The sequence below is a fragment of the Lynx rufus genome, unplaced genomic scaffold (genome assembly GCF_022079265.1).
Source record: "Lynx rufus isolate CCGP_SWC_20201006 ecotype Redwood Valley unplaced genomic scaffold, mLynRuf1.p SCAF_7, whole genome shotgun sequence".
In the NCBI taxonomy this organism is placed as follows: domain Eukaryota; kingdom Metazoa; phylum Chordata; class Mammalia; order Carnivora; family Felidae; genus Lynx; species Lynx rufus.
Window position 1 is genome coordinate 131,435,892 of NW_025814889.1, and position 135,477 is coordinate 131,571,368.

Below are 135,477 nucleotides of genomic sequence, written 5' to 3' on the forward strand. Positions count from 1 at the left end.
ACTCTCTTTCTCCTTTAAAAGGGGTGCGAAAGTGTGGCTCAGTTGGCTGAGCGCTGGACTCTTGATTTCGGCTCAGGTCGTGACCTCGGGGTTTGTGGCATCGAGCCCCTGCTTCAGGCTCTGCGCCATCAGCCATCTCTCCCTCTCTCTCTCTCTCCCTCTCTCTCTCTGTCTCTCTCTCCCTCGCTCTGCCCCTCCCCCTCTAGTGCTGTCTCTTTCTCTCTTTCTCTGACTCTCAAAATAAAGAAACTTAAAAAAAAAAAAGGGTGTGTGTGTGTGTGTGTGTGTGTGTGTGTGAAAGTTATTTAAACCCACGGCCGGCAGGCCTGCGTGGGGGGCAGGAACCCAGAGGCCACCGCGGGTGGCCGGAGCCGGCTTACCTGCTTCCCGCCACCGGGGTTGGGCGGGGCGGGGCCGGGGGCGGGGCCGCCACACAACCTGTGGACGACCAGGCGGCCGCCGGCCCGACAGTCGCGGGGACCGGCCGGGGGGCCTGCGGGGGAGGGGGGGCCCGGAAGCCGGGGACGGGCGAGAAAACAAACTTGGAGAGAGGAGTGACCTGGGGGCTGGGGGCGGAGTCGCGCGCGGAGGAGGAGGGAGCGAGCGGCCGCCGGAGCGCGGCTGGCCCAGGAAGCGGAGAGCGCCGCCCACCCATCCGGGGAGAGAGCGGCACCGCGGGCGCAGGCAGGCTGGGCCGGGGGCTGCCGGGCCCTCGCCCCCCCCCCCCGCCCCCCGACCGTGACCCCGCGGCCCCCAGCCCGCGCCCAAGATGATGAAGAGGCAGCTGCATCGCATGCGGCAGCTGGCCCAGACGGGCAGCTTGGGACGGTGAGTGTCAACCCGCGCCTTCCCGGCCCCAAGCTCACCCCCGGCCCCGGACCCTAGGGGATGAGGGGTGGGGGAGGCGGGGACGGCTGGACAGCCGCCCTCTGACTGGCCGGAGCCCCTCTCTTTCTCCCTCCCCTCTGGGATGCCACCCCCACCTCCCGGGGCTCTGGCCGGAGGGGCTAGGCCCTTTGGGGGAAAGGGGCACCCCCACCCCGATTGGAGCGGAGTGCAGGGAGGATCAAGGAACCTGGGTCTTCTTTGCCTCCATGCGCCTCTTGAGTGGATGATCCTCCCTGGCCTCACTTGTCCCCTCTGTACAATGGGGACAGCTGACCATCTCTGGTTGCCTGAGGGAGGGGGAGGGGCGATCAGGGCCCCAGACCCTGGGGGAGGGGAGGAGACTAGGTCCCGTCGTGGAGGGCTGAGGGGCCTCCCTTGTCCGGCTGTGTGCCTCTTCCCCCCACCAAGCCCAGAGGCCTCCAGCTTCTCTCTCTTGCTTCTGCTTTTCCCAGCCTCAGGTGGAAACATCCCTGGGTCTCTGTTCTCCCTCCCCCCGCCCCCCCCACCCCCCGCCACCCCCTGAGCCCTTGGGGTGGAAGCCAGAAGTTTGGGGAGCACCCAGGGTCAGTTTTCTCTCCTCTGCCCCCTGTGTTGCGAGTTTCCCCGTTCTCTGGGCCTCCGGGGAGGGGACTGGGTGTCCAGAGACCTGGCTCTAGTCTTCAGCTACCCAGATGCCTGTGTGAGCCTGGGCAGTCAGGCCCCCTGGCTCCGGGCCTCAGGGTCCCGTGTGTCCCCGGGCAGGGACCCAGGGCCTGCCGACCACCCCAGGCCAGAGTCCTGCGTGACTGACAGCCCAGGAGTGTGTGAGCTCACACACTTCCCGTTCTTGGGGCCACCCTGGCCTCCTTCTCCCCGGGGTCAGCACAAGACAGAGGCTGGGCCCGGGGGTGGCTTCTCAACTCCACTGCCTTGGGTTTCATCCGCCCTCTCGCAGGACACAGCCCTGGGTGGAGGAGGAAAAAGTCATGTATCCTATTCCCGCCCCCACGGAATGTGCTCCGACTGGGATGAGGCAGGCAGGCGGGCCACCCAGGGCGGCCTCCAACGAGGAGGGGCACTGGGAACGATCGGGGTCCAGGTGCCCTGTTGAGGGGGCAGGGGGAGGCAGGGGGTTTCCTAACCCGGGCCGCCTCAGCAGAAGCTCCTTCCTCCCCCCCCCCCCAACAGCACCCCGGAGACTGCCGAGTTCCTGGGGGAGGATCTGCACCAGGTACGTGCCCGGGCGGGTGGCAGGGCAGGCCCGCGCAAGCTGTCAGCAGAGGGCCCCGCGAGGACGAGGACGCCATTTGGGGGGTCGGGTTGAGTCATTCCCCAAGCTGTTGGCCATGGGGTCTCCAGGAGGAGGGAAGAGAAAGGTGGTTCCTGCTCTGGGAAAGAACAGGGCGGTGGGGGGGGGGGGGTGAGGGGGGAGGGGCAACAACCTGCCACGCCGCATAAACCCAGAGCCCCCCTCGCAGGTGGAGCAGCGGTTGGAGCCAGCCAAGCGGGCGGCCCACAATGTCCACAAACGGCTGCAGGCCTGTCTGCAGGGCCAGAGCGGGGCAGACATGGACAAGCGGGTGGTAAGTGGCGGGGGGTGGGGGGGGGGGCCGGGAAGGAGGGGCCTGGACCGAACACCTCTGTCCAATGGGAGAGGGAGGTCGGGGCTGGGGTCCCCCTGCTAGTCTGAGCCTCCGACACCAAGAGGGTCCGGACTGCTCTGTCCCAATGAGGCTCTGCCTCTTCCCCATCCCCTTTTGGACCCCGCCCCCATCTGCACCAACCCCCTGAGCCAAGGCCAGGCCTCGGACAGCACCTGAACTTCTCGATGCAGTCTGCACCCAGAGCAGAGCAGAGCGGGCCCTCTGCACTGAGGCAGTGTGGGAGGGCTTCCTGAAGGAAGTGGCAGTTGGGCACATATTAATACTCACTGGTATCAATCAACAGCATTTGTAGACTGATTACCGCTAGTCTGCGGCTAAGATAGGTTAATGCGTTGCCTCACTTAATTGCCGACGACACCCCCTAGGAGGAGGCTGCCTTGTTAGCACTTTGTACCGAGGAGGAAATGAAGTCAGAGAGGTAAAGTCTTAAGGTCACACAGCTAGTAAGTGGCAAAACTGAGATTTGATCCCTGGTCCTTCCGGCCCAAGCTGGTGCTCCTAGTAACTCTCAGTGGGAGGGTTTTGAGCTCTGCAGTGACTCAGTCCAGCCACATATGCCCTGGGGCAGGGGAAGGTCCCGGCTCCCGGGGTGTTCCCAGTGCCTTCATTCTCCTTCCAACTGTGTCACCTTGGGCAAGCTCCTTGCCTTCTGTTCTTGGTTTCCTAGCGTGTGAGGGTACTTGGTCATTCGTTCCTGCCCAGTTGATTGGTTTCTGGGAGGGGAAAAGGGCACCCCAGGTGGGGTGGGGTCAGGGGACGGGGCCACAGGGAGATGTCACTCCTCCGGGCCTCGTCATCAACCGGTCTCCACTCCTACCTAAGACTGTGGCCCTCCCGGCTTCCCTCTTCCCCTGTCCACACCCAGTGCCTCGGTGGAGCTCTGCGCTGCCCTCCCCCCCCCCCCCCCCCGAGAAGCCTGCCTTGTGCTTGGGTGGGGTGGAGGGAGGCTCACTGGGGGCCCCTGCTCACAGCCCGCCCTGCCCTTCCTGCAGAAGAAGCTCCCCCTCATGGCTCTGTCCACCACAATGGCCGAGAGCTTCAAGGAGCTGGACCCTGATTCCAGCATGGGGTGAGCAGGAACGGGGTGCCAAGCGGGGGATCTGGGCTGGGAGGGGTTCCAGGTGAGGGACGGGTGACCAGGATGGGGGTAGTTAGTGTCTTGAGCTGGGGGCGGGGGGCGGCGTCCAGGTCAGTGAGGGCGGCCAGGTCTGGGAAGGTGTTGGCTCAGCCAAGATGAAGGACAGATAGAAGGGGCAGGGGGTGACGGGGAGGGAGGAGGCCCCATCACGTGTTTCCGGACGGGAGTGAGGAGCTGTGGGGGCTGGGCCCACCGGTGTTGTATCCACAGGAAGGCCTTAGAGATGAGCTGTGCCATTCAGAACCAGCTGGCCCGCATTCTGGCCGAGTTTGAGATGACTCTGGAGAGGGATGTCCTGCAGCCGCTCAGCAGGCTGAGTGAGGTGACCTGCCCCCTGCCCCCTCCCCGCCCAGCTTGCCCAGCCTCGGCTCCCACCTCCCCAGCCTGCCGACCGACCCCCTCCCTCCCCGTGTACCTGCCCCCAGGAGGAGCTGCCGGCCATCCTCAAGCACAAGAAAAGCCTGCAGAAGCTGGTGTCTGACTGGAACACCCTGAAGAGCAGGTGGGAGCCATGGTCCCTGGGGTGGGGGGGTGGTCCATGCCTAGATCAGCCCATAACGGTGGCCACAGGACCCACACTAGAACAGCGGGGGCAGGGTCCACTGGGTACTGTGTGTACTTGGGGACTCATCCGGTCTTTAGGAACACATGTGAGGGTACATGTGAGAGTTCCTCTCTGAACATGGGTGTGCGCGTGCGCGTGCCAGCCGGGGGTGACTCCAGAGCCTGGGGTAGCTATCAGGGATCCCCCAAGATCCCTGGACTGCAGGACGCCCCCACCCTCCACTCTGGAGCTCGGTGGCCGCGATCACCAAGCCCACCGCCAGGGGGAGCCCCTGAGCACTCATGGCCCAGGCTGGGCGGAGGCCCAGGGCAAGCAGAGCTCTGGGATGTTCATCCATAAATCCCGAAACCTTGGGGGGTCAGGCATGTGGAAGGGACACTTGGCTCTGGACATGCAACGGGGACAGTGACCCCCCCCCCACCTTGGGATCGTTGCCAGGCTCACTCAGGCAGCCAAGAACTCGGGCGGCGGTCAGGGCCTGGGCGGTGGCCCCGGCAGTTACGGCCACACGGCCACCGCCACCAAAGTGGAGACGCTGAAGGAGGAGGAGGAGGAACTGAAGAGGAAGGTGGAACAGTGCAAGGTGAGGGAGCACTTGGAGTTCCCTGGACGTGAGGGGGTGGCGAGGGCGGGTACTGACCCCATTTCACAGGGGAGGGAACTGAAGCTCAGAGAGGCGATGTGACTCACCCAAGGCCACACAGCTAGGAAGCAACAGAGCCCAGGATTTGAATCCAGGCCGTCAGCCTCCAAGCTGTGTGCACTCGGCCACTATCTTGTGGCCTCTTGTGTCTACACCGTACCCGTCATTCCTGGGAGGCGGGGACTTGGGCTACTCACCACGGTCTCAGTGTGTTTGCTGAGTGAGCAGATGAATGAATGGTGACTAAGACAAGCCACCGTGCTTAGGGTGTGGGGCACAGAGATGAGGACTAGAAGCCGTAAAAGTCCCTTAAGAGCCGGGGTGGCTCAGTCGGTCAAGCGTCTGACTCTTGATTTCGACTCAGGTCATGCTCTCGCGGCTCGTGGGTCCAAGCCCCGCATCGGGCTCTGCCCTGACAGTGCAGAGCCTGCTTGGGATTCTCTCTCTCTGGGCCCCTCACCTGCTTGTGCTCTCTCTCTCTCTCTCTCTCTCTAAACACACAATATATATGTAAGAGTTCGAGGGGGGTCCCTGTGGGCCATCCCCAAGTGCAAACCTTGGCAGAGAGAGGAGAGTTGGCCGGGGCCTTCCACGTATAGCTTGGACGAGTACGAACTCCTCTAGGCCTCAGCTTCCCCTTTCTGTCCCCAAGGACGAGTACTTGGCCGACCTTTACCACTTCGCCACCAAGGAGGACACATATGCCAACCACTTCATCCACGTGAGTCCGAGAGTGGCCTCCGGCCAGTGGAACTCAGGGGTGGACACCAGGGGCCCCCTGAGACACCCTTCAAGATGTGGGAGGGAGGGGTGTGTTCTTAGGGACTCCGGGGGGGAGGCTCAGCTTCCCTCACCCACCCTGGGGCCACCCCCTTGTCCCCGCAGCTCATGGAGATCCAAGCTGATTACCATCGCAAGTCTCTGAGCTCACTGGACACGGCCCTGGCTGAGCTGAGGGAGAACCACAGCCAAGCAGGTGGGGACCCAGGCGGACCCAGGGGACACCCCCCCCCCCCGCCCCCAGCCCTGCTCAGGGCATGTTGAGATGCTTGCACTCCATCCTGGGAGGCAGTAGGGAGCCCCGGATGAGTTCTGAGCAGATGCGTTCCGATTCGATTTGTGACGGAGAAGTCACTCTGCCGTGCAGAGTGATGGAATGAAGGGGAACAGAACAGGAGTCAGGAGACCTTTAAGAGGCAGGAGGGAAGGGGTGATGGCCCGGGCTAGGGGCGACACAGTGGAGGTGGGTGGATTCGAGAGAGATTGGGCAAAGCAGTAGCCCTTGAGGATGTCTGGGGGTGGGTGGGGCGGGGGCTGGCTGTCCAGGGACGGGGGGGAGCCCGGGCCATTGATCTGTCTCGTCCCTGCAGACCCCTCCCCCTCGATGACGGCCGCCCCCTTCTTCAGGGTGTATGGGGTGTCACTGGGAACCCATTTGCAAGAGCTGGGCCGGGACATCGCCCTGCCCATCGAGGCCTGCGTCATGATGCTGCTTTCTGAGGGCATGAAGGAAGAGGTGGGGCCCGTGGGGGCAGGTCTGGAAGGGACACGGGGGCCGGAATCCTTAGAGCACAGGTGCCTGTGAGGCCACGGCCTCCTGCTGCCAAACTGACATCACGGCCCACTGAGTGATGTTCTTGGGCAGCCGCTATGCCATAAACCCTTTCCACGTCTTGCTCCGTTTAGTCATCCCCAAAACCCTGAGAAGGAGCCTTCACCAGCTCCATTTTACGAGGGAGAGACGGAGGCCAAGAGGAACACGGGCCCAGTGGCACACGAGAAGGTGTCAGTAAAGCCAGGGACCCCCATGCAGTCACTGCCTCCTCGCACTGTCCTCATCCGTCCCGTGCACCTTGCCGGCGCTGGTCTATAGGCTCCTGCCCCGAGGACAGACCCTTAGACGCGGAACCTACTCGCAGAGCGACCTGGGCTTCTAGATAGTGCTGCCGGGCCTCCTTCCTCCCTTCCGCGCCCACCCAGACTCCTGTGTCCCCACCGCTTTCCCCGCTGCCCCCAGACTTCCCACTTCGCGCCGAGTCCTAGACCTTGAGAGTTGAGGGTGGCCACGCATCCTGTGGTCCCCACTCTGCCCACCAGACCGGGTGGGGACACAGGCCCGGTGAGGGCCGAGCGCCCACCCTGAGCGAGCCAGGGCCTCCCGGCCAGGGCGTTCTCCCCTGCCGCCCCTCTGTGACCCCCGCCCGTTTCCTCTCGCACCCCAGGGCCTCTTCCGCCTGGCCGCTGGGGCCTCGGTGCTGAAACGTCTCAAGCAGACCATGGCCTCGGACCCGCGCGGCCTGCAGGAGTTCTGCTCCGACCCCCACGCCGTGGCAGGTGCCTGCCCCGAGGAGCCCCGGGAGGAGGGCCTTCCCCCCAGATCCCTTCCCCTCAACAGCCTGAAATGCTCCCGTGATAGTTTGGCTGAGGGCCTGATCATCTGCCGAGGAGACACCTCCGGAGACATAGGGGTCCTTAAAGTGGGGCCCGTGATGTGTACGTACATTTTTCTGGGACCAGGTCCACCAGCCTTCGGCATTTTCTTCAAAAGGCCCATGGCCCAAAGAAATGATCAGATATAGACACATTAGTGGGAACAAAGGCCTGGTTCCCAACAGATGGAGAGAGCTGGGCACTGGCGTGGAGGTAGGGGGCCTGGGGGACTGGGTCTAAGCCCCGCCCCCCCACTCCCACTGCTTCAGGTGCCCTCAAGTCCTATCTGCGGGAGCTGCCAGAGCCCTTGATGACCTTTGACCTCTATGACGATTGGATGAGGGCAGCCAGGTGAGTTTATGCTGGGGAGGGCGGGGCTGCAGAGGTGGGGCCCCAGGGCCCTGGCCTGGCTCACCGGGTCTCTCCCCGCCACCCAGTCTGAAGGAGCCAGGAGCCCGGCTGGAGGCCCTCCAGGAAGTGTGCAGCCGCCTCCCCCAGGACAACCTCAGCAACCTCAGGTGAGCCCAAGCCTGCCCCCTCGGCCGGAGCAGCATTTCTGAAACCACGGCTAAAATGGCCTAGTCCTATCTTCCATCCTGACGTTGCAGCTAAACACACACCTTGAACCTCTGAAGCCACACCACCTGGCTTCAGATTCCCACCTCTGCCACCTTGTGGTCCGAGGCAGGTGAACTGACCGCTCTGTGCCTCAGTGCCCTCATCTGGAAAGCACAGAGCATAGCAGTCCCTACCCCGCAGGGTGGCTGGGAGAGTCTCAGCTTAGCTCAATGCCTGACACATATGTGGTGCTCAGCAGGTCAGCCGACTTAACTATTAAAACATTTTAGGGGTGCCTGGGTGGTTCAGTCGGTGGGGCATCTGACTCTTGATCTCAGCTCAGGTCGTGATCGCAACGGTTCGGGGGATCGAGCCCCGCATCGGGCTCTGTGCTGATGGCTCAGAGCCTGGAGCCTGCTTTGGATTCTGTGGCCCCCGCCCCCGCCCCTCCCCCGCTCATGCTCTGTCTTGCTCTGTCTCTCAAAAATAAATAAATGTTGGGGCGCCTGGGTGGCTCAGTCGGCGGAGCGCCCGACTTCGGCTCGGGTCGTGATCTCGCGGTTCGTGAGTCCGAGCCCCGCGTCGGGCTCCGGGCTGATGGCTCGGAGCCCGGGGCCCCCTTCGGATTCTGTGTCTCCCCGTCTCTCTGGCCCTCCCTGCTCACGCTCTGTCTCTCTCTCTCTCTCTCTCAATAATAAATAAACGTTAAAAAAAAATTTTTTTTAATAATAAATAAATAAATAAATGTTAAAAGCAATCAAAAACAAATTTTAAGCCACCCGATGGGGTACCTTTGCCACTCTTTGGAAACCCCAGGCTGAGAAATTCTCAGGCCTCAAGGGCGTCAATGGGTGTTCATGGCCAAAGACGCCCTGTCCCTGGCCAAGCCCACCTTCTGCCTCCCCAGGTACCTGATGAAGTTCCTGGCACGGCTGGCCGAGGAGCAGGAGGTGAATAAAATGACGCCCAGCAACATTGCCATCGTCCTGGGGCCCAACCTGCTGTGGCCTCCCGAGAAAGAAGGGTGAGGGGCTGCGGCTCGGGGGAAGGCGGCAATCCCCACCCCACCCGTCCGCTGCTTATTTGTTCCCCCGGGCCTCAGTTTCCCCATCCTTGGAGTGGATCAAGCAGCTCCTCTTCTCCAGGCTGCCGAAGGGAGCGTGGACCCCAAGGGGCTTTGGAGATGGGCATTCTGGGTGATACTGGTAGCGGGCTGCCTGGAAGGCTGGGAGCCCAGCGATTTCGTTCCAGCCCCGCCCCTCGACCTTCCAGAAATGCCTTTAGGAAGCTCACTCTCCGGAGCTCCCACTGCTTCCTCTGTAAATTGGAGAGAAATCATTACCAACTTTGAGGGGTTTGGCGTGGGGAATTAGGCGAGAAAATGGAGAAATGTTTTATGCACCGTAAAGGGCGAGGGGTCATTATGATTCACCCGGCCACAGATAGCACAAAGATTTCATTCGTTTGCTGAGGACGATTACTTGGGCGAGGCAGCCTAGAGCCGAGAACTACGAGGAAGAGGGTCCCATCCCTGGCGAGCGATGCCTGTTGTGGGTGAAGGAAGGGGAACATTTGGCACGTGGGCGACACATTTGTCATCCCCCGGTGGTCCCTGAGCTTTCTGAGAACAGGCACTTGGCGTGATTGGGCCACACAGAGTTGGGGTCGCTAACAGGTTGCAGAATGGATGGCTCACCTCCGTTCCTTTTTTTGCCCCAGGGACCAGGCCCAGCTGGACGCAGCCTCAGTGTCCTCCATCCAGGTGGTGGGCGTGGTCGAGGCTCTGATACAGAACGCGGACACCCTCTTCCCGGGAGGTGAAGTTCCCGTCTTTGTGAACGTGTCCCCTTGTGCCCGCATCTGCCCAGCTGGGTGCCCTCCAGACTTAGCTTCCGTCCCTGGCGGCCTCATTATGAGGCCCGGAGCAAATTGCTTCTCTGCCGTGAGCCTCACTGTCTCCCCTGTACAATGGGGATGATCCTGCCTGCCTCGTGGGATTGTCGTGAGGCTCACGTGGGAGTAGGGAGGTGATATGTGGTCCAGATAACGTCGGGGGAAAAGGAAAGAGGCCCTGATGTTGGCCGAGGCGGGAAGGCTGGCGGAGGTTCTGGAAGCTAAGACCTGCTTCCTTCTGTCTGCAGACGTCAACTTCAACGTGTCAGGCCTGTTCTCAGCCCCTGTCCCCCAGGACAAGGTCAGCAACAGGCCAGCTCCTGAGGAGCTTCCAACGGTCGCTGTGTCCACACCCGCTCCAGCCCCAGCCCCTGCCCCGGCCTCAGCGGCTGCCAGGGAAAGGTGAGGACTGATGGAAATGAATGACCCCCATCTTTGCCCCAAGATGTCCAGCTTGAGGCACGATCTCCGGGCTTCCGACAGCATCTTGGGAAACGTCATTATTGTATTTTCCATCCCAAATACCAGGATTCCCCATTTGGAGTGGACGGGGTGGAGACCCAGAGGCTGTATTCCGCTCAGCCTCTAATGTGCCTCCTCGCTCGTCGTATGGCTGTTTACTGAGCACCCACTATGTTCCAGGCACTGTTTCAGGCCCTGGGGATTTAGGGAACTAGGGAGCTGGTCAGCTGGAATCTTGTAAACACCTTCCAGTGTTCTCTTTCGTCCTTCAGATCTCGAAGGGCTCCGTCGTACATGGTGTCTCCATACCAAACAGGCACTATTCTGTCATCACCCAGGCAGGGCGCACACCGTGACTTTTCTCGGAGGAACAAAACAGACAGACGCTGGCCTTAGAGCTTGCTTTCCTAGGGCCGGGGAGAGAGAGCCAACAAGTACATCCGTAAATGGGTACTGTCATGGCAGGCAGTGATACGTGCCCTTACAGGAGAAGAGAGCAGGTTAGGGGGAGGGAGTGGGGAGCTGCTCTAGCCTGGGGATCAGGAAAGCCTCCCTAAAGAGGAGCCAACTGAGCAGAGACCTGGAGGAAACCCAGAAGGAGCCATGGCCACCCCTTGTGCTTGTCCGTTCTCTGGCTTCTCGTGGCTGGAACATTCAGTGGAGATCACACGGAGGCCGAGAGCCGAGGCCCTGCTTTCTACCTGCCATCCTGGCCCATGGGGACCCACCGTCACAGGGTCACATGGAAGCCAGGGGTTCAGCGGACCCAAACTCTGGCCAATGCCAGGAGCGTCTTCTTGAGGGATGGGGGCCCAGCCTGGGGACAGATCCCAGGCCCAGTGACCAGGGGCAGGGGACAAGTCCTGGGAGGATCCAAAGTTAGCCTGGTGCCTTGGGAGTCTCCCCAAGATTCCAGACTTCTGGGAGAATGGCCAAGCTGGACCCTGGCCCTCTCCTTCTTTCACAGGATAGAGTCCGAGGCGCCCCCCAGACCAGCCTCTCCCAAGGTCAGTAGGAGCCCCTCGGAGGCAGCCACGCCAGGGGAGGACATGGCTCGAAAGAGTAAGTTGGCCAGGGGAGGGAAGGGGGGAAGAGGGTGGGCAAGGAGAGGAGCTGGGCGATCAGACCATCTCGTGTGTTCGGACAGCTGGGAGGCCAGGAATCCAGGTGGCTAAGAGCCTAGGTTTGCTGCCTGACGCTCTGGGTTCAGATTCCGGTGCTGTGACCTTGGGCAGGTGACTTCACTGTCTGCCCCCTCAGCTTCCTCCTCTGTGTAATGAAACAATAACCGCACCTACCTTGTAAGGCTGTTGGGCAAATTAAACGGTGCTCTCCTGGCTGGCAGCTGGTACCCAGTAAGTGCTCGATAAAGGTTAGCCCTCCTCCTGAGCGTAGCGGGGCTGTGGAGTCCGGCCCCTCAAGAAGTCCAGAGATCAGAGTGAAGAGGTGGGATAGAGGCTTCCAAGGGCTGGTGGGCTGGGCGTGGAAAGAAACTCGGGGCTCCTCTGAGCCCCTTTGGTGCACTCACCTGTTGACTTGGCCTAAAGCCCAGCAGGTGAGAAGGTGCAGGGTTCAGATGAGGGGTCACTGCCACTGATCAGGACACTTGGGAGGGCCCAGCCAGCCCAGGAGGCACTGGAGTTTTCTCCCTGGGGGTACAATGTAGAGCTACAGGACCCTCCGGACCAGCATGGGGTTGACAGGTCACACAGGGGCCTTCCTGCAGGAGGAGGCGTCCAGCCCCCATTCCTGGATGGGGGCAAGTGGGATAGGTGTTCACCGGGGCTCAGCACCTCAAGCCCCTGAAGGTCTTTGTGTCAGCCCTGGGAGGTCCAGGCTCTCGTCCCATCTTAACGATGAGGAAACTGAGGCCCCAGGGGGGCAAGCGATTTGCCCAAAGCCCACAGTGGGTGGAGGCAGGGCTAGGACCCGTGTCCAGGCCTCTTGGCTCCTCAGGGGCCTCACGCGATCGGAACGGTGTAGCAGGATCTCTGAAAACCAGGGTGGGTGGCTCTGGTGGCTGCTGAGAGGTGAGAGTGGCCCAAGAATCCAGAGGAACGGTGAGCGTTTCTTCATTCAGCGACTGTGTATCGATCCGTGGCCCGCGCTGTGCTAGCCAACCCCGCACGGGATGGCCTCGCTTAGTTTACGTTCCAGCCGGGGACTCAAGCCAAATAAAAACGGGCATGGTCATTTCAGAGGGCAGCAGGTCCTGTGAAGAAAATCCAACGGGAAAATGTGACAGTAACTGGAGCAGGGCAGGGGAAGGGACACGGAGAGAGGCCTAAGTGTCAGGGAGCCGGCCGTGGAAACCGTGTTCCCGGCAGGAGGAATGGCAGGTACAAAGGTCCCGCGGTAGCATGGAGCTTGGTGGACTGGCCACAGGCAATGTGGATGCCTAACTGCCCCTGTCCTTCCTCCACAGCTAAGCGCCCAGCGCCAGCCCGGCCCACCATGCCGCCCCCCCAGGTCTCCAGCCCGCGCTCCTCCCCTCCAGCCCCACCCCCGCCCCCTGGCTCTGGCAGCCCCGTGACCCCCCAGGCCCTGCCCCGCCGTCTGGTCGGCAGCAGCCTCCGGGCCCCCACGGTGCCACCCCCCTTGCCCCCCAACCCCCCGCAGCCCGCCCGACGCCAGAGCCGGCGTTCGCCAGCCTCCCCCAGCCCGGCCTCCCCGGGGCCGGCCTCCCCTAGCGCAGTGTCTCTGAGCATGCCTGTGCAGGTGGACCTAGGGGTGGCCACAGAGGAGGGACGGGCCCCTGAGGTTGTAGGCAGGGCCTCCACTCCCCCCGCCATCCCCCCTCAACCCCGGCCCAGGAGCCTTGCCTCAGAGACCGACTGAGCTGGCGGTTTCCCCTGCAACAGTCAGCATCTCCTCCCTCCCATCGGTCTACCCAGGACACAGCCCTCGCCCTTCCCAGGGCTGGGGGCCTCCAGCCTCTGCCTACAAGTGCCTCGGTGCCCGCTGGGTCGGCCCCCCTGGCAAGGAGGACTCAGGCTAGTCCTCCACTTCCAGACCTTTTCCTCCTGAACCCACACTGGGCTTGGGGGCCCCTCACCCGACTCCCAGCTCTCTGGCAGGGTCCCAGGGGAGCCGCCGGAAGGAAGGAGGGGCCTGCCTGCCCCTACAGGACTCTTATTTGTCTCTTGCCAACGTATTTTTTTGTAAGGCTGGTAAATAAATTATTTTGGACAAAACCGGAGCAGCTGCCCAAATGATGGTTGGTTTTTTCTGCCCTCCAAATAAAGAAGCCACTTTCATAAAGGGGAAGATCTTTCCCGTTCTTTGCCTCCTTTCTTTCTTGCTGTCTGGAATGGTAAGAGCCAGCATTTTTGGCTCTTACTCTGTGCTATACATTGTGCTTTTCCATGGACTCCTCTCCCTGGGAAGTGGATCCCGTCACCTTCCTACAGGTTGAGGAGACTGGGGCTCAGAAAATGACCTGCCAGGCACACAGCAAGTAGAGGCATGGACGTGGAAGGAGGACGCGGGTCTGATTCCAGAGCCTGGGCCCGTCCCTCACATCCGGAACAATTAACTGCCTAGTGTTCCACTTTCCTCATCCAGGAAACAGTACAGCAGTTTCCACCCCAGGACCGTCGTTCCGAGAATGAAACGGGACATTCCTATGAAGACCAAAGCATCACCCTTGCACACAGAAGCGCCCCATAAGCACTGGCTCCCGTGAATGCCAATCCCCCCAACCCCTGGTGTTCTCCGAGTAGGCAGGAAAGGCTCCCTCGAAGAGCAGGGATGGATCTGTCTGCAAACCGCTGAGGCTGCTGGGTGCTGCACCCTGAGCCAGACCCCGGCCTCAGCCCAATACCCAGGGAGCTCCTGGGAACAGACACGCAGGAGAGCTGACAATCAGAATCAAGTATAATGGCACCGGGAGCCCATGTGAAACCAGTCAGGGGCTGACCATCGAACCCAGACTCCTGTCTTTGTGTGTGGAGGGCACAGGTAGGCTTCGTGGAAGAGGTGATTCAAAGAGGAGTCTTTCAGGAGTTGACCAGGTGAAAAAGGGAAGAAGGAAGAACATTCCAGGCTAAGGAGACCACCTACTACAGGAGCAAAAGGCCAGCGGGCATTGGGGACCGTAAATTATCTGAGCCTCAGAGAGGGTTGATAGGGTGTGGCTTTTCCCAGGTTGCTCCTGGAGGTCAGGTCTTCAGAGCCTTCTCAGAGGTCAGACAACTTGGAATTTTGACACATGCCTCCCCGAGTAGGGACTTAGGCAGCTAAGTCACGCTGTCGCTGCTGCCTGAGCCACTGACTACTGTTGCTCTGGCTCCTTCCCTCCCCAGGGTGCTTAGTGACAGGCTGCCTCTCCCAGCCTGGTGACCCAGTGCCTCTCCACCCTGGCCTCGCAGTACAACCCCTAAGTCATTAAAAAACAGCAAATAAATAAATAAAGTCCCGGGCCCCACCCAATTAAGTCAGGATCTCTGGGGTGCTGCGTCGCTTTGGTATTTTTAAACAGCATTTGTCAAAGTCACCGAACTGTACATGTAAGATCTGCACATCTTACTTGTATGCAAATTAAACCTCAAAATACATGTTCCCCGGGGGACTCTACCAGCCAGCGTCGAGAACGACTGGTCTAGGCCAAGGGCCCCAGCGCTCGAGAAGACACTATGCGCCTCTCTCCTAATCATACCCACACGCTTCTCAGGACTTGGCTCAGAACCGGAGCGTCCAAGGTTCAGAGGGCAAGGGGTTCTGACCCAAAGGCAACATCTCCCTTGGCATCTGTTTTCCTCCTAGCAACTAAGCTTCTGATTGGCTGGGGAACGTAAGCGCGGCTCTCCGCTCCAGATTTTCTATTCGTAACTCTTTACTGGCCAAGAAGAACGTCAGTTTATCCTTTAAAAGGCTAGTCGGGGTTGAAACTCGGCGGCAACTGGCCTAGCAGAGCTAGGGGGAGGGGCGAAGGGCTAGGCTCGGTCTTTATTGGCCCCCGCCCCTCGGCCGCGGCCGCGATTCACCGTGCTCTCCAGGCTCTGTTAGCTCGGGGCCTCGGTCCTCTCCGAGGTTCTTGCCCCCATTGGCCCGCGGGCCAGGCCGTGACTCCGCCCCCTGGCCCTTCCCGCGCGTCGATTGGCAGCTGCGGGGAAGGGGGCGGGCTGCGGGCGAGCGCGCCGTGCGCGCAGAGGGAGAGCCGCGCGGCGTGCGGGCGTGCGAGCGGCCGGCCGGCTGCATGGCGCGCTGCGAGCGGCTGCGCGGCGCGGCCCTGCGCGACGTGCTGGGCCGGACGCAGGGGGTCCTGTTCGACTGCGACGGGGTGCTGTGGAACGGCGAGCGCGCCGTGCCGGGCGCCCCGGAGCTGCTGGAGCGGCTCGCGCGGGCGGGCAAGGCGGCGCTGTTCGTGAGCAACAACAGCCGGCGCGCGCGGCCCGAGCTGGCTCTCCGCTTCGCGCGCCTCGGCTTCGGGGGCCTGCGCGCCGAGCAGCTCTTCAGCTCCGCGCTGTGCGCCGCGCGTTTGCTGCGCCAGCGCCTGCTCGGGCCGCCGGAAGTGCCGGGCGCCGTGTTCGTGCTGGGCGGCGAGGGGCTGCGCGCCGAGCTGCGCGCCGCGGGGCTGCGCCTGGCGGGGGACCCCGGCGAGGACTCGGGCGCGGCCCCGCGCGTGCGCGCCGTGCTCGTGGGCTACGACGAGCACTTCTCCTTCGCCAAGCTGAGCGAGGCGTGCGCGCACCTGCGCGACCCCGACTGCCTGCTCGTGGCCACCGACCGCGACCCGTGGCACCCGCTCAGCGATGGCAGCCGGACCCCCGGTGAGCGCGGGGCTGGCGGGGAAGCAGGTGGGGTGGCAACCTGCGTTTCACCTCCCCTCCGCGCCGAGGGGAGAGGGGCGAGGAAGGGGTGTCTCCAGGTGACAGGTGGGGAACCGGAGAGATGCGAGGGCGGTTCCCACCCTGCAGGAGCCCAGGGGAGCGTTTTCATGGCCACGTCTGGTAATTCTTGAAACTGCCACCACTCGAGGGTCAGTAGTAGGGTCTCCGTTTAACAGATGAGGAGACTGAGGCCCCTTGCGGTTCAGGGGGGTTGCAGGCGGAATCCAGGTCCTCGACCCCCCCAGCCCTAGCCTTACCGAACCAGCCTCAGGGATTCCTGTCGTTTTGTCCTACCCGCCATCGGGGTGAGGTCGGAGAGTTGGGAACAAAGCCTGGAAGGATTGTCCCCCCGTCGAGCGGTTGGAACACCATTGGCAGCGGCAGATGGTAGGTGGGTGTGCGGGGAGCCTTCGAGGTGGATGGAGTTTGACCCAGGGCTCTGTAATCTTAAATTACATAACGTCGGAGCATCTCTGTCCTGGGTGTAGAATGGGAACGCTAACCATGCCAGTTTCCTCAGAGGGAGAGTGATCAGGGTGAGTGCCTGGCACATAGTAGGTGCTCAGATGGTGTGGGTTATATCCAGAGCCCTCTCCTGTTAGTACAGAGCTTCATGAAGTACCTTGCTGTTTGTTATTAGTTTCTAAATTACTCTGGAGCTGGGAGTTACTGTCCCATTTCTCAGATAAAGAAACTGAGGCTAAGAGAGGGGAAGTGAGCTGCCCAAGAACAGGAAGACCTGAACTTGGCTCTTGTGGCCACCCCAGCCCCCACCCCAGCCCCATCCAAGGCTCTGTTTGCTGCTGTCATCTGGATGTTCAGGCCTGCAGAGGAGGCGGGAGCAGGTGGAGGCTCCTACATCTTGGAGGGTTTGAATCAGTCAGGAGCAGACGGTGGCAGAAGCTGACAGTGGTGAGTGTGTGTGGACAAGTCACTACCCAAGTCAGGAGGCTGAAGGTAGGGACAGATCTCCATCATTCCCTCCTCGCTGGTCACCTGGGCCATGCTATGAAAAGTGAGTTTCTCCCTGGAGGCTCACGGGTCAGGTTAAGACTGGGTTAAGGGGCCCTCTAGGACTCAGGAAGGGTGGTGTGGACGAGCCCGAGAGAGGGGCCAGGCCCTGCCTATGCCTGCCTGCCCCTTTCATCTCTGGCCCCACCTGATTGGGTCACTGGCCCTGTTGATTGTTCCCACAACCTAGAGGGGGAAGCAGAGGCTCAGCCGTGTTTGTGCACAACTGAAAGGCGGCTTTGAAACGGTGGTATAGAAATATACTAATAAAGGCCCCGTCGTGCGTAAAATCTGAACTAACGCAGCGGGGGTCTCTCACCCCCGTTTCCCCCTCCTTTCCCCTTCCCTGGTGGGTCTCCTAAATGTGTGTTTGCCTTCTTGCTCACATGGCGGTCACTTGAACTGGCAAATAGAAATGCCTGCTGTCTGAGGACTATGTCACCACTAAAACACGTGACAGCCTTGGATGACAGGATGTTAAATGAAGTGGGATGATGGTAGTCTGAGGACAGAGCCCTCTTCACAGTTGCCCCTGCCAGGATGCCCGCTCCCCTACGGTAGGGATCCCTGTTGCATTCACTGCTCTATGCCCAGTGCCTAGCATAGAGCCTGGTAAATATTGGCTGAGTGGATAAAGTGGGCTGTGGGGGATTAAGGGCGGTCAGTTCTGTCCTGGTGGGAAAGGAGATCGCCGACCCGGCCGAGACCAATCTTGAGCCGAGCAAAACACTTTGGGGGTGACTCAGTTGAACCCTTCCCATCCTGGAAGGAATTTCTAACCAAGGAGGCAAATGGCTTTTCTTCCCTACCCAGTTATCAAGAAAGCAAGCAAATTCTAGGTCGGATGTCAAGGCGAACCTCCCAGGAGTGTTGCTCCGGGTCAGCTCCGCCCTGGTCCTGTGACACTGGGGAAGTTCCTCCTCCTCCCCCTCCTCCTCTGGGGATTTGCTGGGCTGAGGATTTCTTGTCTTTTTTTTTTTTTTTTTTTTTTGAGAGAGACAGAGACAGATCGTGAACAGGGGTGGGGAGGGGCGGGGCAAAGAGAGAGAGAGAGGGAGACAGAATGGGAAGCAGGCTCCAGGCTCTGAGCTGTCAGCACAGAGCCCGACACGGAGCTCGAACTCACGGACCGTGAGATCATGACCCGAGCTGAAGTCGCATGCTTAACCGACAGAGCCACCCAGGCGCCCTGAGGATTTCTTGCTTTCGAGCCTGCTTTATCGTTCTGTAACTTCGGCTTGACTGCTCAGAATGTCATCCTTTGTGAAAGGAGAGAGGCCCAGGGCATTTGGGGTCAACCCAGTGGTGTACTGACAATTGTTTCATAACTGGGGGGGTGGGGGGGGGCTTAACTGATACCATTTCCCAATTTCTGCGGGACAAGTACTCCCACCATGGCCAATTTCAAGCTACCAGCATAAAGTCACTGAACTGTGGAGTTGGGAAGGTTTGTGCACACACCGTTATACAGTATTTTCATCATTACGGATGTAAGCAATCTCGAGAGCATAGATGATGCTAAGATAATTAGGAAGAAATGAGTTTTGAGAACTTAGTGCCTTTGCTTTCAACAGTTAATTTGACTGTACGTTTAGACGGTAAGTTGACTTTTCATCGTGGCTTTCACAAGCAGTCCACCAAATTCCTGAAAGTGAAGCATTCAGCACTCCCAAGCCGGGACGAGCCGGCCCAGCGCATGACTGGGTCAGACCCACCCGAACACATATCCTTTGCTGCTCGCGAAGCTGTGCGGCCCCGGATAAGTTACTCAGGGTCACAGAGCGTCAGCTTTCTCATCCGTGAAATGGGCTTCCGTGAGCACCCAGCACAGCCCACTTGAGAATGTGCTCCGTAAATAGTGATTATCATCATCGTTGGTTCAGGGACATTAATGCGAAGGCAGAACCGTCTGGCACAAAGATGTGCCTGTGGGACGGGCACAGTGGACTCATTGTGTGGGGCTGGGGGTCAGGACTGCCCTTTTCCAAACAGTCCTCCTATTGTTAAATTCTTGGGCATGTCCACAGTTTTGCTTATTATAGTTACTGGGGCCGCGGACATCTTCAGGCATGTAGCTTTTTGTCTCCAGTTTGAATTTCTCTGCCTGTGATTGCTTTCCCGGCCGAGGCCGACTGGGGCCGAGGTGCGAACGTTTCTGTGCCCTGCTGCGTTCCAAAAGGGCTGTGCCAGTTCCTGATGCCAGGAGCCCACATTCCTGTGGCGGTAACCACACTGCTGTCCGTTAAGTACTTTCCGCTTTCCAAACCGCTTGCCCCTGCGAAGCCCACAGCACCTCTAGAAGGTGGGCAATTATCACTTGGATCCTCCTTTTCCGGTGAGTCCAAGGAAACTCAGAGAGGGTCACGTGGCTTGCCCAAAGGCACACAGCTGCCAGGGTCCGACAGTGAACCCCAGACGGGACTGGGTGAGCCAGGCCCGGTTACACGCAGTGGCTCGTTCAGCCCCTACCGGGCCATGTTAGCGATGGGAAAACGGAGGCACAGCGAGGTTAGGTGGCCTTCCCGAGGAGGGTGGAGCTGATGGAGCCTGAACCCAGGCATCTGGTCGCAGTCTGTACTCTTAACCACGAAGACTGGGAAGATTTTGACCCATTGCAGTGCCTCATTTAACCCCCGTGCCACGCCGCCTCCCTGGAATTCTGTTTCCGAGCCTGCATGCCTCCCCTGCGACCGCTCCACACTGACCACGTCTCCATCTCCCTGCAGGCACTGGGAGCCTGGCTGCTGCAGTGGAGACAGCCTCGGGCCGCCAGGCCCTGGTGGTGGGCAAGCCCAGCCCTTACATGTTCGAGTGTATCACGGAGCACTTCAGCGTGGACCCCACCCGCACGCTCATGGTGGGTGACCGCCTGGAGACCGACATCCTCTTCGGCCACCGCTGTGGCATGACCACCGTGCTCACGCTCACAGGCGTCTCCCGCCTGGAGGAGGCCCGGGCCTACCTGGCGTCTGGCCAGCACGACCTCGTGCCCCATTACTATGTGGAGAGCATCGCGGACTTGATGGAGGGGTTGGAGGACTGAGCCCACCTGACCAGCAACCGCAACCCTCCACCCCGATCCCGTAGATGGAGGCGATGGGCCAAGAGCTGCCGGCCCCCGGGCCCCGTTTTCTGCAGCCTGGGGGGGTTGGGACCCAGGGAAGGTGTTAGGGCCCTCGCGTCCCCTCCCAGTGGTGGCTGGGCACTCTTTGCCGTTCCGGAGGCTGTCCCCCTGCCCCTACCAGTTCGCCCTGGCCTGACCCAGCCAGGTGGCCTTATTTCCTGCCTCGTGAACTCCCCTCTTTGAAATCTGGGCCTTGTGCCCACTGAAGATTTCCCCTAACCCTGAGCACTTAATCCCCAACTCCTTCCCTAGGGCCTCTAGAGCCCTTCCTCCCTCCAGTCCTGGCCTTGGGTTCCTGCTGACCAATCAGAGGTCTAGGGAGCCACCGGCCATTATCGTCCTGATCCCTGAGTGGACCAATCAGAAGGCAAAGTGACGATGACCCTTTCAGGTCCTCACTCCTGGGTAGACCGATCAGAACACCAGGTAATAGTGACTCACTGGTCTCTTCGATCCTAAAGAGAACAACCCAGAAGTCTGAGAGAGCGTGGCCTCTGGACAATCTGGATCTGACTGGACTAGCTAGGGGTCCAGATTTCTGTCCATACGTGTCAAGTGCTGAAGACACCCACCCCTCCACAAACGTTGTGATCCGGGGAGGGCCCACCCAATGGCTCTGGGGGCTTCTGTGGCCGAGAGCCCCACGTTTCCCTGATCATGGTACTGGTATCAGTCCAGCGTTGATGGTGGCCGCGGGGGGGGGGGGGGGCTTTTGTGTCCCCGTGTTGTCAGTGTTTGCTGTGCCACTTTTCCCCCGTGCCCGCCCCCGGCTATTTATTTATTTATTTATTTATTATTTATTTATTTATTTTCGTGTGCCGGTGATGGTGGGGGTGGGGGCTGGGCCTTCCCGCCACTTCCGCCTCTGTCGTAACCAGCCGTCCCGTACTTAATAAAGTGCGAGCGGGAGAGCCTGTGTGGCCTCGAGTGTGTGTGGGCCACGGGGCGGGAGGAGGACCCCACCCCCCCCCCCCCCCCCCCCCCCCCGCCTGAGCCGGGTCTCCACAGCATTGGCCGGCTTGGCAACCTTCCTCCGCAGGAAATGACCCACCCCGGTCCCAGAGCGTTTTCTTCTTTTTCTGGATGTATTGATTTGTTCTGAGAAAGAGGGAGAATCCCAAGCAGGCTTTGGGCTGTCGGCACACAGCCTGACGTGGGGCCGGAACTCACGAGCTGTGAGATCATGACCTGAGCCACGGTGGAACCAGGAGTGAGCGTCTTAACCCACTTAGCCAGCCAGGCGCCCCCGCGGAGTGTTTTCCTGTTCCCTGTCCTACCTCAGCCCAGTAGCGCTTGATGCCCCGCTGGGTCTTTACGTCCTGATGTGTTTCAGTCCTTCCGAAAACTCAGCCAGTTTGTATCGCTCAGCCCCTTTTGCCTCTTGGGGAATGAGGATCAGAAATGGCGGTGTTAATTTACACAGCAGCACACGTCTAGAAAGCGTGATCTCCTGAGACAGGGTTTGAACTCCCGTTAGCGGATTCCAGGGGGCTACAGCGCCCTCTGCAGAGACCCGAGAGGAAGGAGGTCCTGGCTCTCCGGGAGCTCAGGTGAGATCCTACACCCCCATCCCACCCACCTTCGGGCTCCCCTCCCGCCTGGGATGCTCCTGTGACTCCCCCGGCCCGCAGCCCCTCAGCCAGCTCACTGCGGGGGGCGGGGGGTTAGGGTGTCACGATTGCTCCAGGCCTGACTGTCACTGATTGGCTTGTCGCGAGCTTGCACAAGGCCTTCCCGCTCAGCCTGTTCCCTCCTGTGTAAAGCGAGAGGTGCGAGGTCTAGGCGATGTTCTCCAGGGTGGTTCTTCTAGGGAAGAGAAAGTGCTGACTGAGCCCGGCTGCATCACGAAGTCAGAGCCCATTTTCCCTCGCGGGGACTTCTGGCTGTGACAGGAACTCAGCTCGGCCTGGCTAAGGCATGAGGAGTTCACTGTCGGCCCCTGCGAGGTGCTCCAGCCCTCCAGGTGCACCCGCCTTTAGCTGTGCTCATCCGACCGACATCCAAGGGCTGAAGCCACATGCCCATCTCAGAACCTGCGCCGGAGGGGATAGAGCAGAGTTCTTGGCTAGCCTGGGGCAAGTTCCCGCCACCCCACCCCCCACGCCCCCAAGGAGTGCCCACCTCCCGGCTCCGCTCCGGACCTAGAGGCCCCTCCCCACCGTCCCTAGTGGACAGAAACCTGACTTCCTTGAGCGGAGCCTAGGGTGGCCTGTGAATCCGAAGGAGGAGGCAGCCCAGTCCCAGGAAGTGACTCTTGATTGGTTTAAAGCTTGAGTCTGAGCCAATCAAGGTTATTTGATTCCCGGGCTATCCAGTGATTGGTTTAGCCGTGGACTTGCGGTGCACTTCTGACCGACAGGACATGAGGGGAGGGCTGTTGGGAGATCCTGGGAATGTTTGCCCCACTTTCAAGGAAGGACATGGTTGGGGGTGCCTGGGTGGCTCAGTCGGTTAAGCTTCCGACTTTGGCCCAGGTCATGATCTCCGGGTCCTCGAGCCCCACGCCCACCTCTCTGCTGTCCGCTCAGAACCTGCTTCAGATCCTCTGTCTCCCTCTCTCTCTGCCCCTCCCCCGCTCATGCTTTCTCTCCCTCTCAAAAATAAATATTTTGAAAAGAAGAACATGGCCGGAGGAGGGAAACACTCTTCTGGGCTTTGGGTGCGGAAGTTGTTGGCAGCCATTCTGTGATCATGAGACCCACCCAACAGACTTCTCCACTTCAGGTGGCAGAGCAGAAAGGTGGGAAGAACTTGGGGCTGGCTGTTTCCCCCAACTTTTTAATTTTAATTTTTTAAGTTTGTTTTATTTATTTTTGAGAGAGAGAAAGAGAGAGACAGCGAGAGGGGGAGGGGCAGAGAGAGAGGGAGAGAGAGAGAATCCCAAGCAGGCTCCACACTGTCAGCACAGACCCTGATGTGGGGCTCGAGCTCACCAGCCCTGAGATCGTGACCTGAGCTGAAATCAAGAGTGGACACAACTGACTGAGCCACCCAGCGTCCCAATTTTAATTTTACTCTAAAGATGGTATTTTTAAGAAATCGACACCCAACATGGGGTTCAAACTCACAACTCTGAGATCAAAAGTCCCGTGCTCTGCCAACTGAGCCAGCCAGGTGCCCCTTCCCCAACTTTTAATTCAGAAAAAAAGTTTGTTGTTTAATGTTTCTTTATTGAGAGAGAGAGAGAACAAGCAGAAGAGGGGCAGAGCAAGAGGGAGGGAGAGAATCCCAAGCAGGCTCCGTGCTGTCCATGCAGAGCCCCACACGGGGTTTGATGTCATGAACAGGGAGATCATGACCTGAGCCAAAACCAAGAGTCGGACACTTAACCCACTGAGCCACCCAGGCACCCCCAGAAAAGTTTTAAACCAGCAGAAAAAGTGCAAGAAAAGTACCATAAACATCCATATGCCCTTCACCTGGATTCCCAGTTAATCTCTCAGGAAGCTGATGACCCCAATCCACGAAATGAAACAACTCCTTCCCACTATACTCTCTGGTGTCCATAGTTTCCCGGTTTTGTCTCCCTCCTCCACCCCCATCCGCTACCTTCTTGGTGACCAGAGGCCTTAGAGGGACTTTCTGGTGACTGCATGATGTTTCCCTTTGGAGGTGGCTGTGAGGCCAGTGACAGGAGCTCAGATTCACTGAAACCTGAGCTCGGCCTAGCATCACCTTCCCGCCTAGCACTCTGTTGATTTCATTTTCGCCATTCAGAGGAACCACAACCGAGGAATGGTCCCTGTGTGTGGCTTTTCCCTCATTTCCTTATATGTCCAGTAGACCAAGTCCCCGCGAATTGGAGTCGTCTCTAAATTCCATGGGTAACTTTTACCATGAGTAACTCAGCACCACACAGCTGCCACGTGGCGCCTCGGCTACTCGGGAACCGAAGGTTCCTCATCCCTGCCCTTCCTTTCTCTTCCCAAACCACATGTTTCCATGAGCCTGGGCGGTTCTAGCAAATCCCACTTCTCCGACACCACCTAAAAGGGAAAGCTGTTTCCTCTACCCGCAGAACACTTCTGACACCAGATGTATGGGTTTTCCTGCACCGAGGAAGTCTGTAGCCTTCTGTGGACAACTGGGTGTCCTAGAATTCGATCCTGGCACCACCCAGAGTTAGTGAAGTCTCCACAGGTCCACAGGTTAAGAGTCCAGTCCCATGAGACTCCCTTTCCCCCCACCTCCGCCTTCCTCCTCCCCCCCCCCCCATCAGATGCCACTCGAAAGTCCCGGGTGTCACCTGAGCTTCTGACCGACTGGCTATAAATTGGAAGTTCCCAAAGCCCCCTTCTCAGATCCAATCATATGCTGTAACAGCTCACAAAACTCAGGGAAACACTTATGTTTACTGGTTTATTATATAATAAATGATATGTAAAGATACAGATGAACGGCTGGATGGAGAGATGCACAGGGCAAGGTCCAGAAGGGTCCCAAGTGCAGGAACTTCTCTCCCCATGGAGTTAGGGTGATGTATGCCTGCCAGGAACTTCCAAGGGATTTAGGAGCTCTGTGTCAGGCACCTGAGTCAAAGACCAAACATTAAAACAAAAGACGTTCCCAGCTCTTTTGTCACTTAGGAAATCCCAAGGGTCTTAGGAACACTGGTAGGAACTGGGGTCAGAGACCAAATATACATTTCTTATTATCTCATACCCCCCAAGTTTTATTTTTACTGTTTTTTTAATGTTCTTTTTGAGAAAGAGGAAGTACAAGCTGGGGAGGGCCAGAGAGAGAGAGGGGGGAACAGAGGATCCCAAGCAGGCTCTGTGCTGACAGCAGAGAGCCTGATGCGAGGCCCGAACTCACAAACCAGGAGATCATGACCTGAGCTGAAGTCAGATGCTTACTGGAGCCAAGCAGGTGCCCCTTCCCTAACTTTTAATTCAGAAAAAAATGTTTGTGGGTTTTTTTAATGTTTATTTTGAGAGAGAGAGAGGGCATGAGCAGGAGAGGGGCAGAGAGAGAGGGAGACAGACTCGAATCCCCAGCAGGCTCCGTGCTGGGCCACCCAGGTGCCCTGACTCCCCAAGTTTTAGTTTAGAGAAGTTTCAAAACAGCAGAAAAGGTGCAGCAGTGGGATAATGAAGCTGGATCCCCAGTTGTCGATATTTGACCAATTTGCTCAATCACCCTTTGTATATATCTTGCACTGATTCACTTGAGAATACTTTGCAGATGTTAACACTGTTCACCCCAAATCCTTTAGCTGGCCTCTCCTAGGGGCAAGGACTAGTCCTGGATTATGGCCACATAGAAAAGCTAGGACTGTCTCCGCAGCCATGCTCCACAATCATACAAGAACCCAGATCCTGGATGATTTCATCGAGCCACTGAATCAGCTGCCACGGAAACCTCCTCGGTCCAGATTTTTGTGATGTGAAAGTTTCCCGTAATTTTAAGATGATTTCTGTTGATGGGGCACCTGGGTGTCTCAGTCAGTTAAGCGTCTGACTTCAGCTCGGGTCATGATCTCACGGTTTGTGAGTTCGAGCCCCGCGTCGGACTCTGTGCGGACAGCTCAGAGCCGGGAGCCCGCTTCGGATTCGGTGTCTCCCTCTCTCTCTGCCCCTCCCCCACTTGTGCTCGCTCGCGCTCTCTCTCTCTCTCTCTAATAAACATTTTTTTTATAGTTTTTAGAATGATTTCTGTCGAGTTTTCTGTTACTTGCCACCCAAAAACTCTCCTGATACGCAGGCCCCAGGCATATTCTAGAAAACATTAAAATGAACCCCCTTCCCTTAAGTCCCACATTAAATATAGGCGGGGTGGGGAGGTTGCTATGCATTTCCAAAGTATTTTTATATGTTTGTTTGAGACATTATTTGGCCAATGGGGATCTAAGGTAGGAGTGACCAACCTCTAGGAAGACTTGGACACACTTTTGAAATAAGAAAATTCAACCCAAGAAAATTGTTTCCAAATGTTTCTGTTTTTACCACCACCAGGTTTTAAGCGTGAATACAGTAAACGTTGATTCGTTTCAGCTTTCCAGTTTTACCATTCCAGAGCCAATACATTTCTTCTCTTCAGGTCTCAAATATTTTCTAAGCTCTTAAAGAGCTCTCCGCTTCCTGCGAGTCTATAATTATGGCAAAAGAAAACGTTACAAAAATAAAGACTCATGCCTGAGCCCTAGAGGGCTAATGAATGGCAGGGCCTCAACCCCACCCAGACCTCCTGGGAGAGGAGAGGTAGTTCCCCAAAGACGAGTGAGGGCCTGTAATCAGAAGGGGGACAGACACCAGGTGGGAAGGCAAAAGTGACAGAAGCCCACTGTGTGTGGGGAGGTGGCTGTCTGGGCAGCAGACGAAGGCAGGGAGGTAAGACGGATGGGCAAGGTAAGTGGAGGCTGGGAGAGTGCCTGAGCTTAGGGGGCATCCTCCCACCCTGCCACAGTCCCTTCTACCCTTCATGGAGCAGGAGGAAACGATCACTTGTTTTTTACATTTATTTAGTTTTGAGAGAGAGAGAGAGTCCGAGCACAAGTGGGGGAGGGGCTGAGAGCGAAAGACACCGAACCCGAAGCAGGCTCCGGGCTCTGAGCCGTCAGCACAGAGCCCGACGCGGGGCTCGAACCCACAAACCCGCAAGATCATGACCTGAGCCGAAGTCGGCCGCTTAACCGACTGAGCCACCCAGGCGCCCCGGAAAAGGTCACTTTTTGAGGTCCAGGTATCCCGGGATCACGTTCTTTCCTTGGCTCCATAGACGGAAGTCACTTCAGCCCTAGCTCCCTGTGTGACCTTGGCCAAGTAGCCGGTCTCTTTGGGTGGCTTCTGCTCCATCCTTAAATGAGGGAGCAGATCAGGTGCAGAATCTCTGGGGTCGTTTCCTGCTCTGACTTCTAGGACTTCGGAGCCTGCTCTGGTCACCTCCACCATCCCCAGGCTGGGCCAGTCAGGTTGGCTGAGGGGTGTGGATGGTGTTTCAATGCGTCTGGCAGCCCTCCCTGCCACTGCCGGCTAGAGGAGGGACTGCCTTCACACGGGCAGGGCAGGAGCGGGCAGGACAGGGCAGGAGTCGGCAGTCTGGGAAGGGCCGCGCTGGCCTGGGTCCCCTGTCCAGAGGTGCTGAGCTCATTTCTTTTTTTTTTTTTTTAAATTTTTTTTTCAACGTTTATTTATTTTTGGGACAGAGAGAGACAGAGCATGAACGGCGGAGCGGCAGAGAGAGAGGGAGACACAGAATCGGAAACAGGCTCCAGGCTCCGAGCCATCAGCCCAGAGCCCGACGCGGGGCTCGAACTCACGGACCGCGAGATCGTGACCTGGCTGAAGTCGGACGCTTAACCGACTGCGCCACCCAGGCGCCCCTGAGCTCATTTCTAACAGCAGCGGCCAAGGTCCAGCCTGTAGAGCTGCCTGTTAGAATGGGGGAATATTCCAGAGAGTTCACTGCCTCTGCTGCAGAGCAGTGAGGGAGAAGGAGAGCCCCCCCCCCCCGGTGGGGAGCCTTGGCCTTGAGGGTGCAGAAGAGAGAACTAACGTGGAGCCCCCCCACACATCACCTCTGTAATCCTGCAGCCAGTCAGTGAATGCTAACGTTCCCACTTTCCAGGCCTGGAAACAGGTTCCGCGAGGGTAAGGTCCTTGGCCGCAGTCACAGCCAGGCAGCCCCCAAATGAGGACTCGCCTCCCTTCTCCCGATTCTGTCACCAGCTTCGTTCATTTCAGGGCCCGGAGCGGCTTCCCTGTGCGGTACATCCCAGCTGGCAAGCATCAGGCAGGAGGGAGGTGTAGATGAAATGAGATAATGTATGAAAGCAAGGCGCCGGGCACATGGCCGGGCAGATAAGTGGGTGCCGTCGCTAGGAGGCCCCGAGGACTGGGCGGGAGCTCGGCACACACAGTGCACCTGGTCCCTGCCCCCACCGGGGAAAACCATGACCCGCGTTACAGGGGACACTGGAATCTGGAGAGACTCCCTGCTCCAGCATAGGCAGGCAGGGACTGTTGGGGGTCAGGTGGGGGTAAGAGGGAGACTTCCCAGAGGTGTTGACCCCAGAAAGGTAAGCTCAGCCTAGAAAGAGACAAGAGGGAAGCTAAAACCTTCTGAGATTGCGGGGGGGAGGGGTCGGGGGGGGGGGATCACCTATTTAGTGCCACAGACATGAATTCCCCCCCCCCGTAGCAACCTTGGGTAGGAGAGCAGGGTTTCACCTCCCCAGTTTACAGATGGGCAGACTGATTTGCCAGGATGCCCTGGGGGACGGCGTGGCAGGGCTGGGACCGGATTCCAACTCCCCAGACTCCCAGAGGGGCCTTTCTGGAGGCCTGTTCCCCACGCCATGCTGATTCTCTACCAGCCCTCAGCTGGCCAGACCCTGGAGAATAAAGCAGCCCCTCGTCCAACAGCAAACGCTTCGTGGTGCTGGGCCTGTCTTCCAAGTTGGGGGAAGCAGCAATTGATGCCCTGGGAGCCCACCTGCTGGGCTGGGACAGCCAGCCAGACCCACGCGACGCAGCCAGGAAAGGACTGTGCCGGAACCACCTCTGCTCCTCGGTCCAGGACTCCTCCAATGCCCCTATTGCTCGATCAGGCGGAGGGTGTCCGTGGCCCTTGGAGGGGAAGCACACAGGAAAGGCCTCGGAGCTGGCTCCGCCCACCCCCTCCCTGCGTTGAGGTTTAGGAGAGGCCCTGGAGGAAAAACTGAAACAGCTGTGGTTGGTTTCGGAGGCTTGGTCTCCGAGGGGTGATGGGCTCAGACAGGGGGCGGCCTGCGTCGAGGACCAATGAGCCCCCCCTTCCCACTCCTCCTGTGCCAGGGGTGGGCTTCAGTCATCCGGAGGAAGGTGGGGTGGAGGGGGGGGCAGCGGAGGGCCTGGCCTCCAGATGTGAGTCCCTCCTGGTCCACATCTTCGGTGCTGGCAATTTCAGAAGGGAGATGGCAATGCGGAGAAGGAGGTCCCAAGGACAACTCTCCGAGCAAGTGCCCCACCTTGCCTAGTGCTCCCCATCCCCCTCTCTCCTCCTGGCTCCTGGGTATGAGGTGAGCACCCCTCCAATCCACCCTCAACTCTTGCTGCAGCGATCTTCCCTGTAACTCGTGTCTGTCCTCAATACTCACCTTCCCTATAACCTTCTATGGCTCCCCAGCACCCTCAGTTAAAACAATGGCCAAGCCCCTTAAAGAGGCCCTTCATGATCCACGTACTGTTGGCCTCCCGGCCCCATGCCCCATCTTTCCCCAACATACCCCAAACTCCAGCCATGCCCAGATGTTCACTGTTCCGGTCTGCGCCTTTGCTCACGCTGGAAAGCCAGGCCCTCCTTCTTCATCCGTCCTTCAAAACCCACCTTCTTCACACTCTGGACAGTCTCCTCGGCACCACGGTGCTTGTTCATGACTCCCCTTAGAGCCAGCAACATGCTGCTTACTCAGGTTCATGGCCAGGTCCGGCCCCCGCAGTGTGCTACCTGAAAGCAGGGGCTGGATGGAGTTCACCTTTGACTCCTCACAGGCCAGCGCATAGTAGATGCTCAGTAAAATATCTGCTAAATGACTAGAGAAAGAAAAGGCAGTGCCTAGCCTTGGAGAGACAGATGGGAAGAGAGCAGAAGCGGGGGATGTTCAGAGGGGGGACCCCAACCCTTCACGGCTCGGCCCATCCCGGGCCCCCTCCCAGGCCTGACTCTCAGGCCGGAGGCTGTCAGGCAGGGGCTTTTGGAAGATCCCCAGCAGGCCCCTCAGGAGGCCTGAGGCCTGAGGCCTGAGCCCCGGAGGCAGCGTCAGGCCTGGCACCCGGCCCAGCCTTTCTTTAGCGCTAGCGAGAAGCCTGAACTTCAGCCACAATCCCTGCTTCCGGGGGAGGCCCCGGGTGGGGCCAGGGCCTTGTGGTTAATGGTCCTGGGCTCTCTGCAGAGGCCTTGCAGCGCGGCCACGCCCTGGTCCCTGCCAGGGCAGCCTCAAGAACCCCAATTCTAATTCCCTGAAGGACCCTGTATCCCCTCAGCCATCTTCTCTGGTTACCCCCGGAGCTCGGCCTGCTGGCCCTAGGCCCCCTTCCCGCCAACTCTCGTGCCTAACTCATCCTCAAACTATTTTCCATTGGCTTCCCCCAATCCCTGCCACAGCACAATTTTTTGGGTGGGGGGTGGGGAGGGATGAAGGAGAATGGGAGGTGGAGCCTGGACCCCGGGGGAGTGGTTAAAGGAGAAGGGGGTTTACCGCTCCGATTGGTCACCTCTGCTCCCGAAGGGCTTCAAAATTCCATTGACTCCGCCTCCAGTGGGGCCCCCTTCTCTGTCCTGGCTTACAATTGGTTGGGCGCCCAGGGGGGCGGGACTCACCGGAGTCTGGTCCAGTTAAAAGGGTGGGAGCGGCCCCGGGGGCCCATCTCTCTCCTAGAGTCTTGAGACCGCTGGTGCCGCAGTCCGCAGGAACATCCTCCTGTCCTCAGTCATGGCTTGCGTGAGTGCGGGGACCCCGCTCCAAGGCCCAGGGATGGCGTGGGGGCAGACAGAGGAGAGTAGGCGCAGATGATCTGGGTTCTAGTCCCCAGGGTGTGGCTTTGAACAAGGGCCTTCTTTCTTCTGGGCCTCAGTGGCCCCGTCTGTAAAATGGGGGTGGGCGCCATGGTCCCCAAAGGCCTTCTCTGGCTTCAGACTTACCTGAATTCCTCCAGGGTCTGACAGCACAGTTATTTCTGCCAAGGTTTGACATTTTGCAGCTCCCTGATAAGTGGGAGTGAGAAGGGTGTGGCCAACTGGTGGGGTAGGGAGGCACTTTAAGGACGCCCGAGCCGCTGTCCCTTTCCCCCTCCTCCACCCCAAAGAGCCTCCTGTCCCCTCCCCCTCCTGCAGCTGTCCCCAGTCGCTGGGCCAGGGCAGAGTCATCCTCTGCTCCAGAGAGCTCTGCAAAGTCGCCAGGATCTGAGACAGGCTGCCCGGGAGGGCGCCTGCCTGGGTTAGTGGGTGGAGGGTGGTTCTGTCCAGGCTAGTCGGGTGGGGGCTGGGTAACCCTCCCCGCCACTCCCTATGCTGGGAGGTGGGTGCTAAGGGAGAGAGAAGGAGGCAAGCCTCTTCCACAGGCCCCGAGGGAAAGGGTTCACGGTTCTGGCAGAAGGAACCACTCATGCCGGTTAAGTTGTGCGCTCAATCTTGCTGTGCTGAACCAGCCAGGCTGCTGACTCCGGCCGGTGCGCCACTCTCCCTTCTGCAGAGGGGCCTGGCTGCGCCCCTTAGGGGTCTCTTCTCCAGCCCCTGCCCCTCTCTGCACCGAGGGGCTCGAAGGGGATGGTGGGGGATCGCCCAGCCCCGGGCTGTTTCCTTTCCAACCGAAGGGCGGACCTCTCCATCCCCCTTCCTTTGCCACCAAATCGCAGTGTCACTCACTCCGACTCAGATTCTCTCCATCTATTAAACCAAGGGATGGAGCATAGCCACTCTGAATCCAAAATCCTCAAGCCGAACCGCAAAAACTTCAGATCTTGGCTTCTACGACCTCAGTCGTGTTACAGATAGGAAAAGGACCCGGTTGGGAGCAGGCACTTGCCCAGGACCACACAGAGAAAGAGTCTAGAACTTGCTACCGATTCCCCAGGCTTTCCGCAGGCGGGGTCAGAGGATCCCGGGCGGGGACGACCCCACCCCGCCGCCCCACCCCCGGGCACTGCGTCCTCTAACCCGGCTGGTTGTGGTCTCGTCTTTGCAGGGTCTGGTCGCCAGCAACCTGAATCTCAAACCTGGCGAGTGCCTCAGAGTGCGGGGCGAGGTGGCCCCCGAAGCCAAGAGGTGAGGGGGTGCGGATGGGGGGCGGGGGCAGGCGGCTTGGAGCCCGAGGGTCCGGCCCCGCGTCTGGCATGGGCGTGGCCGGCCAGGCCCCGCCCCTCCCTCCGGCTGCGAGGGGGGTTGTCTGCGGTGGCGTTTTCTGAGTGAGTCACTTCCTCCGCGGGGTCTGGACGCCCCCTGTATACTCGCCCCCTTCCCTCCCTGCCGGAGCCTCTTAAGCTAAACCAGCTGCGGCCTCGTCATCTACCTTGGCTGGCCCTGCCCCCACTGTGCGCGCGAGCCAAGGCCGCGGGTGGGGGTGGGAGGGCCCGGGAGAGGGAACGAGGGGGTGTCGCCCCGCCCTTGGCCCTCGGAGGTCCTTCTTTCCCGCGCTCTTCACTCACTCAACCTTTCGTCCCTTCGGTCCTTCCTTCCTTCCTTCATTCACGAGGCCAGCTGCCTAGTTTCTCAGCAGCCATGTGACCTTGGACCAGTCCCCGAGCTTCAGTCTTACCCTATCACGGAGGGGGCAGGTGGTGGTGTGGAGGAGGTGAGAGGCTGGATCTCTCTCTCTCGGGGATGCTGGTGGTGACCAGCGGACGTTAGAAAGAGCCGTACATTTCACGTGCATTGTCCATTTCATTCTTACCCCCACCCCCCACCCCCGGTGGTGTTGCTATTGTCTCCACTCAGCAAATGTATTATTGCTATTATTATTTTTTTTAAGTTTATTTATTTTGAGAGAGAGAAACAGTATATGCAAGCGGGGTGGGGGTGGGGAGGAGGAGAGAGAGAGAGAGAGAGGGAGAGAGAGAATCCCAAGCAGGCTCTGCACTGTCAGCACGGAACCTGATGCGGGGCTGGAACCCATGAACCCGGTTATTGTTATTATGTGTTTATTTGCGCCATCGTTATTGAGCACCTACTGTGTGTCGTCATGCTGGGCACCGGGAGTGCAGAGATATACCAGACAGGACACTTGCCCTCCCAGAGGTCACCTTCTGGAAGGAGTCCCCATCCTTGACCAAAGGGACACTAACGTCGGTGAGCAAGAGTCTTGGCCGTCAGTGCAGCAAGACCCTTAGCGATCCTTCTTGTACTGCCCCCCATTGTGCAGATGAGGAGACTGAAATCCACAGAAGGCCAGGGACTTGCTCAAGGTCACATGGCAAGGACGTGGCAGGGCCAGAACTAGAGTCCTGGTGTCTTGCCTCCCCGCTCAGTGATGGTGCACTGAGTGGCACCGACTGGTCAGTCTGAGGGGGCTGCTGCTGGCCGAGAAGGCCTCAATGCCCCCTGCTCCCCCCCAGCTTCGTGCTGAACCTGGGCAAAGACAAGGACAACCTGTGCCTGCACTTCAACCCTCGCTTTGAAGCGCACGGAGACGTCAACACCATCGTGTGTAATAGCAAGGACGCCGGGGCCTGGGGCGCGGAGCAGCGCGAGTCCGCCTTCCCCTTCCAGCCTGGGACGGTCGCAGAGGTGGGCTGGGGCCTGGGGGCAGTGGGCTGGGGCGGAGCTGGGTATACTGGCTAAACACCTAGGTCCCACCCTCCCCTCCCTCCTCTGCCCCAGTCCCCTCCCTCCTCTGCCCCAGTCCCCTCCCTCCCCTCACTTGCTGCCTGATGGCCAATGAGCTGAGCGCCAGCCCCTCTCCCAGCCTCAGCAGCCCCGCCCAGGAAGTGGGGCTGCTGTTAGGGCTCCTTGAGGAAGGAGCTCTCCGAGGGCCCAGGACCTGCCGGCTATGACTGCCTAGCCGGAGCTCCACCCCACTCACTGCCCTTCTCTGCCCCGCCAGGTGTGCATCTCCTTCGACCAGGCCGACCTGACCGTCAAGCTGCCAGATGGACACACATTCAAGTTCCCCAACCGCCTCAACCTGGAGGCCATCAACTACCTGGCAGCCGATGGCGACTTCAAGATCAAGTGCATGGCCTTTGACTGAAGCCAGCCGGCTCATGGCCCCTAATAAAGGCAGCTGCCTGTCCTCTCCCTAGCCCAGCCTCGTGTCCCCGTGTGTGTGTGTGTGTGTGTGTGTGTGTGTGTGTGTGTGTGTGTGGAGGGGGGAGGGTGCAGGAAAGAGGGTTGCCACCAATTCCCCCAGGCTCCGCTCCTTTCTTCGATTCCATTCACCTCCTCGGTGCACACCTCTTAAGTGCCAGGGACATCTTCCCCTGGGTCCCCAGGGCCAAACAGGGAACTCAGTGCATCGGAGGGGACTGGTGTCTGCTAAGTGAAACCCAGTCACAATCCTCAAACAGCTCCCAACCCAGTGAGCCCCAGCACACAGTAGGTGCTCAAAAGATGCCGAATAAATGAAACCAGGGGGAAAGAGGCTTGGACAGACCGATCCGATCCGTGCCATGGTTATCTGATGGCACAGGGGGAGGGGGAGGGAACAATCCCTGAGGCTCCCCTCATTGGCTTTCATGGGCCAGAAAGAGATCTGGTTCAGAGTGTGGGGCTACGAGCTGTGTGGCCTCGTGCATGTTAACTGACCTCTCTGAGCCTATCGGAGGGCTGTCCGGAAGATGAAATGATGTGTAAAGCAGGACAAGTTTAATGCCTGGCACAAGGTGGGGAGCAGTTTCCCCTTGCTGCACTACCTCACGAGACACTCTTACCCAAATTTGAAGGGGAGGAAAGTGCTTCTGCATGACGACAGGACCCCTTGGTCTGCACCGGGCCCAGCTGAGCCCTGTGGGGCTCCCCAGGCATCCCAGCTTTGTGGGGCCCAGGCCACATACCCCAATGCTGGAGTGTAAGGGCAGCCAGGGTGCTAGTCTGGAAACTTCTGGTTCCGTGGCCCCGGGGCAGGACCCTCATCCCGACTCTGGGAAAGATGGGCTTGGGCAACGGGCCTTGGCCTTTTTTTTTTTTTTTTTTCTTTCTTCTCTTTTTCCTAAGTTTATTTATTTTTAGTAATCGCTACCCCCAATGTGAGACTTAAACTCATGACCCTGAGATCAAGAGTCACATGCTCTTCAGACTGAGCCAGCCAGGCAGCCCCTGCTGGCCTGTTTCTGTAGAGGAGGAACTGGGGTGTGAGGGGACCATGCCAGCACCCCCACCCCCGCGGAGAACCGAGCAGACTTGCAGCTTAGCCTCTAGGCCCCCAGAGGCCTCCTGCAGGGCAGAGGAATTCAGGGAACTCACTCGGCCTGAGATGAGGTGTCCATGTGTCTCTCCTCTTGGCTTCCAAAGAGGACAGTCTTCAAGACCCTCCAGGCTCTGTCACCCCAGAGGGCGGTGTTTAACCCAGCCCATCACACTTACTTGTCACAAGTGATGGGATCTGAGCTGGTGGCCGGGCCACCCTGCAGACCGACCATTTCCCAGCACCTCTTCCTTCCTGCTCCCTGCTGCAGGCCCCTACCTCCCTGAGAAACAGCCCCCAGAACCGAGCCAATGTTTTGGATGACTCAGGCTCAGAACCTCGGTGTGGGCTCCCCTCAAACCCTAGGGCACTATCTCCTGAGCTGTGTGTGTATGCGGGGCAGTGGGGGGGTGGTAGGTGGGGGGAAAGGCTGGCAAATTTCATTCTCCGGGCAGCGCTGGGTGTGGGACTCACGTGGCACTTTTCCACCCCGAGACTTAGTTTCCCTATCTGTAAAATGGGAGTCAGTATTTGCACCTGAGCCCTTTTGGGTGGCTGATTCCCATCTCAGTGGGTCCCCTAGGGAGAACATCCCTATAAGACGGCCCCAGGAGGATGGAGTGCACACGCTGGGGTCTGCCATGAGCCACACCCCATCTCCAGGCTCTCCTGGGGCACCCGAGTGGCCGCCTGAAGGGAAACGGCTTTGGAAGTCTGGCTGTGGTGGGGCGCCCTCTGCTGGGCAACGGAGAAAGTGTCTCGGACTGTCTTTTCCCGGGCCTCGGGGTTCAGCCCCACTGATGCTCCCTTGGGCGGGCTGAACACCCACAATACACCAGGTCTGGGAGGCACTACAACGGGGCAGAGGAAAGCCCTGGGGCAGATAGGGAATGAAACCACTGGGATTGGAGGAAGGAAACTGGGTTCAGAGTCAAACACACCTGTGTTCAAACCCCAGTTCCATCACTGTGTGTCCTAGGACCGGTTGCTAGACCTCTCTGAACCTCGGTTGCTTCATCACCGAATTGGAAAAATACTCGTATCCACCCTGTGGGATTGTTGCAAAGATTAGCTGAAATAATGTAGAGAAATGCATGGTGCCCGGCACCCAGTAGGTGCTCAGTAACCATAAAAATGATTTCAAAGGAGAAACCCATCCAAAGAGGGGTAGGTGTTTTAGACCATGAGCTGCCATAAAGGGCTCTCAAGTTTTGGAGTCTGGGTGGGGTACTAGGCCCTTGTCTCCTCTCCTGGGGCAAGGGGACCTGAAATGCCCTGGGAAGTGTGGAGTAACGGTGCCTGCCTGAGGTGGCAGGCTTCGCTCTGCACTGGAAGCTTCTGGACCCGAGGTCTCCCAGAGCTCCGCAGGGGCAGGCAGGCAGCAAGGGCTGGAGAGCCAACCACCCAGAGCTCCCCACACAAGGTCCTGCAGAAGCAGCTGACCCCTTCCTCGGTCCCCGTCTCTGTGTCAGGCTGGAAGTTCGGGGAGGACAGAAGTCAGGGAATGGCTCTGTACCCCACTTACTACTTGAGACACTTTGGTCAAGGCACTTCCCCTGCCTGAGCTTCCGTTTCCATATAATAGGGGCGAGAGCAGCGTGCGAGGCATGTATTACTTATACACAAGTCACAGGGAGGTTGGGAAGGTCAACTGAGATAATCCACGGGAGGCCCCGAGAACATTCCTCAGCACAGAGGAAGACTGAACGGGTGGACGGTGGAGAGGGAAGGAGCCCAGGGAAGGTTATGATTTATCAAGTCCTGCGGCACTTTTCATCTATAGCCAGTCTGCTTGGGGCAGCGGAACCTGGTAAACAGCAGGCAGCAGCCCTGAGACCCAGTGCCGGATTTCCAGGAGGAAGCCCAGCATCGCTGGGGGCATCACTGGAGTGGAGCCAGGGCAATGCTTCTACCCAGAGGGAGGGTACCAGGGGTGTTATTAGGGTGTGGCCACTGAGGGGCAAAAAGTCAGAAGGGCAAGTGTTCATCACCCTGAAGCCCCACCATTGGGGCAGTCCCCTGCTGTGCCCAGGGTTCGAGGATAACTTCCTCTCAGCACCCAGCATGGAACCCCTCAGGCAGAGCCCCCTTGTGAAATGGGTTCGACATTCACAGAGAGAGGTACCCACTGTGTGTCCGGCTCCTTCCAAAACCCACGGTCAGGGTCCGCATCTTGCCCTCCAGAGCGGGCGCGCGAGCTCCTGGGGGAGGGATCCCTCAGGCCAGTGGCCCAGGGAGCTGGACCACGAGGCCACAGACTCAGGTTCAAGTCCCAGATTGGACACAGAGTAGCCCTGTAACCTTGGACACGTTGCGTCTGCTGGAAGGACACGTCTCTTCTCCGTGTGCCTGGCACACAGTAGGCACTCAATGCACGTGTGTTTACTTGCTCTCTGGGCTCCCGTTACTTGTCAAAGGAGAAGGGGGCGGAGTCTTAAGGGCCTTTTATTCCTCCGCTGTCCCTACTCTCAGCTAGTTCTGGGGTCACCTCCTCTGAGAAGCCCTCTGCACTGGAGGAGCCAACACTGACCTCCTGCAGCCTCTTGTGCTTCTCCCTGCACTGTGACCCGGCACTGTGACCCTGCCAGACTGGCCAGTCTTTACAAGCAAGGGTAGCAGCTTGTCTGCGGCACCCAGCACAGATGAACTGAGATAGGGGATTCAGGCATACAATCCTAGTTGCTAAAATGCCCCTGCAGGTGGTGTTCTACTGAATGCCTTCACACGCGTGCCCTCATTTTCAGTAGAGGATGTGCTGTTACACCCCCATGGCACGCTCCGGGAAACTGACACACAGACAGGGGAGACGGCTTGTGTCGCAAACACGTGCGAGGCATGTCTTACTTACACGCACTGTGACATAACTCACCTTTCCTCAGAATCGTGGTTCTCAAAGTGTGGTCCGTGGACCAGCAACCCCTGAGAACGTGTTAGCGATGCAGATTATGGGGCTCATTCTAGACCGGCTGAATCAGGAACTCAAAGCGGGTGCAAAGCCATTTGTGTTTCAGCAAGTCCTCTGGGGGATTCTGACGCAAGCCAAAGTTGGAAAACCACTGCCTTGCAATAACCCTACAAAGTCACTATAATTATCCCCATTTTACAAATAGGCCAACCGGGGCAAAGCAAAGGCAATTGGTCCAGAACCACAGCTGTACGTGGACTACCAGGGTTCTAATCCAGATAGTTTGGCCCCAGAAGTGTGCTCTTGGGAGACCACCAACGAGTTGACATGAGAATCAAAAGTAGGATCAGAAATATTTGGCCCGTTTACTAATATCTCCGTACTGAGCACCTACTGCACGCCAGCCACCGTGCTAGGCTCTGGAACCTCGCTTTCACTGTTGCTAGTCTACGAGACCGATTGGGGTTAGGAATCACGGAGGGGGAGCACCCAAAACGCAGGGCTAGGGAGGCCGACCCCGCGGCCCCTTTAAAAGGCGGGGCCTGAGGAACGGAACGACGGAGCCTAAGTGCGCGGCGCGCCCGAGAGGGTAAAAACGGTACACCCGGAAGTGTCTTAGGCGTGCGGGCGGCGCGCTGGCGGAGGCCTCACCGCTATGGGCCGCAACAAGAAGAAGAAGCGAGATGGCAACGACCGGAGGCCGAGGCTCGTTCTCAGCTTCGACGAAGAAAAGCGGCGGTGAGTGCCAAGCCTGGAGCGGATCTCCTTCGGGCTGCCGGCCAAGGCCACGGCCTGGCCCGGGCGGCTTCCACTCCCGCAGAGGTCCCTTCCGGCCCCTCCCTCTTGGCGTGGCCCGTTGCCTCCGCCCCCCCTCCCCTTTCGACACCAACCCCCACTGCGGAATGGAAGCGGCCGCTGCCGGCCCCCAGCGTGGGGAATGGAACCGCCCGCCCCGCCCTCTCGTTGCTCACTTTGCACCTTGCTCCTGCTGTGTGCGCTTCGGCTGGGAGCTGGCGGCTCGTAGTGGTGGCTTCGATCTCCCTAGCCCAGCCCAGCCGCCCCACACGCGGTAGACTCAGCTGTTGGTGATGAGTGATGAGTGAATGAGATGAGAGTGGCTCAAGTTCACGTATTCACTCGTCAAGACGTGTGCTGAGCTCCTTCGGTGTGTGTGCCAGCCCGATCGCAGGACCCTTGAGTTGGACCCCTGAGCCTCAGCGTCCAGTCCATCAGATGCTATCCATTCAGAGTGTCACTTTGGCATATGGTAGCGGGTCAGCGAAAAACCTAGTGTTGGGCCCCGGAACGTTTGGGGATGGTGCAGCCAGCACTAGAGAGATGAGAAGGAGCCAAGATCAGATAGGAGAGGGAAATGCTGGAGCATCGTCAAGATACACAGGGTGGCGTCAACAGGCCCTACAGTTGGGCCCAGGGGGCAGGTGTCCTGGGCAAATGTGCCAGTCCGGTGGAAAGTTTGCAGATGTCTGGATGAGGGTGGCCTTAAAAGTGGCCTTGCTAAGGGGGCGCCTGGGTGGCTCAGTCAGTTAAGTGTCCGACCTCAGCTCACGGTTCGTGAGTTTGAGCCCCATGTCAGGCTCTGGGCCGACAGCTCGAGCCTGGAGCCTGCTTCGGATTCTGTGTCTCCCTCTTTCTCTGCCCTTCCCCCATTCACACTCTGTCTCTCTCAAAAATGAATAAACGTTAAAAAAAAAAATTAAAAGTGACCTTGCTAGAAATGGCTTAATCCCCTGGGTAGTGGAATTTGGCAATGTAGAAGGGCCCCCACTGGCCCTGTTGCTTGAAGTCGAGAGCCTTGGAGGGTGGTGGGTGGAAACAGGCAGCATCTCCCTCTTCTTCCTAAACTTACACTCTCTATGACCTTTCGCAAGTGACCTAGCCTCTCTGTGCCTCAGTGTCCCCAATTGTAAACTGGGAATTGGTACCTACTTACAAGTTGTTGTGAGGAATACGTGAATTAAACCCGTGTTAATTTTCGGAGCAGTACAGAAGTAATGGTTTTTCTCTCCCTGGAGTGAGCCTTCCTTTCCTTGTGTCCCCTCCTGACTCTCCCTTGCCTCTTTCCTGTAGGGAGTACCTGACCGGCTTCCATAAGCGGAAGGTAGAGCGGAAGAAGGCAGCCATTGAGGAGATCAAGCATCGGCTCAAGGAGGAGCAGAAGAAACTCCGGGAGGAGGTACAGGGGGGAGGAAGGGGACTAGGGAGACAGAGAGAGTGTGTGTGTGTGTATGTATGTGTGTATATATATATATATCTGAATATATGTATGTATCTGCATGTATATATATTTGAATATATATGTATCTGAATATATATATATATATATATCTCTATATGTGACTCCCAAGGGATTTACAGCCTTGGTTAGCCTTAATAGGGGTATCTGCAGGAATGAGGGGAGGTGTGGGCAGGCCTGGGGAGCAGTTTGTACAGGTAGAATCCCGGTGGGCCCAGGTCTGGAGAAGGTTTAGGATGGAATCTCCTAGCGTTTCATCCCGAGCCACACATGGTCTCACTCACCCTGGAGGTGAGCAGTGCTCTTGCCTGGGGTTGGCCGGAGAGGCCATACTCACTGTGTTCCCTTCCCTTTTGGCTTTAGCGCCATCAGGAGTACTTGAAGCTGCTGGCAGAGAGAGAGGAGGCTCTGGGTAAGTCCCAGCTTTTGCCCGGACCAGGCCTAGGCTTTTTTTTTTTTTTTTTTTTTTATCCCTTGGTGGGTGAAAGGGGAGAGGTGTGGGGGCTGCACAGAAGCCAACTGCCCTAGCTCTAGGCGTCTTGGTGGTGACCTGGGGGTCACGGGTGGTGTTCAGGGACGTCTAAACGTGAGTGGATCAGAGACGAGGAGGACAGACGTCTTGGGAAAGCGATTCCTTAGCAGAAAGCCCAGTTTCTGAGGCCTGGAGGGACTAGGGGTAGAGGGAATGGGCAGCAGCAGCTGCTGGGGTCACATCGGGTTTGTCCTAGATGAGAACCAGATGGTGTGAGGTCCCCCTGGGGCATCAAGGGAGGAGTTGAATCACTTACGTTTGTCCACAGGCCAGGCTCTGGGGCCGGAGACTTCCCTGGACACTCTCCCATAGAGTAGCGGGGGCCGCTGCGCTCCAGGGCTGGGAGGGGGGTTAGAATCTGGTCACTTGTGCTATGAGGCTGCGACCCGCTTCTTTGCCCACCTTGCGCAGAGGAGGCAGACGAACTGGACAGGTTGGTGACAGCAAAGACAGAGTCGGTGCAGTATGACCATCCCAACCACACGGTCACCGTGACCACCATCAGCGACCTGGACCTCTCGGGGGCCCGCCTGCTTGGACTGCCCCCACCCGAGGTGGGTGTACCTTCCGGCCCCAGGAGGGAAGGGGCCCAGATGCAGACTGGCTTGTCGGGGTTGCTGAGTGCTGGCCCATGTCCTGGGGATTGCAATGCCGGGGGCTCTCTGCCTGCTGGGCGCTCGTTAGAGCCCGGACCAAATCCCTGACCCTGGGGCTTCCAGAAGCCAGTTCCATGCCTGAACGGCTGTGGGGGTGTGGGCAGGTGTCTGCCTTGCCAGCTTTCCTTTCTGCCCCAGTAAGGGGGGGGGGGGTCACTGGTGATAGCGCCTGTCTCGTGGCGGTTGCCGTGAGCGTAAAAGCGGTTAATCCGAGAGAAGCACCTAAGATCGCCGTTTATTGTGGTCACTCCGCTGCACGGTAGCAGTCACACGGAAGTTGTCAGGCTTTGAGCTGGGAGGTGTTAGCAGGTTGCAACCAACAGTAAAAAAAAAAAAAAAAGATCCCCCCCTTTTAAAAGCACTCAGCGCGCCTTGACTAATGACCCACCGAGCCGTCACTAAAGGGCGGACTGAAAACGCTGCTTTTGGACGAAGCGGCAGCGTGTTGTGTTCCGCTTCCGTTGGTGTCACATGTCACAAGCTGTTCGCCTCGGGGGCGGGGGCACCGACTGCTGGGGGTGTGAGCGAAGGGAGAGGCTTGGGAAGTGACAAGGAAATGCTACGCGGGCGAACCGGCCTCAGCTCTCGACAAATAAATACAAGTGAACAATTAAAAGGAAAGAGAGCAGAACATCATTGAAAACATCAAAAAGCCTCCCAGTTAAGTGTCATCTGAAACGTTTGTTTCCGGCTGAAGTTGTGTCTGCCTGGCTGTGTGGGCCTTTCACGGAAATACCTGTACGTACATGGTTACGAGGCAAACCACACTTCCTGTCACGGGTTCACGTGTCCTTAAGTCCTGAGCTGCTGCCTTGTCACGCCCTTAGTGGTCTCGCCCTCACCTTCTCTTTTGTGCTCATTCTTCCGCACGGTCCTCCCGGCCTCCGCTTACGGTGGACGGTCAGACGTTCACAGGTGAAAGAACTCGAAAACTGGGGGAGAGGCTCTGAAACACAGCTCTTCCCCGTGTGATCCCCGCTTTGGGGGCACACGTGGCTTTTCCACCCGCGGCCTTCTCCGAGCCCCCGAGCCAGGCCTCGAAGCGGCAGGCCATGCCCTCACGTGACATAGCCGTGACTGCTCGGGGTCAGGCTTCCCGACCTGCCACTCTGTGTGACAGTCCTTGTCCTGTGCTTCTTTAGCAAGCGGCCGGGCACGGGTCCGAGGAAGAGGCGTCATCCACGGAGAAGCTGACCAGAGCCTTACCCAGGAAGTCCAGAGATCCCCTCCTGTCCCAGCGGTGAGCCCTGGCCTGTCCTCCCCTATGACACTGCTCCCTCATGGCTGACAGTGGTGGCCGGGCCTTTGGAGTCGCCTCTCGCTGGCCTGTGGCGGGTGGCACGGGGCAGGTGTGGAGCCTGGAGCAGCCGCTCTGCTTTGCCTGTTGAGGAGTCCCTCCCTCCTTACTGTCCCCCACCTCCACTCCTTGAGAATGGCCAGCCCTGGGTGCCTTCGGTGCCTGGGGTAAAGGCCTTTTCATGAGCTGAGGAGCTGGCGGGGCCTCTGGGGTCAGAGCCGGCTGCCTTTGGCATGGATGTGGTTCTCCCGGCACTCAAGGCCTGTTCCGACGTCCTCCGTGAGCCAGGCAATCAGTCACCCCGCCACCCAGCCTCCCACCCATGCCTTGTTCCCAGCCTCACCAGCCTTGCACCCTCCTACAGGATCTCCGCTCTCACGGCTTCGCTGCATGCACACAGTCGCAAAAAGGGCAAGAGGAAACATCCCCGACGGGCCCAAGACTCCACCAAGAAGCCCCCGAGTGCCACCCGTACGAGCAAGACCCAGCGCCGCCGGCTGACGGGCAAAGCCCGGCACAGCGGAGAGTGAGCCCCGAGGACCAGGCCATGCTCCAGCCTGGGCTGTCAGGGGCCGTCCTGTCTCCGCTTGGCGGTCCCAGGAACCCAGCACTGCGGGGGTGACTCTGCGGCCCCGGCTTGGGAGGCAGTTCCTCTGTGGCCCAGAGCTTGGACGCTGGAAGGGGGCAGGCAGCTGAGAGCTGGCTTCCCTCAGGAGGAGACTTCAGAGCCAAATCGGGGGCATCTGCCTTAGTGGGAAGGCTTCCCACTGAGCCGTCCTCGGATTTGTGAAGCTAAATGCCCCTGTGATCTGTTTGTCCCTGACCCTGGTGCCACGTGCCCAGGGCAGGCTTCTGAGGGGGTGGAACCTGTCGGGGAAGTGGGTCTGTCCTCACCGTCCAGCAGTCTTCCCCGTGGGGGTGAAAAGGTCGCGTTGGGTCTGGGCCCCCTCACCCGGGCTCTAGGCCCCCTCACCCGGGCTCCAGGCCAGCATAACCACTGCTAGGGTCCGGAGTCGTCCTGCTGCTCTGCGAAGCGGGCCGCCGAGGCAGGTGGCTGAGCGTTGCCAGCCTCTGCCCGTTACCGGCTGAGGCTGTGGGTCCGTCCCTTCTCCGTGGCCTCCTTGGTCCCCTCAGCTGAAATCGAAGTGCTGGAAGCAGATGAGTTCCAGAGCATTCCCCACCCCCAAACTTGGGCATCCTCCCCGGGCTTCCAGCAGCTTGCAGAGAGTCACCGATCAAGGCGTGATTAACCCCTTTTAAAAAGAATGTGTCTCGACTCACTCGAAAGCGTGGCGGTTCCCAGGCAGACCCCTCAGGAGGCCAGCGGGTGTTCTGCAAGGCTGCCGGGTTTTCACGCTCCCTCGTCCCTTCCTTGTCTCCGCTTGTGAGTGAGCCGCCTGACCCCCCATCCCTTGACCGAGCAGGGTGGAATCCTGCCTGCAGCAGGTAGATAGACGTACGGTGAGGACCGCCGGAGCACCTGTCGAGGAACCCCGTGAGCCGCCACCACCCTCTGCCGCTCGCTGGCTCCTGGGATTCTGGCCCGGAGCGCAGGACCTGTGACCTGGCTCTTCAGCCCCTTCCACCTGCTCTCTCTGCTGCCTCCCGGTTCTCGGGGGTGGGGTGACTCCCTCCGCCAGGCCGACTCCACCCTGGGCAGAGGTTCTAGCGCTCAACCCAGGGCAGCGAGCGCCAGCCTGGCCCTCACAGACCTCCGGGAGCAGAACAACACCCCGGGTCCGAGGGATTCGTGCACACAGCAGGGCTCGGGTTCAGATCCTGGCTCGGCCGCTTGGCCTCCTGTGAGCCTCGCCGGGCTGACCTCTCTGGGTCTGTCGCCATGCGTAAGATGGCAAGACGCCTACCTCTTAGGGCTGCCCTGGGGCTGAAGGGAGCCACTTCCCAGGTGCACCTGCAGGGTGCCTACGGCTGCCGCTGAGACATCTGACCCACGTCTCGTCTCCCATCCCCAGAGACACGGGGTCACTCACCACCCACATCTACGGTTTGTGCCGTTTGCAAGTATTAAATTCTCAGCCACTCTCTCCTGTGTGTGACATCAGTTCCTCCAGCAGACTGAGGAAATTGAGTCAGCGATTTTGCCAGTCTTGGGACCAGAAGTGGTGGAATCAGAACCCTCTGGAGAACTTGTCTTTTCTCCCCGGAGCCCCTCCAGGCTTCACACCTGGATTCTTTCCTCTTGCCGCCGTCCCGTCGTGTGGGCCTCCTGGGCTTGGGGCTTCCGGGAGCTTTATAAAGAAGGACTGGGTTTAGCTGCATATAATATGAACCAAAATTTAAAAATAACTGGCTTACTTGAGAGGAGCTTACCAGGGAAGTAACTAGCCTGGAGCTGGGGGGGCTGGGATGGCAGACTTTTTAGCCTTTTGTGCTATTTTTTTTTTTTTAATGTTTATTTATTTTTGAGAGACAGAGCACAAGTGGGGGAGGGGCAGAGAGAGAGGGAGACACAGAATCCGAAGCAGGCACCAGGCTCCGAGCTGCCAGCACAGAGCCCGCCGCGAGGCTCGAACTCGTGAACCGCGAGATCATGACCTGAGCCGAAGTCGGACGCTCAACCGACTGAGCCCCCCAGGTGCCCCTGTTTTGTGCAATTTTTAACACCTGGCTTCCACCTCGTGGTCCAAGATGGCTGCTTGAGCCTCAGCCATCACACCTGCCTTTCAGCCAGCAGGTGGGAGGACGGATTGAGGAGCATGCCCCTCCTCCTTGTAGGAACCTTTGACCCCTGTCAAGTGCCATTAGTCCAGCAGAAGGCAAAGACGGGGCAGGAGGAAGAGAGCGGACTGCGGTCCGTTCTGGAGAACCATGTTCCCAAATAAGAATTGAGGCTTGTGCTACTACGGGGAGAGTCGGTAGTGGGGTACAAGCAGTGGGGTCTCCCCCGGGAGCTGAACATACGAGGAAAGGGCTGTCGGGAGGGGATCCAACCGTATGGAACTAGAGCCACAGCAGACGCTTTTCTGTTCCTGGGCAACTGCACTGAGCTTCCCCGACATGTCAGGCCAGTGCTGGAAGGAGCAAGGCCATCCGCTCAGCAGAGGACAGGCTCTCCTGGTAGGTTGTGTTTTGGGGTGGTTGAGCCCTCCCCAGGGGGACGCGTGGGCAGGCCTGGCGGAGCTACCTGCCTGGGGGGCAACCACGGAGGAGACGGTTCCGGGCGGGGGAGACCTCTGCTCTCATCCTCTCCAGAGCCCCCCGGAGCCTCAGCGGCTCGAAGCCCCCGGGTTGGACTGTCAATGGCTCCGGCAGGGGCTTCCCAGCTTCTGAGCTGAAGTCCTCACTGCCTTGTTCAGTTGTGAGCGGGTCCCGCGTGACAGACGTCCTCCGGGTTTTGAGCCGACATCTGCCTCTTCCAGATGTGGTAGGCGCCCTTTAGAAGTTCACGGACTGCTCACAGCCTCTCTTGCTCTGTTCTGAGCCACCTCCTCGGGGAAGCCTTCCCTGACCCCTCCTCCAGCCCCAGGAATTAATCCTTTTCCCACGTGGGCTGCAGTGACACTTGGTGTTGCCTCCTTTCAAACACTGAACATATTGTAACCTGGTTATGTCTGTCTCCCAACCCCCTCGCAGGCTGACCATGAGCCCCCTAGTGAGAAGTTGTGTCCGTAATTGCTATGTTTCTCCTTCTGGCCCAGGGCCCCTCTCACTGTGGGTCCTCAACCAATCCTGGCTGCATCACATGGGACCCAATTCCCCCTCCCCACAGGTGCTCCCAGTAACTCTCGAAACAGTCTGTTCTAGAATTTTCTGGCCCCAGTTTGCAAGTTTCTGTTTGCCTGTCTGCAAGTGTCTGAATCTGTTTTCCTCCTTCCCATCACCACATCCGTCTCTCCTGGGGCCCGGGTGAAACAAACCTTCCCCGTCCAGTGAGCTTTGCCCTCTCCCTTGCACCCTAGTCAGCAGGATTGCCAAACAACAACCAAAAAACAAAGAGGCTGGGAAAGCAATTTATCAAGCCCTTCTCTTGTGTCAGACGGTTACATTATTAACTCAGAACAGCACTGTGAGCGGATATCAGCTCCATTTGACGGGTGAGAAAACTGAGTCTCCAGGTACATAATGTCAGCGGTTACACGACATGGCTAAGAAGACATAGTCCCTGCATCCCAGGGAGGGGGCAGACACATGGGAGTCCCTCTGGAGGCCAGAGGTTCAGCAAAGTATTAGAGGGCCCAGAGGGGCACAGAGCAGAGACAGGTGACCCTTGACCTGAATCTTGAGGGACGATTTGGATTGGCCAGGCGGCTGCGGGAGGGGATGAGCTGGCAGGTGGGGGGGCAGCCAGGGAGCCCCTGAAGGGCCTCAAATACTGAGCTAAGGATCTGGACCCTTAGCTTGTGGACACTGGGACCCCCTGAGGTGGGGTTGGGGGGTTGGCAGGGGAAAGTCAGGGTCAGTGACTGTTTCAGAGACATCCCCCCTCCGCCCAGTGGCAGCGTGGATGGTGCACTGGGAGTACTGGGGGCTCCAGGACCCTGTTGTCATTCTGTGAGAGGCAGGGAGGCCCTCCTCTCAGGCAGGTGTCCATTCACTCCCTCCCCAAGCATTTACTGAGCGCTAAGAAGTCCCAGCCACTGGGGATCCACTGGTGAGCAGGAGAGGGCAGTCCCTGCCCACGGTCGACTCGTGGCTCACAAGCTATAGCTGTGGGGACCGAATGGAGAAGACTGGAGGAGAGGTATTAGTAGCATTTATTGAACACTCACTGTATACCAGCCACTCTACCTGGTTTCGCTCACTGAGCTCTCACAGTAACCCCACGGTCTAGGCAATGCCATTAAGCCCATTTTGCAGTTGAGGCACACTGAGGTGGCCCCCTCATGAAGCAAGCCATACTCTCGATACAGACACGAATACTGACCCATTGGCTGAACAAGCCGAGTCTTCCCTTCCAGGGGCGCACTCACATGGTCCACAACACGAAAGACACCCTAGGAGCCATGTGAGTCTTGTATGAGATCTCAGCTCAGCACAGTGAGCCCTTTTCTTAAGGCCGGGGAAGCAGGGAGGGCTTCCTGGAGGGGGTGCTATTTCAACTATCACTAAGGGAATAAAAAACCTATCTGTGAGGGGTGCCCGGGAGGCTCAGTTGGTTAAACGTCTGACTTCAGGTCATGGTCTCGTGGTTCCTGAGTTTGAGCCCCACATCAGGGTCTGTGCGGTCAGCATAGAACCCCTTTGGATTCTCTGTTCCTCTCTCTCTGTGCCCCTCCCCCACTTATTCCCCCCTACCCCCACCCCCCGCCCTCTCTTTCTCAAAATAAATACACTTAAAGGAAAATCTATCTGTGATTTACCAGTTCAGGAACACTGCATATTAGCTTGGTCTGACTCACAGAGTATTTAAAAACAATTTGACTTAAAGAAACAAACAATTTGACTTATACTCTGGTTTTTCTTCAGATCCTAGAAGTCTTTTGCCCTTGACTAAAGATCTCTGTGAAGAGGAACAAATCTGAGTGTTTACCCAATTTTTTGAGGCAAAAACCAAACCAAAACCAAAACAATTTGACTTAGCCATATTTTAAGATGTTGAGATTTCATGCAGAAGTTCAGGTTTCTGGCTTCTTCGGTAAAAGTAAGCCTGGCTGCAATTTAAAAAAAAAAGGGGGGGGGTGGTGGGTAGGAGCCTGGGTGGCTCAGTCGGTTAAGCGTCTGATTTCGGCTCAGGTCATGATCTCGCAGTCCATGAGTTCAAACCCCACATCAGGCTCTGGGCTGACAGCTCGGAGCCTGCTCGGATTCTGTGTCTCCGTCTCTCTCTGCCCCTTCCCCACTCGCTTTCTCTCTCTCTCTCTCAAAAATAAACATTAAAAAAAAGTTTAAAATTTTTAGTTAAAAAAAAGAAAAGAGAAAAGTAAGCCCGGCTGCCCCGATCACCACTTCCCAGGCGGCCATGGGCTGGAGCCAGCCCTGATGACCCCATTAGAGACTGCAGCCTTCCTGCTTCTGCTCTACCGGGCCACGCCCCCTGCATCACTACCGCGCCTGCCCGGAGCACATGATCCTCCGAGGTTGGGATGACCATTCCCACAGGAGTGGGAGGAAGCCAAGGTCAAGGTCGGAGGGGTGGCATGGGTCTAGTAATGTCAGCGGTGGTTCAGCTACCCCAGACCCCTGGGAGAGCGGATCCCAGCCACAGGGAACAGCATGAGCAAAGACAGAGACGAGCGGGCACAGACTCTTCAGGGAGCAGAAAGGGGGGTGTGAGGCTGAGATATAATGGTGACAGTGGGGACGAGCGCTGCCCTGGCTGCCATTGCGCCCTTAACCCTGAGCCATCTGAGCTATCCCACAGGACTCTGGGACTGTGTTTTTTAGACCAGGCTCTGTCATCAAGTAAGTGAGTGGCTTTGGGCAACTTGCTTAAGCCGCTTCATCCTTGAGTTTCACTCCTATGAAATGGGGATGGTGACAGCTGCCCTTCTCATCACAGGGAGGTGCTGGGAGAAACCCCATCATGTATGCAGACAGGCCAGCTTTGCCCCCTTGGGAAAAGGAGGGGCTGTTACTACTTAGATGATTAAAAGCCCCGCTTTGGGCCTCAATCACTCTCAGAGCCACGGTCCCCTCCAAGAGTGGGGCTTCTTTCAAGAGTACCCGGGGTTCCCTGGCCTCCTCCTCCTGCCTCCTGTCCAGTTATCTCTCCTTCAGGACCCTGGCTTCTGCCCATCCTCCTACCATCTTCTCCTGCCCTCCAGGGGCCCAGCCAGGCAGCTCCAGAGCTAGGGAGTGCGCTCAGGACAAACCCGTCCTGCCCCAGGACTTTTCCCCTCCTCCCTGCCTCGCCCTACTCTCTACTCCAGCCTCCACACTCTGTCCCCTCAGCCAGTCTGTTCTTCCCCAGGGCCTGCAGGCTCCCTCTCTCTTTTCCAGGCCTTTGCTCAGATGTCACAGGTCAGCGAGGCTTTCCTGACCACCTTACTTCAAATGTAATGCCCTCCCACACCAGCCCCTTCCCGGCTTCATTTTTCTCCTTAGCACCTCTCACCAGCCCACATACTCCATATATTGTTTATCTATCTTGTTTGGGGTCTGTTGCTCTCCACTGCAGTGTAAAGCACCAAGAAAGCAGAAGATTCAATCTTTTCTTTGCTAAGTATCCTCAGCACCGCCTACCTACAAGGTAGGGGCTCCATTGAGTATTTCGTGAATTGAATTGTCAGGAGTGCGACTGTGAGTTAGCTCCAGGTTTTATTGTTTGGTGGTGGAGGGGGGCTAAAGACCCCGGGGCCCTGTCCTGAGCTTCAAACTCACACCAGATGTCTCACCCACCCCAGTCTCAGAGTGGTCAAGTAACTTTCTCAAGAGCACACAGCCAAGAGTCGCTAGAGTCGGATATTGACTATCGGTCTCCCTGCTCTCTGTGTTGCTCGTAGTAGTGGGGATCAAGCTGAAAACTCATGATCCTTGTTACTAAACTATGTTTTCACCCATTCCATCCTGGGTCAGGATGCCCTAGTTCAGGGGCTATCTCTTCCACGGGTCAATGGGCTTCTCATCTCAGAAGGAGGCACGTTTTATTCATGTTATCCTCTCCCCAGAGCCCAGCACAGGTACATGTGAATGTCCGAGTGAATTAGTGAATGAAGATGTTCTGTGGTGTCAGAGGACGTCAGGCACACCAGGGTTTTAGTCTTGGCTCTGCCTCTGACTAGCTGTGTGACACTGGTAAGTTAATTGTCCTTAGTTGCTGTGAAATGAGGATCTTGGTACTTAGCCCTTTGGGTTACTGTGTCCTGATGAATGTAAAGATTCTGGAACAGGAGCTGGCATAGTGCAAAATAAATATTAGCTTAAAAGGTGGGGGGGGGGGATTAAAAAAAAGAGAGAGTTGTGCATTTTGTGAGTTCTACGTCTGTGGAAGCGAGCAGATGGAGGCTGAAAACGCCCGGGCATTTCATTTCATCCCCACAGGTACTACTACCCTTCCCATTTTACAGATAAGAAAAGTGAGGCACAGAGAATTTAAGTCTTCTAGCCCGACATCTGGGTCAAGACCAGCCTAGGGAACCGTAGAGGGGATGCATCGACGGGAAGGAGGTCAGAGGGAGACAGCCCCGCCAAGTGCCAGCCCTCTGATGGGCCCCCTGGGAACCCAGACCCAACAGCTCGGGCTAAACGTGCGGCCGGTCCCGCGCTCGGAGGCTTCTGGGCGCCGCCCGCCTCCGCCCCGCCCCTTGCCCTCGGGTGGTCCAATCTCACAGCCCTTATGCAAATGAGGCGCCTAGAGAGAGCCTATGCGCGAGCGGCAGGGGAGTGGTCTTCGTCCACCTCCCGGGCAACGTTCTGATTCATTGTTAAAATAGGAGCTGTGACCCCGGCATCCCACCCGGGCACCTCCTGTGCGTGGAAACCCGAGCCGAGGTCAGTAGTACTGCGCTGCGGAAGCGGGGGAGGGGAGCGGGGAGAGGAGGCCGGTGGGGTAAGGGAGAGGGGCGAGGCATACGGAGAGGGACTGGCTGACCCGCTGGAGAGGTCCAGGAGTCCATTCTCCGGGTGGGGCATGAGTGTCCGCTGAAGGTTTCCCATTGTTACAGCCACACCTAGTGTGCGTTTTTGAGCATTCTGCCAGTTGGTTGGGAATAAGGAGGAGGAGGAAGCGGGAGCAGTGAGGGGCACACGGAACAGAGCCCCCATCCGCCCCCAGGAAGATGAGCGGCGTATTCCTTCTCAGGCGATGCTCCTTTATATGGCCAGACCAGGAAAGAACCGCCCAAGCTGGGCGGAACCGGTTCGCGCCCCCTCCACCACTGGGGCAAGGGACGTCTCCGGGAGATGATGGCCCAAGAAGGATCGAGGGGCAAGTGGGTACCCCCCTCCAAAACACACATACACAACGGGCCCTGCCACCTCCCCAGGTCTGATGGTGGAGAAGCCAGGAACCTTCGCCCTGGCTGCCCCAGGGGAGGATGAGAAATTCCGCAGCCCTCAGCTGAGATTGGCAACCAAGGCTTTATCCCCTGGTAGGCTTTGCAGGAAACTTGCCAGGTGAGGACAGGTGTGTGGGCTGGTGACCTGGGGGGACCGCAAGGTGCATGGGATTTGGGGAGATGGGTTCCTCTTCTGTCCCACCCTCCTCCTGGGGCTCTGTGTGCGTGACGAAGGGATCTTCAAGTCACTGTCGTCGGGGCATCCCCCCTTCCCCCCTCCCAGGGCGTGGCATTGGAGCTCTCAGTGGCCTCCCCCAGATGGGAGAGCTCTGTGCTCAAGTCAGAGCACCAGTTCAGCTCCTGGGACCTAGAACAAGGTATGGACCCTTGGTGAGTCTTCGATGCCTCATCTTAAATTGGCATTGGCTTTATCTACAATGTAAGATGACCGTGAGAAAAGGCACTCGAACTTTAGGGTGCACTGAATCACCTGAGAGACTTTTTAACAATGCACAACCCCAGGCCTCACACCTCCAAGAGATTCTGACTGGGTGGATCTGGGGAGGCACTGAAAATTTATATATATATATATATATATATATATATATATATATATATTTTTTTTTTTTTTTTTTTTTTTTTTTTTTTTTTTAAGTAAGCTCTGTGCCCAACATGGGGCTCGAACTCACAACCCGGAGATCAGGAGTCACATGCTCCACTGATTGAGCCAGCCAGGTGCCCCGGGAATGTGCATTTTATGAGCAGCTCGGCTGAGTCTAATGCAGGGTCCTTAGAACAGACTTTGAGCAACACTGTGGTAATGACTAGAAATCACATGTCTAAATGCTTGGCAGAGTGCCTGGTGCTTAGTGGGTGCTTCAGGAGTGTTTAAAAAATTTTTTTGTTTAATGTTTATTTATTTTTGAGAGGGGGAGACAGAGCGTGGGTGGGGGAGGAGCAGAGAGAGGGAGACACAGAATCCGAAGCAGGCTCCAGGCTCTGAGATGTCAGCACAGAGCCCGACGCGGGGCTCCAACCCACGAACCGTGAGATCATGACCTGAGCTGAAGTCTGACGCTTAACCGACTGAGCCACGTAGGCGCCCCGGGAGTGTTTATTGAGTGAATAAATGAATGGATGGATGACCTTATTTCCTCGGTCCTTGTCTGTCTAGGGGCAGCTGAGGCCGGGTTCCGGGTGGTCCACCAGCCAATTACCTGGCCCTTGCCTGCCCCCCTTTCTTCCCGGTGGCCACCATCAGATCGCAGGAGCTGCCGTGGCCTGACTCAGCCAATATGGAGGGAGGTGCTGGGACTGTCCCCTGTGAACACTTTGAGGCCAACGTGCTTGCCCAGGGTTGCTGTCAAAACTGCTTTCACCCGGAGGAGGCCCACAGAGCGAGGAGCCAGGTAGGCCAGCTTTCCTGAGCGGGTGTGGTGTTCTGGGATGGGGATGTTCATGACGGATTGCCCCTGGCTGGGCCACTCACTTGCGGCCAAACCCAGACACTGGCCTTCCTCCTGGGCAGAACCCCGGTTCTGCCGTCTGTTCCACGAGGTGCTGGGACCACAGTACGTTTCCCAAATGTGAGTCACTCTCCTCCTGCTTTTATGATTTTTTTTTTTCCATAGCCTCATGCAATCTAGTACTTACTTTATTGTTCTTTAAATAAACACCCTTTTAAACTTTATATTGAAACGCAACTTTATATCATCCCTATAAATAGAAAACCAGGATCATATCCTTTATATAGAAGGTTCAAAAGGAAGAACGAAAAAAAAAAATCTGAAACGTCTTTAAATTCTAACTAGAGAGACTTGTCGGCTGAAGGCCGGTTCTGAGCCTGAAGCTCGCTGTCTCTCTGTTACAAAGGGAGATTGGCGGGTGTTAGGGAGACATTAAAGGCACCCCGGCACCCACAGGAGACTTTCTCCTTGAAGGTATTGAAGGAGCGAAAGGGAATGTGTTTTCTCACTTGGCAATCCATGTGGTCTTAGGCCAAGCCCCGCTGCACGTAAACCCAGAGCCCTAGGAGAAGCAGGGGACCTGTGAATCTCCACGGACCCCCTCCAGCCTTGACCCCACCTGCCCCCGCCCCCCTCCCCCCCCCCATGGCTCCATCATTCCCAGAGGATCCCAAGGCTCCTCTTAAGCCTGGCAGCCGGTTTATGCGGGGCGTCAGGCTCCACGAGGTGGCCATTATAAGGGAGTTGCCGTTCAGCTTTGAAAGCAGGCAAGCCAGAGTTCCAAACCTGGGTTTGCCCTTTACCTGCTGTGTGGCCTGGGGCCACTTACCCTCTCTGGCTCCACTCTCCTAATGGGTAAAGCGGGGCAACAGGGCGTTCTCACTCAGGGCATCTGGCACTGTGTGGCCCAAGTCACATGTGGTCAATTCAATACACATCAGTTTCGTCTCTCCCGCCTTCCCGACCCGAGAAGTCAGTCTGGAGGATTGTTTTCTACCTGTCTTGACACCACCAATAACAGCGCTCTACCCTCAGCCCCGAGTTCAGGGAACATGCCTGAAAGCCCCGTGGGTCTGTCTCTGAGGCACATGCCCTTCCCCAGCGGCTGGGGAGATGGCACGTGTGGGAACAGGAGGAGAAGCTTAGATACAGACAGGTCCGCATTCTAGAGTCAATCCAGCCACTTCTGGGCTGAGACCTGGGGCCAGCTCACGTGTTCACACTGTTCATACTGAACGGGTGCTTAAAAGGTGCCAGGCGTTATGCTAACCGAGAGTGTGTAGAAGTGGCCCCAGGTCCCAGGGCAACCCTCTCCCTGAAGCGTACTGTAGCTCCCCTAGGAACCTGGGTCCTGGATGCCTCTGTGCTCTGCTCTCAGCTGAGCTTTCTATAGGCTGAGAGATGGGGGAGGGATTATCCCTGGAAATCACATGGGCCACCAGGTCAAGGCCAGGGTCTGCACGGAGGGAGGTGGGAGGGTTCTGCTGTCTGCCAGGCACACACATCTCTTTCAATGTATTTCTTCTTTTTTTTTTTTTATGTTTGTTTATTTTTGAGAGCGCGCGAGAGAGACAGAGTGTGAACAGGGGAGGGGCAGAGAGAGAGGGAGACACAGAATCGGAAGCAGGCTCCAGGCTCTGAGCCATCAGCCCAGAGCCCGATGCGGGGCTCAAACTCACAAACGCGAGATCATGACCTGAGCTGAAGTCGGACGCTTAACCCATTGAGCCACCCAGGCGCCCCTATTCTTTTTTTTTTTTTTTTAAGTTTTACTTATTTAAATAACCTCTACACCCCATGTGGGGCTCGAACTCACGACCCCGAGAACAAGAGTCACATGCTTCTCTGACTGAGCCAGCCAGGCGCTTCTCAGCGTATTTATTCTTTTTAAAGTATTTTTTTTTATTTTATTTATTTTTGGGACAGAGAGAGACAGAGCATGAACGGGGGAGGGGCAGAGAGAGAGGGAGACACAGAATCGGAAACAGGCTCCAGGCTCTGAGCCATCAGCCCAGAGCCTGACGCGGGGCTCGAACTCACGGACCGCGAGATCGTGACCTGGCTGAAGTCGGACGCTTAACCGACTGCGCCACCCAGGCGCCCCTATTCTTAAATGTGTTTAACATCCTATTGATTTAACACTAATGAAATTCTCTTTAATGGTTTTACATTTTTTATTATACATAAGATGTACAGACCGGGTCCTGTTCTAAGCCCTTTACAAGTATTAACCCGTTTAATTCTCGTGACACCCCTAGGAGGTGGGTGCTTTTATCACCCCGGTTTTGGAGATGAGAAACCCAGTCTCAGAGAGGGAAGCCACCAAGCTGAGGTCACCCAGCTGGGAAATGGAGGTGCCAGGATTGGGCCTGATGTCTGTCTGAGGCCAGAGCCCGTGCTGACCCGCCAGACAGGAAATCAGAGCCAGGGACTGGCTACTGGGACTGCTCACGGGGACAGTGGGTAGTGTAGGGGGCTGGGGGTGAAAGCAAGGAGGAGGTGCCATGACAGGCGGGGGGGGGGGTCCTGCTTGGGCCCAGCTGGGCTGGACCCCTTTTTGGTACCCCGTGCTTCTGCTCCCTCCTCATTCATGTGGCAAGGTCCCCAGGGCGGCCAAGGCGCCAGGCTGGATCTGACACCTCCCGCTGTTGAGTTCTGATCAGAATCTGGCTCCGGGGCAGGGGGCGAAACTGAACCCAGACGGGCCTCCTCTGGCTTGGACGGCACGACAGATACGCCGGCCCCACTCCGGGGCGCTGCCCAGGGCCCGCGGGTGGCTTTCTTGCAATCCGGGGCCGTCTCTGCCCACCCTGAACCGTGGCCAGGCTGTGGCCTCGGCCCCGGGCGCTGAGCTCCGGGGTCCCCGGGGAGCCCGTGCCCGGGCCCCCGCCCCGCCCGGCTCTCAGGTGAGCGCGCGGGGATCAGGTTCCTGCGGTTTCATGTCCCGCATTGTTCTTGGCTGGGCCCCGGCTTATGAAAGAGTAATGAGGGGCCCCTGCTCGCAGCCGGCCCCTCTAAGGTTTCGCTGCCTCGGCCGCCGCCACCACCACGGCCCAGAGTCAAGGCCTGGGAGGGCGGCAGCGTGGGGGCCTGAGCCGGAGCCCCCCGGGGACGAGGGTGCTGACAGCCGCCAGCCGCCACCGCGGAGCCCGCCGCCCAGGTAACCTGAGAGGAGGCGGGGTGCAGGGTGCTGTGGCCGCTGTCTCCCACCTCCAGGGAGGGCCCGCCACCCCGGGGAGGTGGGGAGGAATGGGGGGGCCTTCCGGAGGTGAGCGGCCGTTCCCCCCGGGTGAGCCCGGCACCAGCCTTCCCAGGTGTGGCCCTGCTGAGGGCGAGGGAGGGACAGAAGGGCCTTGGGCTCAGGGCCCCACCCGCCCCCCTGGGGCCCGGACCCGCCCGCCCGCCCCACCCGCGGAGCCCCCTGCCCCTCCTTTAGCCCCGAAAGTCTCTCCTTCCTCCAAGGTCTTCCTCAGACCTCAGACTTCCTTTTTCTCCCATTGCCTTCAGTCCCCAGGCCGGGCTGGTCCTTGTCCTCACCCTCCCCTCCTCACCCTTGTTTTCCAGCTGTGGAAGACCCCACCCTGCTTTTGTGTCCCTTTGTTTACCTCCCACCCTCCGGCACACACACACGTCCGCGTGCAGCAACACGCATGTAGTAATGAACTTCACGCAAACGCGTGTGTTAGCGTACCCACTCCCCGGACTTGCATACGCACGCACGTGGGCCCGCTCGCACCCGCACGGGCTTTTGTGCAAACACATACCTGTCCACACACACGTGCGTGCACACACCCTCTATCTCCGCCAGCCCCCCGGCTTGGGTCCCAAGAGGCGCTTCCAGACTGACGGACAGCTCTCCTTGAGAAGCCTGAGATCCCAGGAGGAGATGCCTGGACACTTCCATCCGGCCTGGTGGGGGGAGGGGCTGCGTGTGGGGGGAGGGGAACCCCCACGTGGGCCAGGAGCTGCCTCCTCTCTCCAACTCTGCCCCAGGAGCCGGGGAGCCCTCCAGGTGCTGAGGTGCCTTACTGCGACCTGCCTCGCCGCCTGCCTGTCTCTGAGGGTCCTCTCGGTTCCTCGACCTCCGGCTGCCAGTCCGTGGTGGGCCTGGGCCTTGGGCCAGGGCCAGAGAGGTGGGTAGAGCCCCAGGCTTGGGGAGGGGCTCCCGAGGGGAGGATGCCCTCACCCGCCCCCACCCTGCACCCCTTCACGATGGCAGGATCTGTCTGCTGGCTGCCAGTGTGGGTCATATGGTCAGGTCACACGGCCTGGGCATAGGCAGGCAGTGGGCATGTTCCTGGGGCCCTAGCTCAGTTTGCTCTGGGGAATGGAGCTGCCAGGCACCCACCCCGCAGGGGGCATGGCCCCCCACCGCTCACATTTCCTGGTTCCCTTTGCACAGCTTTAAAAGATTAAACAGTGTCAGCACTGGAGGGGGGCGGGGGCGGGGCGCGGCACCTGTTACCACCCACCTACCTGCTCCAGGCTCTGGGATTCCCTCCACGCCCAGGCCTGAGCTGAAGTCCCTCTTTAGGCCAAGGTGCCTTGGGAGGTCGTGGTTGAGGGTCCGGAAACCTGGGTTCCAGCTTCACTTCCATCCCTGATGGGCAAAGGGAGCATGGGCAAATGTTTCCCCTCCTCCATGCCTCAGTTTCCCTGTTTAGGAAATAAGAGGAATTGAATCAGATTGGCTTTGCTTGGGGAACATGCATTCCTCACAGGGAGGTATTATTTTAAAAACAAAACAAAAACCAGCTCTGCCATCAAATATGTTTCAGAAAGGCTGGGATAAACAGATTTGAATATCTCTCTTGCAAGACTTGTCAGCACCTTTAGTTTGCTAGCGGGCCTTGGGCTTTGAGGTAGGGGAGGTAGGAGAAGTGTGTGGTATGTCCCAGACTCATTTGACCACAGACCTCTTTTTCACGGCCATTATCCCTTTCCAATTTATAGGTCAATCTGTGGGTCACTCTTTGGGGAGACTGCCATCTGTAAGCCTTCCCGGGCCTGTGGCTGTCCTGACTGGCTTCCTAAACCAGGGCTTTACTTCACAATGCAGCTGTAGCCCTTCCTAGCTCTGTGACCTTGGCCAGTCCCTTGACCTCTCTGAGCCTCAGTGTCTTCATCTGTAAAATGGGCATCATTACACACGTTTCAAAGGGAGACTGTTGTAGCTGAAAGAGACGGTCCATGTGAAGAGCCCAGCACAGAGAGCCCTTGGTGTTAGCTCCCTCCTTTGCTCTAATGCGAGGTGTGTGTGTCCCTGGGTGGGGGTATCACTCCCTAATTCCCATGACTTTGGGGGGAAGAAGTCATAGGTCTGTCTCTTCTCCCAGGGGCCCGTCAGCAGGGTCCTCTGCAGAGGGCCCCACAGCCGCCCCCAGGAGCCAGGGCCAAGAGGTAGTGCCCTACCTGGAGGGTCTGGCCTCCTCCCTGAGCGGCAACTTCGACGAAGGCCCCGACTCCGGCACCAGCTCCAGCCCTGAGTGCAACACCCCTGATGATCCCAGCGACTCGTCCTCCGTGGTGAGCTGGGGATGAAAAGCTGGGGTCACGATCGCCCCTCTGTGCCAGCCCTGGGGTCCCGCCCACAACTCCAGACAAGGGCTGAGCCTCTCACACCAGGGAGCCGGGCCAAGGTCCTCTGGAGATTTAGCCGGCTGGACCAACCGCCTGGGAGGGGTGCGGGGGGGGGGTCTCTGCAGGGCGGGCCCAGGGGGCTGGGGCTTGGCGGCGAAAAGACGGAAGGAGTTTCAGGTGAATCACCAACCGGGTCAGCCTTCCAAAAACTCTCAAGGTCACAGAGGGCCGGGATGTCGGGCGTGCTGCCTAGACCTCGGACAGAACTGGTCCTGAGCCCTGTCCTGGTCACACACCACTGAACTCCATGACCAGCCCTGGGATAGATCTCCGAGGGACAGAGGAGAGGGAGCAGGCTGGGGGGCCCAGGGAAGGGCTGGGGGCCATCTGCCTGGGAGCTTCCGGGGGTACTCACCCCTCAAAGGGCTGTCACAGGGCAGAAAAGGCAGGCTATGTGTGAGACCTCCAAGGGGAAGTGATGGGATGGCAGGTGTGGGTTCAAGAAGACTCACCACCCGCTCAGAGGTAGAGACTTTTATGGCCCCATTTTGGGGCAAGAAAACTGAGGCTTGGAGAAGGGAAGCAACTTACCTAAGGCTACCTATCTGGGAAGTGGAGGGGCGAGGCTTTGACCTCACTTCTCTCTGGACCCTGGGAGTGCCTCTGGGGACTGGGGGCTGCTGTGCCACTGCAGGGAGTCCAACTGCCCTGGGTTCAAGTCCTCCTCCCACCTCAACTGTTTCCCAGCTGTGTGACTTTGGGCAGAGTTCTGAGCACCAACATACATGCCTACCTCGTGGGTTGATTGGAGGTTAGCTAAGTTCGTGCCTTAAGGAGCCCAGCACAGTGCAGGGCATTCAGCAGGTGCTCTTTCAATGTCGGTGCCTTTCCCTTCCTTCTACCCGTCTCGTGCTGGGGGCACAGGCCCAAAGGCTCCAAATATGCTTTTCCTCCCTTCCCCGGCAGGACTGGGACACTGTTGAAAGGCAGGAAGAGGCTCCCAGCTGGGACGAACTCACCGTGATGATCCCAAGGAAGCCCCAGGAGGGGCCCAGAGCTGACAGTGCCCGAAGGGTTCCATGTCCCGTCACCCGGGCCCCTGCGGGAGGAGATACCGCAGGCCAGAGAAAGGAAGGTGAGTCCTTCCAGGCCAGGTTGGTCCCCGTGACCACAGGTGTGGTGATGGCCTGAGGCCTGGCCAGATCTCCCTGGCCATCTGGGTCCCCTGGCACAGCTTCCTTTGGTGACCCGAGTAATCGTAACAGTTCCCATATAATTGAGGAGCGGCCATGGTGTGCCATACATCAGCTGTATTTATTTTTATTATTATTTTTAAACGTTTATTTATTTTTGAGAGAGAGAGAGACAGAGACAGAGTGCGAGCAGGGGAGGGGTAGAGAGAGAGGGCGACACAGAATCCGAAGCAGGCTCCAGGCTCCCAGCTGTCAGCACAGAGCCCGACGCGGGGCTCGAACTCACGGACCGCGAGATCATGACCTGAGCCGAAGTCGGACGCTTAACCGACCGAGCCACCCAGGCGCCCCCGTGCTACCTGCTTTAAATACATCGTCTCACGACTCGTTGGTTAGGATCAGGTTGCAATTGACAGAAACTGGCTGCACATAAACGGAATGACCCACATAAGTAAAAAGTTTAGGGGTTTGTGACTTCAGGCATGGCTGGATCCAGATGTTCAAATACTATCAGAAATCTGGTCTCTGCTATGTTTCCTTCCGCGCTGCCTTCATTCTCCCCCAGACCTTCCCCCAGTCAGGGCACAATGAGCAATATCAGTACCAGGCTGTATCCTATCTGCATATCAGCTCCCAAGACAGAGGGTGCAGTCTTCCCATAGATGTTGCTCAAGTCCCAGGAAGGGTTCTCCCTGGGACCCAGCATGGGTCATGTGCCCGTGCCCTGGTGATCAGGGATGGGGGGTCAGACCCCTGTGCACACCTCATGGCCTCAGCGCGGGGGAAGAGATTGCCCAAAGGAAATCAGGGCGACGTTGTGCGCAGAGAAAGGGAAAAGGCTACCGGGCAGGCCAAGCCCCCAGATGCCCATGGCACTGGTTAGCATCTCGCTGACTTGTGAACCCGGTGTGGGTGATGGGAGCGTGTGGAGCATGGGAGATGGGGGGAGAGGAAGCGCGTGGGGGCGGGGGGCCACCCACGACTTGCACCTCCCTCCAAACCTGGTTTTCCTGCAGTCTGTTCCACGTCCCCAGCATGCTGGAAGCTCAGGCCCCAAATCGTGTGTTTTCCCGATTTCTCTCTTTTCTTTACCCTTTATATTCAATCCTCAGCAGCTCTGGTTAGCGCCACCTGGAAAACACACCTCTCAAATCTGTCCCCTTCTCGTCTTCTGCGCAATACTCGCTGGCCCAGCCACCGCTGCCCCTCGCTGGGATTGTGGCCAGAGCCCCCTGAGAGTCCCCGCTTTGCTGCCCGGCGCTCTTCCTCCCATTCCCCACAGCAGCTAGAGCCATCTTTTAAAAACATGCATCAGGTCTTGTCATCACCCCACCCCCACTGCCTGGCCCTATCAGCACTGGGGAGAGGTTGCATGGGAAGAAGTAATCTCACAGGGAACACAGGGAGCCAACTGCCTCCCTGGAATGTGAGTGGCCTGATAGGCAAGTGGGATTTTGTACGAAATACCTGCTCTCTTGCTTCTAACACGGAGGCAGTGGAGTGGGCGAAACTCACTGTGTGACCTGCTCGGTCGAAGTCAGTCACCACTGTCCTCCCCGTGGCAGGCTCCCAAACTGCAGGCAGGCCCCCCCCTCCCCCCCCCCCCCGAGTCCCAGGAGGAATTAGCCAACGCCCAGCTGGCAGAGAGACAGGACACAGTGCCCTAGGACATCTGTAGAGCTTGGCTTGTGTGTGCACGAGTGGGGCTGCAGGAGTGAAGTCAGATCCTGGGTGGGCCAGGCTGAAAGGGATTCTTGAGATGGGCGGGCAGGGGAAGAAGCGAAGGTTGGGGGCGATGACCCAGCTGGGAGGCACTGAGAGGAGTGACAATCGCCATCTCAGCCAGCACCCAGGCACGGCGTGGGAGGCGGCGCTCAGAGCTGGAGGGTGGCGGCACAGTATCATTGAGCTCCTCTGCTATGCTTAGCACTTTTCCGAAGCCCAGCCCGGGCGACACAATGGAAAACTAGAAGGCGAGGCCCCTCCCCAGATGGAACTGGGAGGCCAGTGGGGGCGGCCAGAGCCTTTGCCCAGCCAGGGGAAGTCTCTGGAATTTAATTCAAATGCAGTTGGGAGCCCCTGATGTTTTTCCAGTCTTTTATTGTCAGATAATTTTTTTTTAAATGTTTATTTATTTATTTTTGAGAGAAAGTTCGCACAAGCAGGGGAGGGACAGAGAGAGAGGGAGACACAGAATCGGAAGCAGGCTCCAGGCTCTGAGCCGTCAGCACAGAGCCCGACGCGGGGCTCGAACTCATAGACCGCGAGATCATGACCTGAGCCGAAGTTGGACGCTTAACCCACCGAGCCACCCAGGCGCCCCTGAGATCATTTTAAATTTATAGAAGAGTTGCAAAGCGTACAGAGTTTCTGTTCTACCCCTTGCCTGGTTCCCCTGATGTTGACATTCTTCCAGAGCCATGGTATAGTTACCAAAATTAAGAAATCAACATTGGGACGTTATAGTATCAAAACTATAGACTTTATTTGTATTCACCTGTTTTTCGACTCCCGTCCCTCTGTGGTCCTACCGTCCCATCCAGGACCCACAGTGCATTTAGTCTCCATGTCTCCCCAGTCTCCTCCAGTCTGATGGCTTTTCGGTCCCTCCTTGGACGCAGGGGTGAGTGATCTAGCCAGGTTTCCTTCTGGAAAGGATCTCCCTGAATGGGACGACGAACCTGGGGGCCCACAGCACACACGTTGGGGCATCAGTTCGTCAGGCAACAACGAAAAATTTAAGTGCTGCTCTCTGTGTGGTTCTGGCTCCTGGCTAGGCGCCGGAAATTCAGACTTCGGTGACAGCAGCTCAGGAAGTGTGGAAAGAGACAGAGCTTTCCCAAGCAGGAGGAGAGGGAATCTTAAGCACGGCCTTTTTTTTTTTTTTAATTTTTTTTTTCAACGTTTATTTATTTTTGGGACAGAGAGAGACAGAGCATGAACGGGGGAGGGGCAGAGAGAGAGGGAGACACAGAATCGGAAACAGGCTCCAGGCTCTGAGCCATCAGCCCAGAGCCCGACGCGGGGCTCGAACTCCCGGACCGCGAGATCGTGACCTGGCTGAAGTCGGACGCTTAACCGACTGCGCCACCCAGGCGCCCCTTAAGCACGGCCTTTAACGAAAGCAGTTGTGGTTCCTTCGAGATGAGGCCACAGTACCCTTTGCTTCTCTCCCGATGAAGCAGCGGCCCGGGGACACACACAGAGCCGGCGGCCACCCCATGCCGGATGACCAAAGGATAAGGGGGCTGGTGGGTGACACCAAGGTCATGGCGGCCCCTTCATGAGGACGGGAGTTGTGAAGAGGTGCCTGCTTAGGGCAGTTACAATAATCTTTTAGACCAGGGCTGCTTATGCAGTAATGTGCATGCAAATCACCTGGGAATCTTATTAAAAGTAGATTCGGGGCAGGGTGCCCAGGGTGGGGCGGGGCGGGGGGTGACGGGGCTGAGATTCTGCATTTCTAGCAAACTCCCTGGTGAGGCTAATGCTGCAGGTTCACAAAAGGCCAGCCCATCCTCATGGCAGCTCTGACAGAAGCTTCTAGGGCGAGGGCCTCGCTGGGTGTAAGGAACGGGAGCTTTCTAGAACTATCACAGTGAAAGAGGCTCATTAGAAGAGATGGGGGAATTTCTCAGAACCCAACCACAGGAGTAGAACAGGGAAAGGGAAGTTGCTAGGTGGCTGCTGCTGGACACCCCCCCCCCACCTCCGTCTCGGGGGTTACATGGGCTGTTGCCAAAACTGCTCTCTATGAATTTGTTCCGGGACCCGCAGGCCATGTGCCTTTCCAGCCCTGGAGCCTACCTCCCATGGACTGAGTCAGGCTGGGTTTTCAATTTCAAATCCCAGCCTCAGCTTGAGAGAGGCCACTAAGTCCCCTTGTATGGACAGTGGAGCCTCTAAGAAGGGGCTGTGGGCTCTGCCTTCATCATCTCCTCTTGGGGCGCCTGGGTGGCTCAGTCTGTTAAGCATCCGACTTCCGCTTGGGTCGTGATCTCGCGGTTCGTGAGTTCCAGCCCCGCGTCGGGCTCTGCGCGGACTGCTCAGAGCCTGGAGCCCGCTTCTGATTCTGGGTCTCCCTCTCTCCCTGCTCCTCCCCTGCTCACGCTCTGTCTCTCTCTCTCAAAAATAAATCAGTGTTAAAAACAAAAAAATCATCTCCTCTCTCCAGACACCTGCAGCGGGAGCCGAAGTGCTGGTCAGCACTGGGCCAAGCTCCGGGGAGAAAGTGGATACTTCTTGGAGCAGCACCGCTCAGCGCTGACCCAGGCTTCCTGTGCAACGCCACAGAGCGGACCTCGAAGTGCCACCCCCCAGGCTTCATCTCTCCATCGTTCTACCCAAAGGGACGTTATCCAGACTGCTTCCACGCAGCTTGCTAACCCCCGAGCCTCCTCTCCCCCACAAATCACCCAACGGGACCACCCCAGGACCTCTTTCACACAGCAAAACACCCCCAGTGCATCCTCTCCTTCAAGACTTGCCCAACGGGATAACCCCAGAGCCTCCTCTCCCAACAGAACCACTCAACGGGACAACCCCAGGACATCCTGTGCCCAACGGGACAACGCCAGAGTGTCCTCTCCCAACAGAACCACTCCAAGGGACAACCCCAAGACATCCTGTGCCCAACGGGACAATCCCAGAGCCTCCTCTCCCAACAGAACCACTCCACGGGACAACCCCAGGACATCCTGTGCCCAACGGGACAATCCCAGAGCCTCCTCTCCCAACAGAACCACTCCACGGGACAACCCCAGGACATCCTGTGCCCAACGGGACAATCCCAGAGCCTCCTCTCCCAACAGAACCACTCCACGGGACAACCCCAGGACATCCTGTGCCCAACGGGACAATCCCAGAGCCTCCTCTCCCAACAGAACCACTCCACGGGACAACCCCAGGACATCCTGTGCCCAACGGGACAATCCCAGAGCCTCCTCTCCCAACAGAACCACCCAACGGGACGACCCCAGAGCCTCCTCTCCCAACAGAACCACTTCACGGGACAACCCCAGGACATCCTGTGCCCAACGGGACAATCCCAGAGCCTCCTCGCTCAACAGAACCACTCCACGGGACAACCCCAGAACATCCTGTGCCCAACGGGACAACGCCAGAGCCTCCTCTCCCGACAGAACCACCCAACGGGACAACCCCAGAGCCTCCTCTCCCAACAGAACCACTCCACGGGACAACCCCAGGGCATCCTGTGCCCAACGGGACAATCCCAGGACCTCTTCTACCCAAAAGGACAACCTTAAAACCTCTTGTACCCAATGGAACAACCTCAGAACCTCTTCTACTCAACGAGACTACCCGCAATCTTCCTCTCGGCGGGACAACCCCGGAACTTCCTCCCCTCGATGCTCCACTCAACGGAACAATCCCCGGAATGCTTCTCCCCATCGTACTAACAAAGATATCCCCTGGGCCTCCTTTCCCCTTCGCCCAACCCAGAGTGAAGGCCCCCGAACCTCCTCCCCATCTCGCTCCAAGCAAAGTGAGGTCCCCTGGGCATCCATTGCCCTTCGGCCAACCCAAGGTGACAGGCCTCAGACCTCATCTCCCAGTAGGCCAGCTCAGCGTGACCCACCCTTGTCCTCCTCTGGATCTACTCAGTATAGCCCACCACCCCGGGCCACTTCCTCTTCCCATAACCTGGGCCACCACAGTGCCTCCCGGACTTCTTCACCTCTGTACCCTGCTACCCGCGGGGCACCCCAGACCTCTTCTGAGCCCTCCCAGCCTCCATGTTCTGTGTGTATTGGGCATCGGGATGCTCCTCGAGCTTCTTCCCCTCCTCGCTATTTGCAACATGACCCCTTCCCTTTCTTCCCAGACCCCCATGCATCTGAGAGTGAATCACCCCACCACAACCCCCCCTATATACCTCCAGCTGTGTGCATCGGACACCGGGATGCCCCCCGGGCCTCCTCACCCCCCCGCCACGCCCAGTTTGATCCCTTTCCCTTCCTCCCAGACACATCAGATGCTGAGACTCAGTCCCCCCAGCACGATCCTCCTCAGTTCCCCCCACCTGTATGTATCGGGTACCGTGATGCACCCCGGGCCTCCTCCCCGCCGCGCCAGGCCCCAGAGCCCTCCCTCCTGTTCCAGGATCTCCCCAGGGCCAGCACCGAGAGCCTTGTCCCCTCCACAGACTCTCTGCACGAGCCCCCCCACATCCCCACCCCTGTGTGCATTGGGCACCGGGATGCCCCCTCCTTCTCATCCCCACCACGCCAGGCCCCTGAGCCCTCCCTTTTCTTCCAGGATCCCCCAGGGACTAGTATGGAGAGCCTGGCCCCCTCCACCGACTCTCTGCATGGCTCCCCAGTGCTGCCCCCCCAAGTGTGCATCGGACACCGGGATGCACCTCGAGCCTCCTCCCCGCCCCGCCACCCCCCCAGTGACCTAGCGCTCCTGGTATCCTCACCTCCGCCGGGCGGCTCCGGGGGCTCCCGGGGCTCGGCGCCCCCTGGGGAGACCAGGCACAACTTGGAGAGGGAGGAGTACAGCATGCTGGCCGACCTGCCCCCGCCCAGGAGGCTGGCGCAGAGGGAGCCAGGCCCCCAGGGCGGCAACGGGGGCCGTACCCGCAGCCCTGGCCGTGCGGAGGTGGAGCGCCTCTTCGGGCAAGAGCGCAGGTGAGCTCAGGGCGGGGTCAGCCAGGCGGGGTGGGGAGGAGGCTCGGTAGCAGGACAGGTGGAAGGTTCACAGGCCTAGGTTGGCAGGTGGAAAGGGTTCAGACCCCCCACCCTGCCACTTACTGGCTGTGTGACCTTGGGCAAGTCACTTCATCTCTGTTTCCACATTTTCAGAGGCGCGTGTGTGTGGGTGTGTGTGTGTGTGTGTTTTGACAACCAAGTGATGCTATGTGTAGCCTAGTGGTTAAGAGCAATAGACCAGGGTCAGGCGGGCTGGGGGTCAAATCCTGGGTCAAATCTAACTCCCCAACCTATGGGATCTGGTAAAGTGATTTAACCTACCTGAGCCTCAGTTTCCTCATCTGTAAAATGGGGAGAACGTTAGTATGTTAATTTAAATAAGGTTTTTGGTTTTTGTGTGTGTTTCTCTTTATTGTTGAGAGAGAGACAGAGACAGAGACAGAGCGTGAGCAGGGGAGGGGCCGAGAGAGAGGGAGACACAGGATCAGAAGCAGGCTCCAGGCTCTGAGCTGTCAGCACAGAGCCTGACGAGGGGCTCGAACCCGTGAACTGCCAAAGTTGGACGCTTACCTGACTGAGCCACCCGGGCACCCTTAATTTAAATAAGGTTTAGCTCTCAAAGCCTTTGCTTGATCCAGAATCATAGGTTTATTTTATTTTTTCCTTCTTACATGAGGGAGAAGAAACTACCCATGGTTCTTTTCCGCTTTCACAAAGGAAACTCATGGGTCCCCATGCGTTTCAGAAAACAGAGAGAGGTCAATTTAAAACGAATGGCCAAAGCCACCTATTTTAAATAAGAGAACGCACAGCATTACAAATTTTTTAGAAGTTAAAGGTCGCTTTCCTGGGACGTGGCGACAATGCCTGAAGTCCGGGTATTTTATGAGTCTCCTCCTCCCGAGTGCTGCGCGGGCCGTTTATGGCCCCACACCGTCTGCTTTGCCACAGCTGCGGGGAAAGGAAACATTTCCTCCCGATCTGGCTGAGATTTCTTTCTCCAGCAGTTCCAGCCTCCGAGTTTTCAAGGATCGGGGCTGGAATGCCATTAGTTAAGGTCAAGAGAACAAAAAGTTGGTCTGGAAGGCTCAAAACTTACAGCGTATAATTCAATGAATTACAGCGTATTTACTAAGCCTGAGTTGCACAGCCACGCACAACCTAATTTTAGAACCTTTCCATCACCCTAGGAGCGGGTAATATTTTGCATTCCAGAATTCCTCTTTGTTTTCCTTTAGGCAATGTTGTCTCTTAGGTTGGACTCTACTTGAGAAACCTTATCTCTTACTCTTCAAATTTCCTTTTCCAGTAAGTTTTATCCATTTAGTACCCAGGCGACCACCTTTGTGGTCCCCGGCATTAGCGTAATTCTTTCTTTGGCCTTTTTGAAAAACACATTAAGAAATTTTTTAGAGCAGTTTAAAAAAAAATTTTTTTTTTAAGTTTATTTATTTTTGAGGGAGAGAGAGAATCCCAAGCAGGCTCTGCACTGTCAGCATGGAGCCCGATGTGGGGCTCGATCTCATAAACCCAGAGATCCTGACCTGAGCTGAAACCAAGAGTCGGACACTTCACCGACTGAGCCACCCAGGCGCCCCTAGAGCGGTTTTAAGTTCACGATATTGAGTGGAAAGTACAGAGGTTTCCCATTCAGCCCCTGTCCCTCCCCGCCCCCCCCCCCCATACACAGCCTCCCGGACTATCCACATCCCCCACCAGCATGAAATATTTGTTAGAAACCATGAAGCTACATTGATACATCATTATCACCCAAAGTCCAGAGTGTACATCAGGGCTCACTTTCGATGTATATTCTATGGATTTGGACAAATGCATAACGGCGTGTATCCGCCATTGTGATATACAGAGTAGTTTAACTGCCCTAAAAACTCCCTTTGTCTTTGGCCTTCTTATGATGACTGTTTTTGGTCCAATATCATTTTGCATACCTTTGATTTTATCTGATAACTCAGCAGGGACACTAAAGTCTTTAAACCAGAGTTAAATTTTCTCCTTCTCTTCCTCCTCCTCCTCTTCCTCCTCCTCCTCCTTCTTCTTCCAGGGATAACTTTGAGACAGACCAAGTGTTTAGAATAGAAGTCTGGAAGGTGTTTGTACTTTTGTTGACATTCAATTATTTTTACACGGATACTTCTATTCATTTTATTCTGCTCTCTTTGAAGTTGTTTACCTTTTTAAGGCTTTATTGCAGTATCATTGGTATATAAAAAATTGCATGTGTTTATTGTATACCTTTTGGGGAAGTAGACTGTTTGCTTTTTAATCAACGTTTTATAACTCTACTGCGTAATTAATTTTTTCCTCTCGTATGGCGCTTTTTCCAAATAGGAAAACATTTGTCCCCTGAAGACGAGCCTTTAAAACCTATTTCAGTATCTGTAAGGGACAGACCAAAATTTATGAGTGGCTAGCTATAGAACCATACTTTTATTTTCTCCCCTATGTTCGACATGTATTTATTGAGCATCTATTCTGTCCAAGCATTGTCTACCTGAGCCCGGACGATTTCTCTTAAAGGGCTATCACATTCTGCTTATTATACATCTTCCACATCGTCTGGCACTGGTTAAAAAAAAAAAAAAAAGCTATCACATTAAAACATGAGGAGCTTTGGCTTGATATCTTGATATCTTCACACACACCCCGCCTCCTCAGATGCCTTTGGAATCCCTTATCTTAGCATCATGTAAGCATTTTGTAATCTCTTGAATTCAAAAGAGTCTTCGTGGAATTTGCTAGACTTGATGGCTCTTGTCCTTTACTACTCTCTGGAAATAGAGTGGAGCCCATCCAAGCTTCCAAAGGAACCGTGTTTCCTTTGCCTCTCCCTTGGGGTAGCCACATCAACACTGATGGCCCAAGGGGACACTGTTGCTTCAGCATAGCAAAGGCTGGGTCTCTGTTGGCTTCTCGGACTCTTCTGGAGTCCTTTCCTCCCATGTCTCAAATCCACATGGGGGGAAACTTCTCAGAAGGGCTCATTGTTGAGCACGCTGGAGTTTATTCAGCGCATCTACTCGAGAAAGCGCACATTGGCCGGTCCACCTGTCCGCCCTGCCCTGAGGTTTTTTTTCGCCGTTATGCCCCCCAACCCAGTCACGTTGGGGGCTTTTGCTTCACGGAGCCTCCAGTGCCTGGTTCTGTGGAACACTCACTCTGCGACCTCAGATCTCACAGAGCAAGGGACTCCCGTCGCCTCAAATAGATTAAAAATGGAAGCTGACCAGGCACCCCTCAAACTCTGAAACACTTGCACCAGGGAAGAGAACTTTGGTTTTCTGTGAGTCAGCCTCCTTTTTTTTTTTTTTTTTAATTTTTTTTTTAACGTTTTATTTATTTTTGAGACAGGGAGAGACAGAGCACGAACAGGGGAGGGTCAGGGAGAGGGAGACACAGAATCTGAAACAGGCTCCAGGCTCTGAGCTGTCAGCACAGAGCCCGACGCAGGGCTTGAACTCACGGACCGCGAGATCATGACCTGAGCCGAAGTCGGCCGCTCAACCGACTGAGCCACACAGGCGCCCCGAGTCAGTCTTCTAAGAGCTGCTAAAATCTCAACGGACTTTATGGGTCTGGTTCTAATGACATTGGAAAAGCTGTAAGACCACCCCAAAAATGCCAAATTCATATATGTGTATTTTTTTCTACTCTCCAAAGTGTCCGTGGAGTTTCCGCGCAGTTCCCAAGCCAGAGGCAAGGCCGAAGGCAGGCCTGGCTGCGCAGAGGTCCCCCCTCCTTCCCTTTTGGCTGGCTCGGTGTGAGGCCTGGCACCGAGTGGTCTCTTTCAGGCTTCCCTCACGTCAGCCGTTAGAGACCCAGCTCCCTTGGTCAATTTAGATGAAGTCAGACCTGTTGAAATAAAGTTCCACCGGAGTAGTTGGGTCTTTGGTTTTGATGACCTTACCTACGGGAGCGGAGAGGTGTGCCCAGATTCTGTTTGGTTCCTACCTCTCAGGTCACGTTAAATATTAACAGCCACGGCTACCAATTATTAAGCAAGACGGTGGACTGAAACCAGGGACTTTTTACAGCTTAGAGGTTATCTTCATTGGACTGGGCAACCGTGCCTGAAGTCCAGGTGCCTTAGAAGTGCCACTTGCGTGGACAGTTTGTGTTGGTCTTCTCTGGAATTGTAGAGGATGTTTCTTCCTTCCGACCTTGCTAAGAGCTCCTTTACTGACAGCTCAGATGGCCTGGAGTGTTCAAGGCTAGGTGCCAGAACCCTCTTGGTTATGGAGGGGGGAAAAAAAGACGGGTCTGGGAAATCCAAAACTCACCATGTAGACAGGAAAAGGGCAGAAAGGATGGGAAGTGGGGGCACATTACACTCTGTATCTCCCGCCCCCACCTCACCGGTTGTGTGAGACAAAGTGGGGTGGTCAAGTGCTTGGCACCTGGAACATAGAAAGTGCTCAATAAATGTTTGCTGTTCCGATCATGTGCGCACAGTGCCTGGTACACAGTAGGTGCTCGATAAACCTTAATTCCCACAAAGGCCCGTCTAACCTTTATCTAGGGGTGAGTGGTGGACTGCTGGTGGGGTGGGAGTCAGAAACAGGAGGTCCTGAGTGAGGCGGGAGGCAGTCAAGACCAAGGCGAAGCCCCCTACCTGTGTTTACCCCTTTTTCTCACTTCACCCCATGAGGTGGGTAGATTAGAGCGATGTCGACCCTCCTCATTTTTCAGAAGGGGAAACTGAGAACCTGAGAGGATCATCCCTTACTTAAGGCCCTTCAACCAGCTCGTGGAGGGTCCCTGGATCTCCCACATCTCCTGCCGCCGTTGGGGGCGGGAGTAGAGGAGCCGGGATGCTGGGACAGTCCCAAGGGCCCTCAGAGGGGCGGCTGCATTTGCTCATAGGAAGTCCGAGGCGCCGGGGGCCTTCCAGGCCCGGGACGAGGGGCGGTCGCAGCGGCCCAGCCAAGGTCAGAGCCAGCTTCTCCGAAGACAGTCCAGCCCTGCCCTCAGCAGGGAGGTGAGCACTGCCAGTCTGCCCCGGGCCCCTGCACCCCCCCCAAGAGGTGGGCCACCACTTCTTCCCTCCCCCAGGTGGCAGGCAGGCGGTTCGAGAAGGGAGGTCCTTTGTGAAACGATCGGAGTCCCAATCGCGGGTGTCCAGCTTCCCCCGACCAAAGAGCCAGCAGCTCTTAGCAAAATTGAGAAGGACCCCAAATTACTGTCTTAAAGAGGGCCCTTCCGTGCTGGCCCCTTCCTTCATTAGACACCTGCTATCTCGAAAAGTTTTCAGGGAAAGCCGCAGACGCATCAGTCCAACTCTCAGGGCTATCTCTTCCTCGCTGGGGATTTGGATTTTTAAAGAAACTCTTAGAGAGCAGGGCCTGACCCAGTGGCGTGGGGTGTTGGTGGTGGGAGTTCCGGCACCTGCTAGCCCAGGGTGGAATCAATATCTCGGGGAGGGGGGCACGGGGGAGCCCGGAAAGTAAGCAGCATTTTGAAGATCTCTTGCTGAAAGTGAGGAGACTGGGTGAAAGGGAAGAGCTCACACCCCCAGGGAGGAAAGACCCTAGGTGCTTTGCGGCCCGCTTTCATCCAGCCTGCTGTGAGGACACGGCCTGCCTCTCCCCAGTTTCCCGTACTGGAGAGAGACCACCCCGTCAGGGTTCTGGAGCGTCACGCACCCCCTCACTTATCCTCAGGTAACCAAGCCCCTTGCGAAGCAGGCAGAACCGGCCCGGCGGAGCCAAGCGGAGCCCCCTCATCCCAGGAGCCCCGAGAGGCGGCCTGAAGGGGACCGGAGGCTCCAGGGGTCCTCGCTGCCCCCGAGGACATCAGCCCGGACCCCTGAGAGGGAGCGGCGGCCAGAAAGATCTCTGGAAAGTGGCCGGGCAGGCCCAAGACAGCCTCCGGGGGGCCGGCAGAGTCAGGAGGAGTCTCCAGGTGCCCAGGGCCCTCACAGATACCTGGAGAGAGGCTGGGGCAGCCTGCCAGAGCTGTGTCCTCACCAGCCTACGAGCCCCCCGGAGAGCTCCAGGGTAGGCCCCGAGACCCCCACCACCACGGGCCGGGGTGCTGAGGGAACATGCCCACACCGGCATAGCCCTGAGCGGCGACCCGAGCTTGACTGGAGGGACCTCGTGGGCCTCCTCGGGGCACTCCGAGAGGGGGCCTGGGCCTGCATGGAGGCGTCGACGCTCGCCTCCCGTCTTCCCAGGCTAGACTGGGAAGGCCTCCTGGAGCTCCTGCAGGCCCGGCTGCCCCGCCAGGACCCAGCTGGACACGGGGGTACCCTGGCCACGGCTTCGGGGCCAGAGGTGGGTTCCCCAGCCACAAGCGGTACCCTGGAGCGAGAGCGACAGGGCCAGCCTGACGGCTGGGTGGAGGCCACCCTAGTCAACGGACAGAAAGCTGGGCCGTGGCCCCAGAGCTCTGCCCAGCCACCCAGCCCTGACTACGTCTCCACCCAGTGGCCAAAGACCAAAGTGACACGTGGACCGGAGACCTCGACTATGGCTAGGCTGGAGGAGATGGGCCAGCCGGGGAGCAGTAGCCCTGCAGAGGGGCCCAGCTTGCCAGAGTGGGAGGTAAGTCAGTGTCACGTCCAAGGGGCAGCCTGAAAGTCAGCCTCACCCGGACAAGTGCACACCTTCCGAGGCTCAGCCCTAATCCCTCCTCCCGACCAAAACTTTTCCGACCGCCCCCGCAGTGATACTGACCAGCATTTACTAGATGCTAAGCCCCGGTCTGAATGTTTTGTGGGTGTTTTCCTCATTCAATTTCCACAGCAACCTGATGCGAAAGGCACTGTTTATTTACAGGTAAGGAAACTGATACTCAGAGAGGTTAAGCCACTTAAGATCACACAGCTAGTCAGGGCTGGGGCAGGGGTGGACCGCTTCAAGCAAGGTGCTCTGACCAGGCATTCTCCCTTCCTGGCTGCACAGTCCTTGGCTTGTGTTGCCTCTGATGGCTCTTACCTGACCCTGGCTGGGACGGCAACCAGTGTGGTCAAGTCCCCCTGACTTTCCTGCTGTATTCTTTTTTTTTTTTTTTTTAAATCTTTACTTATTTTTGAGAGAGAGAGAGACAAAGCACGAGTGGGGAAGAGGCAGAGAGAGAGAGGGGGACACAGAATCCAAAGCTGGCTCCAGGCTCTGAGCTGTCAGCACACAGCCCGACGCGGGGCTCGAACTCATGAGTGGTGAGATCATGACCTGAGCTCAAGTCGGACACTCAACTGACTGAGCCACCCAGGCGTCCCTCCCTTCTGTATTCTAAGTTCCTCGAATGTAGGACAGCTTCACTTACCCCTTTCTGGCCCCTACAGCTCCTCTCGGGCACAGAGAAGAGGTTGTACAAATGCTCATTGGGTTGAGTTGAGTGCTAAGACAGGCTAGTTAAATGAGGGCCTACTATGTGCAGGTCTGGGGCCTGGCACATAGTAGGAGCTCACCAAGTCCCTTGCCTGCCTCCTTGGCTCAGGGGCAGGGTCACAGGGTCAGTGGTACTCGGGTGCTGCCCGGAGCGTCTACCTGAAGATGGTGGGTGGGGAGGGTCCTGGAGGCCGAGGCCGGGCAACCTGGCCTCAGCTCACTGGGAATGCAGCGTGTGGTTTGGGCACCCGGCCTCTCTTGCCCTGGTCTTACCCTGTAAAATGGGACCAACTTCTTCCCTCATAGGTACCCACTGGCGTGATATGGAGGGTCCTGCTCGTTCATCCAAGCCCCCTCACTTCCTTGATGTGCAGCCCAATGCTGCCTCCCTCCTGGATGACAGGGGAGGGTTTCCAGTGTGCCGGGCCCTGGGCTTGGTGTTTTACGTGCTTTGCCATCTATATGCCTCAGCCTGACCCGAGGCTCAGCCTCAGTCCGCCATTTGCCGGAAGTCACACATGTATACGTTGTGAGAAATCAGATCAAACCTTTAACTCCAGAGCCCGCGCTTTTAACGGCCATGTTGGTGAAGCCTCTGTGCCCATGGCCATACTGGGGAGTCCCCTTCCCTGTATTTCCCTGAGGCTTTTTTCAATCTATTCTCTAGTCAACTCAATGCACAGACCCGAGATTTGCAGGGATGAACCAGCTTGGTCCTACCCTCCTGGTCAAAGGGGGGCTGGGGGGCTTGGAGCCCCCCCCCCAAGAAGCTGCTGTCACTGGGGCTCCAGTTGGCCACCCTCTATGAAAATCCTTGGCATGGCTTCCTCCTGGCCTTCCTTCTGGCCCAGATCTGCTCTCTACTTTACTGAGCCGGCTGCAGAGCTCTCCAGGAGCATCTCCCCGCCTTTGCACATGCTGTTCCCATTGCCTACGATGCTCTTCCCTTCCCTCTCTTCACTCACCAGACACTTGTTCGTCGTTCAGCTCTTAGATCAAGTGCCCTGTTCTGAGGTCCCCTCCCCGAACAGCCACCCCACCTCGCGGTTGGTAATGTTTCTCTTCTGGGCTTGGTGGTCCTGCTGCCCTCCATCTGGTCACACTCAGCTGTCATTCCTCCTTAAGAAAGATGAGCTGCGTGAGGGCAGGGGCTGTGCCTACTTTATCGCTGCACTTCTAGCCCCTGGCCAGACACACGGGAGGAGCTCAGCCCCAATGGATGAGTGATCGGTGCCTGCAAGACACAAATGGAGGATGGGTGGGTTAGCCGGGGGGCGGGGGGATGATGGATGAATGATGGACGGCGGATGTGTAAATGGGTGATGGACAGATACACAGATATGATAAATGGTAAAAAGATGCTGGATGGAAAGTTAGATGGGTGAGGGTGGAGCAGATAACAGGTGTTGGGTAGATAATGTTTGCTTGGATGATAGATGGGGCGACGGATGGATTGATGGATGAACATGAGTGGAACACGAACGGATGGATGGATGGTGTGTGGAGAGGTAAACGTGGAATACGGATGATGGGTGGCGAATGGATGTTGTGTGGGTTGAGAAAGGATACTTGGCTGCAGGCTGGATGGGTAGACCATGGATACATAGAGGCTGGATGTATGAGTGGGATAATGGATGCTGGATGGGTTAGTGAGTGGAGCACGTAAGGCAGACGTTGGACCGTTGGATGGACAACACACGGGTCTACTGATGTTGGATGCTAGATAGATGTTGGATGGATGGGTAAGAAGGCGGATATGTGAACGGAACCTGGCGAATAACCCGGGCTAAGCTTTGTTCCTTCTTACCTCCAGTTCCAATCAGACGAGCCTGAGGAATCAGAACCAAGCAAAGGCCAAGACTCACTGACCGACCAGAAGCAGGCAGATTCGGTAGTTGGGTCATGGGTGTGGGCGCACAGGGAGGTGAAGGGGAAGGGAAATCAGGTTGGAGGCGGGCTGAGGTCCTCTGATAGGCTCTAGGGTCGTCCAGACCGGGGTTGGCTCTGCCATGGGGGTCATCTGTGTGCCTGGTAGGGCCTTGAGAGAGGGGCTCCGGGGGGGGGGGGCTGGGCCGCCGAGCCACCTTTTGGCTTGGGGGCCGGGGCAGGTAAATGATCCGGGGGTCAGACGCCTGGGGCTCTGCTTTTGACTTGCTAGGACGCCCTGAAAAGTCGCTCCCGTTTTTCTGGGTAAATGGCAGTTTGAGCCTGATGGTCTCTGAAGGTAAGGTCCTTCTGGTTCTGGAGGGCTGGGCAGGCCGGGAGAAAGCGTAGGGATTCCAGGAGCTGGAGTCAGAGAACCGCTGAAAGGGGCCGAGGAGGTGCGGCAGTCAGCTGAGCCTGGACGGTCTCCAGGATCCTCGGGGCGGGAGGGATGTGTGCAGGGGGTGGGACCCGGCGAGGCCGCTGGAAGGCCAGGCAGCAGCTGGAGCACAGCGCTGTGCCCCCCCCTCCCCTCCCCACAACCTGCCAAACAGACTGTTCTCATCACCCTCAGCCTCCAGAGAGGTGAGGTCAGAGCTGACAGCCTGGGGCAGGAGGCGGGGAGGAGACGGGGCCGCTTGGGGCTATGCTTTCCTCATCCTGCTCTGGTTCCGCTGTTTCCGGGTGCTGCCTCCAGAAAAGAGAGTGAGAGGGGGGCATCTGCCGGGCAGCCTGGTACCCCCTTTCTGGCCCTGCCGCTAATCAGAGCTGGGGCGATTCTGCCCAGGCCCTCATTGCAGAGGAGGAAACGAGGGGCAGGAGCGTCATCCCAGGTCACACCAGCCAGGCAGCGGCTGACCTCAAATTAGAACCTGGGGCTCAGGACCCCCATCCCGCAGTCCCGGTGCTGCCCGGATGTTGCTTCCTGGCTCTGTCCTGACCCGCCGCGTGGCCTCCTGAGGCAGCAGCAGGACTCTAATTGCTTGGTGGCCAGTCTCCCCATCGGTGAAAGGGGAGGAGACAGAGGACTGGTCACTAAAGGCGCTTCCAGCTCTCACAGGGGCTCTGGCAACTTTGCTCCTTCCTCTTTCTGGGTCATTTCTTCATACTTCCTGGGGCCAGAGCTTCGTGAGCGAACCGGAAATAGCAATATAGGGGTCCCCCTCTAATCTCCACGAAACGGGCCCATCCCACCAACGTGGAAACCTCTCAGTCCATCCCCAGGCGACCTGGATTGGACAGAGCTGGTAACTGCCTCGTTCGTTTGCTCGTTCGTTCGTTCATCGATTCATTCATTCATTTATTCACGTACACTTAGTGAGCGCTTTCTGCTTGCCTGGGTGCGGGCCAGAAGTAAATTGGAGCGCGTGGAGCTCCTGGTCTAGTGGCCGGGGCCCTGCTGGGGGAATGTGGTGGCAAGGTGGGGAGCGGACTCCTTCCCCCAAAGCCCTTACACCCCACCGACAGATAAGCTCTGGACCCCGAAGAGTGGGGACCCCTGGGCTCTGGCCTACCTCTCTGCCAGTAAGCTGCTATGGGACTTTGGGTAAATGCTTCTGCTTTCTTGGGGCCTGTTTCCCCAACAAGGATGACTGCAAAGGGGGTGCATTTGGGGACCTTGCCGGGAGTGGCTGCAGAAGTCTGTGATTCCTTCCTTTCATAAAATGGGGAGAGTAGGCGGACGCGGGATAGAGATTAGGGGCACTTGTGTGACCTCTTGGTGCCACACGGGTTGACGCCATGGGGAAGATGGGCCCAGAGGTCTTCTACCTTGAGAAACTGGAAATATGTAGTTATACGTCAGTCTCTTGATTATTTAACATTGGAACCTAATGCAAAACAATCTGAAAACCCTATGCGGGCTGAACGCACATCTGGGGCGTGTACTCCCCTCCTTCCTACTGGCCACCTGTGGTTTGGCTTTAGGGGGTGAAGTGCACGTCCCCAAAGGTGCTGAGCCCCGAGAGCCCTATCAGCCAAACACCCCCTAGTGTGAATGAGTTAGCAAGCTCTTTTCTTGGCAGCTCTGTGAGATAAGAAAGATGAGAGCCCTGGGCCTTCCAGGTAGGCATGGCAGAATAGGGAGGGGAGACTGTAGTCAGAGACCCCCCCCCCATCCCACCAAAGGGACCTGGGGGCCAACACTGGACCCTGTTTGACAGGCAGACAAGAGGCCAGCGGAGGGCAAGGCTGGGAGCCCACTCAAGGGCCGACTGGTGACCTCATGGCGGATGCCCGGGGACGTTCCCACGCTGTTCAATCCGTTCCTGCTGTCTCTGGGGGTCCTCAGGTGGCAAAGGGTAGGCTGGCTCCAGCGGGGTGGGAGGGATGAGGGTGGGAGAGAGGGGGAGGGGAGGAAGGAGGTTGGCGTCAGTCAAAGGGGGGAAAGTGGGGGCTGAGAGGAGGGAATTGGGGCTCCCACACGAGAAAGGAGAATCCCACCTCCAGGACGGGGCTGGGGCTGTTTTCAGTTTTCAGGGTGAGGGGGGGTTGAATAATCTATACAGCTGAAAGCGGCCAAGCGGCAACTGAGCCAAGGGGAGTCAGGTTGGGGGGAGGGAGGGAGGGAAGGAGGGAGGGATGGCCTGAGGGGGGGCTCTGGGATTGCAAAGTGTGTCTCAGACCTGGGTCTCAGCCAGTTTCACAAACATCTGGCATGACGTAACCTACCCCCTGCCCAGAGAGGGCTGTAAACACTCAGGCCTCTGGTTCAGGGTTTCCTCAGGGGCAGGGGGGGCAGGCAGCTGTGACTCGCTTCCTCCTGCCCCCTTCGCAGCAGAGAGAAGGGGCCTGGTCTCTCCAGGGGCCACTGGCAGGCGCGTGGGGGCTCTTCTCTTGTCGACAGGACGACTCCTGTACTCTCTCGTTGGCTCTGGGTCCAGCACGAGGCTGGGCACGTTAGAGACAGTATGCCCACTTTGCAGAGGAAGGGACCGGGGCTCAGGGAGGTGAGCGGGAGTTGCACGGCTCGGGTTGAGGGGAGTCGGCCTCCTGCTGATTTTCCTCATTCTTAGATGAGAGACTGGCTGCAGCTAACCCACCCCACGCCTCAGTTGCCCCATCTGTTTAATGGGGCAGAATCTATAGCGATGCTCAGGGCTGCAGAGAGGGCTCAGGGAGGTCAGGAGGCACAGAGGTGTGACGGTTGGGGGCGTCCAAACACTAACTTTTCCCACCCGCTTCCTAACTTCCGCTCTGCTGCTCTTTGGGGGTTAGGGCACTCGGGTGATGGGACAAACACGGTTATCTGGGCAGAGTGGTACCTTCGAGCCATGGGCGGGAGTTACCTTGTCACACTAACTAAAGGTCACCAACATGCAGCCGGTCTGGCAGGAGGGAGCAGGTAAGTCCCTGGTGGAGAGAAGGGGAGAGAAACGGGGAAAGGCACCTGGGACAATGGTGCTGGTGATGATAACCAGCGTGTATTTGGCACCTAGTTTGTGCTCAGCTCGGTGTTCGGTGCACGGCCTGCCTGATTGCGTTTAATCCTCACCACCGGGCATACGAAGTATGGTTCGTGTTGTCCGTCTTACAGAAGGAAATGAAGGGCACTGAGGAAAAAACGACTTGTTCTAGGTCACACAAGGGGCAGAGCTGAGATGTGAACCCTCCCATCTCTGGGCATCCTGATCTCCAAGCCCTCCTTGCAGCCCCGAGAATCCCCACAGATTTTTCTCCCCGTTAGACAGATGCGGTAACTGAGGCTGAGTGGGTGTGCAGCCGTTTTCTCATCTGGGAATGAGGCAAATCGAGAGCTATGGGACGGAACTGCCAGCGGAGTCTCCCAGACGGTTACTTAGAGCAGCTTCAAACATCTCTTGGGTCGGAGGGTGACATCGCTCTCCAAGGTCAAAAGCCAGGGAACCTGGGCTTGAGTTCTGTCTCTAAGTTATACGGCTTTGGGACGTTGTGGCCCTCTCTGAGCCTCATGCTGCTATCCTCAGTAGAGTCAAGTTTAACAACGGTTGGATGGATGGATAACCCCCAAGTTTGGTGGCTCTGTTTAATAACTCACTCCTGGGTCCCTGAGTCAGTCCCATCTCTGTCCCACTAGGACAAGATGTGGCAAGGGAGTCATTTCTCCATTTGTGCATTCGCTCATTTGACCTATGTTTACTGAGGACCTACTGTGGACTCCGAGATCTAGGCAAAAACACTCTGTGCCCACAAGAGGCTCAGTTTGGTGAGGACACTGACACGTAACTGGTTAGAACACAGTGTGGTCATCATTTTAGTGGCGGAATGTCCAGATGCAGGGAGCAGCGGACAAGGAGTTTCTACCTCTGGGCTGGGGGCACCCCGGCTTCCTTTGGACTGAGACCTGGAGGGTGAGAAGGAATTTTCCAGGCAAACGAACATTTGGAGAGAGGGGAAGGAGGGGCGGGAGAGGGGGGGGGGCGGAGTGTATGTGTGTGTCGGGGCACAGAGGACAGGAAGAGAAGCTGTTCCAGACCCTGCAGAGAACAACATGTGCCGTCCCATCTGAGGTGCAAAGGACCTGGTTTATTCTGGGAATTCCCAGCAGTCCAGTGTTATGTATCCCTAGCATGTAAAACGCGTGTGGGCAATGATGGAGGACAGCAGGCAGGGGTCAGATTCTGATGGCCGCTGACCGCCTGCAACAAGAATGCAGAGCTGATCTATTAGCACTGTTGAACTTTGAGCAGGGGAGTGAACTGATCGCTGGGCTGAGGGCACTGAAAGGAGTCCCAGAGGCCAGGAAACCAGCAAGGAGGCTGGTCGGGAGCCACTGGACCAGGGCGCGGCTGGTGGTAGGGGAGGTCTTCTGTTTATTCACTCACTCTCCCAAGGACCAAATGCCTAAGTGAGGTAGAGGGGAGAGCGGGAAAACTCAGCAAGTGGAGACGGGAAGGCCGGTGTCTAGAGGAAGATAGGCTTATCCTTGGCCTCATGTCTCAGGGTGGAGGAGAGACACCCCGGGGGGAAACGCTAGGAAAGAACTTCAGCCCCTGGCCCTCCATTTCTTTATCTGGGAAATGGGGAGAGCAATTAAAGCTATGAAAGCAATAATGTCTGAGCCCCAAATTGAGACGGCAGAAAATTGGAATGGCAGTTACTCCAAGCTCCCCTGCCTCCCCACCTAAAAACAGCTGACTAAGGATAAAGGGGACGTTCTAGGGGGTGACTTAAATTAACAATTAATCCTTACAGGAACATCAGGCGATAGTAGCATTCTCCCCTTTTACAGAGGGTGAAGTTGAGGCCCAGAGAGGGTAAGTAATACTTTGCTTCAGGTAACTGCAGGGTTTGAATCACCATGCCACACAAGCAACCACTGCATTTTCAACAAATTCCACGAAGGTCCCTCCTCTGCTAGGAAGCTCAGATGAGCTCCTGCGGGCGAAAAGGCCTCTTACAAACTGCCAAGTGCTGGGAATGTGAGAAAAGTGTGTACGCCCACATCCAAGAACCCAAAATGGGGTTCTCAAGCCGAGAAAGACCCGCTTGTACGGAGGGGCCATTTGGAGAAGGCCCTACCATTCCAGAACTCGCTTTGTGCTTAGATTCCGTGCTAGGAATCCCGTCTCTTCTTACCGTGTGACCTTGGCCAAGTCGGCTCACCTCTCTGAGCCTCTGTTTTCTCATTAGTAAAAGGGGGACAAGGACACCTCCCTGTCAGGTCTGTGGTGAGGACGAAATTAGATTACACAGGTCATGAGCGGGGCTCGGCGAGTGGGACCTGCTGAGTTTTAGTACTGGCTGCATTGCCCACGTCTCCGTCAAACCGAGGCGCCGAGCCCTTAGTGAGTGGACCCATCGCTCGGTCCGGCGGCTCGCGGGAGCCACCGCAGGGCGACTGGGTGCCACACCCGGCTGTCCCCGCCCAGCACTCCCGCGCCGGGGCCCGACCGAGTCACCTGCACGCAGGGTCCTTCCTTCCTCCCAGCGCGCCCGGGGCGGGAGCCCGGCCCTCGACTCCCTCCGCCCCCATCCGCCGGCCGCGACCGCCCTCGCGCGCCCGTCCCGTCGCGGCAGGCCCCGCCCCCGTCCCGTCCCGCGCTGCCATTGGTCCGCCCGCGGCCCCCGCGGCTGTTTGTCCCGGCTGCCTCGCCGCCCATTGGCCCTCCCGGGTCCTCCCAGGAAGTTTGAAAAAAAAAAAAAAAAAGTTTTATGGGCGGATGGAAGGGGCCGGGGCAGCGCCGGGGAAGGGAAGGGCCGGAGGAGCGGCGGCGGGCAGCCGAGAGGGGCGGCGGCGGCGGCGGCGCGATTCCCGCGCCGCTGGGCCCGGCCCGAGAGCCCTCTCCACTTCCCTGCCTCCTGCTCCCGCCGCCCCGGGGCGCCGCCATGACGGTGAGTGCCCCCCCCGCCCCCCGGGCCAGCCCTTCTGCGCCCCAGGCCGGGAGGAGAGTGACGGCCCGAGCCCCAGCCGAGCCGCTCCCCTCCTGGGCACCCCCTTCACTTCCCGAAGGCGAGAGGAGGTCTCGGCTGGAAGACAGGGCGACCCCAGCGGCCCCAGCTGGCTGTTCTGCTTCGACTTCCCCCCACCTCCTCCTCACCTTTCCGGACTAGGAGCCCCGGCGACCCCGAGGAAACGGGAACTCCCTATCCTGGGCAGTCCCCTCTCCGCCTACTTTTGTTGGACCAGTCACGGACAATTTCTGATGGCCCTTTTCCACCACCCCTCCAGCCCCCTCGGTGAAGACCTGACCTGATTCTCCCAAGCTGCCAGGCCCGTAGGGACTCCCAGGGCTCCGGGCAGTGGGAGGAGCGGAGAAGGGCCTGGCCTGGGTCTGGGGTCTCGCCCAGGGCTGGAGAGGGGCGCTCCCCGGCTCGAATGGGTCGCGCTGATCCAGGCCTGGGAGGACTGCCTACCCGCATGGGCGCCCGAGGTTGAGTGGGTGAGAAGGGGCCGCCCCGTCCCACCCCGTCCGGGAGCCCGTCCTGGGATTTCCGAAGTGGCACGACGCCGTGTTCTCCTCGGCTTGCCACTTCGCAGCAGCACTGGGGCCTTGGCTCGGAGCAAGCCCACGAGTGGGGTGGGGGACACGATGGCAGAGATTTGTCTTTCTCTTGGGGATAGGCACTACTCCGGTTACATCAATACCTATGCCTTAATGATCATACTGAGCCTCGCAACTGAGTGGGCCTTTATTCCCATTTTACAGTTAGATAAACCGAGGCTTGTTGGGGGGGCGGTGGTGAGTTGCCCGAGTTTACCCTGAACGTAAAGGAACGAGTAGCCTCTTTTCAGGTCAGTCTGGCCCCTTGACCGTGATGTTCTGGAAGAGGAGGGGCGGGGCTGCTTTTGGTTTCTGGCTAGAGTCTTAGGGAGGCTCTGACAGCCTTGGAGGGTGGGGTGATGGAGTGGAGCACGGTGCGTTTGCGCATGCGCACATCCCCTTTCCTCAAGCTAGTGGAGACCCTAAGGAGTGGGCTGGGCTGCTGGGGGTGGGCCCTCAGGGCCCCTGCCCCTAAGAGTGTGATGACCTGGCCGCTGCTTGGACTTCCTCGGCCTCCGCACATCCTGCCACCTCCCTGCTGGCTCTTCCTGTCGTCAGCAGCCTCCCTTTGGTCAGAGAGCCAGAGGGATGTGGGGGGAGGAGCTGAGTCAGTGTCCTGGCCGCCCACCCCCAGGCCCCAAGCCCTTGGCCCGGGGAGGGTGGTTGCATTGCCTACTGGGTGCCTGCCAGATCCTGAATTGGGTGCTTTCATGCTACCAGAGTTGATCCTCTAAGGATGATTGTAACTCCCCATCTAACAGATGAGGGCACTGAGGTGTAGACAGGGGAAGTGACATGCCCCAAGTGACATAGCTCGGCCTGGGCTGAGCCAGCATTTGTATCTAGGTCTGCCCCAGTTTTTTCGCTGGGGCTAGATAAGAAATGTACACAGCTGCCTCTCTTGAGAAAGCCCATGTTGAACGTGTGGGGGCACTTGAAGGAGGGACAGCATATCCCTGTGGTGCGAAGGGGCTTCCCAAAGGAAGATGCCCAGCTGCGATTGTAGGGCTTTATCAGGTGGAAGTGGACGGAGGGAGGGAACAGTGTAGACAAAGGCTGGTGGTCGCGTTTGGGGAGTGGTGACAACATAGAAAGGGGACCTGGGAAGGAAAGCCTCCAAGGCCAGGAGAAGCGGTTTAGGCTTTGGTCGGGGACACTGGGGAGCCAAGAAAGGTTTTGGAGCAGAGAGGCGGCTCATGATCACCACTGACGGTGCTTTCTGGGTTCATCATGGCTGCCTTCATGCCTGAGCCTGCCCCAGCCTGGTGTCCCTCCTGGGCCTCTTCACACCCTTTCCCTCTCTCCTGACCTCTAGCCCTGAGCTCAGAGAGCTACAGGAAGCAAATGGTAAAGTGGCCGCGAATGGGTAAATGCCTAAAGGCCTAGAGTCAAGATCTCTTCCCCCTCTTTTTGCCTTAGCCCTGTGTAGCCCTGCCCTTGGAGCCTCATTCCCTAAGCCACCGCCTGGCATCAGATTATATACCCGTCACTTGTTTATTGTCTGTCTCCTGAGTTCCACCAGGGCAGGGGCCACATCTCCCAATCGCAGCTGATTTCCTGGCCTAAAACAGTGCCTGATGTGCTTTTTTTTTTTTTTTTTTTTAATTTTTTTTTTTTAACAAACATTCCCTTAGCCCCTTGGTCCTGGAGGGTGAACAGCGCATGTCCCTAATGGAGTTGCTTCTACTGTAGCCTGTGAGGGATAAGTAACTGGCTTCACGATAATCACAAATGCAACAGAGGCTGTGGGAGGGCAGCTGCCATTGGTGTGTGTTGTGTGCAGGGAAAGGGGCCTCAGAGGTGGCAATTAAGTTGGGTCTTAAGGCGCGGGTAGGGGTTTGCCTGGTCAACGGAGGAGGAGGAAGCCTGGTACGTAAGCGGAGGACTCGGGCTGGTGCGGAGGGGCCTGGAGTCCCGCTGTGCCGGGGATCGGAGAGCATACGTGGTGATATCAAAACAGGGTTCCCTACACGAAGGGGAGGCCGGGCTGGGAGGGTGAGCTGCGGCCTCTGTGCCATCAGGCAGCTGGACCTTGGTTTGAAACCACCTGGAGCCACCCCTGGAGGTCCGGAGCTGACTCGGGACCGTAGGCCTTTTTGAGAGGCTCTGTGCTTAGAGGAGGCCGCGTCAGTGGTCCAGGCGGGTGGGAGGCAGTGCTGAGCTGTGGCCGCGGCTGTGGCCATGGCCAAAGGAAGGAGAGGGCAGGCCGTGAGAGCTGGCCGGTACTCCTGAAGGGACAAAGGGAAAGTGAGCTGCCTTGGGTGGAGGGAGGGTGGCTGGGCCCGAGTGGAGGTGTGGCATGAGAGATTTAGACTAGCAGACCTCTTGACCCTGGACAGAGGTTCCCAGGTGACTGCAGGACCTGTCCCCCCCCCCCACCCCCCGCCCCACTCCCGCCAGCAGGTTTAAAATCTCACATTGGCATCCTCCTCCCTCCAAGGTCACTGTGCCCATCTCGTACCTGACACGCTCGTAGTGTGTTTGTACCAGCTTCCAGAGGGTCACCGAGCTCCTCCACACGTAGCTCATTCAGCCCTCTCACAAAGCTTTGGGGACGGCAGGACCCCCACCCCCCGCACCCCTACCCCCAGCATCATTTGCTACATTAGGCAGCCAGGGCTCAGGGAGGGGAAGGTCACAGGGACCCCTCCTCCCCCCCCTGCTTCCCAGGCACCCCTTGGGGTCCCAGCCTGTCATTCTAGCTGGGGAGCCCTTGCTCAGCTCTGGAAGCCTATGGCTGACCCCTCAGCCCTGGCCCAGTCTGAATGGCCCGGTGGTCTGCTCGTCCTTCCCAGGGGCTTTCCCCTGGACAGCAAGGCCAGCTCTGTGGGCCATCCCAGATAGCCTGACTTCTCAGAGCCAGGGGGTGAGGGTGGAGACTGCCCCCAAAGCACAGGAATTTCGATCAGGAAGGTAAAGGGGGGGGGGTGGGGGAGTGATATTTATTCAGCAGGTTTTTGCCGAGGCCTAGTCACCGTGGGCCAGACCTTGGGGGTCACTGGAGGTCCCAGTCTGAAGGGAGGTTACCCAGGTGACTCGGTGGCCCCGAGTGTAGCTGCCACTCTTCAGTCTTCGCTTGGGACCACCCCGGGCAGCCTCTGGCACTCGTGGGGAACAGGGTGAGGAAGAATTGAGAGAGACAGGGCAAAAACACAGCCCCAGGGTTTCCCAGCTCTGAGCCGAGCCTGGGTCCCCTCCCTCAGACAGGTATGCAGGGAGGGGCTGCCCTGCAGGGGTGGGGCTGCTGGCCTGCTGAGATCCAGGGGCCCTGGTTGCACAGCCTGGGCTGTGGCTGGCTGTGGATGTCCAGGCCCCTGGGCCAAGCCCCTCTTAGGCCACTTCCTCCACCTGAGGAAGAGGAGAATGGGGAGGAAGGCGGGTCAGGGGAGGTGGCCAGGTCAGGTGGCTCCGGTTTCCAGCTGCTGTCTCTGCTGCCCACCCCACGGAGCCGAGCTCCTTCCAGCAACCAGACACCTTGGCCTGGTGAGGCTGTGATGCCGGTACTGATAGGTGGGCTCAGGGCCATAGCGGCAGGTGGCCACCTCCTCCCTGCCCGCAGCTTGGCCCGCCCTGCTCTCCCCCCTGCCAGCGGGCAGAAGCTGACACTCTGCTGAGGGACCAGGCCTTAGACACGAGAGAGAAGTCTGCCGGTGGGCAGGGAGGGTCAGGTGGCTGGCGCCCACCAGATGGGCGTGGCCAGAGAAACCACCCGGAGGAGCATCTGTTTCATCTAGGTGGGGGTGGGAGGGGTACCTAGCTCACAGGCCTCTGGAACATGCAGCGGCTGGGAGCCCCCCGACCCCGGGCCCGCGCCCCGCTGGGCAGCACCCGGCAGGTAGGGCTTGCCTCCACCGAAGTGGTATCTTCCTGGCCCTTCCAGAGATCTCTGACCCCACCCTGGGCCTGGCTCCATCTTTCAGAGTCTCCAGGGGACAAGGGAAGGGCAGGGCAGGGCTGGTTGGACCACAGGAGGGTCAGTGGGTTGGGGATGAGCGGGGGGGCTTTAAGGTATTTTCCTGATGGGCCTCCTGGTCTTGTCGGTGAGAGCGACAGGACAGTTTGCTCAGCCCTGCTGGTTCAGGCTGTTCTCAGAGCCCTCCGGGGTCTCTCTCCCGCTCTTTGGTGAGGAAGTAGGCTGGCAGGAGGGGAGCCTGGCCACCTGTGGTAGATGTGCCAGTCACCCTGCCTGCCGTCTTGGCTCTCAGACGTTGTCGGGGACAGGGGCCAAGGCTATCTCAGTGGTTGGGGAGCCTGCCCGGATTTGGGGGTTACCTGGGCCCTCCGCCCCCTCTCCTGGCTTTCCAGGACCCCAGTCTCGCAGGACTCAGGGGGCAGGATGGGTACAACACTCCTTCTTCCCCAGCCCCGGTTGGTTCTCCACCGGGCCTAACTTATGTGCCTCCTTATCTCTCCATAGCCCGATCTGCTCAACTTCAAGAAGGGATGGATGTCGATCTTGGACGAGCCTGGGGAGGTAGGAGGGCTGCAGTCAGAGGGGAGGGCTTGGCCTGTGCGGCTTCAGTGCCCCAGGGCGTCTCTGGGGGCAGCCCAGGAGTCTGAGCTGCTTCCGCAGCTTGTCTAGGCCTCTAGAGAGCCTGGCCTCTGAGCGGAGGGGTGCAGGTGGGCTCAGAGTGGGCACCCTGAGGGCGGGCATTTCTCGTGCAGTCAGGGTGGGCCTTGGGCTGAGGGGGTGGGAAGCAGAGGCTGCTGTCATCTTGGCCCCCTGGGACAGTCTGCAGGCATACAGGGTGGCAGGGGTAGAGGCCTCCTAGCCCCTCACGCCCTACGCCCCATCCGCTCCTCTCACCGAGAGCCCCTGGGCCCTCTCCCCTCTTGATGACCCTGACTGGGTCTGAGGGGTTCACAGAGATCATCTGGCCTGAGACATTACAGATTCCCCAAGACTCAGCCATGCGGGAGCCTCTCCCTCCCCATAGAAGTGGGTCTCGGAGCACAGGCTCGGAAGTCTCACCCACCTGGGGCTCCCCTGGTTACGTCCTCTGCGAAGGACTTAAGTGGAGACTGTGAAGATGTTAAGTCCACATCTATGAAATGGGCATATGGATAATGAGGATTCTTTCCAGGGTAGACAGCAGGGTCAGAGAGGTCGGGCCGTGTAGGGTCTCTGCTATAGCTCAGCTAATGACCCTTCCCTGTCTCTAACGTGTCCATCCTCAGAACTAGGAGGGACAGCGGCCTGTCGCTGGCTCTGCCCTTCCAGCTGCCAGGCTGATGGAGTCTGGGAGCTGGAGCTGGCTTCCTGCCCGCTCAGCCTGGGAGGGGACGTCTCCCCACCCCTGTCCTGCATGCGCCCGTGGCTCGGGTCGGCACGCAGCCCGCATGCCTGGGAGGGCCCGGAGCCAAAGGGAATCTCATTGTGTTTCCTCCCCACATGTTTTATTCCCTCCAGCCCACAGCCTTCCGTCCCTGCTGCCTCCTCGCCAGTCCTCTGGTGGCTACGCTCCAGGCTCACACAAGGCCTGGCAGCCTGCCAGTGACCCTTCCCAGCCTCCCCACCCAGGGTCTCTGGAGGGCAGAGATTACAGGCCCCACCCAGAGCTGGCCACTACTCATCTTCTTTCACAGGGTTTTGGAATGTCCGAGCTGGAAGGGCCCGGGTGCACGGTCCGAGCCGGAAGCCCAGCCCCTTGGTGCACGGACAGGGGACAGGCCCACAAAGCTTACTTCTCCTCCGGGCCTAGTCACCGCTTCGGTAGACCCAGGCCTAGAACTTGGGCTGCCTAAGGCCATAGAACTCCATCTAGCTCCTCAACTGTCATGGACCAGGGAGGGATAGACACTTCCGACCTTCTTATCAGCCCTCCTTTACAAGTGCGAAGAATGGAGCTCAGAGAGGCCGAGATACTTGACCAAAGACACACAGCTAGGGATAAAATCATTGGAATCTAGGTCCCTTGGAGGCTCAACCCCTATTTCTTTTTTTTTTTTTTTTTTTTTTCAACGTTTATTTATTTTTGGGACAGAGAGAGACAGAGCATGAACGGGGGAGGGGCAGAGAGAGAGGGAGACACAGAATCGGAAACAGGCTCCAGGCTCCGAGCCATCGGCCCAGAGCCTGACGCGGGGCTCGAACTCACGGACCGCGAGATCGTGACCTGGCTGAAGTCGGCCGCTTAACCGACTGCGCCACCCAGGCGCCCCTCAACCCCTATTTCTTCGGGGAGGCCATGTAGAAAGAAGTTGAAAGTGTCGTCCCAGCACACCCCTGAAAACTTGCCATTTCTTGAGGAAAGAAGCCTAAATATTTGAAATAACAACGTGGATGGAGTTTGGTGATGTGGGGGAGCCCCCGGAGGGCTGAGGACTGGGTGATATGTGCTGACCCTGGTGGTGGGCGGACCTTGACTGGCATTCCAGTGAATGGCCAGAAGCCCAGAGGCGGGCTGAGCTTGGCACATTTAACATCAGGCTGTTGTGGTGCCCCTACCCTTCGCTGTGCGTCCTGCCAGCCCAGCGCCCGCCGGAGCAGAGAGCGGCACTGCAGAAAGGGGCCCAAATCATAAATGTGCAGATAACGCACTCACAAGCCGAACACGCGTGTAACCAGCAACCCGATCAAGAAACAGAACAGGACCAGTGCTCAGACACCTACCTCCCCCCCCCGCCCCCGCCAGGCCACCTTCCAGTCTTACTCTGGGAGACTTGTCCTTGGTTACTGAGGGGGTCCAGAGGGCCATGGGGAAAATGACTCGCAAAGCTCTGCTCCCTGACTTGCTAGCTGAATGGTCTTACACAGGTCACAGCCCCTTCCTGGTCTGCCCTGAGGCGGTGGGGGGGGGGGGGTCATGCACTTGTAGGAGCCTTGGTGATCTTGATGGAGAGGGTCCGGAGGGCTATGTTGCTGTCAGCAAGTCAGAGAAGGACTCCCAGGAGGACAGGGAAGGTGTGGTCACTGAGGAAAAGCCAACCCCTTTCACAGACGCTGCCCCTGGAAGGGCCAGGCTGCAAAATCTGGATTTTCTGACTCTTCTCTGTCCCCCTCCCCCCCTGGCCCCCCAACAGGGCGGCTGAGGGGGCCGGGGCCCCCACGGTTGACCTGGCCAGACCCAGGACAGTTGTAGAGCGGTGCACGCACACACCCTTTCGTTCCACCCTCCCTGCCGCCCCGTCCCCTCGCTCACCGCCACGTCTCCTTCACAGTGGAAGAAGCATTGGTTTGTGCTGACAGATTCAAGCCTTAAGTACTACAGGGACTCCACCGCAGAGGAGGTGAGACAAAGTGGGGAGGCTCCCTGCCGCCATCAGGTGCTGGGGGGGGGGGTGTCCCTGGGAGGGGCTTGGGGGGGCCTAGGTGGGGAAAGTGGAAATCGTGGACCGTCGTGGCCTTCCCGCGGCAGGCAGACGAGCTGGATGGCGAGATCGACCTGCGCTCCTGCACGGATGTCACCGAGTACGCGGTGCAGCGCAACTATGGCTTCCAGATCCACGTGAGACTCGGGGCGGGGGGCGGGGGGGGGCCTGATCGGGGGTGATGGGCTTCCCTCGTTCACCTATAGCCCCTGTCCTCAGAGCTAGTCAGAAGCTCTGCCGCCGGCACTTTGCGTGTCTGGGGAGACCCCGGCTATCACTGGGGCTGAACGTTGGGGAGACCTTGGAGCCAGCTGGCGGAGGGGAGCTCATCCCCAGGCGCAGGACCTCAGATGCCCTCCTGGGGGGGAAGGGCCACCCTCCCTGGGGGTGCACGGTGGCGAGGGAGCGGTGGGGCTGGCCGTGTGGCAACCTGCCCGTGGGGTGGACTTGCAGACCAAGGATGCTGTCTACACCTTGTCGGCCATGACCTCGGGTATCCGGCGAAACTGGATCGAGGCTCTGAGGAAGACCGTGCGGCCAACCTCTGCCCCGGATGTCACCAAGTATGTGCCGAGCTGGAGCGGGACCTTGAGGGAGGCGCTTCCTCCTGCGTCCCTGAGTGGGGTGCTGGCACACGCCAGAGGGCCCCGCGGCTGTGCCTCCCGGGCCTCAGTTTCTCCATCAACAAAATGGAGAGAGGGCAGTGAGCGTTCTTGGCATCCCCCTGAAGATACTTATTTGAGGTTTGACTGCCATGCCTTTGTATTCTGCGACAGCCTGAAAGGTGGGAAGGGGCTTTGACTCTTTGGAGAAGATGCCAGTGAGTCAAAGACACCCCCGTCACCCCCCTCCGCTACATCTAAGCCTGTTAGGCAGAGGGTGTCTGGCTGGGGAGCTCACCCTCTGGAGGTGCCTAGAGGGTAGGAGAGCTGAGTAAGCTGGTGGCAGAACCCGCATACAGTGTGAACCCTAGCCGCCTGTGCGGGGGGCGGGGAATTGCAGCTGTGGGACAGCAGGAACAGAGTATCGTATCGGGAGGCCCCCGGCACGAGCCCCCCAACCTGGCCATACCTTGGCTATTCGGCGTCCGGCCAGTGACTTACTTGTCTGAGTTTCACATTCCGTATCTGTCACGCTGAGTGTGGCCCCTCCTTCACGTGAGGGATGTGCCCAGGAGCCCTCTGTAGACTCTGCAGGTCTATGCAGCCCGACTGTTACTTAGTCTGTAGTCTCAGCTGCTGTAACAAAGAAGCCCCAAACACAGTGGCATAAATAAGGGAGAGATTTCTTTCTCTCTCCAGAACAATCCAGAGATGTGCCCTCCAGGCCTGGTGGGGCAGCTCCGTGGCCCACGACTCCCACCTTTGGCTCTGTCCTCACGGAGTCCCAGCCAGGGGCCAGGCCAGGGCACGTTTGGTCCCGGAAAGGGTGCCGCCTCTCACACCACTGGGCAGAATGTAGTCACGTGGCCCCACAGCTGCACGGGACGCCGGGAGGCGTAGTTTTTGCCTGGGCAAGTAACGGAAGAAGGGGCCGACTGCCACTGTTCGCGCTCCGTGCACCCAGAGGTCACTGTTCACCCCCTCAACCGTGACCGTGGGCATCTTCCCCTTTCCACTGTGAGCCTCTTGAACCCAGGACCCTGCCTCAAACCGCACCTTTGTAATAACACTTTGATCAGCCTTGGCAGGGGGCTCGCGGTTGCTTTAGGCACATTCACTCGCCTAGTGCTCACGTCCATCCTGTGAGAGGCACCGCTGTCCCATGTTACAGATGCGGTCACTGAGGGTCAAGGAGGGAGGCCAGCTCTCCTGGTCCCTCTGCTGCTAAGCGTTGGAGCTGGGATGGTTCCCAGGGTCCTTTAATGATGAATCTCTAGTTGTAACCTCTAGGTTGGGTTGCTTCCCCCACCGGGGTCTGTCGCCGGGCCCTGGCACACGGGTGGCGCTCCAGAAGCGCAGGCTTGGGGGCTGAGCGTCACACGTCCCTCCTGACGGGGCTCTGCTGGCACCCTAGGCTCTCGGACTGCAATAAGGAGAACACGCCGCACAGCACCCAGAAGGGCTCCCTGAAGGCGGGGGAGCAGCGGGTGGGCTCTGAGGTCATCGGTCGGGGCGGCCCGCGGAAGGCGGACGGGCAGCGGCAGTCCCTGGACTACGTGGAGCTCTCCCCGCTGACTCAGGGCTCCCCGCAGCGGGCCCGCACCCCGGCCCGCGCTCTCGACCGCCCGGCCAAGCAGGAGGAGCTGGAGCGGGACCTGGCGCAGCGCTCCGAGGAGCGTCGCAAGTGGTTTGAGGCCACGGACGGCAGGCCCGTGGAGACGCCGACCGGCGAGGCGCCGCGCCGGGGCCTGGGGGCCCCCCTGACCGAGGACCAGCAGAGCCGCCTCAGCGAGGAGATCGAGAAGAAGTGGCAGGAGCTGGAGAAGCTGCCCCTGCGGGAGAACAAGCGGGTGCCTCTCACCGCCCTGCTCAACCAAAGCCGCGGGGAGCGCCGCGGGCCCCCGCGTGACAGCCACGAGGCGCTGGAGAAGGAGGTAGGCATCCCGGCCGGCCTCGGGGAGCCCCCTCGCCCCACCAGCGCGCCCCGCCTGTCCCTGCCGTCGCGCTGTGGCATTTATTTTGCATTCCTAAAGTGACGGGAAGCTCACCCCTGATTCACCGTGTGGTGCCCCAGACTCCCGTGAACCGGAATCTTGCTTCCTGGACCTCGGTGTTTTCTTGTTTTGGGGTGTTTTTTTTTTTTTGTTTCCCTCCTTAGTCTTGTCCTCCGCAACCAAAGAGAAGGGGAGAGGAGGGAGAGAGCACTTATTAGGCATCTTCTGAATACCTCGTCCTAGGCCTCCTTTACCTACATTGGCTCATGTAACCCTCACAGTGGTCGCGTGGTCCCAGAGGGTAGACCTTGTCCTGATTGTCCTGGCGGGAAACTGAGGCTCAGACGTTTCCCTGCCGCCTGCAGGGATAAATATCTGTGATCACAGTGACCTGCTCCCAACCCCGTTTAGTCTTCTCTGGGACAAAGTTCTCCTGGGTCACTGACCTGGCCATCCAGGAAAGTGCTGGAATGTCCCCTTGGCCTGCATTTCGGCCGCAGGCCACCTCCCTTTCTCAGACCCAAAGCTCCTCACTGCCTGCCACCAGACCCTTGCCGGCTTCCAGGTTCCCGCTGACCTCGCCTCCTCCCCCTGTAGGTGCAGTCTCTCCGTGCCCAGCTGGAGGCATGGCGCCTTCAAGGAGAGGCCCCTCAGAGTGCACCCAGGCCCCAGGAGGACAGCCATATCCCCCCAGGCTACATCTCGCAGGTGAGGCCGGGGGGCTGTTTCGTGGGGGCTCGGGGCAGGTTTCTGGTTGCCATGGCTTCAGAGAACAGCTAACGTTCTGGGAGCGTAGCGGAACCCGTGTGAGGCATTTCGTATGCGTCCTCGTATTTAATGTACCCAGCGGGTAGACGTGATCACTGTGCCCATTTTACAGACAAGCCACTGAGCTATGAGAGGTTGTGGGACTTGCCCGAGGTCAACTGAGCTGCAGATGTCAGAGGTGGGATTTGAGTTCGGTTCCGGCTGACTGCAGAGCCTGTGTGTGAGCCCCCATGGGACATTCTGCACGTGGACCCCTTCTCCCACACCACCCTGGGGAAGGAGGGCCAGTGGGGAATGGGATCCCCAACGGGCAGGCCCCCAGGGTCACTCCCTAAGCACAGAGAAATCCTGCCTGTGTTTACCAGGCCAAGGCCCGTGGGATGTGGGACCCTCCAGTGGCCCCCAGGGGACACTCCGTCTGCCTGGGACAGTGGTCTGGTAACCGTTTGACAGAAAAATCCATGTGTATGTAAACACATACACACTAACGTACGTTTACCGTAAATTTTACTGATCGAAAGGATGTGTAGGACACAGTGTACAAGTACAAAATATATAACTTTTATTGTGAATTCCACATATATAGCACATTGCCTTTTCTCGGAATTGACTGTGACTTTCATTGGTTTTTCCGAACGCTTGTATGCACAGCTAACTGACAAGCGGGTGTCGTTCTGCCGTGCATGTTGGTTGACAGTTTGGTTTATGTTCACGAGTAAAACAAAAAGACATCTGTCAAAACTCTAGTTGATCAATGTCACTTGCAGCTTCTTGGCCGAATTGGAGAATAGTTTTTTCTTTTGAGAATATCCCATTTAGAGTTATTTTCTCAGGTCCGTGTTCTAGTGACAATGTGATGGTCGTAAATGTGGCACGCTGGGAAGTTGAATCTGCATTATTAGCGTTTTCTCATCCCTCGCTTAAGTCAGCAAAACAATAAATCAAGCCCTGACGTGCAATGTTCACCAATTTCCGTGGTGTAAATACTCCCACTGTGGCCGATGTCCCTGAACACCGAATCGGGAAGATACACGTGCACAGAATTATAGAGCGTTTCCACCATACAAGATACAGAAGATGTAAATAAACTCAAGAGCACAGGAACACCTGGCTGGCTCAGTCGGTGGAGCGCGGGACTCTTGACCTCGGGGTCTTGGGTTCGAGCCCCACGTTGGGTGTAGAGATTACTTAAAAATAAAATCTTTAAAAACAAAACAAAACAAAAAACCTCAAGAGCATAAACAATAATAAAATGCAGTGAAATAATTAGGAAGTGATGAATGAGTATCACCTTTGTTTTTAATGTAGTTAATTGTAAACGTATATACTTTAACTTTTAAAATGGCTGCGCTTAATCGTGTCACAGAATTGCAAAATATATGACCATCAGCTGTCGGCAGTCAGCCCGCCGTTGCCTAAAGTAGAAAAGACTGCTGGGATCCTAGGCTCTGTGTGGGCGGGGCCTTCTAGAAGCTCCAGGGTTGGAGGTCGCTGTGCGGGGCTCTCAGGCAGGCTTCTGGGGGGGCGGGCATTGAGCAGAGCACTGGTTTGGGGTGGGGGCACGGGCTGGGGCCAGAGGTGGAGGGCCGGTGGGTGTCTACAGTGGAAACCTCCAGCAAGCCAAGGAGTTGGGATCTCATTCCGCAGACCTGAGGAGGTTTGGGGTCTGACAGTGACGTGGGGAAAGTGGTGTTGGGGTGGGGGGGTCTTGGGAGGGCACAGGGCCAGCGTCAGGAGCTAGGACGGTGACCGAAGGAGAGAGGGCTGTAGGAGGGTGTGCGGAGAGGAGAGGTTAGGACTGGGTGACTGGGCCCAAAGCAGATAGAGGAGAGCCCCTAGGGGCCCTGAGGCTGGGCGGCTGTGCAAGGCCAGGGAGCCGTCTGGAGCTGAGTGGTGGGTGAAGCATTCAACTGAAGGGAGACCCGGGCCAAGGGGAGTTAGGACCTGAGTAGGGGAGGGGGCGTGACTTTGGGGGTCACCTGACATAGGGAGGGGTGCGATGGGGGAGGGACCAGTGTTGTTAAAGGTTCTCTAGAGGTCAGAGGACAGAGTGGGTGGGGCATCTTCAGGCTGGGTGTGGCTTAACACCACAGCCTGAGGCAGCTGGGACACCCTCAGAGACCCCCACCCAGAGGGCCTCAGACTGTACTTGGAGTCCTTCGACGCCCCAGGGGCTACCTTTCTGGGTGGGTCCATTCATAGCCAGGGGTATCCGAGCAGCCTCTTGGATTTTACTCTTAGAACCTGCATTAGATTTCCTTTGGGAAAAGATTTCTGTCCCTCAAATGAAGTTCGAAAAGCACTGCTCTGACTTCTCAGCTTCTCGATGGGGAAACCGAGGCCCAGAGAGGCGGTGAGACCTTCAAGCGGGAGGCAGACCTGTGTCTGCATCCCAGGCTTCCTGGTCCCCGTGGGGCCATTGGACACCACAAAGGCTGTCGGTGTTTCATCCTGTTAGGTTGGGATGGGAATGGTGCAGACGGAATTGGGGGAGGTGAGAAGGGAATGATGAGGAAACAAGCCAAAGACGGGAGTGGAGGAGGGGCCCCAGGTGTGGAGGGTGCCAGACAAGAGGAGCTGAGCTATCTGGGTCCCCTCGCCAGCCCAGGAGGAGGTGGCTGGGGATTCAGCAGACCCTGGAGAGCGGACGGCTGGGGAGAGATTCCCCAGCCTGGTATCTTCGTCCTGGAATCTTCTTTTAGCTTGTGGGGCTTCCATGGACAGCAGCTGGGGGGGTGGGGGTGGTTCTGGGGCTTCACCCACTGGGGCTTTAGTGCCTCCTTTGCCTCCCTCCAGCCTAATGTGGGGGGGGGGGTTACAGGCATTTCTGCATGTACTTTGATCCCTGTCAGAGGTGGCTGCTGGACACCTTGGGCCTTCGGGAAGATATGTCAGAGAGAATAGCACTTGGCCTTCTAGGAGCCCCTCCTCCTGGTCTCGGTCCTGCCTCTGACCCCCTATTAACTGCCGGGTCCGCCTGCCTGATCTGGCCCTTTAAGAACATCAGTTCCCCACCCCCTGTGCTGCTCCCATCTCTGTAGGTGGGTTTATCTTAGGGACCCTCATGAGTTGGCCTTATGGGCTTGTTTTATAGATGAGGACACTGAGGCTCAGCGTGGGGAAGGGGCCCGTTCAAGTTCACTCCGGTACAGCGAGGCTCTGGACCCAGTGTGTGGAACTCCAAAGCTATGTTCTGTTGTTGTCACTGGAGGGACATGGAGGGCACATGCAGAGGGACAGATGTTCCCTGCCCCCCACTCAGAACACCTGGACCCAGGAGGCCTGGCCATTATAGCCCTCTGGTGTGGCTGCTGGACAGGTGGAGGGCGGTCCCCACCCACCGTGCCCTATGGTATCGGGTGGGGGGGGGGAGTATACTGTCTTATCTGGCCCTCTGCTTCGATTTCTTCTTGGGGCTCTTGCCCTTCCCTTTTTAATGATCTTAAATACATAAGAAATATGTTTACATTTTCGAAAATAATTCAAACAAATCAAAAGGTTAGAAATAAACACCCGAGCTCTCCTTCCCCTGCCTGCTCCCACCCCAGGGGTCACCTTGGTTACCTTTGAGCACATCCGTATAGTTTCCTGTTGCTCTCGAAAGAAATTTACCACCACCTTAAATAACCCAAAGTTATCATCTCAGGGTTTTGAAGGATGGTAGCCTAACTCGGATCTCGCCGGGCTCCAGGTGGGGCCCATTTCCTCACCTTTCCCGGCGGCTTGTGGCCACCTGCGCTCCTTGGCTCCTGGCTCCTTCCTCCATCTTCAAAGCCTGCAACGGAGAGTCTGGTCCCCCTCGCTTCCCGTCATTGGCTTTCCGTGGTCACTTCTCCCTCTCTGCCCTCCCGCCTCCTCTTTTGCAAGGCTCGATCCCATCATTTATTTAAGGGCTCCCCCGTTAGGGATTCGGACCGTGTCCCGTTTTCATCTGTTTCACCCTCGTCCGCAAGTCTTTATACATGTGAGTTTCTGCTAGGTCGAGGGATGGGGTTACTGAAAGTGTGGTGACACGATCAACTGCCCTCGGCACACCCGTCACAGCTGAGTCTCCCAAGCGGTGGGCATTAGCAGTCTTCTAAATACTTGCCAGTCTTCTCTGCAGGCCCTGTGTTGTGATGTCATCAATTTCAGTTCACTTACTCAGCACCTGCCCATGTCAGGCCCTGGTCCAGACGCCGGGGACTCCGAGCTGGGTCAGGTCTTCCCTGTCTTGGGAGAACTTCTAGTCCAGCAGAAGCAGAGCCTTCGGAGGCAGGGGAGAGGCCGTCCAGAGGCAGAGCAGGGAGGACACTGAGCTGGGCTGCAGGCCAAAGTCAGTTATCCCGGAAGAGAAAGTAGCAGAAGAACGTTCCAGGCAGAGGGCTTAGCCTTGGCTAAAGCTCAGAGATGTGAACATGCCGTGACTGGCGTTCCTTGGTGGGGAAAGGCCCAGGCTGAGGCCACGAGGGTCGGACAGGGGAGCAGGGACTTGGCCTCACAGGATAGGAGCCTCGGAAGGGTTTGAAGCAGGAGAGTGACAGGGTGAGGTTTGTGGACCGGGGGAGCAGGCGCAGGTGCGGCCGGTGGCTCCCGGCTCCAGGGAGGAGAGGTGGAGAAGCCTGCCCCTGAGGCTCCCCGCCTCGGGCTGGGGAGGGGGCCCGTGTCCTGGGCAGTGGGGGCAGCCCCGGGACGTGCTGGCCTCCCGCCCGCAGGAGGCGTGCGAGCGCAGCCTGGCCGAGATGGAGTCCTCGCACCAGCAGGTGATGGAGGAGCTGCAGCGGCACCACGAGCGGGAGCTGCAGCGGCTGCAGCAGGAGAAGGAGTGGCTCCTGGCCGAGGAGACGGCGGCCACGGCCTCGGGTGAGAACCCTGCGCCCCACGAGCCTCCCAGCTGCGGCCCCTGGCTGAATCGGGGAAGGCTTTCGATAAGGGGGGGGGGGTCTCAGTGCCAGACTTGGGAAAACGCACCAGGGGGGGTTGGAGCCCCTAGAACTGGCCTCTGCTCCTACTTGAGAAAGGGAAACCAAGGCAATAAAAGGTTTCACCCCCCCCCGCCCCTACTGTCCCCCTGGGTTGTGACTCCTCTCCCTCGGGGGCCTGCAGCCACTGGGGGTTTCGCCCCCAAGCCGTACATACGCATGGAGCCCCAACTCCGTGCCCAGGTGCGCTCTCTGTGCTGGGGTACAGCCTGCTCACCCACAGAAGTGCCATCTCCCCGGGTGAGAGGGCCGGACCCTGGGCAGAGCGGGAGGAAAGGCGTGAGCCTTTGCCAAGCCCCGTTCTGGGGAACGCGAGCACCCTTGGCCCTTGTAGTGCCTGATCGAGGGCCCCCATTTAACAGATGAATAAACGGGCGCAGAGAGGTTGGTGACTTGTCCAGATGGCAGAGCCGGGGATGGAGCTCAGAGCACCCTGATTGCAAAGCCGTGCCCTGAACCCCACCCCCTGCCCTCCCAAGCCGGAAACAGGAATGCCCGAGACGTTGGACAGCTCCCTCCCTCCCTGTGTTCACTGCGCACCTGCTGTGTAGGTCTGGTACATCCTAAGCACTTCTGAGCGGTTTGCAGAGTGATAGGAAAGGACGAGAGAAGTCACGTGATCCAGAACTTTCCCACCTGCCAGCGCTATGCCACGTGCTTCACACCCCCGGCCCGTTGGCCCCTCATCACAAACAGCCTGGGGCCAGTGTGTTTTGCATTTTAGGAAGATAACAGTACATCAGTTAGATATCCTTCCCAGCAGAGTCTGGACTCTCCCCTGGAATCTAGCACCAAGGTTTTTACAGTGAAATTTCTCAGAGTCATGCTGAACGTGGGCTGAGAATGACCGCAAGTGGCCCTGCGTCTGTTCGGGTCAGGGATTGCCACCAAAAGAGTTATGAAAAGCTCTCAGTGTTCAGAGCCTTCGGATTTTAGAATTATGGATAAGATTATGGGTGAGGGCTCATTTAATCCTCCCAATAACGCTGCGTGAGTGTGGAAACACTTGGTCCTTGATTGCTCACAGCCCGAAAAATAAGCCAATGGGAGCATTTACTGGGCCTTTACTTTGGACCAAGCATTGCTCTAAATGCTCTATCTGCATCTTCCAATAACCCACGAGAGAAGGTGCTATTGGTAACCCCGTTTTCCATCAAGGGACTGGAGGCAAAGAGTGGTTAAGTGCCCTGCGTAAAGTTGCATAGATCTATACCAGCTGTGGCCCCTGCACTCCTGACCGCCGGGCTGGGCAAGGGAGCTGGGCCTTGTTAAAGAACCCTCCAGGCTCTGCAGGGATGGCGGGCTGTGTGGGGCCTTACAGGGACATGACCAACAAGACGTACCAGTGGTCAGACGCTGAGGCGTCTCCCCAGCACTGTCCCGTCAGACAGGGATTGTCACCCTCCCTTGATAGATGGGCTCAGAGAGGTCTAGCAACTTACCCAAAGCCCCTCAGCTCCTGATACAGCCTGGTCCAGTGTTCTTTGCTCCTGCCTGCATGGTATCTGTGGGGCCTTGGAGGAGGTGGAGCTTACTCTTGCTGACCCCTCCCCAAGATCCCCCCATGCCTCTGCCCTGCCTCCAGCCATCGAAGCCATGAAGAAGGCCTACCAGGAGGAGCTGAGCCGGGAACTAAGCAAGACACGGAGTCTCCAACAGGGTCCAGATGGCCTTCGCAAGCAGCACCAGTAAGCTGGCATCCGGACCCTGGGGTCTGTGGGCTGGGCCTCGTTCTGAGCTAAGGGCCCAGCTGCCCACCTTGGTGTTTATGAGGCAGGAACCTATGCCGAGGCCCCTCGGCAGAGGACACATCATTTTGCCCCCAGCTGAGACTCCCGATCAGCCAACTGGCACAGGGAACAGAAGCGGTGGGGCCTCAGCCAGACCCCCGTGCCAGTCCACAGAGATAGCTGTTCAGACCCCTTCTTCAGCCTCCACCTCCTCTTCCGGTTAGTGTCCCCTAGAGCTGGGCTGCAGTACCACCCTCGGCCAGTAGGTGTCCCTCCTGGCCACGGAGCACAGTTCTGGGATGTTAGGACCTGGGAGGCCTTTGAGGCTTAAGTCAGCCCCTCATACGGGAGGCACCTGCGGCCCAGAGAGGCTGTCACCAGGTCACAGCCCCACAGTGGGCTGAAGGCAAAGCTAGGGCGGGAACCCGGAGTCTGGAGCTGCTTTGAGTCTATCTTGCCCCGAGTCCCATGCCGTCCTTGCCGTCCTCCGCCCCGCACAGGTCGGACGTGGCGGCGCTGAAGCGGGAGCTGCAGGTGCTGTCGGAGCAGTACTCGCAGAAGTGCCTGGAGATCGGGGCCCTGACGCGGCAGGCCGAGGAGCGTGAGCACACGCTACGGCGCTGCCAGCAGGAGGGCCAGGAGCTGCTGCGCCACAACCAGGTGAGCCTGGCCCGGGGTGGGGGGCTCCGGGGACGGCGGTCCATCGTCCCTGCGCTGACCGTCCCTGCCCCCCAGGAGCTGCACGCCCGCCTGTCAGAGGAGATTGACCGGCTGCGCGGCTTCATCGCCTCGCAGGGCACCAGTGACGGCTGTGGACGCAGCAGCGAGCGGAGCTCCTGTGAGCTGGAGGTGAGCGCCCACCCCTGTGCCGGGCAGCCTGGCTGGTTCTCGGGGCCCCGACAGGCCGGCTGTGCCCTGCGTCAGGGAGTGGCATCGCTCCGCGGGGCTGGGCCCCAGGGAGGAGAGCCCTACAGCCAGAGTCCAGCCCTCCCCTTCGGGTCCTGCCCCCTCCAGTATCTCCTCTGTAAAATGAGGCTGGCACCCCCCTTACTGGGAGAGGCTGGAGTGAGAAAACGTGTGTGATCCTAGGATCACCCTCGTGTTTTATTTTATTGTACGAAAATTTATATATGGCTCTACTCTGTCTGGAACTTCTGTAAGTCCTTCATATCTGTTAACTTCTTGAATCTTCGAACCAGCAAGGAGAAATCAGAGAGGGCTTCCTGGAGGAGCCTGCCCATGGGGTGCGGTGGGTCTTGGTGCAGGTTGGGGGTTGCATCTTAGGGGCCTGAGGCAGAGAGAGCCAGGCTGCAGGGTGCCATGGGCCGGGGTAGCCCTGGCCTTTGGCCCTGGGTCAGCCTGGCGCCCATGACCCCAGGTGCTGCTGCGGGTGAAGGAGAACGAGCTCCAGTACCTGAAGAAGGAGGTGCAGTGCCTCCGGGATGAGCTACAGATGCTGCAGAAGGTAGGGCCTGACTGGGGGCCGCTGGGGAGGGAGCCTCTGGACCCACCTGTGAGCGCCTGCTCTGTGCCAGGCACTCTCCTTGCCTCCTCATGTCATGGCTCTCCTCGGGCCTCTCCCGAGGACAAGGTGTCCTTGTCCCTATTTGGAGACAAACCGGCTAAGAGAGGATAAGTGACTTGCCCACGGCCACACTTGCTTTTATTTATTCGGCAAATTTTTATTGAGCATCTACTGTGTGCCAGGCACCGTGCTAGGCGCTGGGGAGACAGCTGTGAACAGAAAAGACCCAAGTCCCTGCGGGGTGGAGCATGCGTCCCGGTGAGGAAGCTGCGTGGCTGGCAGTGGGGAAGGGCCCGGATTTGGGTCCAGGGTTGTGAGCCTGGCCTGCCTGGTGCCACGTCCCTAAGTCTTTGACATCCTCTGTGAGCATGTGTGAGTCAGACTCATGGAAAGGGCCCAAGGCTTGGGCCAGGCCGACCCGGTTCACATCCTGGCCGCTCACTGCCGAGTGGCCTTTGCCTCCCTGAACCTCAGCTCCCATCTCGAGAGGTGAAAATGATCCTGGAGGCTCACTGGGCCGTGCTGGGAGGGTGTACTCGGGGCTAGGGGTTGCCGAGGGGGCACCCCAAGGGACAGGGCCGTAGGGCCGTGCAGGGGCCCGGCTGCTCTGTGCCGGCAGAGAGCGCCGTGGGCCTGGGCCAGGTAGGCGGGGCCAGGTCGGGGAGGCCTCGTGGCCTCACGGCCCCTCCACGCCCTCCCAGGACAAGGAGCGCTTCACTTCGGGAAAGTACCAGGATGTGTACGTAGAGCTGAACCACATCAAGACACGGTCAGAGCGGGAGATCGAGCAGCTGAAGGAGCACCTGCGCCTTGCCATGGCTGCGCTGCGGGAGAAGGAATCGATGCGCAACAGCCTGGCCGAGTAAAGGTAGGTGCCGAGGGGTGGGCGCGGCCGAGCGGGGGCGAGGCCAAGTCGGGCACTGGGCCTGGAGGTGCGAGCCCAAGGCTCATCCACACCCGACTCGCCATGCCAGCGGGCCCAGGGCGCTTCCTTCTCGTGGCCTCTGTTTCCCTTTCTAGAATGGGGACAGCCACACCCGCAGCCTCATCAGCCCACGGCCCTCCTCCCCGCTGCTGGCTCAGCTGCGTCGGCCGCGGTGGCAGGTGCCGGGCGCTGGCCCCACCTTCAGGCCCGGCAGCGTGGCGCGCACCCCTCACCGGCCACAGCGCTCCTTCCACCGAGCTCCACACCTCCGACATCACGGATGGAGCCTGGCCCCCGACTTGGTCTTACGGCCATCTCTGATTTACCAGGCTTCGGAGCATTTTTATGGTGGCTTTCCTAATGCCGGGTCTACCTGGAGCTTCTGCTTTCTTTCTTTTTTTTTTTTTTTTAATTAAAAAAGTTTTTTTTTAGTGTGTATTTATTTTTGAGAGAGAGACAGAGTGCAGGCAGCAAAAGGGCAGACAGAGGGAGACACAGAATCTGAAGCGGGCTCCAGGCTCCGAGCCGTCAGCACGGAGCCCGACGCGGGGCTCGAACCCGCGAACCGCGAGACTGAGCCACCCAGGCGCCCTTGGAGCTGCTTCTTTCTGACCAGTCCTTGTGGACTTCCCGAGACGCGCAGGAAAGGCCACCCTGTCGGCCAGGCCCAGCGCCGCCCTTGCCTGGCCTAAGCCTGCTGCTCCCCGACTCTTGTCTTCCAGGTCCTGGTGGCCCAGCCCCGCAGCAGACGCCCCCAGACTGAGGGGACCAGTCAGTCGCCCTCCTTCCTGCTGGATGGAAGTCAGAAGCCAAGCTTTCTCCCCGCCCGCTGTGGGCCGCACGTGCACTCGTCCCCACCACACACACACGCACACAGGTGCACACACGCGCACACACACGCGCGCGCACACACACACACACACACACACACACTCTGCGTATCTGAGCGCGCCCCTCGCACTGGGTCTTACCTTTTGCACCTTCTTCAGGATTTTATATGTGAAGAGATTTTTATATAGATTTTTTTTCCTTCCCCCCCCCAACACTTTATACTTTGAAAAAACCAATTCCTGGACGCTGGCTCCCCCTCTGTCTCCAGCCACGGGGGGCTCAGGCTTCTGGGCCCTTGGCCCGGCCCCAGGGGGTGGGGGGGGTGGTCCAGCAGGGGCGCAGCAGCGGCCACGGCAGCGTTGACTCTGGTGGGAGAGGCAGGGAGCCAGCCAGCCACCCTCTTCCTACCCTACCTCCCACTAACTACTTCCTGCCCCGAGGGGACCCACACCTTGGGACTCTGGACAGAGGGACAGATGGGCAGAGGGAGCCGGCAGCTCCCTAAGGCTTCACCTCCTCCTCTGAGGGGGTGCTGGGCACGGAACCACTGGAGCCGCCCCATGAAGGCGTTTCTCTTCTGCTCCATGAGCCTTCTTAACTTAATAAAATATTCCCGCGGCTCTGGCGTCTAGGATGGCTGGGGCAGGGCGGGTTATGGAGGTTGGGGCTTCACCACCCTCCCCCCCCCACCCCCCGCCGGCACTCCTTCCTGAAGGGCGGCCTGGGAGCTCTGAGGGCGGAGTTGACAACCTAGTTCCTCCATCAAGGCCACGGCTTTGCAGCGCCACGTGGGGTTTGCAGACCAGCCGCCGCAGCCGCGTCACCAGGGAGCCGGTTAGAAACTCCTGCCTACTGAGTCAGAATCCGCCCTGTGACACGGACCCCCGGCGATTCACGTGCACCTCAAAGCCTGGGACGCCCTGGAGTGGGCGCTATAGGTCTAGGCCTTGGAAAGAGGAGGGGAGCCGAGGCTCTGTCTCTGACCTGGGGCCAGCCACATCCCCTCTCTAAGCCTTAGTTTGCTTTCCTGTCAAATGGTTGCCTTTCAGCCTCCGTCCTCTACTGAGGCTGTGCCCAGAGGTCACGTCCAGCCCTGGGCACGGTGGGGGCGGGTGGTGGACGCGGCCACCCCAGGCCCACCAGGCTGGAGGCCTCATCCCAGCCGGCCAGCTGTGTGGCTCCCGAACCCTGGTCCCGGTTTTGCCAGCCACTTCAAGCCCAGCCCGGCTGTCCGATCTGCAGGGCTGTAGCGAAGGGGGGAGGGCAGGTGAGCTGGCCTCACCCCCCACGGCCTTCCCCATCAATCCGGGCCGGGCATCGGGGGAGGTGAACAGACTGACCCTGCCCCCACTGAGGGCACAAAAACAGGTTGGGTCCCGGAGGTCGTGGGCACCCAGAGGGGACCCCGACCCAGCCTGCAGATCGGAGAGGGCTTTTGAAGGCGGCTTTGAACTATGTCTATTCTGGATGGAAAAAGCAGGAAGGGCATTCCAAGTGAGGGAACAGCATGAGCAAATGCCCTGTGAACATCCCTGGTGTGTCCAGGGCAAGACCCACAGGGGAGCAACCATGTGGGTTGTGGGGAAGATGTCCCATTCCCTGGCCAGTGATGGGTTTAGGAACGGGCCCGGGAGGCAATTCCAGCCAGTGAGTTGAGGGGGGGGAAGACTTGAGTGGGGGTGGAGGGTTGGAGGGGGTCATCTGGGAGGTGTTCCTTGCTCTTAAAAAAAGGGTACAAGAAAGGGAGGGCCTCTCTCTCCCCGCCTTCAGACGGTGTTGGGTGAAGTCCCCATGTCGCCACCACTTTGCCTCATCGATACGCTAAAAACGGCCAAGTAGAAAGAAGGAAGAACCGGGACCCCCGAGCCATCAAATCGTCCAGCCTCGGCACTGCCCTGGTTTGGGACTTCTTGTCTCACAAGATACAGAGCATCCCTGAGCCACTCAGAGGAGGGGTGTCTGCACCTGGCTGCCCCAAGATGCAGATGGTTGGCACCAGATGAGCCCCCACTGCCCGTCCTCGCCATACTCTGTTGCCTCCCGCCAGCCCCCTGACATCCCTCCACTCCGTCCTCTGCCTCCAGGACCGCCTTAGCCCAACCCGGGCCCACCCCCCCCATCTAGCACCTGGGTCGTGGCAACATCCTTCTCAGTGCCTGCCTCCCACCCACCCCCTCCTCGGCCTCCAGGACAAGCTGGACCATCGGGCCAACGTGGGAAAAGTGCTCCACCTCTGAATGAACGAGTAGATTGTGGCCCATTCATACGTTAGAATACTACACGGCGGTAAGAAAAGAATTAATGCTACACGCGAAAACTTGGGGTGAATCTTCCAGACAAGGTTGAGTGAGGCAGCCAGACACAAAAGAAGACCTGCGGTACGATTCCGTTTATGTGAAGTTCAAGGCAGAACGGTCACTATGGTGACGGTCATCAGCACAGTGGGTGCCTCTGGGCCGGGGACGGACATGGGCTAGCAGTGATCACGAGGGAACTTTCTGGGGTGCTGGCAACGTTGGAGGTCTTGACCTGGGTAGGGGCCACGTGGGTGTATACACATGTAAAAATGTACCACGCCGTGCACTTGGTGATTTGTGCATTTGTGTGAATCGTGTCCCCCCCCCAAAAAAAACCCAAAAACAAAAAACCTAGGGTTCCAGCAGGTGCCCGGGTGAGCTGCCCTGGGGAAAACCCAGTAACCTGTCACACGGGGGAATTTGGCCAAAACCACGCGATGTGGCTGCAAGGTCCGGCCTCAGGCAGCCAGGGATGTGCTATGGAAAAGAGCACAGGCTGAGGTATCATACCTGCCTGGGTTCAAACCCCACCTGCTGCCTCCAGCTGGCTACGTAAACCTCCCTGAGTCACATCCCTCCCTGGGCCGGAGTCCCCTGAAGGCTAAGTTGGGTTGGACATCCAAGATGGCGTCTTCACTCATATGTCTGCTGCCTCAACTGGGATGGCTGTGACAGCTAGGGAGCCCCTGGGCAGCTGTCTCCTCTTCTCCACGTGGCCACTTCACGTGGCCAGCTAGGGCTTGCTCCCGGGATGGCAGTCTCAGGGAAGTCTGCAATGTGACTTCTTTCACGGTGGTTGACTTCCCCGAGAGAGAGTTTCAGGAGACCCAGGTACCATCTACAAACTTCTTACGACGGAGGCTCGAAAGTGCTGTGGTGTCGCTTCCATCACATCGGTCAAAAACAGGTCACGGGGCCAGCCCAGATTCAAGAGGAGGGGACCACACCAGGGCATGAATGCTGGGCGCCATCTTTCTTCCCCACTCCTGCCGAGGACTCTGTGGAGTTGTGTCCCTCCGCCCAGCCCTCTGATGCTGGAGTTCCCCGGAGTCTGTCCCCAGCTCTCCTGCCACCGTCCACCTGTTCTCCTTGAATGCTCATCATTGGCTCTTGGCCGTCTCCAGCCCAGACCTTTCTCAGGAACGCCAGACCTGAGCAGCCTCAGTCTCGAGGCCACTGCCAAGGCCCTGTCTTCCCTCCAACCTGTGGCTCTTCAGTTAGTTACAGGGAGCCACAATCAGCACACAGGATGCAGCAAACCCAGGCTGAGAGGTCAGGGGAGGCTTCTTGGAGGAGGCCGTGCTGGTGCTGAGCGGGAACTAGCTAGGCTAGGAGGGTGGAGAGCATATTGCAGGTCGGGTGAACATCGTGTTCAAAGGCACGGAGGAACGTAAAGCCCATTCTGGGACAGGGCAGCTGGGTTTGGCTAGAGGCAGGCACGGAGGGATCCGAAATGAGCCCAGAGGGTCAGGCTGGAGCTGGATGGATCCAAGCTCTCACTTCATTCTTAACCCGGTGGGGAGCCACAAGGGAGTTTTAGACGGGCAGTGCCCTGGCTCAGGGACAGCTGCCTGGGTGGAGACGGGGGTGTGGGTGTCCTCAGCTCGTGGAGGGTAGAGAAGGCTGAGGGTTGGCTGGGGGAGGGGGGGTGGGGGGTATGTAGCCTGGGGCAAAACGTAGGCCGGAACTTCCAGAGCACGCGCGAATGCTTCCAGAAGGGAGTGGCCAACAGGGGCTCGAAATAAAGGCCCACAAAGAGGCCACCGACTTTTGTCAGGCTACAGAAGGTGGGAAGCTGTGTGGGGTACGGGGTCCTCTCAGGGAGGACAGAGTTCTGTCGTTTCCTTGACACCCACGAGGCTCCCTTTATTAGACCTCCAATCACCCGGCCCCACCATGTTCGGGGCCTTGGGACCCTCACCCACTCTCAGCTCCGGGGCCCTGCGGCCGCTCTGGTGGGGCAATGTCACCTCACAGCGGCCCCCCCTCAGGAAGCGCTACCCCTGCAGACCCTCCCCCTCCCCCATCCTCCCTTTTCTCCCTTCTCCCCTGCTCTGAGCCCGGATGCCCCTCCCTCAGCCTGCACACACCTGCGGAAGGCACACCCGGGAGAGGCAGGGGTGAGATCTCAGGCCCACGTCCCCGTCCACGGGCCGCCAGCCTCCATCACCTCCTCGCTCCTAGCTCTGCCATGCGCGGCCAGTTACAGAACTTTTCCGTGCCTCGGTTTCCCCGCCTCCAAGTTGCGGATAGCCGAGCGTGCCGCACGGAAGTATCGTGAAGCACCAAAATGAGCCAATCCACGTAAAAGGCCGAGAAGAGTGGCAGGGCCTAGCGGCGTCATGCAAGCATCGGCTGGTGCTGTCCCTGTGACGGTTGCCACCGTTCCTGGGGGTCACGGGGACTCCCTGAGACAACAGGAGTGAGACGTACAGCCCGGGGCCCGGAATACAGGGCGCGTTTCGAAAACCGCAGCCGTTGTTGCGCGGTCTGCAGTCGGAAGTCAGCTGGACGCCCCCGCCCCCCGCCCGCCCCAGGAGGTCTGCTTAAACTTGGTCCAAACCCCAGTTCCAAGGCCCGCGAGCATCCAGACGTCTTCCTTCCATTTTGCCCGGTTCCCACCTGTCACTTCCCTCTCTCTCAGGGCAGGACGTGTTGCCAGGTCCGAGGCCAGACCCTCCAGTGCAAAAAATAGTCTCGGCGAGTGTCCCATCGAGGAGCTCACGACGTCTCGCCTCTCGCACCATCACCACCGCTGGCAGGTGGGGGCACACCCGGCAGCCTGGGGGGAGTCCGGCCTGGCCAGCGGGTCGCGACCCTTCCTCCCCACTGCGTCCCGCCCTTGGATGCGATGATTTATCCTTGTTCATTCTCCCCTCCTCCCGTCCCCAGACGCTTTGCTCTTCCCCTCCCGTCCGATCTGCGCCCCATCGGCCTGGACTTTTTCTTTTTTTTTTCCTAACATCCATTTATTTTAGGGAGAGCAAGACAGAGCATGAGCGGGGGAGGGGCAGAGAGACAGGGGAGACCCAGAATCCGAAGCGGGCTCCAGGCTCCGAGCTGTCAGCCCAGAGCCCGATGCGGGGCTCGAACGCACGGACCACGAGATCACGACCCGAACCGAAGTCACCCAGGCGCCCCTCTTTTTTTTTTTTTTTTTCTTTTTAATGTTTATTTATTTGCGAGTGAGAGAGCTGGGGCGGGGCAGAGAGAGAGGGAGGCAAAGGATCCGAGGCAGAGCTCCACGCTGTTAGCGCGGAGTTCGAGGCGGGGCTCGAACCCACGGAGTGTGAGATCATGACCTGGACCAAAGTCAGAGGCTTAACCAGCGGAGCCACCCGGGCGCCCCACCAGCGTGGGCTTTCTGAAACAGAGCTGGCGGTCGTTTCCCCTCACGAAGCCCTGCCCAGTCCCCTCAAGTCTTGGCACACGAGCCCCTCAGCCTGCCCCTTTGGACTCCCTGGGCCCCAGGCTTCCCCAGGAAGCCCCCTGCCGCCCCCCCCCCCCGAGGGGGACCGGCCATGTCCTTGACTGCCTTCCCTGCTCTCTCCCACACCTACCTGCCCACTCCCTGCCTCTCCCCTGGTAGAGCCGGGACTTGGAGCAGTCATCATCTGCCACCTCCGGGAAGCCCTCCCAGATACCCCAGTTGGGGCTGACCGATGGCTCTGGCTTCCACAGCTCCTCCACTGGACGTGTTCTTTCCACACGGCTCTCCCAGACTGTGAGACCAGCTCTGGTCCTCTGCTTCCCCAGGGCCCAGCACAGAGCACACGGAGCCTCCGCCGGAGGCGCGTGTGTTGACTGACTGACCGAGCGGCAGACCAGAAGCGGGCGACTACCCAGCCAGGCACCCTCTAGGCAGGGCACAGCCACGGCCTCGGCCTCGCCGGCGCACCGGATGGCAACGGGCCGGGTCTCCTCGCAAACCGACCGGGGCGCCTGGCAGCCGGCCCGAGGGGCTGGGAGCGGACGGCAGCTTCTGGCACCTCGCAGGGCCCGGGGTGGAGCTCTGAGTCACCCTTGTCACCCCAGCGTCCCATCTGGACTTTATGAGGGCCCTGCAGGCTCGGAGGCCGAGGCGGGGAGGGGCGGCCGGCTTTGACCGAGCTCCCGCCGCGAGCAAACATTCTGGACAGCACCCCTGTTAAGGCTCACAACAACCCTTTGAAGTAAGCACCTGCTGCTGTCCCCATTTTCCAGAGGAAACTGAGGTTCAAAAGGGGGACGTGACTCACCCGGGTCAATAATTCAGAGGCTCACATCTCGGCCCATCTGTCTCCAGCGCCGCCTCCCCTCTACCTGTCGCAGCGTCTGCCTTTGGTCGGCCCGGTGAGGCAGGGGCACAACCATCCCCACTTTCGAGTTGAGGGGCCCGACACTCAGGGCAGCAAAACGAGTCACCCGGTCACAGAGCTGGTTGCGTCCCCGGGGCCTCCCCGCCCGGGGGGGGGGGGGGGCTTCCTGAGCTGACCGAGGGCGTCCCATTGGACGCTGCCCGGAGAACAGGTGCTCCGGGTCCCCCAGCTGGGGGCGTAGGTGTGAGGCGAGGTCCGGGCGCACCTCTGCTGGGATGACTGGAATGGGCTCCGCGCTCCTGCCTCAGTTTCCCTAGTAAAGCAGAGCAAGAGCTTCCTCCCCCCGGGGACCAGGAAGGCTGGGGGTCCCCAGAAAGGACAAGAAGGGGTTCCAGAGGTGCCTGCGTCCCTGGCCGGCCCTCATCCCCTCACCATCCCGCAGCTCCAGACTCACCCCGCGTGTCGTGGGAGGTGCCAAAGCCCCTTCCGTGTTGTTCCCTGCCTAGACCCTCGGCCCCGCTCCCTCCACGCCCGGCTCTGGCCGCCCTAGACGCAGGCAGTCGGCTGCCTCCTCCAAGCTCCCCTGTGGCTCCCCAAGGCCAGCATGAGTCCTGGCTTGGCCACCCGCTGGCCCTGTGCCCTCGGTCGAGGCGTCTCCAGAGCGAGGCCCCAGCCTGCAGAGGGGGGGCAGCTAGCTGTGACCTCCCGGCCTCCAGCCGGTTCTCACGTGCTCCCGATTCCTTAGGGGGAGACAGGTGGCCGGTGTCACCAGCCCCACGCCCAGGGTCCCCCCCAGAACTCGGGCCCCGACCGCGTGCTGTCTCTCGCCTCTTCCCTCTTTTCCTCCGTTCCGTGGCTGGCCGCCTCTACACAGGACCATGCACTGCAGCACCGGAAATAGGAAAGTCACCCCCACGCGTGCCACGATATTTAAAATCCCTCGGGGGGGTTTCACGCCCACACGCCCCCCCCTCCGCCTCCCCCCGCCCACAGTGAGAAAACCCAGCGCGAAGGGGCCCCAGACGCACAAGAACCTGGGACAGTGTTTGCCTCCGGGAGGGGGCGGGAAGGCCGGGGGTGGGGGTGGGGGGACAGAGGTGGAAGGACACTCATTCCGAGATCATACGCCTTCATTTGGCCTGAACTGTTTTTCAGGTGCACGCGACACGTGTCCCAAAATAAATAAAAGCCGGGCGCCCGAGTGGCTCAGTGGGTTCGGCATCCAACTCTTGATTTCGGCTCCGGTCGTGATCTCACGGTCTGGGGGTTCGAGCCCCGGGTCGGGCTCCGTGCTGATGGTACAGAGGCTGCTTGGGATTCTCTCTCCCTCTCTCTCTGCCTCTCCCCTGCTCGCTCGCTCGCTCTTTCTCCAAGCCAATCGAGAACCTTAAAAAAAATAAGTGATAGGGGCGCCTGGGTGGCGCAGTCGGTTAAGCGTCCGACTTCAGCCAGGTCACGATCTCGCGGTCCGTGAGTTCGAGCCCCGCGTCGGGCTCTGGGCTGATGGCTCAGAGCCTGGAGCCTGTTTCCGATTCTGTGTCTCCCTCTCTCTCTGCCCCTCCCCCGTTCATGCTCTGTCTCTCTCTGTCCCAAAAATAAATAAACGTTGAAAAAAAAATTAAAAAAAAAAATAAGTGACAGTTAAAAAAAAAAAAATGAAATAGCCCCCAAGGGAGCCCGGGAGGGGGAAGCCACAGCCGGAGCCTGGTTCAGCCACGGACCTTCTGTTGACTCGTTTGCGTCTCTCCTGAGAGGAGATTAACAAGTGGAATCGGGCGGGGTCACGAGGGCGCTGGGCCCGCACACGCCTGCCCGCTGAGCGGCAGCCCTTGGCATCCCTGTTAATGTCCTGGTCGGGCCTGTTCCGGGCGCCCGGGTGACGCAGAAGTGAAGGGACACACCCTCGCCCCGCTTGGGGACAACAACGCCCGCGCGGGCTGATGGCACAACCTTCGGGGCTAGAGGATCCCGGGCGGGCGGCAGGCAGAAGGGACGCCGGCCCCCGGAGTCTCCGAAGATAAGGAGGCCCCCCGTCAGGGGACAGAGGGGGGGAAGGGGGGGTCCAGGCTGGGGGACCAGGCTGGACACACCTGTAGCCACACCGCACGAACGGCAACAGATGCGCGGTCGCGAGCGCCTTGTGCGCACCCCCGGCCCGTCCGACACACGCTCTCGCCCACGCTCCCCTGCCCCCGTGCACGGCCCCGCACGGGCCTGGACGGGAGGCAGGTGCTCGCCAAGCCCGAAGGCGTGGGGGTCAGGGTGTGGGCTGGGGACGGACGGCGGACTGCCTGTGTGACCCCAGGCAGGTCCCTGGACCTCTCTGTGCCTCCGTTCCCTCCCCTCTCACGGGGGGACAATAACAGCACCGACCTCATAGGGGAGACCTGAGGATTCGATGAGGCAGTTCCTGTACCGTTCAACGGCTGTTCACCGGTACGATTTCTAGCGTCGGATCGGGTCACCATCTCGCGGTTCGTGGGTTCGAGCCCCGCGTCGGGCTCGGGGCTGACAGCTCGGAGCCTGGAGCCGGCTTCGGGTTCTGTGTCTCCCTCTCTCTCTCTGCCCCTCCCCGGCTCACGCTCTCTCTCGAAGCTGCCTTCGCAGACCTGCTGAGGAGGATGGACCCAGGCTGATGGGGGACCAGGAGCCACACTCTAGAGCCACTGAGTCAGAGGCTGCTGCTCTGGAGGGTGCGAAGCCTCCAGGCTCACGGAGCGTGTTCTTGGCCCGGGAGCCCCTCGAGGGCCGGCACAGGTGTCCCTGCGCCCGGCATGGAGCCTGGTGCCGAGCAGGGGGCCCAGCTCGTGGCAAGAGTTGACTTCCTGTAGACAAAAGTCGTGTGGGATTCCGAAGAGTTGCCTTGGGGGCTGGCCAGTTCGTCCTCCCCTCCCCTCTGAGCTGTGCGTTTCGTGAAGACGGGGCTCACGCGTGACTTGCCTTTGTCCCCAGAACCAGCTTTTGGCAGAGTGGTCGTCAGGGAGTGGCTTAGGGAGGATGTATTTGATTGTGAGTGGCAATGACAATAAAAGAGAAAGATATTTATTTATTTTATGCAGAAAAGTCTGAAGGGAAGGGTGCCTGGGTGGCTCAGTCGGTCGAATGGCTGACTCTTGAATTTGGCTCACTCAGGTCATGATCCCAGGTTGTGGGATTGAGCCCCACGTCTGGCTCTACGCTGAGCATGGAGCCTGCTTAAGATTCCACACCCCCCTTCTTTCTCTCTCTCTCTCTCTGCCCCTCTCCCCTGCTCCCGCACCATCTCTCTCTCAAAACTAATACATAAACATCTTCTTTTTTAAGTTTGAAGGGAGGGATCCCAGGCTGAGCCACAGCGTCTGGGATCCACTGTTTACATAGTTAGATCTAGGACCCAGGCTCCATCATGCACAGCCTCCATTCACAAATGCACCTCATGGCCCAAGATGGCTGCCCTAGTGCCAGCCAACACATCTGCACCCCAGCCAGCAGGTAGGAGAAGTGAAGCGAAGAAGGGACGAAGGGCCTAAGCCAGCTTTCTCTCGGGGAAGTTCTAGCACAAAACTTCCACTTATATTCCTTTGGCCAGAACTTGGTCACGGGGTCACTCCAGCCGGAAAGAAGCTGGGAGAGGCAGTCTCCGCTTCAGGTGGGCCTGGGCCGAGAGGCTGTGTCACCGTGCTCCGAGGGGGCCCAGGGTGTGGGCTCCACCATTATCAGTATTTGCTCACTCAGCCGTCTAAGAGGCAGAGAGCATTTCGGGAAGCCTTTGTCGGGCTGGGGACACATCACCTGTACCCAAAGAAGGAGGGACTCTAGTGGCACCCCGGCCTGTACTGCCTGTGCAGAGAGGGGCCGGCAGTAACTCCCGCTGCCCAGAGCTCAGCGGAAGAGTGAGAAGGACCAGGTGATGGTGAAAGGCATGCTCTTTAAAATCCAACCTGTTTGGGGGCGCCTGGGTGGCTCAGTCGGTTGAGCATCCGATTCTCGATCTCAGCTCAGGTCTCGATCTCAGGGTCATGCGTTCAAAGCCCGCTTTGGTCTCCATGCCGGGCATGGAGCCTACTGAAAAAAAAAAAAAAAAAAAAGACCGTTATTTACCATACAAGTGAGTTACATGAATTTTTGAAAGCGAGAATGAGCAAATGAGCTAAAGAGAAGAAAGGATCGTCATAAATCCACCACCTAGAGCTCAACTTCATTCCTTTGTCGACTATCTTTTTTTTTTTTTTTTTTTTTATTTATTTTTGGGACAGAGAGAGACAGAGCATGAACGGGGGAGGGGCAGAGAGAGAGGGAGACACAGAATCGGAAACAGGCTCCAGGCTCCGAGCCATCAGCCCAGAGCCCGACGTGGGGCTCGAACTCACGGACCGCGAGATCGTGACCTGGCTGAAGTCGGGATGCTTAACCGACTGCGCCACCCAGGCACCCCCTTTGTCGACTATCTTGTCAGTTTTTTCTATGATCCTATGGACACACATAGCTGTCCATTCTTATACGGTTCTTTTCATGGAAAACGTACATACTCTTCATAGGCTCGCACTACACATAGGCTATTTTAAAAACCCCGAATTCTAGGAGCTCCCGGGTCAGTCGGTTAAACGTCCGACTTCGGCTCAGGTCGTGATCTCACGGTTCGTGAGTTCGAGCCCCGCGTCGGGCCCTGTGCTGACAGCTCGGAGCCCGGAGCCTGCTTCCGATTCTGTCTCTCTCTCTGCCCCTCCCCTGCTTATGCTCTGTCTCTCTCTGTCTCTCAAGAATAAATAAACATTAAAAAATTTTTTTAAAAAAGTTGTGATCTCTCAAACTACATTCAGAAATAAGAAATTCCTACATTAAAAAAAAAATTAAGCAAAGCCATACGGAACTGCCAGTCAAAGCTTTGGAGGAGCGGGAGAAAATCCACAGCTCCCACACTGAATTGGCGTACATCTTAGCCAAAAGGAAAGACACTCAGCACGCTTATGAGTCTCTACAGCCTTCTTGTGGGTAAACACATCATTTCTGTCCAGGTGTCTGAAATACCAACAATGAGGACAAGCGGTGACATTTAAACCGCGCTGATCACGTGTCAGGCACTCTTCTACGTGATATATACATGATATACATCATTTGATGTATCACGTGATATATATCGTTCATCATATACCTATTACATACACATATCTGTATACACCTATGTATACATTTAGTCTTCATGGAAACTCTATCAGGCAAGCGCCATGATTCTCCCCAGTTTACAAGAAAAGAAACTGAGGCACGGAAGGGTCAGTTTGCCAAGAGCCTCATACCTGTAAGTGGTGAGGCAGGGATTTAAACCCAGACAACGTGGATCTGTGGTGCTTGGGACTCATCACTATGCGAGACTTTGTGGATTTCTTGTGGGTGGATGAGGTCCCCTGAGTTTCGAGGAGAGAACCCACAGGCCCAGAGAGGGTTAGAAAACGACTTTGGGTCACACAGCAGATTTGGGTGCTTCATCCACCCGAAGTGCCTTCTAGTGTTCACTTTATTGATTTATCTTTTCAATGTTTATTTTGGAGAGACAGAGCACGAGCAGGGGAGGGGCAGAGAGACGGGGAGACACAGAATCCGAAGCAGGCCCCGGGCCCTGAGCTGTCAGCCCAGAGCCCGACGCGGGGCTCGAACCCACGGACCGCGAGATCGCGACCTGAGCCGAAGTCGGACGCTTAAGCGACTGAGCCACCCAGGCGCGTCTACTTTCTACGCCGTGAGAGATCGCGACTCCAATATTTTACATTTTAGAACTCTCATACAGTGAGTATAGAATTCTCGGCTTCCCTAATTTGATTATTTGGAAATCTTGGATTCGAGGAGTCTTTGCCTTTCGTTGCCAAAAGCTGGGGCTAAGGGAGGTCATGGCTCCTTCCTCTGGGCAGCCAGGAAGCGGGCTGCCTAGAGGACACTGGAGCGTTGGGAGGTAGCTGGTTTAGGCCTCTCGGGGAGAGGGACGGTGACCCTTTTGCCATCTTGTCCTGGAATCTCCGGGCTTGTTTTGTGTGTTACTTTCAAATGCCCTAGTCCCCCCACCCAGGGACCCCTCCTTATCTCGTCCTCCAGATGGGCTCTTGCTCGCGTGAGGGGCCCCAAGGTCAAGCCCAGCTGCCCGCTGTGAGAGGCAGAGCACATGTCCTGAGGTTCGGAAGCTGGTGCTGACATTGGGTGTTTTTGAAAAAAAAAAAAAAACAAAACAAAAAGAAAAGAAACGCGAACGATCCATCCATGTGCCCTGGGCTTCAACGGCAGGACCCGTACGCTGGGTGACAGAAGCGGGGCCCCAGGCTTAGGACAGCGCGCTCCGGGGCCTCTTCTGGGAGACCCCCACCCCCAGGGCCTCCCGCGAACTTCCTGGCTGTGACTGTCCTGTCCGGCCAGTGCTTGCCCATGGCTGGAAAAGACCCAAACCCTGAGCAGGAGGGAAGATGGGTGGGTGAGTCCAGCAAGGAAGAGGTCCCAGAGCAGGGCTAAGCGGGAGACGCAGGCAAAGCCCACAGGCAGAGCTGAGACTCACTGTCCTTAATAGAAGCCAGGCGCGACCGCCGAGCTCGGGACAAGGTTGGGGTTTGGCCTCATCCTGAGATTGATGTGGGACGAGGGCTGGCTCAGGGGTTCTGGAGTGGGGGCCCGGGTGGGGGGGGGACGGCCCAAGGCATGAGCCTGCAAGGGGTCTCCGGCCTGGAGGTGCCAAGGGGTGGGGCTCTCAGGATTGGGGAGAGCAAGGGCAGGTGGGGATGGCGTTCGGCTGGCACCCTGCCTCTGTCCCTCAGGTGTGGAGCCGAAAACAGGCTTTGGTGCCGCGTTCGGCCTTGCAAACTTGTCCTCCAACTTACTCTGTACATTTTCAAACCTATAGATGAGCTGCAAGAATCGTACAACAGGGGCGCCTGGGGGGCTCAGCCGGTGAAGCGTCCGGCTTCGGCTCAGGGCACGATCTCGCGGTCTGTGAGTTCGAGCCCCGCGTCGGGCTCCGTGCTGACGTGCTCAGCGCCGGGAACCTGCTTCGGATTCTGTGCCTCCCTCTCGCTCTGTGCCCCTTCCCCCGCTCTGTCTCCCCCAAATACATAAACATCAAATAAGAAATAAAATAGTATAAAAAAATAAAAATAGAATCCGAGCTCCAATCAGGGATCGCGCGTTGCGTTTAGTTGGGGAGTTTCTTTTGTCTCCTTTCACCTGGAACACGCCTCCTGCCTTTTGCCGTCTCTCATGACTTAACGAGGCCTGTCATCTTGGAAAACGTCCCTCGGTTTGGGTCTGTCCAGTTCTTTTCTCATGATTGGATCCAGGCTGAGTTTGAACGGTCTAAGGCTCCTGGCTCCTGGGGGGAGCTGTTATCCAGGCGTGTCGACTTAACGTCGGGTGCCTGTGACCTGGGGGAGGGGTGCCCGCCCGGCTCCGGGACTGTCGTCATTTCTAAAAGTCTCAGGTAACCCCAAAGGTGACAAAGGTGATATTTCTGTGGGGTACAAGTGCACACCCCTGCTTACTTACGGGATCAAAGAGCTGCTGATATTGACTTGTCTATCAATGATTTGTTCGTGTCTTTTCTCCCGCTGCCGGGGTGGGGGGTGGGGGGCGGGTACCATTTTTCTCTTAAGGATTTGTAAGCACTATTCCCTACGCTACAGATATTTACCGTTCATCATATTTACTCTGGAGGGTTTCTTTTCCGTATTATGTTTTGCCTTTTCATCATGTGTGTTTTTGGACATTATGAAGTCTCTCTCTCTCTTTTTTTTTTTTTTTTTGTCAAAGTCTCACATTTAAAAAGTAGTATTATTGGGGCGCCCAGGGAGCTCAGCCGGTTAAGCGTCCGACCTGGGCTCAGGTCCTAATCTCACAGCTCGTGAGTTCAGGCCCCGCATCGGGCTCTGTGCTGATGGCTCGGAACCTGGACGGAGCCTGCTTCGGATTCCGTGTCTCCCTCTCTCTCTGCCCCTCCCCTGCCCGTGCTCTGTCTCTCTCTGTCTTTCGAAAATAAATACGTGTTTAAAAAAATAAAATAAAATAAAATAAAATAAAATAAAATAAAATAAAAAGTAGTAGTATTTCCTTTAGAAAATAATCATAGGACACCAAAAATATTTTGGGCGGTTTGTAAATTTGTGCTGTCGTCACAGGCCGCTATTAACCCCGGTTATGCCTTTTTTTAACATTTTTATTTATTTATTTATGTAATCTTTATCCTTGAGAGACTGAGCGTGAGCAGGGGAGGGGCAGAGAGAGAGGGAGACACAGAATCCGAAGCGGGCTCCAGGTTCCGAGCTGTCAGCACGGAGCCCGACGCGGGGCTTGAACTCACAGACCGCGAGATCGTGACCTGAGCCGAAGTCGGACGCTGAACCCACTGAGCCACCCAGGCGCCCCTCACTTTATTTATTTTTTAATTGGCATCCAGGTTAGTTGGCATATTGTGCAACAATGATTTCAGGAGCAGATTCCAGTGATTCATCCCCTATGTATGGCACCCAGTGCTCACCCCAACAAGCGTCTTCCGTAATGCCCCTTGCCCATTTAGCCCATCCCTGAAGGCTCTGTTTTCATTGCAAAATGCATGCGTGTTGTTCACCAAATTGAAAACAATATAGAACAATTTTAAATAAAAACTTAAAAGAAGAGAGCTGTACAAAGTAAAAACTCAGAGCCCATCATGACGCAGGTCGGCTTGTCAGAGAAAACGGGCAGGAATACCGTGGGGGGTAAGCGCGCACACATCCATGGCCCCCCCGCCCAGCTCGGACCCTGGCCACAGTGCTGTGCGGTTGTCTCTTTAACCGATCTCTCGGGCACCGGCACGCATTTACTGGTAAGAAGCCCAGTGTCTCCCTCTTGAGGTTTCTTCCAGAACAGTCTGATAATCCCAGGGGATCACACAGTCCAGAGGTGGCCGGTCTCACTTCCACAATGCCCCTGAGCCCCGAGGTTACAGCCCTCTCGTTTATACCAGGAGCTTAGTCCTCGCTCCCTGAAGTGGGAATGACTCCAGAATTGGGTGGGTCCAGCATGGCTTCCAGCCCCAGACGCACATGGAGTCTGCCCCCCACCCCCACCCACCGTGAGGCATTGTGAAATGCCTTGGGCTTGGGTCACCTGGCCACACCCCTTTTCCCACAGAGTGAATTCCCTCTCTGGGGGCATAGGTGTCCTCTTTGCCAGCTGACCTCAGTCAGGACTCTCCCAATTCAGACGGCAGCTAATCTGACCCACTGACCGGCACAAGGGAGAACCTGGGCACCCGAGCTCGCTCCTCCCCGGGCTCCCAGGCCAGCTACAAGTGTGCCCGCTTCATTCCCAGATTAAGGGAGGGTCAGCTTTGACGGTTAGTTAAGAGCATGGGGCCAGACCCCTTTAGGCAAGTTCCTTCCCCATCTGTTAAAGGACAATAATAGAAGAGGTAATACATCAGGACTATGGACAGAGCACTTAGCGCAGCCCCCCCGCACGTAGTAATTGCTCAATAAGTGTGAACTATTATTTTATACCCAACACATGTAGGATCTCTCTAATTTCCCTATTTTGTAAAAATGAGATCGCCCACACACATTTTTCTTAGCTTGCTTTTCTCAAGCAGCCTTCCAGAGACATTTCCCACGTCTCCTCATGCAGCCTCCTCACCTGTGTAAGAGACGCAGAGCCCTCCAAAGGATAGCGTCCATGAAGTAGATTAAGCCATCTCCATAAAGTCAAAAGCCTTAGTCTTTTCCTTGGTGATGCCTCCCGTTGTATTAAATCTTAGGAAGTTCGTTCAAGTTTGACTGTGAAGCTGTCCCCTGCATTTTTATTCCTGCGTCTCAGGAGTGTTTGTCTTTCTCTCCATCATTTGATCTCAGTCCACACGGGATTGCAAATGTCTTCTCACCACGGGAGCAGTGGGCGAGAGGTCAGCTTCCACCGCACGAGGAGGGACTGGGAGAGCTGTCTGTTAGGGCAGGAAAGGGGAAGGCCGGCCAAGCAAGGATCCTGGTGTCAGAATCCCCAGCCACGACCGTCTTGGGACCCACCCCATCCTCGCTTCCGCTCCAGGAACCTGGGAGTCTTTCTGGTTCCTCCCTCACCCCCAACAACAAACCCTTTAGCAAGCCCTGTGGACTTGTTCTCTTAACTATTTCTCATGTCTGCTCCTTCTTTCCACTTCCAGGGCCGCCTCTTTAGTTCAGTACCCGCACAGCTGAGATGGCCCACCCCCCATCCGTTCTGCCCTTGCCTCACCCGTCACCCATACTGCAGCCTGTGAGAAGCAGTTGGAACCACCTGGAAAAGCTGCAGCTACGCTTTTTGCCAACTCCTTCTTGTTTGCACCAGGACACCTGCTGGAGAAAAGTCACAACAACCCGGTCTGGAAAGCAAGAAACCAGAAACTGGAAACAACCCAAATACCCAACCAATACGGTGGTGTATTAGTCTCCTGGGGCTGCCGTAACAAGTGTCCCCAGCTTGGTGGCTTAAAACAACACAACTCATTGCCCCATAGTTCTGGAGGTCGGAAGTCCAGGGGCGCCTGGGTGGCTCAGTCGGTTAAGCATCCGAGTCCTGATTTCAACTCAGGTCATGATCTCACGGTTCATGAGATCGAGCACCGAATGGGGCTCTGTGCTGACAGTGTGGAACCTGGAGCCTCCCTCAGATTCTGTATCTTCCTCTCTCTCTCTCTGCCCCTCCCCAGCTCATGCTTTGTCTCTCTCGGTCTCTCAAAAATAAATAAACGTTGAAAAAAAGTGTTGTTTAATGTTTAATAAGTCCAGAATGGGTCTCACTGGGCTTAAAGTCAAGGTGTCAGCAGGTGTGTGTTCCTTCTGGAGGCCCTAAGGGGAGGATCTGGTTTTTGCCTTTTCCAGCTTCCAGAGACTTCCCGGAACCAAACACTTCAACAGGGGCAGCTCGGGGGACCCCTGGCTCGCAGAAACCCTGTGTTCTGTCAGGATCGGACATTTTGAAGATGGGACAGGTGTGGGAGGCTGACAGACCAGGGTTCCTACTGAACCTCTCCCTTTGCAAATCACTAATAATACCCATTATATAGATTTTTGCGTAAGAGTTAAATATGGGAGCTTATGTATACACCCAGCATCTAATAGATGTTCATCTCTGGAAAAGAAAGAAAGGGGAAGAAAGGAAGGAAGGGAGGAAGGAAGACAGAAGGAAGAAGGAAGGAAAGGAGGGAGGGAGGGAGGGAGGAAGGGAGGGGGGGAGGAAGGGAGGGAGGAAGGAAGGAAGGAAGGAAGGAAAGGAAGGAAGGGAGGAAAGGGAAGGAAAGGAAGGAAGGAAGGAAAAGAGGGAGGGAGGAAGGGAGGAAGGAAGGAAGGGGAAGGAAGGAAGGAAGGAAAGGAGGGAGGAAGGGAGGGAGGAAGGAAGGAAGGAAAGGGAAGAGAAGGAAGGAAGGAAGGAAAGGAGGGAGGGAGGAAGGGAGGGAGGGAGGGAGGGAGGAAGGAAGGAAGGAAAGGGAAGGGAAGGAAGGAAGGAAGGAAGGAAAGGAGGGAGGGAGGAAGGGAGGGAGGAAGGAAGGAAGGAAGGAAGGAGAAGGAAGGAAGGAAGGAAAGGAGGGAGGAAGGGAGGGAGGAAGGAAGGAAGGAAAGGGAAGGGAAGGAAGGAAGGAAGGAAAGGAGGGAGGGAGGAAGGGAGGGAGGGAGGAAGGGAGGAAGGAAGGAAGGAAAGGGAAGGGAAGGAAGGAAGGAAGGAAAGGAGGGAGGGAGGAAGGGAGGGAGGAAGGAAGGAAAGGAGGGAAGGAGGGAAGGAGGAAGGAAGGAAGAAAGGGAGGGAGGCTTGTGGGCTCTTTTCATCTTAAAAGCCAGCAATGATGGGTCAACCCTCTTTCGTGATGCCATGACTCTGGTTCAGGCTCTTCCCCCTCCCACTTCCCCCATTTAAGAGCCCCTGTGATGACATTGGACCCCCTGGATAATCCAGGCTAATTCCCATGTCAAGATCAGCAACCTTAATTCCTCCTTGCTACGTAACAGAACACGTACACAGGTTCCAGGGACTAGGATATGGATGTCTTCAGGAGTCGTTCTATCACAAGGAGAACGGAGACAAACTGTGGCCTTTTCCTCTAGTAGAACAGATGAAACAGTCGCCCTGGGACGGTTGCCCTGGGCAGCGGACCTCACTGAAGACTTCCTTGCCAAAACCCCCCGACGTGGTCCCGTGAGGTGTCCCCAGGTCCCTTGCAAGGCCTGAGAGGGATACCAGCAACGTGGGTCAGATGGTTCATTAGTAAGAATACATTTGTGGATTTTGTGACGCTTGTGCGATTTACCAGCTTTAAAAAAACAAAAATCTGTAATCTGTTGTGAACTCTCTTCTCATTCTAAATAAAGTTTTTACCTACTTTTACCTCTTGTAGTATAATTTTATATGGCTTTTAAAAAGTGTATTTACTTATTTTGAGAGAGAGAGAGAGTGAGCATGAGCTGGCGAGGGACAGAGAGAGAGGGAGAGAATCCCAAGCAGGCTCCCTGCTGACAGCACAGAGCCCGAGGTGGGGCTCGAACTCAGGAGCCGCGAGATCGTGACCTGAGCTGAAGGTGACGCCTAACGGACTGAGCCACCCTGGCGCCCCCCCCTCACTTTATACACTTCTAAAAGAACCTCCCAGATTGTATAAACCCCAAGCCCTACAAACCCAGAATGTGCTCCAACCACAGCAGCGAAAACTATTTGCACCAACGTGGATGACCTTCCAACATACACCGAGTGAAAAGAAGCAAGTCACAGAAGACAATACTTGTGTGTCACAGAAGCAAGTCACAGAAGGCAACATTTGTCTGTGGCCCCAACCCAGGCAAAAAGTAAAAGTAAAAAAGTAAACAACAAAAAAAAGTAAGCTATATCGTGTACGTGGATGCACACATATATGGGAAAACGATAAAGAGAAAACGAGAGAATTCTTTACATAATTCAGGATAGAGGCCACAGAGATGTGATCAAGGAGGAGTACAGAGGGGGCTCCTGAGGGACAGGAGACGCGTGGCGTGTGAACCTGAGTGGTGAAACACAGATTTTTGTTCCCGTATTACCTCTAGAATTGCATATATGTCGCATACTCTCTTGCATGAGCGATGGTCGTTAGAATTCAAATTTTTGTTTTAAAATAGCTGGAACGGGGCGCCCGGCTGGCTCGGCCAGCTGAGCGCCCGATTCTTGGTTTCAGCTCCGCTCGTGATCTCACGGTTTGTGGGTTCGAGCCCCGAGTCGGGCTCTGCGCTGACCGCGAGAAGCCTGCTTGGGGTCCTCCCTCCCCGTCTCTCTGCCCCTCCCCTACTCACTCTCCCTGTCTCTCAAAATAGATAAATAAACTTCAAGAAAAAAAACAGAATAAAAAAAATGCAATAAAATAAAACGACTGGATTAACTTTTTAAAACAACTTAAAATTTTAAGCTGGAAGACTCTGCCATGGCTTCTCGCTTGGAACCAAATCCACGCCCCTTGCTGTGACCCAAAACGCCACGTGTTCCGGCCTGCTCACCTCCGATGGCATCTCACATCCCCCCACGCGGGCACCGTGTCTATCCAGTCGCACAGTCCTCCCCGGCACCTGTTCTGCGTAAACGCGCCCGTCGCCCCCTTTCCCCGGCCCCTGTTGTTTTCCTGCCAATCCCAATTTGCGATGTTACCGATGCCACTCCCCCTGCCCCCTGCGCCGACTCTGAGCCTCAAGAGGCCAAGGGCAGGGTCTGTTCCGGCACCCCCTGGGGCTCCCCGACTCCTGAAGGGTTTTAACTGGTACGGTCTCAGACTCTGAGCTGCACGAGGCAGAAGAAGTCTCCAGAAGAACAGCAAACAAGGCCCGGAGGGAAGGGGGTGGGGGAGGAGAAGGGGTCAGTGGACGGTGGTCCCCTCACTCAGGACGGCTGGCCACTACACCCGGGAGGGCAGGGTTCCCGCCTGTCAACAAGGTTCTGGGGTAACTCTTTGTCTGGGAACCTGCCGGAAATAAGAGCTGCCCCTCCCCCCCCACCCCCCACCCCCCCGTGAGCTAGGTGTCGCTTAGACCGTTTGAACTGAAAACCAACTGACTTTGGGGGGCACCGGAAATCTAACAGGGACTTTACAAACGCCCCCCTCCTTCCTGGGGCGCCTGGCTGGCTCAGTCGGTTAAGCGTCCGACTTCGGCTCAGGTCATGATCTCGTGGTCCGTGAGTTCGAGCCCCGCGTCGGGCTCCGTGCGGACAGCTCGGAGCCTGGAGCCTGTTTCAGATTCTGTGCCTCCCTCTCTCTCTGCCCCTCCCCTGCTCACGCTCTGTCTCTCTCTCAAAAGTAAATACACATTAAAAAAAAAAAAAGACTTAATGAATTTTCAGCTAGGCCAGTGCTTGGACACACGAACCCGTGTGTCCTTCCCAGCAGCAAGGCTCGTCTCAGCTCACCCTGCGTCCGTTAACAACCTCTGAGCATCTCTGGTAAGAAAACTCCTATATTCAGCATGGGGACCGTCAGAACAAGTGAGGCACGATCCCCCGCCCTCAGGGAACTCCTGACCTCGCTGATTTTCTCTGACTGCGTCGGTGTCTCCACCTTGGCACGATGGACACGTGGGGCCAGATCATTCTTTGCTGGGGGTGGGGGTGGCTGTGCTGTCCCACCCCCCCCCCCCCGGCGTTCCAGCCGCATCCCTGGCTTCTAGCCACGAGATGCCAGTGGCATCCCCACACCTGTGGCAATCACAAATGTGTCCCGGCCCCGGGCACCTGGGTGACTCCGTCAGTTAAGCTCCGACTTCGGCTCAGGTCGTGATCTCCTAGTTCATGAGTTCGCGCCCCGCATCGGGCTCTCTGCTGTCAGCGCAGAGATCTTTGGATCTTCTGTCCCCCCTCTCTCTCTGCCCCCCCCCACTGCTTCTCTCTCTCTCTCTCTCTCCAAATAAATAAACTTTAAAAAAATATTTTTTTAATGTGTCCCAGCATTGCCAAATGTCCTTGGGGAACGCAAAATTGCCTCCACTTGAGAATCACCGAGCTGAGACATGCAGCTCTGGAGACTGGGAAGTCAGGCGAGCCTCCTGGAGGAGGCGCTCCAGGGAGGGCGGCACTTTGCTGCAAACCCTTCCAATTCCCCGTCTCCAGCCCCCGTCTCTCTCCAGAGCCCCTGACTCTTTGTCCGGGTGCCTCTAGACACCTCCACCCGGAGCCCTCCAGGCTCTGCAGGCCCCATGTGGCCAGAGGAGTCCTCTCCCCTCCCCAGCACAGCCCATATCTTGGCCTCCGTGTTGACACCCTCAGCTTTCTCCCCCTCGTCCCCCTCTGAGACTCGTTGGTGTGATCTCTTAAATGTCACTGAAATCCAGCCCCTCCCCTCCACCCCCACAAACCGGTGTCACTGCCCTCACGCTGGTCTGATAGGAGACTTGCCCTCCAGGCCACCATCACCCTGCAGCCGGAGCTCCTTCTAAAACGCCAACCCTGGGGGCGCCTGGCTGGCTCAGCCGGTAGAACATGCGACTCTTGATCTTGGGGTTATGGGTTCAAGCCCCACGTGGGGTCTAGAGCTCACTTAAAAAAATAAATGCCAACCTGATCATGTCACACACACTCCCCTTGCCCAAAAACATCCCATGCCCCTTCTGCCCAGCTGCGAGGCCTGGGTCCCACTCCTTTCGGATCTCTGCCTGAGTCACTCAGTCACCTCCCTTCCGCCTGTAAAGTCACCTACATTCCCATGGCCGGCCTTCACTCCTGCTGTTCCATCGGACCGCAGGGCCACACCCCCCACTACCCCCCCCCACCCCCTACCCCCCCCAAGCCCTGCCTGAGTCCCAGAGAGCTGGAAAGGCTCTTCGAGACTCTCCGGTCAAACGTCTTCATTCTCCAGACGAGGGTTCCACGAGGGTCTCCGGTTCCATGAGGGCAGATGACGGCCTTTGCTGCCCTGGCTGGTGGCACCTGAGAGGTTGGCCTCTCCCCCGCCCCACCTTGACACGCTCTCTTTCCTCACTGGTCTCCAGGACACCCCTCCTCCCCAGATCTGTCTCTTACCTCCCTGGTTGCTCCTTCTTGGTCCCCGCTGCCGGTGTCTCCTCCTCACTCCCACCTCCCCAGGTCAGTGTCCCCAGGGCCAGGCCTTTGTCCTCTTCTGATGTGCTCTCCCTCTGATCAGCCCACGGCTTGAAACGCCAGCTCCCTGCCCCCAAATGGGCATTCGATACACCTCAGACTCTCTCCCTGAACCGCAGACCCAGGATTCTCCTACTCACCTCCCTTCTCGGCATCTCCACGCACAGACCTGGGAGACATCTCAAACCCAACCCACAGCCAGACCCCTCAGACCCGCTCCGCCTTCAGTCTTCCCTGCCTCAGTTCACCACAGCTCCGTCTCCCAGTGTTCCAGCCAACGTCCTTGGGGTGCCCCTGCGACCTGATCCCTTCCTATCCCCTCCACTGCTGCTACCTGGGCCAGAGTACCATTCTCTCTCACCTGGGCTATCTCAACAACCCCCTAGCCCCGCTTCTGTCTTTGCCCTCCGCAGTCTCTTCCCCGCACAGCGACCAGAGTTAACCGGGGTTGATTTTTGACTGTGGATCCCAGAATGTCCCTCCTCTGCTCAAAACTCTCCAATGGCTCCCATCGCATTCAGGGAAGAGCCAAAGTTCCGTAAAACCCCATCTGGCCTGTGCCTCCTTCACTTCAGCAGCTCTTACTTTTTAAAATTCATCTCCTCCTGGGGCGCCTGGGTGGCGCAGTCGGTTAAGCGTCCGACTTCAGCCAGGTCACGATCTCGCGGTCCGTGAGTTCGAGCCCCGCGTCGGGCTCTGGGCTGATGGCTCAGAGCCTGGAGCCTGTTTCCGATTCTGTGTCTCCCTCTCTCTCTGCCCCTCCCCCGTTCATGCTGTCTCTCTCTGTCCCAAAAATAAATAAACGTTGAAAAAAAAATTTTTTTGAAAAAAAATAAAATTCATCTCCTCCTGTTGTCCTCCTCAATTCAGCCACCCCGTACACTCCTACCCCAGGGCCCTTGCACTGGCTGTCTCCTTTGCTTAGAAGATTCTTCCTCCAAGAAAAAGAACGGCTCCTTCCATCACCTCCTTTGAATCTTTGCTCACGTGGCGGCTTCTTTTTCTTTTTTTAAATTTTTTTAAATGTTTGGTTATTTTTGAGAGAGACAGCATGAGTGGGGAAGGGGCAGAGAGAGAGAGAGAGAGAGAGAGAGAGAGGAAGACACAGAATCCGAAGCAGGCTCCGGGCTCTGAGCTGTCAGCGCAGAGCCCAACGCGGGGCTCGAACTCACGGACCGTGAGATCATGACCTGAGCCGGAGTCGGACGCTTAACTGACGGAGCCACCCAGGCGCCCCACAAGTCGGCTTCTTAATGAGGCTTCCTCTGACCACCCTGTTGAAAACTGTAAACCACCGCCTCTCAGCACTGCCCATCACCTCCCCCTTACCCTTCTCCAGTTTTGTCTTTGCGATTATGGCCTTCCAACACACTGTATAATTGACTTCTTTATTTGGTCTGTTGCTTATCTATCTTTTCAACTAGAATGTCAGCTCCACAAGGGCAGGAATCTCTTATCTCTCGTTCACAGCTGTATCCCACTGCCTACCCCAGTGCCTGGCACTTATCTGGGCTTCAAAGCCCAGAATGAGATCGCAGGTGGCGCAGTGGGAGTCACTGGCTTGGGAACGTCACCCTGCCACCCTCCTTCAGGCTGACCCACCTTGGACAAGCCATTCAGCCATTCTAGACCACCTCTCTGGAAAACGGAGACGTTATAGCTGTACCTAGGGCTTAATAAAGGCTGGCACGTGCAAACACATGAACACTAGGAAAACTTGACCCCTGGCGTTCTAATGCAATCTACACTTTTCCATACAGGATTTCTCGTTCTTTCCCCCTGGCAAGAGCCCCAGAGGTAGGTAGGACAGATCATCCGCGGCCTTTCACCTTTTTACAGGTGGAAACAATGGCAGGTGGAAAAACAGCGAGGAGGTCTGGGCAGATGATGTCCCCACGCCGTGGCTGACCGGCGATTCCGATGCTTTAGAGGGTCCCCGGGCGAGGGGAAAGGGGGGGGGTGACAGAGTGGGGCTCGGCGGGCGCCGGGGGACTACATTTCCCAGGAGGAGTTGCCCGCAGCTCTGTGGCTCCCGGTTTTTTAAAGGGCTCGCGTTAAAGGGGGCGGGGGGAGTTCCGCCGGCCAGAAAACCGCTCTGCTCTGCGCTTGGTAGGGGCCCGAGAGCGGCCTGCGGGGGGGGGGGTGCCCCGCCGGAGTCAAGAAGCCCCCAGACCCTGCAGTACCAGCCGGGCGAGGTGAGGCCAAGCCAATCTGGAGGCGGCGTTTCCTCATCTTGTCCCCCTCTGCCTCGGACTCTGCGCCCAACTCCCGGCCCCCTCGCTTCCCCTCCAGTTCTAACTGGGGCGGGGGGAGGGGGGCGGGAGGAGGAGGGGGGCGGTGAACTTCGCAGCCCCGGGGCGGGAACGTGGGCTATCCGCCGGCGGGAAGCCCGGGCGACTCCGAGGTGACCCTTCTCTCCATTTGTGGCTTCGGTTCCGGGAGAGAATTTACAGGTCTCTGGGATGGGCAGGGGATGTGGGATGTGAGAGCCACAAAATGAAGGGAAGGCCTGGGGGCCCCGGGAGCTGAGCCTCACAGTGCACCCCCATATCCACCCTTCCGAATCCGGCGGTCTCCACGGTAAAATGGGAGTAGCCGGGGGGAGTGATCACGTTGGCCGCCTCCCCAGGCTGGAGGCTCAAAGGATCAAGAAACGAGAGCAAGCACTTTGCAAACTGTAAGGCGCTGTGTAAATAAAATTATTTCATCATCGTCCCAAAGGATTCAGCTAGTCCTTATTCTAAGACGCCGAGGGACGTGGCGAGGGGGTGGGGGCGGGGGCAGGGGGGGGGGGCGTGCAACATCTCGTACCCGGGCTTGGCTATTTGATTTGCCTATTTCCCCGTCCAGATCATAGTGGGAACCAGGAGAATTGTCTTTGTAAATAACCAAAACGAACCCACCAGAATGTTGTGTTTTCAAACCAGGAAACTTCGGCGGTAATTGACATCATCCAAATAAGAACCTTGACCTTTTGAACTAACCTGGCCCTTGGTGGCTTCCTTCCCCTGCCTGTGCCACCAAGATAAGCCCGGGAGAAGGCATCTGATACCGCGTCTCAGGCCTCCCTCTCCCGCCTCCCAATCATTTGGATTAATCCATCCCTTGGTGTATGTGGGGGAAACCTATTAATTTTCCTGGCCTCAGAGACTCCCCAGGTCCAGTAAGAGCCCTTCCCCCCAAGAGCAGCTACGAGCCCCCCCATCCCCCATCTAAATACTCCAATCATCCCCCTCTCCCCTCCCCAACAGCCAGTGCCTGCAAACAGCTCCCGACCATACCAGAGGCACGTTCATCATTTTGACCAGCTATAAACCCCCCACTCCCAGGGCATTGTTTACGTGAAGAGTGCCGGGCCTCTTTGCTTGGGGAATAAAAGCGGGTTTGTTGTGGGTGGGGGCTCAGGGAGAGAGCATCCCAGAATCTCAACCCAGGGCCCCTGCCAAGCGGGCCCTGCACGTGATTAGGATGTGTGTCATAGACAAGGGGTCCCAGGAACTCTGGCGTCCCTTCTGCTGGCCTCTGGGCCCCTAAAGCCCCCCAGAGCCCCTCAAGACTCCTTTCAGACGGTGACGCCCCCGTTCGCTTCATCTATACCTGCCAAGCAGCACGGAAAAGATGTATACATTTTAACAAAGACCTCGCATCCTCCCGGCAAAATGGCGGTGGCCCCGGCCACCGCTCCCCGAACAATTGCACACTTTCTGAGGATTCTTCGGGACCCCAGGAACATGACCCCTTCCTCCCCCTCTCCCCCCAGAGTCCCCATTCTCGCAAGTTCCCAAAGCACTCAGCGCCTCTCTTCACCCCAGGGGCCCCGGGGACAGTCTCTTGCTGGAGTCTTGGGGACAGCTCCTCCATTGCAGACCCCCTCCCCACCCCCCACCCCCCCACTGCCTTCAAGGGGCCCTGGGAGGGGGACTGGACCCCCGGATGTGCCTCAGGGGTAGGGACAGCAAGGTTCTGCCTCTGAGACCCCGAAACTCCCAGGCTGAGAGAGGCATATAAATGAATCCCCGATTGGGATACACGGGCGATGTGGGGGTCTTTGAGGACAGCAGAAGACTCGGGAGACCTCTCCTCATTCCCTCAGGGGTCCCGGGCAGCACCGGGGGTTCGGCCTCAGGAGGGAACCTCCACGCAGAGGTCAGGGGTCGCGCTGGGGGAGAGCAGGCAGAGGAGGGGGAAGGGACAAAGTTTGAAAGTGCCCTTCCAACTCTTCCAGGGAAAGTTTGCTCGGGGGGGCCCCAAGGACTGAGAAGCGGTAGAGGTGCGGGGGGCCCGATGGTGGGATGACCCCCGAGAGGTGACCGGACCCTGGGGGAGCGACCCCTCCCCCCTGTCCCGGCTCGGCCCGGCTGGGAGTCGCCCAGCTCGGGGCAGCGTGTGTTAGTTGGGGCCGCTTTCCAGCCGCTCCGCCGGGCCGGGGGGCGCCGCCGCGGCCCGGGAGCGGGATCCCTGGTAGCCCCAGGGGGGAGCTTTGCTACGGGGGGTTTCCCGCGCCTGGGCTCCAAGGCCCCGCAGGGCCAGCCCCCCGCAAAGGGGAAATGTGCAGGCGCACCAGCCGTCCTCGGCGCCGTTTGGGGCGCGTGGCGGGCGCGGGGGGCGGCGGCCGGGCCGGCGGGATGCCCGGCGGGGGAGCCCAGGGAGCCAGGCAGCGGTCCCGGGCGGCGGCGGGGAGCGGGGAGGCCCGGGCCGGGGGGAAAGGTCGGATTTGCTCGGCGGAAGAAACACAGATGGCGGCGGCGCGGCGCCATTCCGGGCCGGGAGCAGGCAGCCAGCAGCCCTGTCCTCACCGCGGTCCGCCCGCCGCCGCTAAATACCCGGATGCGCCGCCCGAGCGCCAGACGCGGAGCTGGGAAAGGGGAGGCAGAGGAGGCGGAGGCGGAGGCAGAGCGCGAGCCAGAGACCGAGCCCGAGCCAGAGCCCGGCGCCGAGACCGACCGACAGACCGGCGGGGCTGGGCCACGCAGACCCGGCCCGGCGAGTCCTCCCGCGACCCGAGCCAGGTCCCTGAGAGCCGGGGCCCGGACTGGCCGGGGACTCGGGAGCGCCAGAGCAGATTCCCGAGTAAGGCTTTTCTCGGCCTCCGACGAGGGCTGGCCCTTTTGAAGGCGCCTCCTTCAGCCGCAGGACCAGACAGGCCACCATGACCGAGAACTCCACGTCCGCCCCTGCGGCCAAGCCCAAGCGGGCCAAGGCCTCCAAGAAGTCCACAGACCACCCCAAGTATTCAGATATGATCGTGGCTGCCATCCAGGCGGAGAAGAACCGCGCTGGCTCCTCGCGCCAGTCCATCCAGAAGTACATCAAGAGCCACTACAAGGTGGGTGAGAATGCCGACTCGCAGATCAAGTTGTCCATCAAGCGCCTGGTCACCACTGGGGTCCTCAAGCAGACCAAAGGGGTGGGTGCCTCGGGGTCTTTCCGGCTGGCCAAAAGCGATGAGCCCAAGAGGTCGGTGGCCTTCAAGAAGACGAAGAAGGAAGTCAAGAAGGTGGCCACCCCAAAGAAGGCAGCCAAGCCCAAGAAGGCTGCCTCCAAAGCTCCCAGCAAGAAACCCAAAGCCACCCCAGTCAAGAAGGCCAAGAAGAAGCCGGCTGCCACGCCCAAGAAAACCAAAAAACCCAAGACTGTCAAAGCCAAGCCAGTCAAAGCATCAAAGCCTAAGAAGGCCAAACCAGTGAAGCCCAAAGCCAAGTCCAGTGCCAAGAGGGCCGGCAAGAAGAAGTGACAATGAGGCTTTTCTTGTGGACACTCCTGCCTGTCTCCTGTTTTCTGTAAATACTTTTCTCCTTTCTTTTCTCTTGATCTTCACCTGCAGTCCTTTGCCCCTTTCTATCCTGACTGTATAAGAGACAGAATTTGGATTCCTCAGACATTAGGGAATAATTCATTTTTCCTTAACCAATCGTGCAAAGACAGCAACAACAAATCTCTCTGTAATGATGAGAATGTACTTTTGTTCTGTTGACTTGTTCTTAATCTACTTAATGGGTTTGGGGATTTGGATGGGTCTGTGTGTTTTGTTTGGATGGTTTGTTCACTATGAAGGTAGAGGGGCGGGAGAGAATGGGCAAGGCAGCTTGTTCTGACTAGATGAGGGGGAGCCCAGAAATTGTAAGGTTTGGAGGAGTATCTTTGAGGTGAGCTAGCTTTCTCTAGGTTGCTCACCCCTGTGAAGAGTTTCCGAATCTCGGCGGGGAGAAGGGAGGGGTGGCAGCAGCTGGATGGCAAGGGAGGGAGGGGGGGGGAACCCTCTCTGGGCTGACTTCCATCTTCCAATAGTGAGCAGTGGGGGGTCCAAATCCAGTTTCCTTCTCACTGTTGGTCTGCCCCTGTGGCCTTCCTATTGTCCTAGGGAAGGGGGGGGGGTCCATGTGACAGCTGGTCTGAGAAGCTGTGGCTTCTCTCAGTCAGCTGGAAACTAGTCATTGGGGGGTCTTTGTGGCTTCAGAAAGTCTCCTGTTAAAATGGAGTGGAAACTTTAGGGGAAGGGTGGGGACTCAGTCAGCCAAGTGCCTCAGTGTGCCCTGTTAAAACTTGGGTTTTTCCACACAATTGGATTGTATCATAGGACTTTTTTTTTCTTTCCCCCTGGTTTTTGGTTCCTCCTGTACAAGAGGTGGTTTTGCTTGGTGGCCTGGTGGGGCTCCAACCCTGCCACCCGCCACTTAAAAACCTCCCGACCTCTTTACTTTGGAGTCTTTTATAAGTAGTTGTAGATGGGGGAGGGGGGGAGTGGGCGGGGAGTGGACAGTAAGACATACTGCAGTCAATTTTGAATTGCTAAGTAGCTTCACAGAGCTAGGTCTGTGTGTATGTGTGTATATGTATATATACATATCTAGGGCTAGTACTTAACGTTTCACACCCGGGAGCTGGGAGAAAAAAACCTGTACAGTCTTCTTTTATTTTTAATAAAATAGGAAAACGCGTCCTTGCGCGTGGTCAAACGCCCTCCCCCCCCCCTTTTTTAAACAAGTGTTATTTGTGCCGGGAAGAATTTGCTGTCTTTGTAATTTTAAAACTTTAAAATAAAATCGAAAAATGAAAACACCTCGTTGGTGCGTTTTTCCTCCTTTTTAAGGCTGGAGGCGAATGAGGAGCAATGGGGCGGGCGAGCAGGGGTGAAATCCGGGGACGTTTGCACCTGAGAATGGAAGAGGGTTCCAAGAGGTCGACAGGGACCGGGGGACTGGGCTGCAGAGTACAGAGCGTGCCTCAGCCTGCTTCTAGGCTCTTGCCTTTGGGGTCCAGAGTGCACCCCCCTTTCCTTCCAAGCGGTGGGTGTGTAGGCAGGGAATGGGACTTGGGATTGGGGGGGGGTCTGGTGGGCTGGGCCCATGACGCGCCACCCTCCGCGGAGGCGCCTCCCCTTCCCCCACAAGGAGCGCTCCAGTCTCAACTTACACATCAATCCACTTTCATCCTCTGCGGATCCCGCCAGGCCCCGCCCCCACCCATCCCTGGGCCCGTCTCCCCGCCCCTTTAACAGCCTTCTTGCTCCGATTGGTTGCTGTGGCCCAGCCCCCGGGCACGTGACCAGGCGGCGCCAGCGCTGCGCGCCGCTCTTGGACGGGCTGGCGTGCTGGGGTGAAGCAGGCGCGATGTGGGCCTGTCGCCTCCTCCACGCTGGTCTCTCCGCAGCCCCCCGCGGCCGCCGCGCGCAGTCGGCGCTGACCCAGCTGCGCGGCGTCCTGGAGGAGGAGCTGGAAGCGATCCGCGGGGCTGGCACCTGGAAGAGCGAGCGGGTCATTACGTCCCGTCAGGGGCCGCGCATCCACGTGGACGGTGTCTCCGGAGGTAACCCCCCCTCCCCGCCTGCGAGTCTTCGGACCCGGCTGGGTGTTCGAAGGCCCTTGCGAGGCCAGCGCTGGAATGGAGGGCCTGAAGGCAGTGGGCGGGTGGGAGTATTTGCACACGTAGCCACTGGCGCCTTTCCTATCAGGCTGACTTTACGGCTTCCCAGTGGTAGGTGTTAACCCAGTTAAGCCTGTTTACGCGGAGGAGGGTGGTTTGCCCTTGAGCACCTTTTTGACTCAGACGGTGGGACTGGAGTGAGGCCCAGTCCTGTGAGGACGTGAGAAAAAAAAGAGAGACACTTAGCTGGTTCCCACCTGGCTGCTTCAAGGAAGGGTGGAGGGAAGGTGGGGCCAGAAGCCCTGCGTTTCTGGGGCTGCTGTCCTGTGCTGGCCTCTACCAACTGCTCAGCACGTGGGCTCCTGCAAACCCCGATACAGGGGATAACGAATCCCATTTTACAGACAAAGAATCTGAAGCTCAGAGATATGAAATGGCTTTGCCCCAAAGCCCTTGCTAGCTGCAGGCAGAGCTGGGCTTTGGTCCAGGTCCTCTGGTACATTGGAGCTGGAAGGTCACTTAATGGGTCAGAGAAGCCAAATGCCTGGCCAGAGTCACAGCGAGCGAGGGGCCTGAGGGCTGCTGCAGAAGCCACACCATGAATTCGTCCACTGGGACTTCCTCATTTCCTTTTTTTTTTTTTTTTTTTAATTTATTTATTTTGAGAGAGTGTGCTCGAGTCGGGGAGGGGCAGAGAGAGGGAGAGAGAGAATCCCAGCCAGTGCGGGAATCAATCCCATGAACTGTGAGATCCTGAGCTGAGCCGAAACCAAGAGCCTCGGACGCTCACCCAACTGAGCCACCCAGGCACCTCCCTCATTTCTGTCTAACCGGTAGTCGCTATCTATCTTGTCTGTGCCAGGACCCAGGTGGGTGCTGGTTACAAATAATTTCCCAAGCCTGCCTTCTGCTCAGGAAATCGGCCTGGATCCTTGGTGCTGTTGTACTCATTTGTAGACTGAGGTCCCCCCAGATCTCTGCCTTCCCCTCAGGGGAAGCTTGGGGCAGGTCCAAACATGGGAAAGTTAGGAGGCACAGGTTCTCATCTCCTAAGCTGAATGAGCCTCGCCCCCTATGGACCTCAGTGTCCCCCTCATGCCAGCTGTGTTCACTTCCGGGTTTATAATTCAGGAGTTGATGTCTCAGAAACACCCCCCCCTCGCCCCCCCCCCCCCACTTTAGGCATGTGATTCTTACCAGGTAGCAAAGTCAACTGTGTAGAGTCTGAGGTCCACAGAGGGCACCTGACCCAGCCCTTTTTTACCCACGAGGGAACCAAGGCCCAGATAAGGGGGTTGCTGGTAGTTTTCAGGGACAGGAGAAGCCAGTGAGGTAGGGCTACATTCCTCCTTGGGTGGAATGTGATTCAGAACCAGAGTTTCAACTTCTTACCCTTCAAGGCACCACTCTGAGAGTCCTTTCCTGACCCTCCCTGTCCTGTGGCTATTGGTACTTCCTAGGGGCCCCTAGTTCCCGTCCTGCCCCAGAATGGATCGTACTGTGTGGTTGTTGCCTCCTCAAGGGTGAATCCATGTTCGTTTCCTGAGTCCCCAGGGCCTGGCACTGACACTTTTCTAAGCCCTTTCTTGCCCTGAGCTGCTGTGTCCATACCTTCTTCCACCTCAGG

At 57.9% G+C, this 135,477-nt stretch overlaps 7 protein-coding genes, 1 long non-coding RNA gene, 1 other non-coding gene and 1 pseudogene across 15 annotated transcripts in view; 9 read left to right on the forward strand and 1 right to left on the reverse strand.

The window, feature by feature from the left end:
- The first annotated feature begins 438 nt into the window (after nt 1-438).
- Nucleotides 439-13,487, forward strand: SH3BP1 (SH3 domain binding protein 1). 3 transcript variants are annotated; one of them, XM_047065226.1, is made up of 18 exons: nt 439-828; nt 2,056-2,098; nt 2,346-2,450; nt 3,524-3,600; nt 3,880-3,991; nt 4,095-4,171; nt 4,673-4,817; nt 5,530-5,598; nt 5,763-5,853; nt 6,248-6,393; nt 7,100-7,211; nt 7,577-7,658; nt 7,745-7,825; nt 8,773-8,889; nt 9,585-9,682; nt 10,007-10,160; nt 11,188-11,282; nt 13,287-13,487. In XM_047065226.1, exons 1-18 carry the CDS (start codon nt 770-772, stop codon nt 13,433-13,435), a joined length of 1,812 nt encoding a protein of 603 aa, XP_046921182.1. In that variant the 5' UTR covers nt 439-769; the 3' UTR covers nt 13,436-13,487. The 3 variants fall into 3 exon arrangements, with proteins under 3 accessions (XP_046921182.1, XP_046921183.1, XP_046921181.1); XM_047065227.1 differs by having other exon boundaries at nt 13,298-13,419; XM_047065225.1 differs by having other exon boundaries at nt 440-828; nt 12,646-13,419.
- A 1,930-nt stretch (nt 13,488-15,417) lies between these two features.
- Nucleotides 15,418-21,095, forward strand: PDXP (pyridoxal phosphatase). The gene is made up of 2 exons (XM_047067050.1): nt 15,418-15,991; nt 19,789-21,095. The coding sequence occupies exons 1-2, from the start codon at nt 15,418-15,420 to the stop codon at nt 20,103-20,105; spliced, it is 891 nt and encodes a 296-aa protein (XP_046923006.1). The 3' UTR covers nt 20,106-21,095.
- Nucleotides 21,096-24,531: 3,436 nt separating this feature from the next.
- LOC124501304 (uncharacterized) lies at nt 24,532-41,110 on the reverse strand. Of its 2 annotated transcripts, none has more exons than XR_006959732.1 (5): nt 40,949-41,110; nt 38,878-39,236; nt 30,486-30,748; nt 27,703-29,612; nt 24,532-24,715 (listed from the first exon to the last, which is right to left on the reverse strand). It is a non-coding gene; the product is annotated as an uncharacterized LOC124501304 (long non-coding RNA). The 2 variants fall into 2 exon arrangements; XR_006959731.1 differs by lacking the exon at nt 24,532-24,715 and adding an exon at nt 27,512-27,556.
- On the forward strand, nt 30,504-33,900 carry LGALS1 (galectin 1). Its single transcript, XM_047065345.1, has 4 exons — nt 30,504-30,606; nt 31,849-31,928; nt 33,215-33,386; nt 33,703-33,900. The coding sequence occupies exons 1-4, from the start codon at nt 30,598-30,600 to the stop codon at nt 33,847-33,849; spliced, it is 408 nt and encodes a 135-aa protein (XP_046921301.1). The 5' UTR covers nt 30,504-30,597; the 3' UTR covers nt 33,850-33,900.
- NOL12 (nucleolar protein 12) lies at nt 38,495-44,690 on the forward strand. Of its 2 annotated transcripts, none has more exons than XM_047065343.1 (6): nt 38,495-38,644; nt 39,995-40,100; nt 40,524-40,572; nt 41,104-41,246; nt 42,491-42,588; nt 43,010-44,690. In XM_047065343.1, exons 1-6 carry the CDS (start codon nt 38,562-38,564, stop codon nt 43,173-43,175), a joined length of 645 nt encoding a protein of 214 aa, XP_046921299.1. In that variant the 5' UTR covers nt 38,495-38,561; the 3' UTR covers nt 43,176-44,690. The 2 variants fall into 2 exon arrangements, with proteins under 2 accessions (XP_046921299.1, XP_046921300.1); XM_047065344.1 differs by lacking the exon at nt 38,495-38,644 and adding an exon at nt 39,100-39,180.
- Nucleotides 41,695-41,823, forward strand: LOC124502805 (small nucleolar RNA SNORA21). Its single transcript, XR_006960053.1, has one exon. It is a non-coding gene; the product is annotated as a small nucleolar RNA SNORA21 (small nucleolar RNA).
- Nucleotides 44,691-48,052: 3,362 nt separating the features above from the next.
- On the forward strand, nt 48,053-48,158 carry LOC124502720 (uncharacterized; annotated as a pseudogene).
- A 4,679-nt stretch (nt 48,159-52,837) lies between these two features.
- On the forward strand, nt 52,838-103,959 carry TRIOBP (TRIO and F-actin binding protein). Of its 2 annotated transcripts, XM_047065133.1 has the most exons (23): nt 52,838-52,951; nt 57,002-57,141; nt 58,345-58,534; nt 59,555-59,723; nt 63,956-66,434; nt 71,337-71,451; nt 72,134-73,018; nt 74,988-75,065; nt 75,621-75,698; nt 77,893-78,030; nt 87,110-87,166; nt 89,854-89,922; nt 90,051-90,140; nt 90,457-90,566; nt 92,020-92,539; nt 93,197-93,307; nt 98,062-98,209; nt 99,914-100,016; nt 100,559-100,718; nt 100,794-100,907; nt 101,437-101,523; nt 102,285-102,451; nt 103,231-103,959. In XM_047065133.1, exons 1-22 carry the CDS (start codon nt 52,838-52,840, stop codon nt 102,447-102,449), a joined length of 6,120 nt encoding a protein of 2,039 aa, XP_046921089.1. In that variant the 3' UTR covers nt 102,450-102,451; nt 103,231-103,959. The 2 variants fall into 2 exon arrangements, with proteins under 2 accessions (XP_046921089.1, XP_046921090.1); XM_047065134.1 differs by lacking the exons at nt 52,838-52,951; nt 57,002-57,141; nt 58,345-58,534; ... (5 more) ...; nt 75,621-75,698; nt 77,893-78,030 and adding an exon at nt 81,863-82,042.
- A 26,857-nt stretch (nt 103,960-130,816) lies between these two features.
- Nucleotides 130,817-131,946, forward strand: LOC124501332 (histone H1.0). Its single transcript, XM_047065398.1, has one exon. The coding sequence runs from the start codon at nt 131,137-131,139 to the stop codon at nt 131,719-131,721; it is 585 nt and encodes a 194-aa protein (XP_046921354.1). The 5' UTR covers nt 130,817-131,136; the 3' UTR covers nt 131,722-131,946.
- A 1,630-nt stretch (nt 131,947-133,576) lies between these two features.
- GCAT (glycine C-acetyltransferase) overlaps nt 133,577-135,477 on the forward strand; it is a 6,075-nt gene continuing 4,174 nt past the window's right edge. Inside the window, exons 1-2 of one of the 2 annotated variants that reach the window (XM_047066837.1) lie at nt 133,577-133,793; nt 135,477. The exon at nt 135,477 is cut by the window's right edge and continues 130 nt beyond it. In XM_047066837.1, coding sequence (XP_046922793.1) covers nt 133,598-133,793; nt 135,477 — 197 coding nt within the window. In that variant the 5' untranslated portion in view covers nt 133,577-133,597. The remainder of the gene's footprint in view (nt 133,794-135,476) is intronic. The other variant, XM_047066836.1, reaches the window with a different exon arrangement.

Excerpts from the sequence above, each read along its gene's own strand:
- NOL12 (XM_047065343.1), top strand. The coding sequence starts at position 38,562 with ATGGGCCGCAACAAGAAGAAGAAGCGAGATGGCAACGACCGGAGGCCG. Across the intron at positions 38,645-39,994 it reads TTCGACGAAGAAAAGCGGCG|GGAGTACCTGACCGGCTTCC; the intron begins GTGAGTGCCAAG and ends TCTTTCCTGTAG. Across the intron at positions 42,589-43,009 it reads GATCCCCTCCTGTCCCAGCG|GATCTCCGCTCTCACGGCTT; the intron begins GTGAGCCCTGGC and ends ACCCTCCTACAG.
- LOC124501332 (XM_047065398.1), top strand. The coding sequence starts at position 131,137 with ATGACCGAGAACTCCACGTCCGCCCCTGCGGCCAAGCCCAAGCGGGCC.
- LGALS1 (XM_047065345.1), top strand. Across the intron at positions 31,929-33,214 it reads GTGGCCCCCGAAGCCAAGAG|CTTCGTGCTGAACCTGGGCA; the intron begins GTGAGGGGGTGC and ends GCTCCCCCCCAG. Across the intron at positions 33,387-33,702 it reads AGCCTGGGACGGTCGCAGAG|GTGTGCATCTCCTTCGACCA; the intron begins GTGGGCTGGGGC and ends CTGCCCCGCCAG.
- TRIOBP (XM_047065133.1), top strand. The coding sequence starts at position 52,838 with ATGGAGGGAGGTGCTGGGACTGTCCCCTGTGAACACTTTGAGGCCAAC. Across the intron at positions 89,923-90,050 it reads GGGACTCCACCGCAGAGGAG|GCAGACGAGCTGGATGGCGA; the intron begins GTGAGACAAAGT and ends TTCCCGCGGCAG. Across the intron at positions 98,210-99,913 it reads GACGGCGGCCACGGCCTCGG|CCATCGAAGCCATGAAGAAG; the intron begins GTGAGAACCCTG and ends CCCTGCCTCCAG.
- PDXP (XM_047067050.1), top strand. The coding sequence starts at position 15,418 with ATGGCGCGCTGCGAGCGGCTGCGCGGCGCGGCCCTGCGCGACGTGCTG. Across the intron at positions 15,992-19,788 it reads CGATGGCAGCCGGACCCCCG|GCACTGGGAGCCTGGCTGCT; the intron begins GTGAGCGCGGGG and ends ATCTCCCTGCAG.
- SH3BP1 (XM_047065225.1), top strand. The coding sequence starts at position 770 with ATGATGAAGAGGCAGCTGCATCGCATGCGGCAGCTGGCCCAGACGGGC. Across the intron at positions 2,451-3,523 it reads CAGACATGGACAAGCGGGTG|AAGAAGCTCCCCCTCATGGC; the intron begins GTAAGTGGCGGG and ends CCCTTCCTGCAG. Across the intron at positions 11,283-12,645 it reads GGAGGACATGGCTCGAAAGA|CTAAGCGCCCAGCGCCAGCC; the intron begins GTAAGTTGGCCA and ends CTTCCTCCACAG.